At 43.3% G+C, this 144179-nt stretch overlaps 3 protein-coding genes across 3 annotated transcripts; 1 reads left to right on the plus strand and 2 right to left on the minus strand.

Annotated features, from left to right (window-relative positions):
* Positions 1–14777: 14777 nt before the first annotated feature.
* LOC309533177 (cytochrome P450 2J2-like) lies at positions 14778–39498 on the plus strand. The gene is made up of 9 exons (XM_082224390.1): positions 14778–15055; positions 16334–16496; positions 30599–30748; positions 30951–31111; positions 33949–34125; positions 35571–35712; positions 37312–37499; positions 37907–38048; positions 39203–39498. The coding sequence occupies exons 1-9, from the start codon at positions 14888–14890 to the stop codon at positions 39388–39390; spliced, it is 1479 nt and encodes a 492-aa protein (XP_082080516.1). The 5' UTR covers positions 14778–14887; the 3' UTR covers positions 39391–39498.
* A 1151-nt stretch (positions 39499–40649) lies between these two features.
* LOC309533169 (cytochrome P450 2J2-like) lies at positions 40650–70025 on the minus strand. Its single transcript, XM_082224374.1, has 9 exons — positions 69771–70025; positions 68063–68225; positions 65345–65494; positions 64982–65142; positions 60246–60422; positions 57809–57950; positions 50524–50711; positions 49922–50063; positions 40650–41423 (listed from the first exon to the last, which is right to left on the minus strand). The coding sequence occupies exons 1-9, from the start codon at positions 69936–69938 to the stop codon at positions 41236–41238; spliced, it is 1479 nt and encodes a 492-aa protein (XP_082080500.1). The 5' UTR covers positions 69939–70025; the 3' UTR covers positions 40650–41235.
* Positions 70026–86627: 16602 nt separating this feature from the next.
* On the minus strand, positions 86628–115363 carry LOC309533186 (cytochrome P450 2J2-like). Its single transcript, XM_082224403.1, has 9 exons — positions 114787–115363; positions 107949–108111; positions 104862–105011; positions 104499–104659; positions 103344–103520; positions 90102–90243; positions 88870–89057; positions 88284–88425; positions 86628–87289 (listed from the first exon to the last, which is right to left on the minus strand). The coding sequence occupies exons 1-9, from the start codon at positions 114940–114942 to the stop codon at positions 87102–87104; spliced, it is 1467 nt and encodes a 488-aa protein (XP_082080529.1). The 5' UTR covers positions 114943–115363; the 3' UTR covers positions 86628–87101.
* Between the last annotated feature and the right edge of the window lie 28816 nt (positions 115364–144179).

Raw genomic sequence — 144179 nt, forward strand, 5'->3', positions numbered from 1 at the left:
GACTCGGATTTAACACAAGTCAAAAACTACAGGCCTATTTCATTATTGAATACGGATTATAAGATATTTGCGGGGATTCTAGCAAAGAGAATGAAAAAGATATTGATAAGAATTATCCATAAAGATCAAGCAGGTTTCCTGCCAGGCAGTCAAATGAAAGATAATATAAGAAATATAATTAATATTCTGGAATATCTGACTGCCAGGAATGAGAAACAAGCGATATTAATGTTTGTGGATGCAGAAAATGCCTTTGAGTATGGGGTTTTATGTTGAAAAATTTAGAATACATGGATGTGGGGAAAGAGTTTTTCAACGGAATCAAGGCAATATATACAGAACAGAGAGCAAAACTGATAGTCAACAATGTAATTACAGAAGATATAAAAATATCTAAAGGAACAAGACAGGGTTGTCTGCTTTCACCATTGTTATTTATAACGGTTCTGGAGGTTTTTTTAAATGCGATTAGACAAAATAAATTAATAAAAGGGGTGACAGTAGGTCAGAATGAGAACAAAGTTAAAGCCTTTGCTGATGATCTGGTAATAACAATTGAAGAACCAATAGAAAATGTAAAAGAAGTATTGGAGGAGATTGAACAATTTGGAATGGTGGCTGGATTTAGATTGAATAAGAAAAAGACTAAAATAATTGCTAAAAACATGGAGCAAAGTAGGATTGAAATAATGCAGCAACAGACGGAGTTAGAGGTGGTGAAAAAGGTAAAATATCTGGGAATTTGGTTAACTCCTAAAAATACTGATTTGTTTCAGAATAATTATATACCGGTTTGGAAGGAAATAAGGAATGATCTGGAGGTGTGGGGCAGAATGAAATTGTCCTTTTGGGGCAGAATATCTACGATAAAGATGAGCGTGCTTCCAAAGATGTTATTTTTATTTCAAACTATCCCCGTTGTAAAGGGGGTAGAGATTTTTAAAGAGTGGCAAAGAGTGATTTCATGGTATATTTGGCAGGGTAAGAAGCCAAGAATAAAATACAATCTATTAACGGATGTGAAAGAAAGAGGAGGCTTCGCCCTGCCAGATATGAAATTATACTACGAAGCAGCATGCCCATGTTGGTTAAAGGAATGGATAAAATTAGAAAATAAGGAATTATTAGATCTTGAAGGTTTTGATAACAGATTTGGATGGCACGCATACTTATGGTGTGATAAGTATGATAAAATGTGATAAAATTCATAAAGGTTTTGGGAACCACAACTTCAGGAATTCATTAATAGAAATATGGGACAGGTATAAAAATCTATTGGAACCAAGAGTTCCACATTGGCTATCTCCGTTGGAAGTGATGAGTGTGAAGAAAATCAATATGAGAGGTAATTGGATTACATGTGGTAATCAAAGAAGGGGGAAAATGGAAGTTAAAACCATATGAACAAGTTAAAGAATATGTATATGACTGGCTGCACTATTTCCAGGTTAATGAAATGTTTAAAAAGGAGTTAAAAGAAAGTGGTTATGGTGAAAAAGATTCAAAGTTTCAAACAGATATAATAAATAATGAATGTAAAATTTTGTCAAAAATGTATAAAATACTGTTGGAATGGAATACGAAAGATGAAGAGGTTAAATCGGTAATGATACAATGGGCCAAAGATTTTGGGTATAACATTCAATTTGATGATTGGGAAAAATTGTGGAAAGAAAATCTAAAATTTACTGCATGTACAGCATTGAAGGAAAATGTTATGAAAATTTTTTATAGATGGTATATCACACCGGTAAAACTAGCAAAAATGTATAAGATGTGTAATAAGTGTTGGAAATGTAAAGAAAAAGAAGGAACATTTTATCATGTGTGGTGGGAACGTAAAAAAACTGAAAAGTTTCTGGGAAATGATTTATAATGAACTGAAAAAAAATGTTAAAATATACTTTTGTAAAGAAACCAGAAGCCTTTCTTTTAGGGATTACAGGAAAGGAAATAAGAAGAAAGGATTGTAAACTTTTCCAATATGCAGTTACGGCAGCAAGAATTTTACTGGCCCAGAAATGGAAACAAGAGGAAATACTGACGATAGAAGAATGGAGATTGAAACTGACAGACTATCATAGAATCATAGAATCATAGAATCATAGAATCATAGAATCATAGAATCATAGAGTTGGAAGAGACCACAAGGGCCATCGAGTCCAACCCCCTGCCAAGCAGGAAACACCATCAGAGCACTCCTGACATATGGTTGTCAAGCCTCTGCTTAAAGACCTCCAAAGTAGGAGACTCCACCACACTCCTTGGCAGCAAATTCCACTGTCGAACAGCTCTTACTGTCAGGAAGTTCTTCCTAATGTTTAGGTGGAATCTTCTTTCTTGTAGTTTGGATCCATTGCTCCGTGTCCGCTTCTCCGGAGCAGCAGAAAACAACCTTTCTCCCTCCTCTATGTGACATCCTTTTATATATTTGAACATGGCTATCATATCACCCCTTAACCTCCTCTTCTCCAGGCTATGCGGAATTGGACAAATTAACTGGGAAAATCAGATATGTGTGAGACTAAAAGTTCATCGAAGACTGGGGAAAGTTTGTAGAATATCTGAAAAATGTATGTGATGTACAAACAACGCTAGTGGGGTTTCAAGAGGCAATGTAAAAGTTGAGATGTATTGTTAAAAAGAAATAGAAGGGGGAGGGAAGACAAATGGCAATACAAATGAAGGGAATGCGTACTGAAAAGACAAATACGGATGATTGTCAGAGAAGCTGAAGGAAGTCCTAAAAGAGATAATTTGTTAAAATTTGGATAAAAATGTACAATTGTATTGGAAAATCAATAAAAAATTATTTGAAAAAAAGAAATAAAAGAGTATTTATGTCGAAAAGACATACCCAAAATTAAGAAAGAAAAGCTCCAAGACCAAAACTCCCCAATAACTATGACAGAGCTACATCAAGCAATAAGATGAAATTGGGAAAATCCCCGGGCCCGGACTGTATTACCGCAATGCATTACAAAAAATTAGAGGAATCACTATTATCACCTATGATGATACTCTTAAATAGAATACTAGAAGATGGGAAGATTCCCAATACCTGGAAGAAGGCTTATATAGTAGTAATCCCGAAACAAGTACGAAATAAAGAGTTCATAGCCAATTATAGACCAATATCACTACTCAATAATGACTACAAGATTTATGCCCAAATATTGGCAACAAGATTAAAGACAGTTTTGCAGGATTGTATAAACAAAGCGCAGGTAGGATTCTTGCTGGGCAGGAAGGTAGCTTTTGTATTTGTGGACACGGAAAAGGCATTTGATAAAGTTTCACAGAAATTTCTAAAAATAATATTAGACCAGATGGACATGGGAGACCGAATTGCAAGAGGGTTAAAAGCAATCTATGAACAAGAAGCAAATATAATAATAAATAATGACATGACTGATTATTTTAAAATATAGAAGGGCACCAGACAAGGGTGCCTGCTTTCACCATTATTATTCATTTTGGTTTTAGAAATACTAAATCAAGAAATCAAACTAGACCAAGAAATAAATGGAATATCCTTAGGGGAGAAAATATATAAAATAAGGGCATTTGCAGATGACTTAGTGCTAATGGTGGAAAACCCAAAGGAAAGCATAGCAAAGGCTGTAGAAAAAATGGAAAACTTTGGAAAGATGTCAGGTTTTGCTTTGAATAAAGAAAAACAAAATTAATGGTAAAAAACATGGGAGAACAAGAGAAAAAGGAACTGGTAGAAAAATTTGGATTACAAATTGTAAAAAAGTGAAATATTTAGGAATTCAAATAACAATGAAAAAGTCGACTTCCGGAGGCGGCGCGAAACGAGTAATGGCGGTCCTCTTTGCACAGCGAAGAGGGGCTCCGCAGAAAAGGGTCGTTCGCTACGGCAAAGCGACGACCCATTAAGTTAAACCACGAGCAGAGCGAGCTCGTGGCCGTGGGATCCGGCGGGCACCCAGAGCGACCCCCAAAACGAAGAAGGGACCCCGTAAGGGGCTCCGGAAGCGCGGAGGGGAAGCGGTGCTGTGGATTCATCGCTCTTTCTGCGGGAGTGAAGCCGCGCGGCTGTTACGGATGAGCGCCGACCTTTCTTCCTTTACATTGGATTACAAATCAACTACTCGTGAGTAAGATTCACTTGAGATTGGATTACAAATTTATGAATTCGGCTGAAAGCGGGAGACAAGAAAAAGGAAGTCCGTCTCCCGGTGGTGCTTAGTGATCAAAGGCAAAGGAACTGACAAGCTGGAAGCAGTACAAAAGGGCTTTTAAATGAGAGACAGCATACGTCTGGAGAAGCTGGAAACTGAAAGGAAAGGCAAGTTACCTTTATTTTCTTGCTATTGTGTTTATCTTATTTGGGGATCTTCTTCTCTGCTGGACCTTTAAAATCTTTAAAGACTTGAAAACCCCCAGTCCCGGACTTGCAGCGGGGCAAAAGGCTGTTTTGCGGATACACTTACAAAGTTGAAACGGATACTCAGTGGCATTACTGGTGGATACAATTAAGCAACTGCATTTTGCACCTTTTAAGAAACTATTGTGGCAACATAGAGAGGGCTCTGCCAGAGGGAAAAGGTCTTCTCTAAAGACTATGGTTAATTTACTTAACTGCAGGAACTTTAATGGCGACTGAAACTTTGTTTCTTCTTTCCTGAACTGAACAATACTCCCTCTAGTGGAGTTTGGGATTTACAATTTCCTGAGAACCAACTTTGTTTTGTCTCTCTGTGGTTTGGTTATTTGCTCTGAGGCTAGTCCTTCCCATGGAACTTTTGATAATTTGACCTTGAATCCAAAGACAGGTGTGGAATGAGCGACCGAGTAAAAACAAGAGCTGCATCGAAAGCAGGGAAAGGCAAATTGGTACAAACAACTTTGGCTTCCCAGGCTCGTAGATCTTCAGTCCCTGCTGTTCTACAGGCTGTACCATCACCAACAACCCCAGCTGAAGAAGCTGAACAGTTAACAAGTGAAGATATGGCAGCTGGGGGATCTAACATTCTTTTAGAGGAAATGTTACAACAATTTGCAATTTTGAATAAAAAAGTGGACGATCAAACTGCAAAAATTGACTTAGCCACATCTTCAATCACCAAACTTTCCGAACAGGTGGCTAAGCATTCACAAGATATTGGACATCTAAAGGACGCTGCATCTGAAAATCGAAAATTGGCCGAGGCTGCGAATGAAAAAGCAGAAGCAGCAACTAAAGAAGTGGAGGAACTGAAAGGAGAGGTAAGGCCGCTCCATAAACATATTACTGACCAGCAGGCCTACCTGTCTTTGGTGGAATTGCGAAACAGGGAAAATAATTTGAGATTACGCTCTATCCCAGAGATTGAGAAAGAGGACTTGATTGGCTTTTTAACAGCAGAATTCTCTAAATTCTGGGGTATAAACGAAGATACAGATTTCAAAATAACAACTGCATTCAGATTGGGACGGATTGCTGGGAAGGACAGGCCTAGAGACTGTCTGATTATCTTAAGGACTAAGCAGGAGAGAGACAAGCTACTTGACCTACATTTTAACAAAGCACTTGAGATCCAGGATAGAAGAGTACAAATCTACAAGGATATTCCTAAACAATTACTGGATCTCAGATCTAACTACACTGACCTAGTTGGACTTTTGAGAGGTAACGGAATACCATACAGGTGGGAGTTTCCACAAGGCCTTTCATTCAAATACAAAGGAAAGAAGATAAAAATCAAAACGAAAGAGGACAGCCAGAAGTTCCTATACGACAACGGAGAAGACTTGCAGAAAGGAGCGGCAGCTATTTGGCCACCACCAGAGTCTGGAAAAGAGCTATCATCCTCGGACTTGGACAAAAAAGAAGACGCCCAATAAGAGTAACAACAGGTTGATACAGGATGTCTCTGCAGCTGCATAGTTAGAACATTAATGGCGCGAATTCCCCGGAAAAACGCAAAAGGATTTTCCATATTCTAAAGAAAGAAAATTTGGACATAATTTGTTTGCAAGAAACCCATGTGACCAGATACACAGGAAGGTGTTAATAAATAAAAGATTAGGCCAAGAATTCATCTCATCAGATAGAGTTAAGAAGAGAGGCGTGGTGATCTACGCCAAGGAGAATTTATCACCAAAATTTTTGTTCAAAGACGAACAAGGAAGAATCCTGGCTATTGAAATATCAACTCAAGGAGAGAAAGTTTTGATATTAGGAATTTATGCACCAAATGAGGGGAAATCAGAATTTTATAAGAAGCTGCATGAGACACTACTGGACTACCTGGACTATTCCAACATCATTATGATGGGAGATATGAATGGGGTTGTCTCCACTTTTATGGATAAGTCACAGAATCAGAATTTGACCAAAGATGGAAGACTACCAAAAACTTTCTTTGAACTAACTGACAATATGGATTTAATTGATTTATGGAGGACGAGAAACCCCCTAGGTAAAGAAGGAACTTTCTTTTCTGAGGCCCACCTGTCATGGACAAGAATCGACCAAATCTGGGCAACTAGAGGGCAGGCACCTAAGACTACAAAAATAGAAATCTGCCCAAAGACTTGCTCCGACCACAACGCTTTGAAAATGGAAATGAAATTTACTACTGCCGACTCCTTTAGATGGAAAATGAATGACAACCTGTTAAGAGATCAAGAGATTGTAAAGAAGGCCCAAAAAGCCTTAAAGGACTATTTTGAAATCAACTTGAATACCTCGGTGGAAAAGAGAATAATCTGGGACGCAAGCAAAGCTGTCATGAGAGGGTTCCTGATACAACAGAATACGATCAAGAAAAAACTTTGGAATGGTAAAAAGGACAAGATATTGGAGAAGATAAGAGATGGAGAGAAAAAATTAAGATTGAATCCAAAATCAAAAGAGACTTTAAGAGAAATCAAATTTCACCAGTCACAATATGCGAAATTGATTAACCAAGAAGTGGAATGGAAAATCAAACAAATGAAACAAAGATCTTTTGAATCTGCGAATAAATGTGGGAAACTGCTAGCTTGGCAGTTGAAAAAGAGACAAAAATTAAATTATGTTACCAACTTAGAAGTTGAAGGGAAAAACATTCAGAAACCGGGAGAAATTAGAAAGTGTTTCCAGAAATATTTTAAAAAACTGTATACACAAGAATCCGAGGAAGCAACTGAGATAGAACAATTTTTGAAAGACAACGGCCTACCAAAACTATCTCAAGAGAAGAGATCAATCTTGAATTGTAAAATAACACAACAGGAAATCGAGGATGCCATTCAGAATATGCAACTAGGCAAATCTCCAGGCCCTGATGGACTCACCTCCAAGTACTATAGGATGTTAAAAGACTATTTGATACAACCATTAATGGAGGTCTGCAACCAGATTATGGGGGGAGGGAGGGCACCAGATACGTGGAAAGAAGCATTCATCACACTGATACCTAAAGTGGAAACTGAAAACTTAAGAACTACCGCCCCATCTCACTCCTAAACGTGGATTACAAAATATTTGCGGATGTTTTGGCTAACAGATTTAAAAAAGTATTAAATGAAGTAATCCATAAGGACCAAGCAGGCTTTCTCCCAGGTAGACATTTGTTTGATAACACCAGGAATATTATCGATATTCTGGAACTTTTACAAACAAATATTAACACCAAAGCAGTGTTAATTTTTATTGATGCGGAGAAGGCCTTTGACAACATTTCTTGGAAATTTATGAAGAAAAACTTGGAAGGGATGGGAGTGGGAAGGGGGTTTGAGAATGGAATAGAGGCAATCTATTCAGAACAAAAAGCTAAGTTGATAGTGAACAATGTGGTGACAGAAGAACTTCATATTGAAAAAGGAACACGCCAGGGGTGCCCCTTATCCCCTTTATTGTTTATTTCAGTCCTGGAGGTTTTGCTGAATATGATAAGGGAGGATCGGCAGGTACAAGGAATACGGGTCGGAGCGAAACAATATAAACTGAAAGCATTTGCAGATGACTTGGTTTTAACATTACAGGAGCCAGAACCTAGTACAAAAAGAGTTTTGGAATTGATTCAGAAATTTGGTCGGGTGGCGGGTTTTAAGCTGAACAAACAAAAAACCAAGGTGTTAGGGAAAAACTTGACAGTTACTGAAACAGAGGGGTTTCAGAAGGAAACAGAACTAAACATTGTTAAAAAAGTGAAATACCTGGGGGTCAATCTGTCTTCTAAGAATTTGAATCTATTTAAAGATAACTATGAAAAATGTTGGTCAGAAGTCAAAAAAGATCTAGAAATTTGGTCAAGATTGAAACTATCCTTGTTAGGCCGAATTGCAGCTATAAAAATGAACGTTTTGCCAAAGATGTTGTTCTTGTTTCAAGCCTTGCAGATCGTGGACAGAGTGGAATGTTTTGGAAAGTGGCAGAGGGATATTTCTAGGTTTGTCTGGCAGGGCAAAAAGCCCCGAATAAAGTTTAAAATACTAACCGATGCAAAGGAGAGAGGGGGGTTTGCCCTGCCAGACTTAAGGTTATATTATGAAGCTGCGGCCTTCTGCTGGATGAAAGATTGGATTTTATTGGAAAACACTGATGTCCTAGATCTGGAAGGCTTCAATAATTCGTTAGGTTGGCATGCGTATTTGTGGTATGACAAGGGGAAAACACATGGAATGTTTAAAAACCATATTGTCAGAAAAGCAATATATATGGTCTGGAAAAAATACAAAGACTTATTGGAAAGTAAAACTCCGAGGTGGATTTCACCAATAGAGGCCAAAGCTCGGAAAACACCCAATATGGAGGCATATTGGCCGAAATATTGGGAAATAATAGAAAACATTGGAGGTAATTGGAGGTTGCAGAGCTTTGAAAAATTAAAGGATAAGGTGCAAAATTGGTTACACTATGCCCAAATTAATGATGTTTTTAAGCTAGATAAAAAAAACAGGATTCCAGGTGGAAAAATCGAAACTTGAGACAGAGTTGTTAGAACCAAAGACCAAGGTATTATCGAGAATGTACAACTTGCTGCTTAAATGGAATACTCAGGATGAGACAGTTAAATCAGCCATGATAAAATGGGCTCAAGACATTGGTTACAATATTATGTCTGAGGACTGGGAAAGGTTATGGACCACCGGTATGAAGTTTACGGCATGTAATGCCTTGAAAGAAAACATTATGAAAATGGTATACAGGTGGTACATGACCCCAGTCAAGCTCGCTAAGATATACCATTTGTCTGATAATAAATGTTGGAAATGCAAGGAGGCTGAAGGGACATTCTTTCACCTCTGGTGGACTTGTCCAAGATTGAAGGCCTTTTGGATAATGATCTATAACGAGTTAAAAAAGGTGTTTAAGTACACCTTCCCCAAGAAACCAGAGGCCTTCCTTCTGGGCATTGTCGGCCAGAAGGTGTTAAAAAAGGATAGAATTTTCTTTATGTATGCTACAACAGCAGCAAGAATTCTCATCGCTAAGCATTGGAAGACCCAAGATTTGCCCACACTGGAGGATTGGCAGACGCAATTGATGAACTACATGGAACTAGCCGAGATGACTGCAAGGATCCGAGACTTGGGAGAAGAGGCAATGGAGGAGGACTGGAAAAAATTTAAAGACTATCTGCAAAAGTATTATAAGTTGTATGAAACATAAGACGCCGTATGATTTGGAACGTTAGCCCCAGCAACGAAATTTATTATCTATGAAATTGATAACATTCATGAAAGAATCAAAGTTTAAATGGGTAAAAACGACATTATGTTATATTTTTAGAGTAAATGGAGAATAAGAGATTTAAACTTAAATTGCAACTGAAAATATAAAGAAACACACGAAATAAGGGTATAATTTGCTGATAACTTTATTATCAAGAATGCATTATGTGGGAGATGTGGGGAAGTCCAATGGAAATTTGAAATAAGTTGTTGAAATGGTTGTGATTTTCTGTTCTTTTTTTCTTTTTTTTCTTTCTATATGTCTATTCTTTTGTTCTTTCTGTAATTTGGAAAAAATGCAATAAAAAAAATTATTATAAAAAAAAACAAATAACAATGAAAAATATAAATTTGTTTGAATGCAGTTTAAATTTTTTTGGGAAGAAATAAAAAGAGAAATGGAAATTTGGACAAGATTGAATTTAACACTCTGAGGGTAGAATTTCGGCTATTAAAATGAATATCTTACCAAAATTCCTGTTCCTTTTTCAAATGATCCCCATAATAGGTAAATATGATTATTTTAAAAAATGGAAAACAGACCTAACAAAATTTATATGGCATGGCAAAAAGCCACAGATCAAACATAAATTATTAACTGACATAAAAGAGGGGGGTGGCTTTGGACTCCCAGACCTGAGAATATACTATGATGTGGCATTTTTATTAGAATGGGAATCAAAGGATGAAGAAATAAAAGAAGTTATGACTAAATGGGCATGCAATATAGGTTATGGAATTCGGCTGCAACAATGGGAGAAATTATGGAAATGTGATATTAAATTTACGGCATGTTACACAATCAGAGAAAATTTGATGCAAATGGTGTACCAATGGTACTTATCTCCAGTAAAATTGTCTAAAATTTACAAATTAAAATCAAATACCTATTGGAGATGCAAGAAAGAAATAGGAACAATATTTCATATATGGTGGGAATGCCGACCTATTAAACAATTTTAGAATGAAATATATGAAGAAATCAAAAAGATGTTTAAAATATCTTTCAGTAAAAAACCGGAAGCATTCCTTTTAGGTATAATCACAAACGATCTAGGAGTCTTGGTTGACCACAAACTTGACATGAGCCAACAGTGTGACGCTGCAGCTAAAAAAGCCAATGCAATTCTGGGCTGCATCAATAGGAGTATAGCATCTAGATCAAGGGAAGTAATAGTGCCACTGTATTCTGCTCTGGTCAGACCTCACCTGGAGTACTGTGTCCAGTTCTGGGCACCACAGTTCAAGAAGGACACTGACAAACTGGAACGTGTCCAGAGGAGGGCAACCAAAATGGTCAAAGGCCTGGAAACGATGCCTTATGAGGAACGGCTAAGGGAGCTGGGCATGTTTAGCCTGGAGAAGAGGAGGTTAAGGGGTGATATGATAGCCATGTTCAAATATATAAAAGGATGTCACATGGAGGAGGGAGAAAGGTTGTTTTCTGCTGCTCCAGAGAAGCGGACACGGAGCAATGGATCCAAACTACAAGAAAGAAGATTCCACCTAAACATTAGGAAGAACTTCCTGACAGTAAGAGCTGTTCGACAGTGGAATTTGCTGCCAAGGAGTGTGGAGGAGTCTCCTCCTTTGGAGGTCTTTAAGCAGAGGCTTGACAACCATATGTATATTGTCCTGTATAGTGTCTCCCTGCGTATTTAACTTATATGCAGAATTCATCATGCGAAAGGCTGGGCTGGATGAATCCCAAGCCGGAATTAAGATTGCCAGAAGAAATATCAACAACCTCAGATATGCAGATGACACAACCTTGATGGCAGAAAGTGAAGCTCAACATCAAAAAAATGTAAGATCATGCTCACAGTACACTCATTGGGATTAATGAAACTAAATTAGTCATGTCAGGCAATTTCATCATGTCTGTTCTTAAGCAGGATTATGCTGTCTATAATCCTCCCACATGTACTTTCTACATGATGCAATATGTTTAGCTGTTACTATACTATACACAAACACATACGTGCCTCTTTTCTACTCCCCTCAGTTTCCCTGCTCTGGCCTCCCATTAGTTTACAAATTCGTATCCCCTGTCCATTTCAAGCCAGTGAGAGTTACTCTTGAAACCCATCATCACAATAAATGTAATTACCAAAAAAATGAAGATTATGGCCACTGCGCCCATCACCTCCTCGCAAATAGTAGGGGAAGAAATGGAGGCAGTGAGAGATTTTACATTCTTGGGCTCCATGATCACTGCAGATGGTGACAGCAGTCACAAAATTAAAAGACGCCTGCTTCTTGGGAGAAAAGCAATGACAAACCTAGACAGCATCTTAAACAGCAAAGACATCACCTTGCCAACAAAGGCAGTATACCTAAAGCTATGGTTTTCCCAGTAGTGATGTATGGAAGTGAGAGCTGGACCATCAAGAAAGCTGATCACTGAAGAATTGATGCTTTTGAATTATGGTGCTGGAGGAGGCTCTTGAGAGTCCCATAGACTGCAAGAAGATCGAATCGATCCATTCTTAAGGAAATCAGGCCTGAATGCTAACTGGAAGGACAGAGCCTGAAGCTGAGGCTCCAATACTTTGGCCACCTCCTGAGAAGAGAAGACTCCCAGGAAAAGACCCTGATGTTGGGAAAGATGGAGGGCACAAGGAGAGGGGGCTGACAGAGGGCGAGATGGTTGGGCAGTGTTCTCAAAGCTACCAGCATGAGTTTGACAAAACTGCGGGAGGCAGTGGAAGACAGGAATGCCTGGCGTGCTCTGGTCCATGAGGTCACGAAGAGTTGGACACAAGTAAATGACTAAACAACAACAACAAGAAGAAGAAGATAACTCTTATTAGAATAATTAGAATATTAGAAGAAGCAAGGCCTGCTCACAGGTGCCAGGCCACAGCAACTCTTTTCAGTAAGTCTTGCCCCCATGAGGCAGTTGTGGAGGGTGAACATCCCCTCCTTCCCACAGCTGTTTAGCTCTCCTCCTTCCCCAGGTCCTTTCCATGCTATCTAAGACTCCACTGATGCACCCTTCTCTGCTCCTCCCTCTTCATCCCTCTTCTGGTCCTGGGAGACACCAGGAGAGGGGAGCTTGTTGTAGCAGGAGGGGGGACACCCTGGCTCCTTCACTAGCCTGACTCATCTCTACCTCTTGGCCTGTCCTATCTCCTACTTCTGCCTCTGCTTCTGCTTCTAGACTTTTCTCTGCCACACACTGTCCCTGTGTGATCATCACTTCCCGGGCTCTCCGTCTTCATCCCTTGGGAATTCCCCAGATCGTACCTCCCACCATTCCTTGGTGTTCAGCCAGTGCATGCCATCATGCCTCAAAACCCTCAGTGATCCCTGGCATATGGACTTGTGGCCATAACATATGTGCTTGACTCATGGTTCATTAGGTTCCAATGAGAAACAGAGATTGTACTAATTACGACTATGGTTACTACTTCATTGTGGGGGAGGACATCCGCGTTTGAAAGATATTTTGATTATTATTATTGCACCTCCTCCATTTTGGCCTTGCATCTTATAGATCAGATTCTGTGTAATTTGCCATGTTGATTTATTAGTGTGGGACAGCTACAAGCTTTCCTGAATGGCACAGGTCTTCTTAATCCTTGTAAATCTGGTTCCTGGGATGGGTTGTGGGTGGAAAGTGAGGATGTTTCACCCCTCCCATTGCAAGAATCTGCTGACAATGTTTCAGGAAGGAGGGGGCGGATTTTGCTCATCGCTTCTTCTGCTCCAGCCTATGGGAGTCTGAGTGTTATCTGTATATAGATAAGGTGACTGTTTAAGCAGCTGTAACACTCATGCAGTCCAGCGTCTCCGATTAGTCTTGTTTAGTTTATGCGGTAGCTGTAGAAAATAAAAGAAGTTATACTTCAGAGCTGTCATTCGTGTGGTTCATACTCTGCTGTGCTCCGCTGACTTTTGAAACTGAGTTTGGTGCTCACAGCTCTAAGTTGTGAGTACATTGCACTTAGACCTGCTCCCTGCAGTGGAAGATCTCTGGGAGTGCTTTTCCAGCTCACCTGGCCCAGTCGGGACTGAAGAGGTTGAGCCCAGTCGTTGGCACTGGCTCAAAGGCGAAGCTGACATCTACACCCTCAATTGTTGTCAACACAATTATTATTATTATTATTATTATTATTATTATTATTATTATTATTATTATTATTATTATATTTCTATACCACCCTATACCCAAAGGTCTCAGGGCAGTTCACATAAAATATTAAATACATTAAATGAAAACAAAACCAACAACCCAATAACCCCCCCCCCAAAAAAAAAAAGATCCAGCATTTTTCAAAAGGGTATAAGATGTAGATCAAGTCAGGCAAAGGCCTGGTTGAAAAGTTTTTGCCTGGCGCCTAAAGGTGTATACTGAACATGGGTGGGGAACGTCCCCCAAAATATTTTATTTGGGGGTCCAATAGAAGTTGGCACCTAGACTTCTTACCTATTGTTTCCCTAAACTATTTTAATATTAGCAAACATTTTCTTCTATTTTGAGACAGAAGCCTTGACAGATAATGAATATTCAGAATCTTGGTGTAGATCATGAATTTTTATAAGGAGTTAAATTATTCAGGGGTGTTACTCTTTCACTTACAAGCAGTCCTCACTCTCCCAGATAAGCCCCCTGAGAGAGGGGGGAGGGAGGGAGGGAGGGAGAGAATGTACACAAGCACACTTGGCTTTTCCTAAGAGTCTGGGTAAAAGTTGGATCCAGTACATATAGATCATAAAGAGGAAGCAGGAAAGACTATCACTCTTTCAAATTCATCCTCCAGCTCTATACACTATTCAAGGGAGAAAAGAGGTTATCCCTCTATTTGCACAAGAGAGGATTTCGGTGTGATCCAGTGGGGCTTTTCTCATATTCATTTTTTATTTTATGAATATTTGGTACAAAATTATTTCCCAAATATCTGTGTCACAAAATCAGTCTTAAGATAGCTGGGATTCTAATTACAATTCATCAAACACACTCTCATTTGTGTGACCCATATAAGAATGATTACAGTATTCAATTGTATTACATGACTTGCAATCACATTCCAAGGCTATTTCCACATGGTATCACACCCCTTGTTGCTTATTTGTTTTCAATAACTGAGCATATAAAAACAGAGAGTACTGCTGATGTCTCTGAGGAAAGCAAAAAGCCCTTAGAGAAAGAGAGTTGAACCTGACCAGGCAACCTAGAAAGAATTAAGGAGAAAGAGACAGCAAGAGAAGGATGGAGGTATGGGCACTTTTGATTGCTCTGCTGGTGGTTCTTCTGATTCTGAACTCCAAGAAACTGCTCTGGTCAAACAGGCATTACCCTCCCGGCCCTCCTAAGGTTCCTCTCATTGTAGTCTTGTGGAACTTTGGATTTAAGATTCATGAAGATACTTTCATTAAGGTACTTACATCTTAGTTATAATTCAGTCTGATTTCAGCAATTGCTTTATCTATTTCCCTCAACAATTGTGATATTTCAGCTTAAACAATAGCATCAAATAGTAAATGGTAAATGCCATAAGCCTCTTTTGTAAGAAACTGCAATATATACAAATAATAGGGATAATACAAAGAATATTATTATTAATACTGAAAAGCACAAAATCATATAAAAGTTGAAAATATGCATTAAAAACTACTGATCAAAAATATTTATTGTATACTGTTAAACTGAGGAAGGAGGAGAGAACACCCTCAAAGAAAGAATGGTTTATGAAAATCTTGGAATATGCAGAGATGGCAAAAATTGATAAAAGATACTAATTTAGAATCTTTTAAAGAAGATTGGAAAACATTTGCAGCCTATATAAAAAGTTATTTCCCATATGTAAAGACCACAGCGTGGTTTGGAGTGTAAGAAAACAGCAGAATATATTAAGAAACATGTTGGAGCTGTAATGCTTTAGGAGACATGAAAAAAGGTTTACAAATGGGTAAAAGCTTAATGGTAAGGATTTGCTGAACTAACAAATTGAAGTGGAATACAAAGAAGGGAGGTATGAGGAGGTCCGGGGAAATAAGTGTAAGGAAGGTATGTTATGGAAAATTAATTGTTTTTTAACTTTTTTATGTTGTGTTTTGTATTTTGTCTATTTTTATTTTTATTTTCACTGTTATACTTTAAAAACCTTAATAAATATCTTTTTTTTTTAAAAAAAAAAAGAAACATGTTGGAGAGGATGAAATTAGATAAGATGGAACTTTAAAATGCAATTGTATGTAATTCAAGTTATAAACAAGATGTTGGCTGAGTGGGAAGTCACTTGTTTTGTTGAATTGGAATATAATTTTTGTGCAACAAATATAACTTTCTAAATGGAAAAAAATAATAAAATATTATGATATTTTTAAAAAGACTGACCACGTAGGTCCTCAGCATTCATTCACGGCAGCCTCTCAACATGGAATTAACCTGCAGGTGCTATTCAATTTCTTAAGCCTGGTGTCAGTGATGTTGCTTCACTGACAGGGAATGAGAATGCAGGCATAGAGAGCAAACATATAAGAGTGGTATGAAGAGGGAAGGGAGAAGCAGCAGGGAGCAGCCATAACTTGAGCTCTGGACATATGGAAGAAGCTACAGAGGTGAGGGAGACTGAAGCTCTTGTATTAAGTTGAAATATCCAACTGCAGTTTTTGAACACATCATTCCTCTCCTCTCTTTTGACCCTAATGGTAGCTGGCAAAGCAACATGGAAATATTTTCACCCTATGGACAATACATCTACCCGTTGTAGTACTGTCTGGATTCCAAGCAGTGAAAGAAGCGCTCACTGACCACTCTGAAGAATTAGACGAGCGACCAGAGACTCCTTTCCTTAGGACTATGATAAAAGGAAAAGGTAAGTAGTGAAGAATAAGAGTTTCTCCTGGTATTTTCCCAAGAGAAAACGTTTAAAGGGCTGTCCAGAACAAAGGTTCTCTATTATTGTTGCACTCAAGAGGAAATGGGTTACCTAGGAGTGAACAACTAGGGGCTGAGGTCCTTTCAGTGCCCCCCCTAAAATATTTGAGGGGACCACCAGGCTCCCTCTAAGTTCATCACAATTGCCATTCTAATGGTGGGCATGAGCCGCATAATAATAATAATAATAATAATAATAATAATAATAATAATAATAAATTTTATTTATACCCCACCCTCCCCAGCCAAAACCAGATATAAACTAATTGATTGAAATACAACTTAAAAAACAAGATTAAAATACAACATTAAAATGCAGCCTCGTTTCAGCAGAAACTCAAAAACGTTTTTGGGGATGAAAATGTCAAGTCTGGTTGAGGAAAAAAAATCCAGACTGGTCCCACGTGGGCCAGAAAAAAGCCAGGGAAGTCCCCAAGTAGGAGTTCCATCACAGAAGGAAAAAGGGGAAAAGAAAGAGGGGGAGGGGATCAAGTTAATTCCAAGCCAACAGCCAGGCGGAACAACTCTGTCTTGCAGGCCCTGCAAAAAGAAATCAGATCCTGCAGGGCCCTGATCTCATGAGACAGAGTGTTCCACCAGGCCAGAGCCAGTGTTGAAAAGGCCCTGGCTCTGGTTGAGGCTAGTCTGACTTCCTTAGGGCCCAGGACCACTAGGATGTTGCTATTTACAGACCTTAAGGTTCTCTGTGGGGCATACCGGGAGAGGTGGTTCTGTAGGTATGAAGGTTCAAGCATCTGGTCAGTGTGTCCGGGGCCGAGTCAGTGTGGCCATCCATCAGCAGATAGTGCTGAGTGTCATCAGCATATTGGTGACAACCCAGCCCAAAGCTCCAGACAATCTGGGCAAGGGGGCGCATAAAGATGTTAAAAAGCATTGGGGAGAGGATTGTGCCCTGTGGCACTCCACACCAAGGAGTGGCATGACAAAATCTCCCTCCCTGGCACCACCCTCTGTCCCTGACCACAGATCAAAGAGCACAGCCATTTACGGGCTATGCCCTGCATCCCCACGTCGGTGAGGCAGTGGTCCAGAAGATCATGTTGATCAGAAGATGATGTTTCCTCCAGAAACCTACCAAGCTGTTCAGCAACTGCTCTCTCAATTACCTTACTCAGATATGGAAGATTTGAAACTGGGCGGTAATTGGATAAATCTAAAGGATCTAGTGAAGTTTTCTTTAAGAGCGGACACACCACTGCTTCCTTCAGCTCCCCTGGGAATGTCCCCATGCCAAGGGACAAATTGATAATTTCAACCAGGGGGATCCGTGCAACATCTGGGCACATCCTAATCAGCCAAGACGGGCACGGATCAAGGAGGCAAGTGGTGGGCCTACTAGCTCAGAGGAATCTATCCACAACAGCAGGGAGTACCCGATCGAAATGATCCAACACTGGATCCGAAGACTGTTGAGGGGCCTCCAGTTCTGTCACTGTATCTAAATTGACAGGGAGGTCACGGCGGAGCAACAGGACGTTGAAGTCTCCCAAAACCAATAAGCTTGGGAACTCCAAGGCCCAGCCCGCCGCCACCTCCAGTAGGTCTTGTAGCACCCTGCTTGTGGTTAACGCTTAGCTGGAATGAAATATCCAACGCAGCAATAGAGAAATTAAAATAATAATTTATTTGTCAGACAAATAAATGAGAGACACAGTGGTATATGGTTACCAAAGCTCTGCCAACTCCAGCCCTGATGGCCAGCACTTATATTTCCTCAGCCCAGCCCCCTTGCTCCTCCTTTGGCTGCCTCTGTCCAATCAGCCTGGTTGAAATTCCTATTGGCTGTTTGCTAGAACCAATCATAAAAGATACACCCATTTCCTATTACCTTTTATGGGAGACAAAGAGCTATATTTCCTTCTATCCATAAATGGCAGACAAGTAGCCATATACCTTACATTTGCCTCGACAAGGCACCTTAATTGCCAGATCACTTTTTGCCCCTGTTGCCCCTTCATTCCAAAACAAATGGCTAAAACAGATGGCTCATGGTATTAAATTCTGTCTAAACAGAGATCTTGGGTTCACCTTCTCACACACCATCAATGAAATAAGAATCTAACATAAGAATCTAACATTTCTTACTTTCTAAATCCTTTGCATAATTACATTAAGCCAACAAATTTCATACATAACATAGATAGCTTTTTAGAAGAAAAGGCCTTTGCAAAGTAAAAAAGGAACTCAGTAGAAAACAGCTTCAAAAAAGCCTCTTCAGTTTACACCCCCCTTTCCCAGCCAGCTGCTTTTCCCATTAGCTCTTGCCCTTTAACCTTAGGAAAATATGACTAGAGTCTGATGGGAGGCACATAGTATTATTTTCTGTTAAACAATAAATCTTACTATTTACCAACTCTTAATTAGTGTTTTTGCAGCTTGATTGTATTCTGTAATATGTAGGGTCAGTATAACCTGTAATTCCCTTTTACAACTTTGAGAAACGTGTCTCCTGCTACTGCTATAAATCAGGGGGGCCCTGTTCAGGAGGATAAACAACTGCCAAAGTACTTAGCCAGCTGCTTTCTGCCTGGCATGAAACATACAAACATTTGCAAATATATTTTTAAGCTCATTTTAAAATACAGGCCTTGATCAGATGCCTCAGTCTGACAGGATGGCTGCTGGTGTGCTGGGTGGTCAGTACACCAGCCAGACAGCCAAGCTCTCCCTGGTGCCCCACACGAGACCAACATATTCAATGCCAGAGATCGCCAGTGCTGGCAGAGCTCTGAAAGAGCAATCCTCATCATGTGGTTGATTATGTGAGGTTGGGCTTACTTGCCCCCTTCCTCATATTTTATTCAAGTGGCACCCCTGATGGATTGCAACTAGCAAGTGCTTTGTGGAATTAGCAATTGTACTGCACTGTGGTTAGTTTCAACTGCAAGTAGAAGTATGTTGCATGCTGCAATTGTAATGCATTTACTATCCTGGCCCTCAGTTCTAGATGTAGAGCTTGAACTCGGAGTTCTTTCTGCTGAAGGCTTTGATGCCTACATCAGTCTGAATCCTGGTAAGATGGGGGCATGGTGGTTGGAGTCTAGTCAATTGTTCAGTTTATTGCTACGAATGGGGTTTAACTCCCCATGAGAGAACAGGTTCATAGACTAGAGGTGCTCCTGGATCCATCTTAGCTGCTAGAGGCCCAGGTGACCTTAGTGCCTTCTACCAGCTTCAGCTAGCAAGGCAGCTTTGGCAGCTAAAGTAGTTTCTAGATCAGGATAGCTTAACTACTGTCATCCATGTGCTGGTTACCTCCAGGCTGATTATAGCAATGTGCTGCATTTGGGGCTGCCCTTGAAACAGTGTCTGGAAAAGGAGACAGGACTAACATTGGTTAAGAAAGTGAAATACTTAGGGGTTAACATGACTGCCAAAAATGTGAATTTATTTAAGGATAATTATGAAAAATGTTGGATTGAAGTGAAAAAGGATTTAGAAATATGGACAAATTTGAAGTTATCATTGTTAGGTCGAATTGCTGTGATAAAAATGAATGTATTGCCAAGGATGTTGTTTTTATTTCAAATGTTGCAAATTTTGGTTAAGATGGATTGTTTCAAGAAGTGGCAGAAAGATATTTCCAGATTTGTTTGGCAGGGCAAGAAGCCTAGAATAAAATTTAAGATATTAACTGATGCTAAAGAAAGAGGTGGATTTGCCCTGCCAGACCTTAAACTTTATTATGAATCAGCTGCTTTTTGCTGGCTGAGAGAATGGCTGCTTCTTGAAAACACTGACATGTTGGATCTAGAAGGCTTCAATAATGCATTTGGCTGGCATGCATATTTGTGGTACGATAAGGTTTGATGAAGGGAGATGGAGACAATTTTGGCTTGGAATCCCCCAGAGGCCTACCCCTCAATGAGAAAGGAAAGAAACTAAGAAAGAGACCAACAAAAGACAAGGAAAAGGGCAAGTATAAACAACAAGAAGAAGAATTGCAGAAGGGACATGGAAGAGACTTAAGGGCCTCGGACATAAGGCTTCCAGGTTGATGGACTAGATGGAATGGACAGTAAGAACTGACACGATCCGAGACCAGGAAGAAGAGACGTTGGATGAAGATTGGAAGAAAATTTATAAAGAAAAATTTTCTATTTGGGGAATTGGCTAAAAATTAATGAATATTAGGGGAAATGTTGAAATGAAACTATATGACTTTAGCAGAAATGATATCAGGAGTAATGTATATTTGATAACTAAGATTCGAGCTTTAAGGTGTTTAAGGGTAAGATAAGGTTAAATTAATTAAGGTAATGTGAATAATAGAATATGGGGAAAGATGGAAAGAATTGGTTGAGTTAATTATTAGATTAAATTAGGTTAGAATAAATTTTTTAACAAAAATTGAGAAAGATGGAAAGAATTTGCTGAAATAACTAATAAAACTAGAATACAAAAAGGGAGGTGTGAGGAAGTCAATGAAACAAGCAAATGGAAGTTTTAGATATGTAATCTGGGATTTGTGTTGTTTTCTTTTTTCTTTTTATCTTTTTGTTGTATTGTTGTATTGGTTTTTGTGTTTTTTCCTTTTTTGTCTATTATAGAGTTGTTTTTTAATGTTTTTCCCCCTCTTATAATTCTGAAAACTACTAATAAATATTATTTAAAAAAATAAATAAAAATCATATTGTTAGAAAAGCATTGTTTAATGTTTGGATAAGATATAAGGATTTGTTAGAAAAGAAAACCCCAAGATGGTTGTCACCAATGGAAGCGAAGGCACAGAAAAAACTCAATATGGAGGCCAAACGGCCGGAATATTGGGAAATTCTGGAACAAGATGGAGACAGAATAAAATTGCAGAGCTTTGAAAAATTGAAAAACAAAGTGCGAGATTGGCTCCATTATTACCAAATAATGGAGGCATACAATTTGGACAAAAAAGTTGGTTTCCAGGTGGAAAAATCAAAATTGGAAACAGAATTGTTAGATCCAAAAATCAAGAATTTGTCAAGAATGTATAACTTGCTGTTGAAATGGAATACTCAGGATGAAATGGTGAAATCAGCTATGACTAAATGGGCACAAGATGTTGGACATAACATAATGATGGCCGACTGGGAACAGTTATGTACCACAGGTATGAAATTCACGGCATGTAATGCCCTAAGAGAAAATTTAATGAAAATGATTTATAGGTGGTACATGACACCAGTCAAGCTTGCAAAAATTTACCATTTGCCCGATAATAAATGTTGGAAATGGAAAGAGACTGAAGGTACATTGTTTCACCTTTGGTGGACATGCCCAAGGATTAAGACATTCTGGGAGATGATTTATAACGAAATGAAAAAGGTATTCAAATATTCCTTCCTGAAGAAACCAGAGGCCTTTCTCCTGGGCATGGTTGGCCAATTGGTGCCAAAGAAGGATAAAACCTTTTTTATGTATGCAACAACAGCAGCAAGAATACTCATCGTGAAGTATTGGAAGACGCAAGATTTACCCACCCGGGAAGAATGGCAGATGAAGTTGATGGACTATATGGAACTGGCGGAAATGACTGGCAGAATCCGAGACCAGGGAAAAGAGTCGGTGGAAGAAGACTGGAAAAAGTTTAAAGACTATTTACAGAAATACTGTAAAATTAATGAATGTTAGAAGAATGTTGGAATGAAGTTATATGGCTTTAGTAGAAAGGTTATAAGGAATTAAGTATAAATAGATTAATAGAATATTAAAGGAAAAAATAAGGTTAGAATGTGTTAAGATAATTATAGGATAGAAAACAGAGGAAGATGGAAAGGAATTGCTGAAACAATTAACAGAAGTGGAATACGAAAAGGGAGGTGTGAGGAGGTCGTTGAAATAAGTGAATGAAAGATAAGATATTGAAATTATTTGATGTATTTTAAACTGTTTTTTGTTTTGTTTTGTTAGTTTAATGTGTTAGTGTTATGTGTTAGTGTTAGTGTTATGTAGTGTTTTTGCATTGTATTGTATTGTCCTTTTTTTAAAACTGTTGAAAAAGCAATAAATATTATTATTATTATTTTAAAAAGAAACAGTGTCTGGCAAAAAATGCAGTAGCTTGACTGCTCATGGGGGCAGGACATAGCCAGCATGTTATGCCACTGGCTGACAATTAGCTAAGTTCAAGGTGCTGGTTGAACAAACAGCCTATACAACTTGAGATTAATATATCCCCTTCCAATAAGCTTTTCAGTTTAGATCTTTCTCAGTTTTGCTTCTGTTCAGTCCTCAGTTCTTTAAGGAGGATGAGTGGAATATAAATGTAATAATGAATACAGTCAAACCTCAGATCTTGAACGCCTCCATTTTGGAATGTTTTGGCTCCCAAATGCTAAAAAACACAGAAGTAAATGCTCTGGTTTTTTTTATGTTTTTTGGAAGCAAACGTCCAATGCACCCTCCAGCATCTGCAACCAATCGGAAACCGTACCTCAGTTGAACAGATTATGTTCTACAACCAACATTTGACATAACAACAACAACAACAACAACAACAACAACAACAACAACAACAACAACATCCCCCTTCATGGATCACTGCCTTGCCATGGCGAAGGGGCTTGAATAACTCAGAGAAGCTATGAGCTACGCTGTGCAGGGCCACACAAGATGGACAGGTCATAGTGCAGAGTTTTGACCAATCGTAATCCACCTGGAGCAGGAACCAGCAAGCCACTCCAGTATCCCTGCCAAGAAAACTCCATGGACAAAGACAACAGGCACATAAACGTTACGATGCTGGAAGATGAGCCCCTCAGGTCAGAAGGCGTCCAACATGCTACTGAGGAAGAGCGGAGGACAAGTACAAGCCGAAAGGTCACTCAGTTGCGGATATGCCTGGAAGCAAAAGGAAAGTCCAATGCTTTAAAAATTTTTTTTGCATAGGAACCTGGAATGTAAGAACCATGAACCTGAGTAAGCTGGATGTGGTCAAAAATGAGATGGCAAGAATAAATATTGACATCCTGAGCATCAGTGAACTAAAATGGACAGGAATCGGCGAATTCAGTTTGGATGACCATCATATCTACTACTGTCGACAAGAATCCCGTAAAAGAAATGGAGTGGCCGTCATAGTCAACAAAAGAGTGGCGAAAGCTGTACTGGGATGCAATCTCAAAAATGATAGAATGATCTTGATACGAATCCAAGGCAGACCTTTTAACATCACAGTGATCCAAGTTTATGCACCAACTACTGGTGCTGAAGAAACTGAAATTGACCAATTCTATGAAGACTTACACCAAAGAAGGATGCTCTTCTTATTATAGGGGATTGGAATGCTAAAGGAGGAATCAAGAGAAAAAAGGAACAACTGGCAAGTTTGGGCTTGGAGATCAAAACGAAGCAGGGCAAAGGCTAATAGAATTCTGCCAAGAGAACAAGCTGGTCATCACAAAAAAGCTTTTCCAACAACACAAAAGATGACTTCTACACATGGACATCACCAGATGGGCAGCATCAAAATCAGATTGATTATATTCTCGGCAGCCAAAGATGGAGAAACTCTATATAGTCAGCAAAAACAAGACCTGGAGTGAACTGTGGCTCAGATTATCAGCTTCATATAGCAAAATTCAAGCTTAAACTGAAGAAAGTAGGAAACCACTGGGCTGGAAAGATACAATCTAAACCAAATCCCTTATGAATACACAGTGGAAGTGAGGAACAGGTTTAAGGATTTAGATTTGGTGGACAGAGTGCCTGAAAAACTATGGATGGAGGCTCGTAACATTATACAGGAGGCAGCAACGAAAACCATCCCAATGAAAAGGAAATGCAAGAAAGCAAAGTGGCTGTCCAACGAGGCCTTACAAATAGCGGGGGAGAGAAGGCAAGCAAAATGCGAGGGAGATAGTGAAAGATACAGGAAATTGAATGCAGATTTCCATAAAACAGCAAGGAGAGACAAGAAGGCCTTCTTAAACGAGCAATGCAAAGAAACAGAGGAAAACAACCGAATGGGAAGAACCAGAGATCTGTTCAAGAAAATTGGAGATAGGAAAGGGAATATTTCGTACAAAGATTACCATAATAAAGGACAAAAGTGGTAAGGACCTAACAGAAGCATAAGACATCAAGAAGAGGTGGCAAGAATACACAGAGGAATTATACCAGAAAGATATGGATGGCTCGTACACCCCAGGTAGTGTGGTTGCTGACCTTGAGCCAGACATCCTGGAGAGTGAAGTCAAATGGGCCTTAGAAAGCACTGCTAATAATGACAGTGGAAGTGATGGTATTCCAGCTGAACTATTCAGAATTTTAAAAGGTGATGCTGTTAAGGTGCTACACTCAATATGCCAGCAAGTTTGGAAAGCTCAGCAGTGGCCAGAGGATTGGAGAAGATCAGTCTACATCCCAATCCCAAAGAAGGGCAGAATGCTCCAACTACCGCACAATCGCACTCATTTCACACGCTAGCAAGGTTATGCTTAAAATTCTACAAGGAAGGCTCAAGCAGTATGTGGACCAAGAACTCCCAGAAGTGCAAGCTGGATTTAGAAGAGGCAGAGGAACCAGAGACCAAATTGCAAACATGCGCTGGATTATGGAGAAAGCTAAAGAATCCCAGAAAGACATCTACTTCTGCTTCATTGACTGTGCAAAAGCCTTTGACTGTGTCGACCACAGCAAATTATGGCAAGTTCTTGAAGAATTGGGAGTCCCTGAACACCTCATCTGTCTCCTGAGAAATCTCTATGTGGGACAAGAAGCTACAGTTAGAATTGAATATGGAACAACTGATTGGTTCAAAATTGGAAAAGGAGTACGACAAGGCTGTAAATTGTCTCCCTGCTTATTTAACTTATATGCGGAATTCATCATGCGAAAGGCTGGGCTGGATGAATCCCAAACCGGAATTAAGATTGCCGGAAGAAATATCAACAACCCCAGATATGCAGATGACACAGCCTTGATGGCAGAAAGTGAGGAGGAATTAAAGAACCTTTTAATGAGGGTTAAAAAGAGGAGAGCACAAAATATGGTCTGAAGTTCAACATCAAAAAAACGAAGATCATGGCCACTGGGCCCATCACCTCCTGGCAAATAGAAGGGGAAGAAATGGAGTTCAGTGAGAGATTTTACTTTCTTGGGCTCCATGATCACTGCAGATGGTGACAGCAGCCACAAAATTAAAAGACTCTTGCTTCTTGGGAGAAATGCAATGACAAACCTAGACAGCATCTTAAAAAGCAAAGACATCACCTTGCCAACAAAGGTCCATATAGTAAAAGCTATGGTTTTCCCAGTAGAATCATAGAATCATAGAATTGGAATAGACGACAAGGGCCATCGAGTCCAACCCCCTGCCAAGCAGGAAACACCATCAGAGCACTCCTGACATATGGTTGTCAAGCCTCTGCTTAAAGACCTCCAAAGAAGGAGACTCCACCACACTCCTTGGCAGCAAATTCCACTGTCGAACAGCTCTTACTGTCAGGAAATTCTTCCTAATGTTTAGGTGGAATCTTCTTTCTTGTAGTTTGGATCCATTGCTCCGTGTCCGCTTCTCTGGAGCAGCAGAAAACAACCTTTCTCCCTCCTCTATATGACATCCTTTTATATATTTGAACATGGCTATCATATCACCCCTTAACCTCCTCTTCTCCAGGCTAAACATGCCCAGATCCTTTAGCCATTCCTCATAAGGCATCGTTTCCAGGCCTTTGACCATTTTGGTTGCCCTCCTCTGGACACGTTCCAGTTTGTCAGTGTCCTCCTTGAACTGTGGTGCCCAGAACTGGACACAGTACTCCAGGTGAGGTCTGACCAGAGCAGAATACAGTGGCACTATTACTTCCCTTGATCTAGATGCTATACTCCTATTGATGCAGCCCAGAATTGCATTGGCTTTTTTAGCTGCCGCATCACACTGTTGGCTCATGTCAAGTTTGTGGTCAACCAAGACTCCTAGATCCCTTTCACATGTACTGCTCTCAAGCCAGGTGTCACCCATCTTGTATTTGTGCCTCTCATTTTTTTTGCCCAAGTGCAATACTTTACATTTCTCCCTGTTAAAGTTCATCTTGTTTGTTTTGGCCCAGTTCTCTAATCTGTCAAGGTCGTTTTGAAGTGTGATCCTGTCCTCTGGGGTGTTAGCCACCCCTCCCAGTTTGGTGTCATCTGCAAATTTGATCAGGATGCTCTTGAATCCATCATCCAAGTCGTTGATAAAGATGTTGACAGAACCCTGTGGCACCCCACTAGTCACTCTTCTCCAGGATGAAGAGGAACCATTGATGAGCACCCTTTGGGTTCGGTCAGTCAGCCAGTTACAAATCCGCTGAGTGGTAGCATAGTCAAGACCGCATTTTACCAGCTTCTTTATAAGAATATTATGGGGCACCTTGTCAAATGCCTTGCTGAAATCAAGGTAGGCTACATCCACTGCGTTCCCTTCATCTACCAGGCTTGAAGTTGTCTGCAAGGCCAGTGAGGAATCTGTTTAACCTTATGCTCTTGGCTGAGTTTGACATCCAACAAATATCCGGGTAATTGAAGTCCCCCATTACTACTATCTCCCTTCCTTTTGCATGCTTGGCCATCTGTTCCAGGAAGGCATCATCTATGTCCTCCGTTTGGCTTGGGGATCTCTAGTAAACTCCCACAATGAGGTCTCTGTTATTCTTCTCTCCCTTAATTTTGACCCAAATGCTCTCATTTTGGCTTTGAGGTTCTAAATTTTGGATCTCTTCACAGGTATACACATCCCTGACATATAACGCCACTCCTCCTCCTTTCTTGTCTGGTCTGTTTCTCTGAAATAGATTGTATCCCTCCATTATTACATTCCAGTCGTGGGACTTATCCCACCAGGTTTCAATGATGCCTATTATGTCATATTTAGTTTGCTGTACCAAGAGCTCAAGCTCATCTTGTTTATTGATTTAAACATAAGTAGTGATTTGTGGAAGTAGTGATTTATGGAAGTGAGAGCTGGACCATGAAGAAGGCTGATCGCCAAAGAATTGATGCTTTTGAATTCTGGTGCTGGAGGAGACTCTTGAGAGTCCCATGGACTGCAAGAAGATCAAACTATCCATTCTGAAGGAAATCAGCCCTGAGTGCTCACTGGAAGGACAGATCGTGAAGCTGAGGCTCCAATACTTCGGCCACCTCATGAGAAGAGAAGACTCCCTGGAAAAGACCCTGGTGTTGGGGAAAATGGAGGGCAGAAGGAGAAGGGGGCGACAGAGGATGAGATGGTTGGATAGTGTTCTCGAAGGTACCAGCATGAGTTTGTCCAAACTGTGGGAGGCAGTGGAAGACAGGAGTGCCCGACATGCTCTGGTCCATGGGGTCACGAAGAGTCGGACACGACTAAACGACTAAACAACAACAACAATAAAACTGTCAGGGACTGCATCTTGTGTGGGAGAGCCTACCAACCTGACAGCTTGCCAAATCTCTCTTCTCTCACACACCGAGGGACGATAGAGAGCAGAATGCAAGGGCAAGTACCAGAGGGTGTGGACGCAATGGGGGCTGGAGCAGCAGGAGTGGGGGCAGGAGAGCCCAGGGATGTCATAAATGAACTGCAGCAGTACAGCTGGCAGCTGAAATCACAGCTAGATACCCTCACCGGTGAACAAAGACTGAATTTAGAGGCAGAAAGGACTCTCAGAGCCAGTAAAATCCCTCTAAATATGTTAGTTACCTGGTGGACTATCTTGGCTTTAAAACGAAGCTCTCTATTTTCTAGACGAGAGAGCAGTGGATTTTAAGTCTGATAAGGAGAGAGTGGCATATTAAATTGGTATGTTAGAAGGCAATGCTAAAGGATGGACAATTCCTCTAATGGCAGCCAAGCACAGCACTCTCTCAAACCTGGGGGAGTTTTGGGAAACTATGGATGGAATCTTTAATGATCCGCTGCAGAATGCTACCTCTGCACAACAACTGTTAAACTTCCACCAGGGGAGTGATTCTGTCTCCACGTTATGGACTGCATTCAACTTGTTAGTTCAAAAGCTTGGGTGGCAAGCAAACAGTCAGCTTTTGGCAGCCATGTTCTGGGTGGGGTGGAATGAATTGATATTAGATGAACTGGCGAGAATGCCAGTTCATGGACTCTTTGGATGATGTGGTCCGAGCTTCACTGAAGCTTGGACTGAGGCAGCAGCAGTGGAAGTTGGAGAAGCCACATTCCCAACATGCCTGAGCAGAGAGTTGGCAGCATGCCCAGACAGGGAGACCTTCCAGAGCAGATGGAACTGGGCTCAGCAGGGAGGGGGAACCCTGGAACAGCTTGAATGGCGGGGGGCCAACGTCACAAACGTTGCTTTGCATGTGGGCAATCTGGACATTTGGCAAGACAGTGTCCAAGCAAGAAGACTGGGGGTTTTCTGTCTGGGGCTTGTGTAGAGGGACGTCCAAAATCTAAGGAAGCACTGGCAGGAAACGGGAAGCCCGAGTCCATGAAGGAGGCCGGCAGCTGGGAAGGAAGTCAGTAATTGAGCCCTCAGATTGAAACGGCGGTTCCTGGGATCACGGTGCCAGTGACACTACAACTCCCAGGCAGCTGCAGGGTGCAGGGCCAGGGACTCATAGACTCAGGGGCTTCCGTGGACTTTTTAGACTCAGACTTTGTGGAGCAGCAGAAGCTGGGCACGCAGAGACAAGACGCTCCATTGGAAGTGCTACCAATTTATGGCAGGCCGTTGGGGGGGGGGAGGAGGCAAGTTGCCTATGCCACATGGCCCATGGGGGTGGAGTTGTCAGGCCACAAAGAGACAATGATGTTTCACATCACCACGTTAGCTCACAAAGCATGATCCAGTAATAGCATGGGGGCAGCGTTCTTTAACGTTTGATTCAGCTTACTGCCAAGCACACTGCCTAGGGTTTGAAGTGCCAATAGAGGTAGGAGCCAAGGGGGCAGAGGTAGGGGGGGACTCATGGGGGAGGAGAGCTCCATACCCCCACAGTATAAGGCCTATAGGGATGTGTTCTGTGAATAGGAGGCAGATAGGTTACCCACCCCACAGACCTTATGATTGCAAAATAGACTTGGTGCCTGGTGCCAAGATACCCACCTATACCCATCTATATTCCATGTCGGAAGCAGAATTTGCCAACTTGTGGGAGTTTCTGAAGAAGAACTTGGAATGTGAGTTTATTGGGCTGTCATGAGCACCTGGTGGGTCACCAGCGTTATTTGTGAACAAGAAAGACACTCCAGAAAGACGTCTCGTGGTGGACTACAGAAAAACCAACAACCTCATGATTCCTAGTCAATACCCCTTGCCACATATTAGTGACCTGCTGGAGAGGTTACGGTCGGTGAAATTTTTTACTCAGCTGGACCTAAGGGGGGCATCTGAACACGAGGAAAACTAGATTGGCAAAGGGTTTTTTTGCTCTTTTCGACTTCAGAATCTGATACATGCCAGGGCACCAGAACCAGAGGGCGGACGTCCTGTCCTGGAAGCTGGAGTATCTGGAGCAGGAGTCAGACACCGGGCTGAGGCATATTCTGAAACTGGAACAGTTACAGCTGGTGGCAGCACCCGTAGTTGAAACCGCAGACTTCAAGAGACAGATGGAAGTGGATCGAATAGTACTCTTCCAATCCTGTATGATGACCTTATCTCCCCCCAAAAAATTCCAACCATTCTTCCATGTTTAAAAACAACAAATCCTTCATTTCTATTTTAACAGGGAACTCTCCTCTGTAGTCTTATTTTAAAATAATCCATAGTTATTTACTTGTATATTCATTATTTTACACCCAGTTGTATATCTTGCGATCACATTTCCTGTAGGGAAATTTATCAAGAGAAAAAGAAAAGAACTTCCATTTCTACCACTTCCATTCTTTTCCCAATAGCATTACCAGAAGCTTGATAGATTTTCCCTCTAAATTCTCTCCAATTTGTACCCAGAATCCTTTCTGCATCATCTTGTAATTCTTTGCTTTAGAGAGACTAAGCAGCTCTTACAAGCAAGGATATGAACTTCAGTAAACATTGTTCTGAGATGGCAACTTTTTACATTGATTTCTGCAAGTAATAATTTCTCATTGATTTTCCATAGGTATTGTATTATCAAATGGTCACACCTGGCAGCAACAGAGACGCTTTGGTGTAGTTACTATGCGGAAGTTGGGGTCGGGGAAGAAAGGCATGGAGCACCAAATAACAGAGGAGGCTCATCAGCTTGTGGAGGTTTTTGCACGTTCAAAGGGTATGTGATGAAGGGTGATGGTGCTGAACTGGCGTATGAAGATATATTTGTGTACTACCTCTGTCCATTTTAGAAAGGAATGTGATATGTTTTTCTTGGTTCCTAAAGGAGATTCCAGCAGTTTCTCTTGGCCACCATAAAATCCCACTCTCAGTATGAACAGGAGCAGCTGAACTAACATTAGTATAACTTTATTTTGCAGGACAGCCACTTGATCCCTCCATGCCCATCGCTAATTCAGTCTCCAACGTGATATGTGCTGTGGTTTTTGGGCATCGGTTTGCTCTTGAAGATGAACGGTTCCAGAAGCTGATAGAAGCCATTGATTTTATCCTAAATTTTTTATCTAGCGTTGTTCATAGTGTGAGTAGTCATTTGCATTTCTACTATGCCAAAGAGGTCTCCCTAAATACCACAAATCAGTATTTTGAAATTGATCTGAGATAAGGGCCACTTACTGTCTCACAGCCTGATCAATTTCTCATGATTACCATTGAGATTTTTAAAAAAAAGGAGTAGGAAGAATTTGTCCACTACAGAAGACTCTTTGGAGGAAAGATGGAATAAAAATGGAACAATGGCCTTCAGAACACGTCATCAAGAGCCCACCAAAGGGGACAGAGGTGAACAAAATAATCTTCTCAAGAAGGGAATTACATAGTTTTGTTGCCATCATTGAAAACTAAATGTATGTGCTCTCTAGCCACTTAGCAATGACAATGATGAGGTCCATGGTGAGTCCATGGTGAGGCCCCTGCAGCCAGCCTTGGCTGGAATTTTTTAAACGTAAGAGAGACCTGCAACTCAAGCACTGTCCCTACTGCTAAGGAAAGCAGCTCCCTTCTGTATGACCCAACTAAACCCTTTTTGCCAAACTTAAGTTCGGTTCCCCACATTTCTACATACATTCCGGATCTTTTAAAAAAAAGGACTCATGAAACTTCATCAGCATTTTTCTGTTAATTTATCCTAATGCACACATTTCTTTGCAATTTTATCCGATATACACATTTCTGCAGAGCAGTATATTGTAGGACTGTATATCATTTGCATTTCCATTTTTGTAAGCATCACTTGACTGGGAAAGTACAGAAAACTTTATATCAGTGTTCTAGGCACATTTGAAACAAGGAAATTCATTAGTGTGAGCAGTTTCTGACTTCTGGGCACAGTACTGAGGCATCAGGCATAAGCCTGCATTTTATTAATGTTTGATCAAGACTTGTATATTAAAGAGAGAGCTTAAAGATTTTCAAAAGTTTCATGCCAGGCAGACCAGCTGCTTAAGAAAACACTGGCAATGTTTTCCTCCTAGACAAAGGGGCCCCTTTGATTTATAGCAGAAAACAATTCTCAAAGTCGTAAAAGCTGGAATTACAGACTGAGTGAGGACACTGACCCTACATGTTATAGAAGATAAAAAAGGCAGAGATAAACATAATTAATAGTTGGTAAATAGTAAAATAATACCAATGTGCCTCCCAGTAAAATGAGCCAGATCTTCTTTCTAAGGTTAAAAGGCCAAGACCAAATGGAGAAGCATCTAGCTGGCAGAAAGAGAGCATTTTTGGAAGTCTTTTTAAAGCATTTTTGGGAAGTCTTTTTAAAGCTGTTTCTTTCTTAAACTGAGAAAGTTAGAGGGCAATAAATGTTGGGAAGAGCTAATGGGAAAAGCAACTGGCTGGAGAAGGGGGGGAGTGTAAACTGAAGAGGCTTCTTTTGGAACTGTTTTTTTTACTGAGTTCCCTTTTCTACTTTAAAAAGGCCTTATTCCTTTTAAGAGGCTACCTGTGTTGTGTATTAAATATATTGGCTTAAATGTAATTATGCAAAGGATTTAAGAAATGCTAGATTTCATATAGTTGTAAGAGTTGTATTTTGAAATTAAGTCAGCCACCAGTCTAGCCCCCCTTGCCAGACAAGAGACGCCATCCAAGCAGTCCTGATATATTAGTTGTCAGACATTTGTTTAGAAACCTTCAAATGAAGGAGATCTTTCAATGTTGATGTGAAACTCAAGATCCTTGACATATGTTTAAGATAAAAATTTAAGATTAACCATTTGTTTTAGAAGGCAATAGGGCAAGGAGGGCAAGAGGTGAGCTGGTAATTAAGATTCCTTGTTGAGACACATGTAAGATATATTACTACTTATTTGTCATTTATAGATGTAACAATATATAGCTCTTTGTGTTCCATATAAGGACAGGAGGATATGGGTGTATCTTTTAGGATTGGTTATAGCAATCAGCCAATAGGAAATTCAACCAGGCTGATTGGACAGAGGCAGCCAAAGGAGGAGCAAAGGGGGCTGGATTAAGGGAATATAAGTGCTGGCCATAATGGCAGGAGGCCAGGCCAGAGCTTGGTAACCATATACCACTGTGCCTCTCATTTATTTGTCTGACAAATAAATTATTATTTTAATTTCTCTATTGCTGCGTTGAATATTTCATTCCAGCTAAGCGTTAACCACAAGCAGGGTGCTACAGTACTAAGCCTAAAATTTCAGATTAAAACTGCAGAATGGAAGGAAAGGAGGACCTTTTTCTGCCTCTTCACTTCCAGCTTTCATATCTCAGTTTTTAACATTGCTTTATATTAGTCCAATTTTTATTTTCTAGCTCCTTATGTATTCATAAAATGTATGTAATTGATCTTTAATGAGAAAACAAGGAACGGGAAAAAACATCCTTCTTCAAGGTTTAGTTTTTTGTGATGAAAGATCAGAATTACTTGACTGGCAAACTGGAAGATTTAATAAATACAACTAAAAATTTAAAAAATGGAGAAGTGTACATTTTGAATGATGGCTGTCTTTCCATTTGTGTATTAGGCAAATTTGCTTTTAAATGTGAACTTACTTGAATTCCCCCCACTCCCACCTACCATAAAAGGCCACTAACTTGTTCCAGGAGGGGTCCCCTGATTGTGCCCAGTTTTGGAATGATGCCTGGGAGCTGGGAAAATATTGTGAGCCATAGTTTTCTTTTACATTTCAGCTAGTGATAATTCATAGAACCCAATATTGTGAGATTCCAGAAAAGTGATAGACACCTTCTTTCTTCTTAGTGAGAAACTAATACGCTAGCCCTGAAGAAGAATGCAGATCATGTTTTTTAAAGTGCTAATCCAAAGCACAAACAGTGTGACCAAGCTTCCTCATGGTAATGGCAGCATTTCTGCTATCTTTCCTTTAGCTTTGTGAAATGCTCCCATGGCTCATGAAACATCTCCCAGGGCCCCACAAGAAGGCCTTGTCCTGCGTGGAGATGGTGCTTTCATATGCAAAGGAGGAGATAGAGAAGCATAAGGAGAATCAGTCTCTGCATGATCCACAAGATCTCATTGATTTCTATCTGCTTCAGATGGAGAAAGTAAGTATCTGCTTTGAAGCTGAATACTGCTCATCCAATGAATCATTATATTCCCTGTTATAAGTGAATAACAAATCTCTTGCCTGGAAACCAGTATCTTTTTTCCTGAATCTCAGTTGAAAATGGCATTGAGTCCCCCCCCCCCAAATATTTCTCATAGTCAATTTAGTTGCTAAAGTGAGTTGACATCCATCCATTAGCATTGTTAAAAATGTGAGTGGAAAGAATTGGAAACCTAAGTGTGTTAAGGGGTCTTGCCTATGGAGCATTCCCTTTGTACATAAATTTCTTTGGACTGATGTTCATCTGACATTCAAATGTGGACTGAGAAAACAGAAAATCCTGAATAAAATGCTCTTAAACTAGAGTATGACTCCAAATTCCTGTCATCTATCTTCATATACTAGAAAGGACAAATGTAAATTCATCTTTCACTCTCTGAACAATGCTTATCATGATGACAAACAAATGGTGAAATATGTTTAGTGTTAAGTACCATATTTCACCATAATTGTCACATTTTTATGCCTATTATTCCTTTCCAAAAAAGGGGGGGGGTGCGACGATTATTTGGTGAAAAACCAAGGCACGACCATTATGTGAGGAAAGTGTTTTTATTAACAAACATAATTATGTTTATATTGCTTATTACTTGTTACTAACTCTTTTTGGTGTGATTAGGATTCATGGAATACGCATGAACAGGTAAAGGTAAAAGGTAATTCAAATTGGGGCAAGGCAAATTCATGCACGCTTCGAATGCCTGGTGACTATTATGTGGTGAATTCTTTGGAACTGATTTTAGGGCTTGAAAAAAAGGAGCTTGACTATTATGTGGTGGTGACCATTAGGCAGTGAAATATGTAGCACACATTTTGAATATCTGCTGCCAGAGTTTCCGTTTGATCCCTCTCTTCATGCCAGTATTGTGTTATTATGCCAACCCACAGATCCTGAAATCTAGCACCAGCAGCTACTGCTATATACAGAGGAGAGTGTGTGTAGGTTTCTTATAACCAGCTATGAAGCAGAGGGCCGGCCCATCCATGAGGCAGGCTGTGAGAGCTGCCTTGGGCAGTGGAATGCCAACAGGAGGCATCTCTGGGGGTGTGCTGCCTAGCCAGCCGCTAGTGTAGAAGCAAAGGGGGCAGCTTCTGGCAAGATTTCACCAAAATCTTTCAAGATCTCACCTAGTCCCCAGTTGCTGTTGCCACTTTGTGGGCACTGCTGTGCAACCCAGGTAAGCAGGCAGCAGCAACAGTACAGCGGTGGTGACAACATCTTCTCATTTCACCTCAGGCGGTGTAAGAGGACACCCCACCCCTCATGAAGCCTGTGTGGGTGGTATGGTAATAAGTGTGTGTGTGGGGGGAATAAAGTAAGCGCTGAAGAACAAATTGTAACACATGTAAATGACATATCACTTTCCCCATTTTCAACACCAGAGCAAGAATGACCCAGAGTCCACCTATGATGAAGAAAACTTGGCCCAGTGCATTTTTGACCTCTTTGCAGCAGGGACAGAGACAACCACCGGTTCTCTGAAATGGGCACTTCTCCTCCTGGCAAGTCATCCAGATATCCAAGGTGAGAGAGGAGAGCCAGGAATTCTCTTGATCACTAGGGTGGAGCATAATTCTTTAAAGCTTTCATATTGGAAAGAGTTAAAAGTGAGTTTATGATGTAAGTTTTGGAAGCCAAATGTTATTGAAATAAGCTAAAAGATTTTGACTTACATGTCTGGAAAGATCATTCTCCCCCACCACTTTTATGGAACCTATAATTGTAGGGTTGGAAAGGACCCCAAGGGTCTCCTGCCTCTCCGTGCTCCATTACATGAGGGACACGGGTGGCGCTGTGGTCTAAAGCAGTGAGCCCCTTGTGCTTGCTGATTACAAGGTTGACAGTTCAAATCCGTGTGACAGGATGAGCTCCCGTTGCTCTGTCCCAGCTTCTGCCAACCTAGCAGTTTGAAAGCATGCCAGTGCAAGTAGATAAATAGGTATTGCTGCAGTGGGAAGGTAAACACCGTTTCCATGCACCCTGGCACTCATCATGGTGTCCAGTTGCACCAGAATATATATATATTTATATCCCGCCCTCCCAAGCCAAGACCGGGCTCAGGGCAGCTAACAACCAATAATAAAAACAAGTTGATTAAAATACAATTTAAAAGATTAAGATACAACATTAAAACAATTAGGGAACAATCTCTTCATAGGAGGAGAAAGGAAAAAGAAAGAGGGGGGAGGAATCAAACTTATTCTGAGCCAAAGGCCACGTGGAACAACTCTGTCTTAAAGGCCCTGCGGAAAGAGATCAGATCCTGCAGGGCCCTGGTCTCAAGAAACAGAGCATTCCACCAGGCCGGATCCAGTGTTGAGAAGGCCCTGGCTCTGGTTGACCTCTAGGGTGTTGCTATATATGGACCTTAAGGTCCTCCGTGGGGCATACCAGGAGAGGCAGTCCCATAGGTACAAGGGTTCTAGGCGGTGAAGGGCTTTAAAAGTCAAATCCAGCACCTTAAATCTGACCCTGTACTCCGCTGGGAGCCAGTGCAGTTGCAATTTATATATATATTGTCCATTAGCACCTTATAGGCCAACTAAGTTTGTTCTTGGTATGAGCTTTTGTGTGCATGCACACTTCTTCAGATACACACAAAAGCTCATACCAAGAACAAACTTAGTTGGTCTCTAAGGTGCTACTGGACACATGACCCAGAAAACTATCTGTGGACAAACACTGGCTCCTTCATCTCCTTCCTTTGACTGGACTTAACCGTCCAGAGGTCCTTTACTTTTACCTTTACATGCATAACATTAGCCAAAGATCAGGTGAGGAAATGAGGATTAATGAAACTAAGTAGGAAATATTGAGAGCCAGGGATGGAGAATACACAGACACAAACATTACAGACAGCCTTTGATCCCAGCCCTTCAGCAAATCCAGCCACCACAAACATCTGAGATAAGCTTCACTTTAAAGGTTTCACACCTGGGATCTAGAGTGGGGAAGAACCACGTACACAGACTTGAGCTCTTTGGAGGACCAGGTGAGCTGAAAATGCAAGAAACTGGGACTCATTCACAGAGATTTATGTAATGTGTTCAAGGAAATTAGATGTCCATCTGAAATAAAATGCAATATTCACAATAAACCTTCTGTTTCCATCATTCTCTTCAGATAAAATGCACAAGGAAATAGAAGATGTCATAGGTTCTGCTCACTCAATCTGCTATCAAGATAAGAAGAAACTGCCCTACACCAATGCTGTGATTCATGAAATGCAGCGCTTTAAATATGCCCTTTTTTATGGGTTGCCTAGGCAATGTACAAAGGATTTCAAGCTGCGCGGTTTTCTCATTCCCAAGGTATAACAGTGTGATACAGCTGCACTCCTGTAGCCCAAGAGCAAAGAGCAGCAGAAGGTTTCATATTGAGAGATGCAGCCAGCCGTACAGGAACTTCCTGTCTAGTCAAAAATCTGAAGGGCAAGAGCAGGAGCTCCATCTGCAGACATGTTTCACCATTGGCAAGTGTCATTCCATGGGGCAATTGTGGCAGGGGAGGAGCATGTGGTGGCCAGAAGTCTCCGCCTGGTTGTGAGCTTTCATTTTAAAAGAGGTGGGGGAAATTCCTCTTGTGTTCCTGCCTATTCAGAAAGTTTTTCAAGGTGAAGAATACACCCCCCCAATATGATTAGTCTTGGAATAGTGTGGGACAATCCAGAAATGTTTTGATCTGAATGCATTCCAAGTCACTTGTTTCTTATTTGCAGGGGACTATTATTGTTCCCGATCTACGCTCTGTTCTTCTTGATCCCACACAATGGGAGACACCTGAGGAGTTCAACCCAAATCATTTCTTGGACAAGGATGGACAATTTGTGAACAGAGAAGAATATCTGCCATTTGGTGCAGGTAAACGCAGAAGTCCAAGCTATGTTGTGATCTGTCAATGTGCTTGCTGGTCTGCTTACAGGAAATGACATTAGCACCAGCACATGAGGGAGTGGGCCGGAGCAGAAGCAGCGTCCTTCTGGCTGGAGGGGCAGCGCTGGTCAGCAGAATGGGGCAGGGCAGTGGCAAGTTAAGGGCATCTCTGGGCTGGTGGCTTGGGATCCACACATGCACATACACTTATGTGGCCTCCATCTGGACCTCCCTACATTTGCCACCCCTGCCCTGTCCCTGAGAGAGGCAGCACTGCCAGCACCAGGATACTGCTGTTCCCCGTCTCACACTGCAAGCCATCCAACTTCTTTTCAGGCAGCAAGGCTAAGGCTATCTTTTCATGGGGTACTATTTAGCCTGGTTTGAAAGCACACTCAGAACCATGCCACTTCCTTACTTCTCCTACTCTGAAATCAAAAGAATATTATTCCTGCAGAAATTCAGCAGACATCATCACTGCTAACTTACAAATTCTCCAAAGGTCAGATTCATGTGCTTTTCCATGCAGCATTCAGAAATCGAGTTCCTACCAATGTGAGGTAAGTCTGACAGGAAAATTACTTATGCTCTTAACCCCTTTCTGCATTGCTGATTTGGACAGTTGACAAAAGTTTTCCTTTCATTTTTTAAAGTCAAGTTTTATTGAAAGTTTTATATATGAGACACAATAAACATCTTGCCAATCTAAAAAGGGAAATAGAAAAAAGATGAGGAAAGGAAGAAAAGAAAGAAAAGAAGAAAAGCAAATTACCTCTATCAAAATTAAATATTCGCCCTTATCCTGCACACAGAAAAGTGAGCCCTCCCAGCTCCCACTTGGGACCTAGACCCTCTTTCCCCAGTTTCTAGCCCTTCATCTTCAATCGATCCCCTTCCTCAGTGTATCTTCCTTGATATGAGATAGGGAACTTCAAATTACAGAACAAAACATAAGTATAACAAGAAGAAGGAAAGGTTACCACTGACCAGGCTGGGAAATTGACAGGAGCCTTGATGATTTTGCTATCCTATCTATGTGTAGTTTTCCAAAGTATTAAGGAGAATGTTTATAACTACAAAGCAATGAACATGGGAAAGTAAATTCTTGCTCACTTGTTGTCTTTCACTTTTCCCATCCTCAGGGTCTCGCATGTGTTTGGGAATGCAGCTGGCAAAGATCGAAATCTTCATCTTCCTGACCAGCCTGCTGAGGGCATTCAGCTTCCAGCTACCAGAAGGAGTCAAAGAGCTCAATCAAGAGTCTACAATAGGGACCTCAACACATCCCCATCCTTATAAAATCTGTGCTGTTCCCCGATGCAACACATAAGAAAATAGGAAAATATTAGGGGCTGCACCCCTGCTTCCTGCACTCGGTGACCCCTTGGCCACTCCTGACACATGAACCCCCTAGCATTTCCCCTTCCCTTCTGCAGCCCCCTTCTAACACCCCCATGCTATGCCTCTTTCCTTGTGTCCCACTCCCAATCACTGTATCATTTCGAACATATACAGTTGGGTGGGTGGGTGGGTGGGTGGGAGGGAAGAGTGAATTTAGAGTAGAAGCTGTCGTGCCAGAACCCTCTCTTGGGCTCAGGGGAGAGGAACATTTTGCATTCATGAATTTATATGTAAATAATGCTTGTTGTTTAACTGTTGCCATCCTGAGAAGTAAAGATTTATCTTCAACTATTTGAGTAAGGCTTTTTTATTATCACAAATAGCTAACACAGGTTATGGGCTCAGTCATGCCCCACAAGTGGTGCTAGAAAACGGCAAGGAAATTTTGAAGTCAATCCCAAAACCAGCAACTTAAACTCAGCACTGTACAGGATGTTTATACAGATTTACTCCTTGATCCATGTCTGTTGAACTTCCTGGCACAACTTTGTTTCAAAGTTCAGTTCATTAAATATTACTTCTTCTTTATTTTACATTTCATTAAATGTTTGCTTTTTTCCAAAAAGGACTTTCATTGGTGAAATTTTCCAAGTGAAATATTTCTCTGCAAGGTGGGAGGAAATGGGAAAAAAAACTCCCTCTTGTCTCTTTGCTCACAAATCCTGCCTCAAGGGCTCATTTAAGATATCGATAGGGTCAGCCTGTTGTGGTTGTGAGCACCCTGTTGCAAGAGTTAATAAGGATCAGGCTTACTAGCTGCTTTGTTTCTCAATATTCTCTGGTTTTCCTCTGTTATTTTTCTCCTACCAACAGAGAGTCTACAAAAGGACTCTATATATTAGCTCTTAGGTACCCCATAAGGGAAAAGGAGCAGTTTTGTTCTTATAACAGAAGACAGGGAAATGGAAAAACTAAGTGGTGTCTCAGTGCTTTTCACAAGGAGAGCAGTAACTGCTGTTTTTTTAATCCTTTAGTCACAGGATTCAGTCTTTCAAGAGGTAGGTTGTTGGCCTCCTCTAACTATTCAGTTTCTGGATCAGTACTCTGGCTTTCCCCCTCCTGTATGCACATGCAGTGGTATCTTGGGTTACAGACGCTTCAGGTTACAGATGCTTCAGGATACAGCCACCACTAACCCAGAAATAGTACCTCGGGTTAAGACCTTTGCTTCAGGATGAGTTCAACTACTGATTTAGAAGAGATATTTTATTAACAAGCACACATGTACAGTATCCATCAAAGAAACTTAGTCTTCTTCAACTGGAGAAGCTGACAGTCTTGCTCTTAGGAGTCTACTCATCTTCAAGATACAATAACATTTCTCAGCATGGGGAGTGGTGTTGTAAGGAGGCAGGAGAAGAGGGGGAGAGGAGGAGGTGTGGAAATGTGTGTGTAAGGGAGATTTGAGAAAAGGAAGGGGAGGGGGAGGAGAAAAGGGAGCAAGAGTAAGAATGGGGATGCAAAGGAAGTTGTCAAAAAGGAGGGAGTAAGGAGGCATTGGGAGAGGGATGAAGATGAAAGCAGGGGCATGAAAGGGCCTGAAGAAAAGGAGGAGATGGGGTGAAGGGGAAAATGGATGCAAAGCAGAGCTGCAGAAAATAAGAGAGAAGTGGCTTCAGTAATGGAGCTGCGAAGGTGAAAAGAGACCTCAGTAGTTGCATGGGATGAGATGGGAAGGGAAGGGGGAATGCTAGGGGGTTCATGTGTCAGGGGTGGCCAAGGGGTCACCAAGTGCAGGAAGCAGGGGTGCAGCCCCTAATATGTTCCTATTTTCTTATGTGTTGCAACGGGGAACAGCACAGAGTTTATAAGGATGGGGATGTGTTGTAACCCCTATTATAGCCTTTTGATTGAGTTCTTTGACTCCTTCTGGCAGCTGAAAACTGAATGCCCTCAGCAGGCTGGTCAGGAAGATGAATATTTCGATCTTTACCAGCTGCATTCCCAAACAAATGCGAGCCCCTGAAGAGGAGATATGAAGAAGGCAGTAAGTGAGCAATAATTTACTTTCCAGTGTTCATTGCTTTGTTGCTATAAACATTCCACATAACCCTTTGGGAAACTAGAAATAGTTAGGCTAGGGAAAACATCAAAGCTGCTATCAATTTCCTAGCCTGGTCAGTGCTAACCTTCCTTTCTTCTTGTTATACTTATGTTTTGTTCTGTAATTTGAAGTTCCCTATCTCATATCAAGGAAGATACAATGAGGAAGGGACTGGAATACAGATGAAGGGCCTGTCAGGAGCTCATTCTACACTCGAGTAGGACCATGGCAGAGACACATGCCTGACTGGCATGTTCTCTCCCTCTTGGTTGTTCGTTCGGGAGCTTCAAAAGCTTTCTTCAGCCCGAACATCATAGCAGACATCGGCACACTTAGGGATCTGCAGAGTCTTCGCAGCTTGCGTAACAGGCCTCAGCAACTCAGCATTTGGCTAATCTACGTTTATTCACATATAAACACACATGGAACACTGCAACATGGCTCCCTCTCTCTCTAGCATCAGACAGCAAAGAGAATGAACAAAGGACAATAGTCGCACTTCACAGAACACAGTAACACAAACATCCTGTCTCCGTCACTTCCCACTCTGGAGTGAAAACATACACCGCCATGTGAAAGACAACAATCCCATGACTGCAAAAATGGATCAGGAATTCTAACATCCTCCCCCAATTCATGCACTGTGTTGCAGTCATCAGTGTAACTGCAGCAACCATAGAGATGTCATACACACAGTATACTCCTGTATCACCTGTTCCACCCTTGGAACTACCTGCAACTGGATTGGCCTTGGCCCTTACCATCTTGCACTTCTGACTAGTCTTGGCGTCATAGCCCTTCTGACTATCAGGAAGTCTCACACCTGGCTTTGTTGGGACTAGAACCCTAGCCACGTTCCTCTCTGAGGAATCAGTGTTGGCACACACGGCCTCTGGACGTGGTCCAGCTTCCTTCTCCACGGAAACAGTGTCTACCCTTACAGCCTTTGGGCATGGTTTCCCGTCCCTTGAGGACAAACCTTGTGCCCCTTTCAAGACTTCAGATTCCTAGACCTGCGTCGAGCCACTAACCACAGCTAAATCTGCAACAGCTGTGTTAGCAAACTCCTGAGCATACCTGGTGGGCATTTCACCCTTTGTAGCTCCTCCTGATCTGCGCACCTGGCGCATCTCCCCCACTGTATCAGTGGAACTTACTTCAGTGTTAGCATCAGCAGCAGACTCTGTATCAGAGCCTTCCACAGTGGGGTAGCCTTGGAAAATACCCTTATTTTCCTCCTATTCTGCACTGCACTCAACATCCCCAGTGAGTAAAATCAGCTTGGCATCAGGCCTCAGTACTATGTACAAGCCTTGCCCTAAGAAGAATCTTTGCTTCCTGCCTCATGTCAGACCCATCCATTTGGCATCCTGGCTTTTTCCGGGTTTATCTTGCCACAGTTCCCATCAGAAACTCTGTCTGAATCCAGGGAAAGGCCTTGCAAATGATGCTTGCCAAGCGTATTGCTCTGTGACTTTGGAACCCACATGTCAGATCCATCCATTGGCATCTTGGCTTTTTCCGGGTTTGCCTTGTCATTGTCATCATCACCAATAGGGTGCCTTTGCAAGATACCCATATTGCCTCCCCCTTTTGCTTTGTCCTGAGCACTGGTACACCTGACCATCTTCGTGTCAGGTACTGGGAGACCCATGCACTCATCCTGCATGAAAAGAATGGTTATCAGATATAACATCACATGTCTCTCCAACCTGTTAAGGATTTCAGAACTTACAGGGTTAAAGAGTTCTGAGTGACGTTCTGAATGACGTCTCACATTCCTGAGGCGTGGTTACAGACACATTCGGGAGGGGTTTTACTCTGAGTGTTTTAGTCTGTGTTTTGCTCGGACGGAAGGCGAGAGAAAATGTGTGCTCTCTCACCAGGTTATGGAGCTTTTGTAACGCTTTGAAGCCTTTGCAGAAGGAATGTCCCAGGTGTGGGGGAGAGCCAGCTGTGAAGACACTGGGGCCAGCTAGAGCTTTCTGAGGCTGAGAGGAGCTTGCTGGGAAGAAGGGGCTGATCTGCCGGAAGCCAGAGGAAGCTACTGCCAGACGTGAGTACGCTTAACCCCGGGGGAGGAGATGGCAGTCAGTCAGGAATCATATAACGTCGCCTTCGAAAAATTAAATGGACAAAATTGGCAAGAATGGAGCCGGAAGCTGAAGGCCTGGCTGGTAGCCAAGGGGCTGTGGGAGGCAACCCAGGGGCCCCCTCTACAGGCTGCAGCAGGCGCATCAGCGGCAGATGTAGCTGCCGCTCACGATTCGCAGAGGAAGAATCAGAAAGCCCTGGGAGCTATATTGCTCAGTTTGGAGGGTTCCCAGCTACCCTTGGTTGAAGGGCTTGACACTGCTCAGGAGGCTTATACAGCTCTTGAGAGGGTGCACCACAGGACCACGGCTGGTGCAAAGATCCACACCACCAGGCGCTTGTTTGAGATGAAGCTGCGTCCCGGTGGGAACATCAGACAGCATGTTACTGAGATGCTCTCTGTTTTCAATGAGTAGAGGCTGTTGCAAGTCAGCTTCTCAGAGGAGCTGAAGGTTTATATTTTGCTCAGCTCTCTGGACAAAAGTTATGACAACTTGTGTCTGTCTTTGGAATCGATGAGTCCACAGGATTTGACTCTCCAGTATGTGACAGGACGCTTAGCTGACGAACAGGAACAGCGTGTCAGAGAGGGCAGGTCTGGCGCAGGGAGCTCCACCGGTTGCAGAGGGGGGGGGCCAAGCCAGATGAGAGCTCGGTTCAGGCTTTTTCCACTCGTCGGTGTTATCTCTGTGGGTCCAACAGCCATTTTAAAAGGGCTTGTCCGCAGAGGAGCAGAGAGGCCGGGCAGGATGTCTCCAAGGTCGTTTCCCATGGGAACCAGTCTCGGAGAGGAGGCCAGTGTGGGAACGCGAAGGAAGGACGTGACTCAGAGAAGGGAGACTGTTATCATCTCACGACTTCTCTGGCAACTTTGAAAAACAACCCCAGCAGGGACACAGCTGTGCAGTGGATAGTTGATTCAGGTGCCAGTCATCACCTGATTGGAACTGCGGAACTGCAGGGCTGTTTCAGCTGGGAAAACTGTTATGTTTGCTAATGGGTCACAAAAGCCAGTGTCTAACGTTGCAAATGTTTATGTTTCCTTTTTGCAGGCGGAGCTGGAGTGTTACGTTGTGCCGGAAATGCATTGTTGCCTGTTATCTGTACCTGCTCTTGTAAAGCAAGGGTACAAAGTTTGCTTTGAAAATGATGTCTGTTCCATTTTCAGAGGGGGGAAACAGCTTGTCAACGTGGAATGCAAGAACAATCTCTTTGTTCTGGAAACACCTCTGGAGGGTGGGGGGAATGCCGGAAGAGCACAGGCGCAGTGTGCTAGTGTTCCCAGCCATGATTCATGTGTTCATGTATGGCACAGGAGAATGTTTCATACCTGTTTGGAAGATGTTCAGAGGTTGCCCAGCTGCACTAAGGGTTGCAGAATCAAACCATGTGGGAAATCCCTAGAGTGCAGGGCATGCAGAAAGGTAAAGGTACAAAGGTGCAGGTGGAGAGGGTAACAACAAAACCTTTTGAGCTTGTTCACACAGACCTTGCAGGACCCATGGAGTGTAAGAGTCTGGGTGGGGCCAGGTATGTGCTGACGGTGACAGATGATTTTTCTCAGAATGGATGGTCTTTGTCTCTCAGAACGCAGGGGGAGGCAGCGCAACTGATTAAGGATTGGGTTGCGGAGGTGGAACTAAGGTTCTCCACCAAAGTGCAAGGGTTCAAGAGCGACCGTGGGTCACAGTTCACTGGGTCTGCTCTGAAGGAGTTTTTCAAGCGAAAGGGAATTCGTCACCAGGTGACGGGTGCAAAGTCTCCTCAAGAGAGAGGCGTGGCAGAGCACAGGAGTGAAACACTGGCTGAAGCTGTCAGGGTTTTGCTGTGTGACTCTGGGCTGCCTCAGAGCTTTTGGAGTGAAGCTTGGAAATCTGCCAGCTTTGTCTTTAACAGGTCCTACAACCACGCTGAAGGTGACACACCGTTTTTTCTGTTGCACAAGAAAAAGCCACAGGTGCATTTCTTCCGTGTGTTTGGTTCCAGGGCTTCAGTGCCAATACCAACAGCTCAACGGAAGGAAGGTGGTCCAAGGTACCAGGAAATGATCTTCTGTGGGTATGATCCTGCAACAAATGGGTGGAAGTTTGCATACCCAGAGGGTGATCAGACCAAGCTGCTGGTCAGCAAGCATGCTGAGTTCTGTGAGCAGGGTGGTTGGTCAAGACCTAGGGATGGTCCTGATGTTCTCTCAGAATGTCTGTCTGATTCTGAGGGGGAGAAAAGAGAACCCAAGAGTGAGCCTTCATCTCCTGTTAGCAAAGTGCAGAAGGCCCGAAGATGCAGCAAATCAGAGGGGGAGTCTTCTGTGCTAGGAGACACACTTGCTGACCCCAGTGGGTCAGGAGGAGCACCTGAGGTTGTGCTTCGGCGGTCAACTTGCACCACAAAGGGGATTCCACCTGAGAGGTTTCAGGTCACCAGTGCGTGGGTTGGTTTCGCACAGTGTGATTTTGGGAGTGTTGAAGGGGTTCAGCAGTTGCCTGGGACAGATGCCAGTGGGAGGCACAAGGCAATGGGAGGTGAGTTGAACTCAAAGAGGTCTGTAGATAGGTGTCCTCAGTTTCCCTCAAGATGCAAGACGAGAGGGGGTGTTAAGGGTTTCAGAACTTACAGGGTTAAAGAGTTCTGAGTGACGTTCTGAATGACGTCTCACATTCCTGAGGCGTGGTTACAGACACATTCGGGAGGGGTTTTACTCTGAGTGTTTTAGTCTGTGTTTTGCTCGGACGGAAGGCGAGAGAAAATGTGTGCTCTCTCACCAGGAGATTTATGAGCTGTTTTACTGCACGAATAAAGTCTTGGAGATAAGCAAGACAGGCTGCGTTAAGTCTGAAATTATTACCCCACACTGCGTTCGCTTCATGCCGCTGCGATTACTCTGCTAAGCCAGCCAAAGAGGGCAGAGAGGACGTTGCCATGACTGGAGGGAGCAGGGTGCACAGCGAAAGCCTGCAGGACTCCATATGGCCTTCTTGGCGGTAACACAACCTTCCCACCACCACCTATGTTAACATCACAACCTAGTAAGAACAAGCCATTTATAATGTCATTTTCGTTCTTCTGGATGGTTGCGTTCTGTTTGTTGCCATAAACAGTACAGCCAGGCTGCATCAGCTGGGCTTCTCAACCTGGAATGAAAAACACGTTCGACATCACAACGTTACAGCTGCTGTGCACCTCCAAGGAATCTCCACTCAACTGGTGGATTGGATCCTTCTGTGGCATACACGTGGTGAACCAGTTCCATCTTCCACAAAGGTGTGCCTCCACCTCAGAATCTAGCACAAAAGATTCTTGCACCTCTGCACTGGAACAGCCGGTCACCAAATTTATGCTGAAGTTCTGCATCTCTGGCCTTGCTTCATGTCGCCTGTCAGAAATGCTGCAAGGCTTCCTGACTTCTGGAAGCTGTCCAAACTTCTCACATGAACAACTTTCCACTGCTTCGACCTTAGCAGTGCCACCTGCTGGTTGCAGTGATGTTTGGGATGACGTCGTAGCCAGATCCCCTTCTTCTCCTTCCGTTCTGGACAGTCCTCCCCCCGGAACAGGAAACACCCCCCTCGTGCATTCAAGAAAACAGCTCTGCGTCTTCTCATCCATGATGCCTCCCTGAGATACTGTATCAGCTTTCCCTCAGGGCGTGACTTCTGGCAGTCTGCTGAGCCATTGCCTCCCACTGCATGTGGGCGTCAGAAACAGCAAATCTAGCCCTCTGAACCTTTCTGGCATCCCGATCAGCCACCTCTGCCATCTTGAAGTGTCCATCGTGTGACACAGCTTCAATTCCTGCTGAACGTACACACTGTCTAACATCAGACATAGATTGTGTCTCAAACTGCTGGTACAACTTTGGGAACAAAACACTGCTCCCCCACATTTCCAAACTCACAGGGAATGAATCAGAAGAATCCTATCTGCTTAAAGTCCATGCCTGCTGCTTCTACGCAGCATCAGGGGAAATTGCTCCCTCCCCCATAGCTGAAGTTTCACATACAGCTATTGTTTTGGCAAAGTCTTGCCGCAGCAGGAATCCCACTTTTGCCTTCTACCACTCCCATTCTCCTCTCAGGACAATGCTTCAGAAGCATCGGGATATGTCCTCCCTTTGTAACACATAAATCATGGCTACATTCTTGCCAAAGTCCTGCCGCATCAGGCCACTTTCCCCTTCCCTCTATTTAACTAAAGGACTTGGTTTTTACCCTTCCAAAAGGTCTGTTCTGCAGCTTAGTTCAGGCTGGAACAACCTTTTACTGTCCTTATCAGACGGCTATAAATCAAGCCTTCTTCTGCTGGCCTTAATTGCCTGGCAAGAACTTCAAAGGCTCCTTGCCTTCTTCTGTGCATGAGCCGCTGGCTTTGGCACAAAACAGTCCGGCCTGCCTTTACTTTCATTTTCAAGCACAGGCTTTACTCACAGTCTGTCTCCTCGCAGCTTTTTTCCCTTCTGTCTCGGAAGGTGCTTGCCTCACACTGCCAGTCCCAGGAGATTCCAACCGAGATAAAAACAGCCCCCGGTTCTTCTTCTGCTGGCACTGGGTCTGTGGCCCCGATCCGTGGGCCCATAACCGTTGTCAGGACAGCAATCCCATGACTGCAATCCCGGAGCAGGAATTCTAACAGGACCCTGTGTGAGGGGAAGGGCAGAGAGGATTGCCCAGGGCTGGAAGCCGGGGTAAGAGGGTCTAGCTCCGAAGTGAGAACTGGGAGGACTCACTTTTCTGTGTGCAGAATAAGGGTGAAGATTTACTCTTGATAGAGGACTTTGTAATATCCTTTTCTTCTTTTCTTTCTTTACTTCCTTTCCTCATCTTTTTTCTATTTTCCCTTTTAGTTTAGTATGATTTTTATTGTGACTTATGTATAAAATTTCAATAAAACTTGATTTTAAAAAATGAAAGGAAAACGTTGGTCAGCTGCCCAAATCAGCAATGCAGAAAGGGGTTAAGACCATGGAGTAACCTGTCCTACCAGGTTTACTTCAGACCTATTGTTCTCCCTCAGGCCAACTGAGAAGCTCACTGGGTAGAGAGGTCTGATGTAGTTACTCCAAGCTCAGACCACATGGTTCTTACAAGACACTCTCATGTTCCTATACCAATTATTTAGCTTTTACCACTGTTTGTAACTAAGCCAAGTTTTACTACCTGTGCGATGCTTTCTGACACTTCAGGTGATTTACAAGAATTGCATACTTTAGAAGAAGAAGAGTTTGGATTTGATATCCCGCTTTATCACTACCCGAAGGAGTCTCAAAGCGGCTAACATTCTCTTTTCCCTTCCTTCTCCACAACAAACACTCTGTGAGGTGAGTGGGGCTGAGAGACTTCAAAGAAGTGTGACCAGAAAGGTGAAAATACACACACAGAGAGAGAGATAATCATACACTTGGAAGAGATCCCAAGGGTCTTCGAGCTCTATGCCCTGCAATGAAGGGATCTTTTGCCCAATGTGGCACTCGAACCCATGACCCTGAGGTTAAGAGTCTCCTGCTCTACCGACTGAGCCATCTCGTACTTTGGTCTGCTTTGTTGTGTGAAGTATTATTGAGTACTCAAAAAGAACTGGGTACTGTCAGAAATTATCTAGGTAAATGTTTTATCTGTGTTAGCAACAGTTCTTTTCTTTTGAAGAGTTGGAAGTATGTCTACAATAGTGTTGTGCAATTCATTTTTAACAGGCATTTTGTAAGCTCTCTGTTAGAGTTGCTTTTTAGCCCAACGTTTTTGTCACAGCTCTCATAAGCATGCTTCAAACCAGTGGCATGGAAGATATTGTGAAAGTATAATGTAAAGTTATCACTGAGGAACAAATCAGTATGGTATTTTTGTATGCTTCATTTAGACCTATCTGTGTATTGTTTTACCACTTAATTACATAAAAAAACTGTCAACTTCCATCATAATGTCATTTTCTTTGATGAAACCTTTTATTAAGAAATGATAAATTAAATATTGTATTTTCTGTGAAAGAATTCAATACAAGGTGAAGTGTGTGAGGAATTGAACGGCGGGGGCATGGAGGAGAGGAGAAAGAAGAGCTAATTTGTCTGTGGCTAGGGTGCGTAATCTGGACAGTTCTGTCAGGGGCACAAGATCACCTAGCTATGGCTCTGGCCCCAAGCCACCAACCCAGAGATGCCCTTAACTTGCCACTGCCTTGCCCCATTCTGCTGACCAGCACTGCCACTCCAGCCAGAAAGACGCTGCTACTGCTCTGGCCCACTCCCTCCTGTGCTGCTGCTGATGTCATTTCCTAGAAGCAGACCAGTAAGCACATCTACAGATCACAACATAGCTTGGTCTTCTGCATTTACCTGCACCAAATGGCAGATATTCTTCTCTGTTCACAAATTGTCCATCCTTGTCCAAGAAATGATTTGGGTTGAACTCTGCAGGTGTCTCCCATCGTGTTGGATCAAGAAGAACAGAGCGTAGATCAGGAACAATAACAGTCCCCTGCAAGTGATTTGAAACAAGTAATTTGGAATGCATTTCTGGATTGCCAACACATTTCTGGATTGTCCCACACTGTCCCAAGACTAATCATTGCAGAGACCTGTGTGATATATTATTATTTTGGGGGGTGGGGGTGGGGTTGGTTTTGTATTCTTCACCTTAACAAAATTTCTGTACAGGCAGGAACACAAGAGGGCTTTCCACCACCTCTTTTAAAATGAAAGCTCACAACCCAGGTGAGACCTCTGGATACTTCAGGCTCCTCCCCTGCCACAATTGCCCCATGGAATGGCACTTGCTGATGGTGAAACATGTCTGCAGATGGAGCTCCTGCTCTTGCCCTTCAGATTTTTGACTAGACAAGAAGTTCCTGTACGGCTGGCTGCATCTCTCAATATGAAACCTTCTGCTGCTCTTTGCTCTTGGGCTACAGGAGTGCAGCTATACCACACTGTTATACCTTGGGAATGAGAAAACCACGCAGCTTGAAATCCTTTGTACATTGCCTAGGGAACCCCAAAAAACTGACGTATTTAAAGCGCAGTATTTCATGAATCACAGCATTGGTGTAGGGCAGTTTCTTCTTGTCTTGATAGCAGATTGAGTGAGCAGAACCTATGACATCTTCTATTTCCTTGTGCATTTTATCTGAAGAGAATGATGGAAACAGAAGGTTTATTGTGAATATTGCATTTTATTTCAGATGGACATTTATTTCCCTTGAACATATTCCATAATCCTCTGTGAATGAGTCCAGGTTTCTTGCATTTTTAGGTCACCTGGTCCTCCATAGAGCTCGTCTGTGTACATGATTCTTCCCCACTCTAGATTCCAGGTGTGAAAAGGCTGAAAGTGAAGCTCATCGCAGTTGTTTCTGGTTACCAGAGCTGGCTGGATTTGTGTGTTTTTTTATAAATTTTTTTATTGGTTTTTTACAATTTATATAAACACAAACAATACACAATACAAGCATACAAACACAAAAACAAACATGTATAATTTCGAATCCTTTTTTTCTTAAAACTTACTTCGCCGACTTCCCCATACCTCCCCTTTCTGCATCCCAATTCCCAAATTTGTTTCAGCAAATCCTCCCCCTTGATTTTATCTAATTTTTCCTTATTCTTTTCTTTTACTTAATCTTTTACAGCTGTAGTCCCCTATTTTCTATAACCACAACATTTTAGCAGTCATTAATTTTACAATATTTCTTAAGATACATTTTAAATTTCATCCAATCTTCTTCCGCCGTCTCTTTCCCCTGGTCTCAGATTCTGCCAGTCATTTCAGCCAGTCCCATGTAATCTATCACCTTCGTCTGCCATTCTTCCAGAGTGGGTAGGTCTTGTGTCTTCCAATACTTTGCAATGAGTATTCTTGCTGCTGTTGTAGCATACATAAAAAAAATTCTGTCCTTCTTTGACAGCAATTGGCCGACAATGCCCAAGAGAAAGGCTTCTGGTTTCTTGGGGAAAGTACATTTAAGTACCTTTTTCATTTCATTATATATCATTTCCCAGAAGACCTTAATCTTTGGGCACGTCCACCAAAGGTGAAAGAATGTACCTTCAGTTTCTTTACATTTCCAACACTTATTATCAGACAAATGGTAGATTTTTGCTAGCTTGACTGGGGTCATGTACCACCTATATATCATTTTCATAATATTCTCTCTTAAGGCATTACATGCCGTAAATTTTATACCGGTGGTCCACAACTGTTCCCAGTCAGCAAACATAATGTTATGACCAATGTCTTGTGCCCATTTTATCATAGCTGATTTCACTGTTTCATCTTGTGTATTCCATTTCAGCAACAAGTTGTACATTCTTGACAGATTCTTAGTATTGGGTTCTAGCAGTTCTGTTTCTAATTTTGATTTCTCCACCTGGAAGCCAATTTTCCTGTCCTGTTTGTAAACCTCCATTATTTGATAATAATGGAGCCAATCTCGTACTTTAACCTTCAATTTCTCATAACTCTGTAATTTCAGTTTATCTCCCTCTTGTTCCAAAATTTCCCAATATTTTGGCCATTTGGCCTCCATGTTAAGCTTTTTCATGGCTTTTGCCTCCATTGGCAACAGCCACCTTGGGGTTTTATTTTCCAACAAATCTTTATATCTAATCCAGACGTTATATAATGCTTTCCTAATAATATGATTTTTAAAAGCTTTATGAGCTTTCACCTTGTCATACCATATATATGCATGCCATCTGAAAACATTGTTAAAACCTTCCAAATCCAAGATATCTGTATTCTCAAGAAGTAGCTAGCCAGTCTTTCATCCAGCAAAAAGCTGCTGATTCATAATACAGTTTTAAGTCCGGCAGGGCAAATCCCCCTCTTTCCTTTGCATCAGTTAAAATCTTAAGTTTTATTCTGGGTTTTTTGCCCTGCCAGACAAACTTCGAAATATCTTTCTGCCACCTCTTGAAGCAATCCATCTTATCCACAATTTGCAATGTTTGGAATAAAAACAACATTCTAGGCAAAACATTCATCTTAATAACAGCAATTCGGCCTAACAAGGAAAGCTTCAAATTTGACCATATTTCTAGGTCTTTTTTTTACTTCTGTCCAGCATTTCTCATAATTATCTTTAAATAGATTCACATTCTTAGATGTCATATTAATCCCCAAATATTTCACCTTCTTAACCACAGTTAATCCTGTTTCATTCTGGAACCTCTCCCTTTCAGTAACTGTTAAGTTTTTCTCCAATACCTTAGTTTTTTGTTTGTTCAACTTGAATCCTGCAACTTGACCAAATTCTTGAATTAATTCTAAAACCCTTTTCGTACTAGTGTCTGGCTCTTGTAAAGTAAGTACCAAGTTATCTGCGAAGGCCCTCAATTTGTACTGTTTAGCTCCGACCTGTACCCCTTTAACCAGCTGGTCCCTTCTAATCATATTTAGCAAAACCTCCAGGACTGATATAAAAAGTAATGGGGAAATTGGGCACCCCTGTCGTGTCCCTTTTTCTATTTTAAATTCTTCAGTTATCACATTATTTACAATTAGCTTTGCCTTTTGTTCAGAATATATTGCACCCATACCATTCTCAAATCCTTGGCCTACCCCCATCCAATGTAGATTCTTCTTCATAAAACTCCAAGAAATGTTGTCAAAAGCTTTCTCCGCATCCACAAATATCAATACTGCTTTAGTGTTTATGTTCACTTCTAATAATTCCAAAATGTCTATTATATTCCTCACATTGTCTGACAAATGTATTCCTGGGAGAAAGCCTGCTTGGTCCTTATGAATCTCTTCCATCAATACTTTTTTCAATCTTTTTGCCAAAATGTCTGCAAAAATTTGTAATCCACATTGAGTAATGATATAGGGCGGTAGTTCTTAAGCTGAGTCTTTTCAGTCTCTGTTTTTGGTATGAGTGTAATATAAGCTTCTTTCCACGATTCTGGTGCCTTTCCCCCCTCTAGAATTTCATTACAGACTTCCTTCAGAGGTTGTAATAACCACTCTTTCAAAGCTTTGTAATATCTTGAAGTCAACCCATCTGGTCCTGGAGATTTGCCCAATTGCATGTTTTGAATGGCACCTTCTATCTCTTGTTCGGTTATTTTCTGGTTCAGATCTAATTTACTTTGATGAGAAATTTTTTGTAGTCCATATTTCTTCAAAAACTCATCTATGTCCCCTTCTTTCTGCGGCCCTTGTGAATATAATTTTTTGAAATAGTTCTGGAAGCAGTTTCTAATCTCATTTGTCTTATAAATATTCTTTCCTTCAACCTCTAGGTTTGTAACCGTATTTAATTTCTGTCTTTTCTTCAATTGCTAAGCCAGAAGTTTACCACATTTATCTGCAGATTCAAATGTCCTTTGTCTCATTTGTTTAATCTTCCATTCTATTTCTTGATTCATCAATTCCATGCATTGCGTCTGATATAACTTAATTTCTCTCAAAATCTCTTGGGACTTTGGTTTAGATCTCAATTTTTTTTCTCCTTCTTTTATCTTTTCCAAAATCTTGTCCTTTTTCTCATTTTGGCTTCTCTTCTTTATTGTATTTTGTTGTATTAAAAATCCTCGCATAACAGCTTTACTTGCGTCCCAAATTACTCTTTTTTCAACATCTGTTTTTAAATTTATTTTGAAATAGTCTCTCAAAGTTTTTTGGGCCTTTTTGTAGACCTCTTCATCTCTAAATAAGGTGTCATTCATCCTTCATCTGAAGGAGCCAGCTGTTGTTAACTTCATCTCCATCTTTACAGCATTGTGGTCGGAGCAGGTTTTTGGGCAGATTTCCACTTTCTTTATCTTTGGAGCCATCCCACTAGTAACCCATATTTGGTCAATTCTAGTCCATGTCATCATAGCTTCAGAAAAGAAAGTTCCCTCTCTCTCGAGAGGGTTCTTTGTTCTCCAGATGTCAATCAAGTCCATATTTTCAGTCATTTCAAAGAAAGTCTTTGGTAGTCTCCCATCTTTGGAGACTACCTGTCTTTGTGCTTTGTCCATATTTGTAGATACTACTCCGTTCATGTCCCCCATCAAAATTTAATTGTAATCCAAGTAATCCAGTAAGGTCTCATGCAACTTCTTAAAGAATTCAGATTTCCCCTCGTTTGGTGCATAAATTCCCACGATCAAAATTTTTTCTCCTTGTACTTGAATTTCAATTGCCAAAAATCTTCCTTCTTCATCTTTAAACATCAATTTCGGTAATAATTTTTCTTTTGCATAAATCACAACTCCTCTTTTCTTGACTTTATCAGATGAAATAAATTCTTGTCCTAATCTTTTGTTGATAAGTAATTTTCTGTGTAACCTCGTCACATGTGTTTCTTGTAAACAAATCAAGTCCAATTGTTCTTTTTTTCAATATATGAAACACATTTTTCCTCTTTCGAGGAAGGTTCAAACCGTTACAATTCCAGCTTAGAAGTTGCAGAGCCATCTTGCCGTTATTTACTTTCCCCTCCTACTGCTCCGAGTAGTTGTTCATCGTCCGTCGGTGATTTCAGTCCAAATGATAAATTTTGAATGTCTGTTATTTCCTTTACTGCTGGGGTTGGTTCCACTTCAACCACTTCTTTCAGAAGATCTTCCTCGTTATCTCGTAGAAATTGATCTTTGTCACTCACTGATTTTATTCTTGTTTTCCTTCCCTTATATTTGAAAGATAGGCCTTGAGGAAATTCCCACCTGAAGGGTATTCTATTCTTTCTCAGTAGATCAACCAGGTCTTTGTAGTAAGTTCTTGCATCCAAAATATGCTTAGGTATATCCTTAAAGATCTCCACAAAGGAATTTTCAATTTCCAAAGTTCTTTGAAAATGCAGATTCAATATTTTGTCTCTTTCTTCTTTGGATCTTAAAGTTATCAAGCAGTCCCTTGGCTTCTTTCTGTTTTGTCTTCTGCCCAATCTAAAAGCAGCCACTATCTTAAATTCTTCCTTCTCTAGCTCCTGTTGCCAAAAGTCCAAAAATTCTTTTGTAAGGAAGTCCGCCAAATTATCTTTCTCACTTTCAGGCACCGCTCTTATTCTCAAATTTCTCTCTTTTCTTTGCAATTCAAGCATAGACAAAGCCAACTCATGATCTTCTAACTTTTTGTAGACTGGTTTTATCTTTTCCTGGGTAGCGTCTGCAGTAGCCTTAGCTTCTTCTGCAATCTTTCGAGTTGTGGCTGAATCTTCCAGGAGTTTTTCTATAGTCTGTGTGTTTGAGTTCACCTTCTTCCCCAGTTCATTAATACTTTGCGTGTTCAAATCAAGATTTGCTGAGACCTCTGCCAGTTGTTTACTAGATTCCGCACCTTGTTTTGTCAGGAATTCCAAAGACTCATTTATCTTGCAAAGAGCTTGTGCCACAGGATCAGATGACATAATTTTGCTTTTGTCTGTCCAGCTGCAACTGTTACTGTGCCTGAAACCGAAGCCCTTCGCTGGTGTGAAGTGCTAGTCGTGTATTGTTTACCAGATCTAGTGGTTCTGTCATAAGCCATAATACTCTCACATCCAGCCAAGGTCGTTCCCACACTTGTAGATTGTTTTCAAGTGGAAGTTTCCAGTGCTGTAGTCCAGTTTGCAACTGTTTCAACAGAATCCTCTAGGGGAAGAGATCTCCAGGACTTTGCAACAAACTGTCTTTTAAAAAAAGTCCCCAATGTCTCCAAAAGAATTTACTATAACAGTTTCCAAATTTGTTTCACTTAACAGTCCAGAAATTCTGTATCTTTCACAAAGTCGAATTAAATGTCAAACCAAGAAAATTTCTTTTAACAAAGTGACAGTTCTCTATTCAGCTTCCCTATCCAGGGAGTCCGTTCCCAGGATTTTAAGACAGCGGATAAAATTTTCCAATAGTTCCTTTCCATACAGGTGTCAAAAGCCCACCTTCCTCCCCCTCTGCTCCTGCATACAAGAGGGGGGTTTCAATTCTAATGTCGAGTTTACTCGTTTCCAAATAGTCTTCTTCAAATTACAGCTTTGCACTTTCTTTGCTTTAAACTTTCTGCAGTCCGGAAAGGCAGACTTCCTTATTGTATGCCTTTCCCGTTTCCGGCCAAATCATCTTTAAATTAGTTGTAAATCCAATAGATCTTTAAATCCTACTCACGGGTAGTTGTTTTCAATCCCAATTTTAGGAAGGAATCAGCGCTCTCCGACAATGGCGACGCGGCTTCGCTCCACAGGCTTGGGTGACGACTCTCAGCACCGCGCCACACACCCGCTGCCATTCCGGAGCCTTTACAAAGGCTCCTTCGCGGTTTTGGGGGGGCGCAAAGGTGCCCGCCGAGTCTCCTTGCTCACAGGCTTCCGCGCCTGTGATTTTTGAGGGTCCCCGCTTCGCCGTAGCGGTCAGACCCGAACTCGCAGAGCAGACTCCCTCCTGAGCTCGGAGGGAAATCTGCCATTAATTGCTGGCGCTGACCAGAAGTCCCAGAGCTGGCAGGATTTGCTGAAGGGCTGAGATCAAAGGCTTCCTGTGTGTGTGTGTGTGTGTGTGTGTGTGTGTTCTAAATCCCCTGCTCTCAATGTTTCCTACTTAGTTTCATTAATCCTCATTTCCTCATTTCCTCTTTGGCTAGCATCACTCATATAAAGGTAAAGGTAAAGGACCCCTGGATGGTTAAGTCCAATCAAAGGAGACTATGCGGTGTGGTGCTCATTACACTTTCAGGCCTAGGGAGCTGGTGTTTATCCACAGACAGCATTCGGGGTCATGTGGCCAGCATGACTAAACCACCTCTGGCACAACTGGACAGCATGATGAGTGCCAGAGCACACAGAAATGCTGATTACCTTCCCACCGCAGCACTACCTGTTTACTTACACTGGCATGCTTTCGAACTGTTCCGTTGCCAGAAGCTAGGACAGAGCAACGGGAGCTCACCTGTCATGCAGATTTGAACTGCCAACCTTAGTTTCACAATGGAGGCCCATCCACTGCACCAACCCTCTCCTATCCCAATTCCATTACACATTCAGACCCTTAATCTCTACCTGTCCCAGTAATCATAGACTGGAAATGTCCTGTGGGAAGAGGGCATTGTGGGCATTTTACATTTTTACTTCTGAAATTTATCTATTACAGAAACTATGTAGGAAAATATTGGTGAGGGAAACTGATCTTTCCAGACATGAAAGTCAATAAAATTTGCCTTCCATAATTTCCATCATAAACTCACTTTTAACTCTTTCCAATATGAAACCTTTAAAGAATTATGCTCCACCCTAGTGATCAAGAGAAGCCCAGGCTCTCCTCTCTCACCTTGGACATCTGGATGACTTGTCAGGAGGAGAAGTGCCCATTTCAGAGAAGCCGTGGTTGTCTCTGTCCCTGCTATGAAGAGCTCAGAAATACACCGAGCCAAGTTTTCTTCATCATAGGTGGACTCCGGGTCATTCTTGCTCTGGTGTTGAAAATGGGGAAAGTGACAAGTCATTTACACATATTACAGCTTGTCCTTCAGCACTTACTTTATTTTATTCCCCCCACTTATTACCATACCACCCACACATGCTTCATGAGGGGTAGGGTGTCCTCTTACACTGCCTGAGTTGGGAAGGTGTTGCCACCATCGCCGTACTGTTGCTGCCACCTGCCTTACCTAGGTTGCACAGCAGTGCCCACAAAGTGGCAACAACAAAAGGGAGCTTGGTAAGATATTGAAAGATTTTGGTGAAATCTTGCCAGAAGCTGCCCCCTTTGCTTCTCCACTAGCAGCTGGCTAGACAGCACATCCCCAGAGATGCCTCCTGTTGGCATTCCACTGCCCAAGGCAGCTCTCACAGCCTGCCTCGTGGGTGGACCGGCCCTCCGCTTCATAGCTGGTTATGATAAGAAACCCACACACTCTCTCCTCTGTATATCACAGTAGCTGCTGGTGCTAGATTTCAGGATCTGTGAGTTGGCATAATAACCCAATACTGGCATGAAGAGAGGGATCCAACGGAAACTCTGGCAGCAGATATTCAAAATGTGTGCTACATATTTCACTGCCTAATGGTCACCACCATATAATAGTCGAGCTCCTTTTTTCAAATCAGTCCCAAAGCATTCACCACATAATGGTCACAGGGCATTGTAAGCGTGCATGAGAATGCCTTGCCCCAGTTTGGACTACCTATTATCCTTCCTGTGCCTGTTCACACATATTCTGTGCATCCTAATCACACCAAAAACAGTTAGTAACAAGTCATAAGCATTATAAACATAATTATGTTTCTTCATAAAGACTGTTTCCTCAATTAAGGGTCGTTCCTTGGTTTTTGACCAAATAATCGTTGCACCCCCCTTTTTAAAAAAGAATAATTGGCATAAAACTGTGACAATTATGTGATGAAATATGGTACTTACTGCTAAACATATTTAACCATTCGTTTGTCATTATGATAAACATTGTTGAAGCAATAGAATAATAAGCAATAGAAACATAATTGTGTTTGTTATGTCCTCGCATAAGGGTCGTGCCTTTGTTTTTCACCAAATAATTGTTGCATAATTGGCATAAAAAGATGACAATTTTGTTGAAATATGGCAGTATACGGAAACATCACCGCTGCAGACACACCGATTTTTGACATCAAATGATGCGCCTATCTGTGGGAAAGAAGAATTTCCCAGGAATTTCACAGGCTGGATAAGTCTCTGTGAAGAGTGTAATCTGAAACCTTCCATTTGCGCATGTTCAGGAAGTTTGTTAGACTTGCTAGAAGAACTGAACTGAAAGGACGTGTTTTTCTCTAGTGCTGTAATGTCAGAAATAAACATCATGTAAATAGATTTCTGACTTATATTCTTTCCCCTGCGGAAGCAGGAGGGAGGGGTTGTGCATTTTACCCACTCTTGGGAAAATGTCGCCTATCCTATCAAAATCTCCCTGGTCTGTCTGGATATCAGCCAGAGGAGGTTACCGGTAAGCAAGCTCCGAGGACAGTGAGAGGGGCCAGCCTCTATGGAGGGGGCTTGCAAACCAAGACTTACCACTAAACATATTTAACCATTTGTTTGTCATTATGATAAACATTGTTCACAGATACAGATAGGTAGCCGTGTTGGTCTGCCATAGTCAAAATAAAAAAATTCCTTCCAGTAGCACCTTAAAGACCAACTAAGTTAGTTCTTGGTATGAGCTTTCGTGTGCATGCACACTTCTTCAGATACACTGAAGAAGTAGCTGAAGAAGTGTGCATGCACACGAAAGCTCATACCAAGAACTAACTTAGTTGGTCTTTAAGGTGCTACTGGAAGGAATTTTTTTATTGTTCACAGAGGGAAAGATGAATATATATTTGTCCTTTCTAGTATATGAAGATAGATGAGACAGGGATTAGAAGTCATACTCTAGTTTAAGAGCATTTGGTTTAGGATTTTCTATTTTTTCAGTCCACATTTGAATGTCAAATGAACATCAATCCAAAGAAATTTATGTACAGAGGGAATGCTCCATAGGCAAGACCCCTTAACACACTTAGGTTTCCAATTATTTCCACTGACATTTTTAACAATGCTAATGGATGGGTGTCAACTCACTTTAGCAACTAAATTGACTATGAGAAATATTGGGGGGGAACTCAATGCCATTTTCAACTGAGATTCAGGAAAAAAGATACTGGTTTCCAGGCAAGAGATTAGTATTCACTTATAACAGGGAATATAATGATTCATTGGATGAGCAGTATTCAGCTTCAAAGCAGATACTTACTTTCTCCATCTGAAGCAGATAGAAATCAATGAGATCTTGTGGATCATGCAGAGACTGATTCTCCCTATGCTTCTCTATCTCCTCCTTTCCATATGAAATCATCATCTCTGAGCAGGACAAGGCCTTCTTATGGGGCCCTGGGAGATGTTTCATGAGCCATGGGAGAATTTCATAAAGCTAAAGGAAAGATAGCAGAAATGCTTCCATTACCATGAGGAAGCTTGGTCACACTGTTTGTGCTTTGGATTAGCACTTTAAAAAACATGATCTGCATTATTCTTCAGGGCTAGCATATTAATTTCTCACTAAGATGGAAGGTGTCTATCGCTTTTCTGGAATCTCACAATGATTGGGTTCTGTGAATTATCCCTAGCTGAAAATGTGAAAGAAAACTATCTCTCAAAATATATTCTCAGCTCCCAGGCATCATTCCAAAACTGGGCACAATCACGGGACCCTTCCTGGAACAAGTTAGTGGCCTTTTGTGGTAGGTGGGGGTCGGTGGAGAATAGGGTGTGGGAGGAATTCAAGTAAACTCGCATTTAAAACCAAATTTGCCTAATACACAAATGGAAAGAAAGCCATCATTCAAAATGTGCATTTCTCCAATTTATAATTTTATTTCTTAAATCACCAGTCAAGTAATACTGATCTTTCATCTCAAAAAATTAAAGCTTGAAGAAGGATGTTTTTCTTCCTTCCTTGTTTGTCTCCTTCCTTATTTTTTCATTAATGGTCAATTACTTACATTTTCTGAAAGAACAACGGGAGGAGCAACAAATGACCAAGGAAAATTAAAGGCCTCTATTAGACTGGATTTTTGAAGTTAAACATTATCAAAACAAACAAATTTAAAGAAAACCGGCAAGATGGATTGAGAAAAATTTGGCTGTGGACTTGAGACCTCCAGGCCGACAACATACAGACAGATGGACATGGGGAATCCAAACCGGGGAAGGGAGGGGGAATCTTAGAATCCAAAGGCTATGTAACCAACTTTTTGAATTTTCCTATATCTTCTATCTTTTATTCTTTATATAACTTTGGTATTTTGGTTTTTTTTTTTAAAAAAGGGGGGAATTCATGGAAGGAAATGGGGGCAGATCTTGGGGGGGAAATCTTGTTCTATTTTGTTAAAGATGAGGAGTGATGCTAAGAATGTATAAATTTAAATTGGCTAATGGGTATAACATATTAGGTTTAAATTGGGAATGAGAGCTTGTGGAACCAACTTAGGGAAAGGGGAATACAGTCGGGAGGGGAAGGAGGGAGTCCTAGAAAGAAGGTTATGAAAATAAGGGTTTAAATTTGTCTTTCTTTTTCTTTCTTTTCTTTATCTTTTCTATTTTTCTTATTCTGTTATTATTGGAAATTTTAATAAATATGATTAAAAAAAAGAAGAATAAAATTTTGTTAATTTTTTTATTACTTTTTTATTAAAAATTGCATATATCTGTGGATTACAATTTTCTTTCTCTCATTGTTGTTTACCTGCTACATTGCATTGGCCAAACAAGAGGCAGAAAGGATATAATTGGTGTCCATTCTTAGTATTGGTGGGTGACATCTAGTGGTGAGGAATAAAATAACATCTAAAATAATAGAAGTATAATGGAGAAGACACAGAAAAATGTTGGAGCAGGGGGAACACCACTGGAGAGGAGGGGATTGAAACAAGAAAGTGAATATATAGGAGATATTTTTAGAATGTTTGCAGAAATTTAAAAAGACATCAAACAAAGTGAAAAAATGGAGACTAGATTGGAATAGATGGATAAAATTTTTGATATGACTGTCAATGAATTGAAAGCTCAGATGAGGGAGATAACTAAAAGAACACAGAGTTTAGAAGAAGGAATGAAGCCAACGAAACAGGAAGTAAGAGATATGAAAAAGGAGGAAGAGAAAGTCAAAGGAGAAGTTTCAGAAATTAATAATACTCAGGAAGAACTGTGGGATGTGTTTGCTATGAATGAACTGAGGCAAAGAGAAATGAACTTGAGGTTTAGATCAGTCCCAGGAGTACAAGGAGAAAACATCTTGGAGAAATTAACAACGGAAATTGCATAACGGTTAAGTATGGAAGTGGAGGAAGTTAAGAAGATGATATAGAATGCATTTAGGATTAGAACAAAGACTACTAACGCAAATAAATTTCCAGGAGATTGATTGATTATATTCAAAGATAGAGAGATGAGAAATTTGATTCTGCAGAAAAATAGAGAAAAAAGATTATGCATTGATAATTATTATTATTATTATTATTATTATTATTATTATTATTATTATTATTATTATTAATTTATTTATTTATACCCCACCCATCTGGCTGGGCCTCCCCAGCCACTCTGGGTGGCTTCCATAGAAACCAAAAATATACTTGATGGAGTATTTACGATCATTTTTAAAGACGTCCCACTTCGGTTGTTGAAAAAATGTGACGAATATAAACCACTGACACAGATGCTAAGGAAAAATGGAATTGAATTTAAATGGGAATTTCCGGATGGAATTTTGTTTTATTACAAAAAAAGAAATTTAAATTTAAAAATGTAGGTGAAACACACAAATTCCTGAGGATATACAAAGAGTTGGGAAAAGGAGATGAAGCAGCAGTAGCAGGACTAGCAGGTCCGGAAGAGGAAGATAAAGATAGTATTGAAGGAGTATTGTATTGAAGGGAGGAGGAGGACGAGTTTAAAGACTTTTATTCTTTCACTTTTAAAGAGAACTTAAAATGGCAATGAAATTATGGACTTGGAATGTTAATGGCATAAATGACAAAAAGAAAAGGAACAAAATTGAACATTCCCTAAAGAAAAAAAAATTGGATATTATTTGTTTACAAGAGACACATGTGGCTAGGAAACAGAAGAGTACTGATTAATAAAAAAACTGGAAAATGCATTTTGACAAGAGCAAGAAGAGGGGAGTGGTTTTGTATATAAAAAATAAAATTGAAGCTCAGCAAATCTTCAAATATGAAGAAGGCAGGATAATAGCGGTACAAGTCAGGTGGCAAGGCGAGAAACTGATAATTGTCAGGTGGCAAGGCAAGAAACTGATAACATCAAAGAATATAGACCTTTTTCAGAATGGAATAAAAAAGATCTGGAAGGATGAAATTATCATTTTGGGGAAGGATTTCTGCTATTAAAATGAATGTTCTACCAAAGATGTTATTTTTGTTTCAATCAATTCCAATAATCAAGGGGGCAGCAATTTTAAAGAGTGGCAAAAGGCAGGGGAAAAAACCAAGAATTCAATATAAGTTGTTAAGAGATGTTAAAGAAAGAGGGGGTTTCGCCCTGCCAGACTTGAAACTGTACTATGAAGCATCTTGCCTCTGTTGGTTAAAGGAATTGATGTTGTTAGAAAATACAGATTTGTTGGATTTGGAAGGTTATGATAATAGATTTGGTTGGCACACGTATTTGTGGTATAATAAGACAAAAGTCCATAAAGGATTTGGAAACCATATATTCTGAAGATCTCTTTTCGAAATATGGGATAGGTATAAAAACCTATTAGAACATAAAACACCGCAGTGGTTGTCTCCATTAGAAGCAATGAGTGTGAAAAAGGTAAATATGAGTATAAATCGGGTTACATATGAAAAATTAATACAAAAGGAAGTAAATGGAAAATGAAACTTTATGAAGAGCTTAAAGGATATGTGAATGATTGGCTGCACTACCGCCAAGTTAATGAAATGTTTAAACAGGATTTTAGGGGGAAAGTATTTGATGATAATAAATCAAAATTTGAAATCAAGGTATTGAAAAATAAGTATAAAATTTTGTCTAAAACATATAAATTGCTGCTTGAATGGCACTTGAAAGATGAGGAGGTAAAGTTGGTTATGATACGTTGGCCCAAAGACTTTGAATATAATATATAATTGAAAGATTGGGAAAAACTATGGAAAGAAGGATTAAAATTTACTGCATGCAATGCTTTAAAAGAAAATGTGATGAAAATGATGTTGAGGTGGTATATTACCCCTGTAAAATTTGGTAAAAAGTATAAAGTAAGTAATAAATGTTGGAAATGTAAAGAAAAGGAAGGAACTTTTTATCCCATGTGGTGGGAAAGTAAAAATGTGAAAAACCTCTGGGAAATTATATATAATGAGATGAAAAAGATGTTGAAATATACATTTATTAGGAAACCAGAAGCATTTTTACTTGGCATTGTAGGAGATGATATAAATAGACAAGATTGTAAGTTGTTTTTATATTCAATGACAGCAGCAAGAATATTATTGGCACAAAAATGGAAGCAAGAAGAACTACCAACGAAAGAAGAATGGAAGATGAAGTTGATGGACTACACAGAATTAGATAAATTTCCAGGAAGGTTTCGAAACCTGGGGGATCAGAGATTCTTAGAAGACTGGAGTAAATATATGAATTATTTGAAAAGTAATTGTGATGAATAGATTACGCTAGTAGGACTGCAAGAAGTTTTGTAAAGTGGATTATTTGAAATACTGCAAGAAAGCTTATGAAGAGAAATATAGTTAAGGACAATTAAATGTAGGTAATATAGAAATTAAGAAATGCAGAATAAGTGATAAAGAATGGAAAATCATCAGAGGTGTTGACGGAAGTCTACAAGATTGTATAAAATGAGAAGATATGTTGTATGACTGTTGAAACAAATATGTTAAAAAAATCAATAAAAATGTGTGTATGTGTGTATATGTGTGTAAATATATGAAAATGACTACTCACAGCATGAACGAAGCTTCCTATAAATTTTAGGGTGAAATCCATGGCTTCTATCAGCTTCTGGAACTGTTCATCCTCAAGAGCAAACCGGTGCCCAAAAGACACAGCACATATCACGTTGGAGACTGAATTAGTGATGGGCATGGAGGGATCAAGTGGCTGTCCTGCAAAATAAAATTATACTAATGTTAGTTCAGCTGTTCCTGTTCAGACTGAGAGTGGGAGTTCATGGTGGCCAAGAGAAACTGCTGGGATATCCATTAGGAACCAAGAAAAACATATCACATTCCTTTCTAAAATGGACAGAGGTAGTACACAAATATATCTCCATATGCCAGCTCCGCACCATCACTTAGCATCACATACCCTTTGAACGTGCAAAAGCCTCCACGAGCTGATGGGCCTCCTCTGCTACTTGGTGCTCCATGCCTTTCTTCCCCAGCCCCAGCTTCCGCATAGTAACTACACCAAAGCGTCTCTGTTGCCTCCAGGTGTGACCATTTGATAATACAATACCTATGGAAAATCAATGAGAAATTATTATTTACAGATATCAATGTAAAAAGTTGCCATCTCAGAACAAACAATGATTCATGCCTTTGCATGTAAGAGCTGCTTAGTCTCTCTACAGCAAAGAATTACAAGATGATGCAGAAAGGATTCTGGGTACAAATTGGATGGAATTTAGAGGGAAATTCCATCAAGCTTCTAGTGACACTATTGGGAAAATTGGAAGTGGTGGAAACGGAAGTTCTTTTCCCCCTCTCTTGCTAAATTTTCCTACAGGAAATGGGATCGCAAAAAATCAAAATGGGTGTAAAATAATGACTATACAAGTAAATAACTATGGATTATGAAATGTACTCGGAATCGAGAGTGGATTTCATGCCCTTTATTCAGCTCATAGTGGTGAGGAGGAATGAAAGTTTCCCCAAAATATCTGCTTTATATACATTATTTACACAATAGGCTGCACGTGATTGGCTAATTCCGGGATTCTCCTGTAGGCCAATCAGGTTGTGGATTCACTTCCACCTGGAGCTGGATTGGGTGGCTCCTGTGGACCAATCATACTGCTGCATTGTTCTAGGACCAATCATACTGCTGCATTCTGAATCCTATTGTTCTAGGACCAATCAGACTGCTGCATTTTGGATCCTATTGCTCTAGGACCAATCAGACTGCTGCATTTTGGATCCTATTGTTCTAGGACCAATCAGACTGCTGCATTTTGGATTCTATTCAACTCAGTACATAACAGATTATTTTTTAAATATATGACTATAGCGGAAAGTTTCGTGTTTAAATAAAAATGAATGATTTATTGTTTTTAAACATGGAGTAATGGTTGGAATTGGGGGGGGGAGATAAAGTCATCATACAAGATTGGAAGAGGACTATTCTTGACACTTAGCGATGTCTGGGGCTGACGATGTTCACCTAGCAGAACAAGGAACAGCTGGATATTATCCTGGAAAACAGCTGGATATCACACTGGAATGAACACCTAAAATATTATGAATAAATATAATTTACAGACGAAGAATCAGAAGTTGTCTTTATTTATTTCTCTCTTTCACTCTTCATGTTTTAATTATTCTTTTTGTCTTCTTTTAGCTATTTTGCTTTTGCTTATGTTTTGTTTTGTTTTGTGATGTCCTCTGCCCTGGGTTAATGAGGGTACACACATGAAGGTGATAGCTGGCCTGTGTGAGAGGCGGAGAAGGAAAAATCTCCAAGGGTGGGAGACTGGGGGAAGAAAGGGAAGCAGCCAGGTGAGAGCTGGGAGGGTCCACTCCCTTCTGTGTGAGACAAGAGTTAAGACATACCGTATTTTTCGCCCTATAGGACGCACTTTTTCCCCTCCAAAAATGAAGGGGAAATGTGTGTGCGTCCTATGGGGCGAATGCAGGCTTTCGCTGAAGCCTGGAGAGCGAGAGGCATTGGTGCGCACAGACCCCTCTCGATCTCCAGGCTTCAGGAAGCTATCCCAAGTCTTGCAAACCCGGCAGGATGTCCCGCGGGCTCGCAAGGCTTGCGGGCAGCAGCCTGCACCCAAAAGCTGGGGACAGCGGGGAGGCGCAGCGCCGCCACCCCGCTATTCCCCGACCTGATCGGGAGGCTGGGGGGGGGAGAAGCAAGCCTGCTTCTCCCCCCCCGCCAGCCCCACAAGCTCGGGGGATAGGGGGATGGCGAAGCGCCACCATCCCGCTACTCCCCGACCCGATCTGGAGGCTGGGGGTGGGAGAAGCAAGCCTGCTTCTCCCCCCCGCCAGCCCCACAAGCTCGGGGGATAGGGGGATGGCGAAGCGCCACCATCCCGCTACTCCCCGACCCGATCTGGAGGCTGGGGGTGGGAGAAGCAAGCCTGCTTCTCCCCCCCGCCAGCCCCACAAGCTCGGGGGATAGGGGGATGGCGAAGCGCCGCCATCCCGCTATTCCCCGACCCGATCTGGAGGCTGGGGGGGGAGAAGCAAGCCTGCTTCTCCCCCCCGCCAGCCCCACAAGCTCGGGGAATAGCGGGATGGCGAAGCGCCGCCACCCCGCTATTCCCCGACCTGATCGGGAGGCTGGGGGGGGAGAAGCAAGCCTGCTTCTCCCCCCCGCCAGCCCCACAAGCTCGGGGGATAGGGGGATGGCGAAGCGCCGCCATCCCGCTATTCCCCGACCCGATCTGGAGGCTGGGGGGGGAGAAGCAAGCCTGCTTCTCCCCCCCGCCATCCCCACAAGCTCGGGGAATAGCGGGATGGCGAAGCGCCGCCATCCCGCTATTCCCTGACCCGATCTGGAGAGTTCAATCCTTCCTTTACTTTGAGAATGCCTCAATGGTGGCAAGTGAGTCCCACCTCGCATGATCAGTTACACGCCCACCATTAGAATGGCAATTGCCATGAACTTTGGCAGAGCCAGGCCCCTTCACATATTTTAGAGGGGCACTGAAGAGACCTCAGCCCCTAACTGTTCGCTCCTAGGTAACCCATTTCCTGCAGTGCAACAATAATAGAGAACCTTTCTTCTGGACAGCCCTTTAAATGTTTTCTCTTGGGAAAATACCAGTAGAAATTCTTATTCTTCACTACTCACCCTTTCCTTTTGCCATGTTCCTAAGGAAAGGAGTCTCTGGTCGCTCGTCTAATTTTTCAGAGTGGTCAATGAGCGCTTCTTTCACTACTTGGAATCCAGACAGTACTACAATGGGTAGATGTCCTATCCATAGGGTGAGAATATTTCCATATTGCTTTTCCAGCTACCATTTGGGTCAAAAGAAAGGAGAGGAATGATGGATTCAAAAAACACAGTTGGATATTTCAACTTAATACAAGAGCTTCAGTCTCCCTCACCTCTGCAGCTTCTCACTATGTGCAGTTCTCTTCCTATCATCTCTCCCCTCTCCTCCCCCTCCCTCCCTCCATTTCAACCCTCACAGAACTCTAGCCCAATGGTTGCCATTAAGTAGATTTTGAATTGATTTTAGAATGAATTGATTTTAGAATGCTGTGTTGCTTTTATTGTTGTTAGCTGCTCTGAGCCTGGCTTCAGCTGGGTAGGGCGGGATATAATTACAATTCTATTTATTTATTATTTATTTATTTTACTCTCTGCCGTCTATGTTGCCTTGGCCTAGGATCGGAGCAGCAGAGGCACTTCATAGTGATTAGCCCTCCTGTACCAGAATAGGACCTTGTCACAATTATTTTGTGTGCAGGGATGTGGAAACTGTAGCGCACCAGATGCTTTTGAACTGCAACTCCCATCATTGTTGACTGTTGGCCATGGTCGTTGGGGCAGATGGGCATCATAGTCAAAAACATCTGGTGGCTAACAGGTTGCCATAGGCTGGGCTAGAGCACTGGGTCAGGTTTCAGGCAAAATGTCAGGTAGCCCCCGGATGTATAGCAACACAATGGAAAAAGTTCCACAATTTTTGTGGTTTCCTAAAATATGGAAACCCTAGTTTACTGCAGAGAACCGTTAAGTATGTGGTATTTAAATTGTTTTTTTTATAAGTGCTTCTAGTTGGAGTAAACAAGATGCAAATGTCCCCAGGCTTCAGAAATTCAATAGCAAATGCAGGTTAGTACCTGTTGAGAGGCTGTCATGAATGAATGCTGAGGACCTATGTGGTCAGTCTTTTTTTTGTAATAATATTTTATTCTTTTTTTCCCTATAGAAAGTTACATTTGTTACTCAACAATTATATTCCAATTCAACAAAACAAGTGATTTCCCACTCACTCAATATCAATGTTTATAACTCGAATTACATACGATTGCATTTTAAAGTTCCATCTTATCTAATTTGATCCTCTCTAACATGTTTCTTAATATATTCTGCTGTTTTCTTACACTTCAAACCCCACTGTGGTCTTTGCATATGGGAAATCACTTTTTATATAGACCGTTAAGGTTTTCCAATCTTCTTTAAAAGATTCTAAATTTGTATCTTTTATCAATTTTTGCCATCTCTGCATATTCCAAGATTTTCACAAGCCATTCTTCCTTTGAGGGTGTTCTCTCCTCCTTCCTCAGTTTAACAGTATACAATAAATATTTTTGATCAGTAGTTTTTAATGCAGATTTTAAATTTTTTTTATGGTTTTGTGCTTTTCAGTATTAATAATAATATCCTTTATATTATTACTATTATTTGTATTGCTTACAGTTTGTGACAACAGAGGCTTATGGCATTTACCATTTTAAGCCATGCTATTATTTAAGTTTAAATATCATAATTGTTGGGGGAAATAGATAATTGCTGGCATCAGACTGAGTTATTACTAAGCAATAAGTACCTGAAGGAGAGTATTTTCATCAATCTTGAATCCAAACCTCCATATGGCTCCAATGAGAGGAAGCTGGAGAGGACCTGGAGGATAATGCCTGCTTGACCAGAGCTGTTTCAGGTAGTGCAAAATCAGAAGAACCACCAGCAGAGCAATCAGAAGTGTCCGTATCTCCATCCTTCTCTTGCCTTCTCTTTCTCCTTAATTCTTTCTAGGTTGCCTGGTCAGGTTCAACTCTCTTTCTCTAAGGAGTTTTTGCTTTCTTCAAAGACATCAGCAGTACTCTCTGTTTTTATATGCTCAGTTTTTGAAAACAAATAAGCAAAAAGGGGTGTGACACCATTTGCAAGTAGCCTTGGAACGTGACTGCAAGTCATGTAATACAAGTGAACACTATAATCAATCTTATATGAGTCACGTAAATGAGAGGGTGCTTGATCTATATAAATTGTAATTAGAATCCAAGCTATCTTAAGACCAATTTTGTGACACAAATATTTGGGAAAGAATTTTGTACCAAATGTTCATTAAATAAAAAATGAATATGAAACCCAGACCCTTAGGAAAAGCAAAGTGTGCATGTGGACATTCTCCCTTTCTGATTCCTTTTTGTTTCTCTCTCTCTCTCTCTCTCTCTCTCTCTCTCTCTCTCTCTCTCTCTCTTGGAGGGGGCTCATCTGGGAGAGTGGGGACCAACTCAAACGCATGGTTCCCACCACACTAAATTCCCACCACACTAAATTAACTAATTCATATATTCCCTCCTTATTCAAAATTCCAAATGTGCTCATTGGCTTTAAAAAGTTGGTGATTCACTACTTGAAGTGGAAGAATAACACCCCTGAATAATTTCACTCCTTATAAATATTTGTTCTCCCTTTATTCCTGATTTACACAAAGATTCTGAATCTATTTATTTGTCAAGGTTTCTATCTCTAAACAGGGAAGAAAATGCTTAGAGATAGAAGCCTAGAGAAACAATGGGTAAGAGCATAAGTGCCAACTTCTATTCGATCCCCCTTCTCCACCCATGTTGACAACAGTTGAGTGTGTAGAAGGCTCTTCCTCCTCCTGCAGTGGAGGGGAAGGGTGGAAGAAGCAGTCTTGATGACCTAGAAAGTCAAGGAGTGGTCAAGGAGAATTAACAGAGAGACATTTCTGTGCTTCTTAGATACTGACTTAGAGCAGAAATATTAGTACTGTAATCACTCTCTGAAAGCAATGTATGATCCAAATTGCCTACATGCTGTGCTTACCCCAGTGGGTCTCTACATTTGGTTCTAGGTCATGGCATTCCCCCGGGTCCCAATGAATTGTAGAGTGGGAAGGGACCCTGAGGGCCATCTAGTCCAACTCCCTCCAATGCTGGAATCTCAGCTAAAGACATCCACGACACATGGCCATCCAACTTCTGCTTAAATACCTCCAAGGAGGAGAGTCCACAATGTCCCAAGGGAGACCATTCCACCGTCAAAAAGCTCTTACTGTCAGTCATTTTTTCCATATGTTTATTTCTGAATTTATTTATTTTTTTGTAACATGAAACCGCTGATTTGAGTACTACCCTCCAAAGCAGTGCTGGATCTAGACACATCAAAGACACAATTCAGTTCATGGGGTCCATGGGGTCACGAAGAGTTGGATACGACTAAATAACTAAACAACAACAACAAGAAGAAGATAACTCTTATTAGAATAATTAGAATGTTAAAAGAAGCAAGGCCTGCTCACAGGTGCCAGGCCACAGCAACTGTTTTCAGTACGTCTTGCCCCCATGAGGCGGTTGTGGAGGGTGAACATCCCCTTCTTCCCACAGCTGTTTAGCTCTCCTCCTTCCCCAGGTCCTTTCCATGCTATCTAAGACTCCATTGATGCACCCTTCTCTGCTCCTCCCTCTTCATCTCTCTTCCGGTCCTGGAAGACACCGGTAGAGGGGAACTAGTTGCAGCAGGAGGGGGGACACCCTGGCTCCTTCACTAGCCTGACTCATCTCTGCCTCTTGTCCTATCTCCTACTTCTGCCTCTGCTTCTGGACTTTTCTCTGCCACACACTGTCCCTGTCTGATCACCAATCCCTGGGCTCACATTCTTCATGCCTTGGAAATTCCCCAGGTCGTACCTCCCACTATTCCTTGGTGTTCAGCCAGTGCATGCCATCATGCCTCAAAACCCTCAATGATCCCTGGCATATGGACTTGTGGCCATAACATATGTGCTTGACTCATGGTTCATTAGGTTCCAATGAGAAACAGAGATTGTACTAATGACGACTATGTTTACTACTTCATTGTGGGGCGGGACATCCGTGTTTGAAAGATATTTTGATTATTATTATTGCACCTCCTCCATTTTGGCCTTGCGTCTTATAGATCAGATTCTACTGTAATTTGCCATGTTGATTTGGTAGTGTGGGCCAGCTACAGGCCTTCTTGAATGGCACAGGTCTTCTTAATCCTTGTAAATCTGATTCTTGGGATGGGTTGTGGGTGGAAAGTGCCTCTGACTCCACGTTAGAGTACCATCAGTGGAGAAGGACAAGGACAGTGCTTCTTAGAAACTGACTTAGAGCAGAAATATTAGTACTGTAATCACTCTCTGAAAGCAATGTATGATCCAAATTGCCTACATGCTGTGCTTACCCCAGTGGGTCTCTACATTTGGTTCTAGGTCATGGCATTCCCCCGGGTCCCAGTGAATTGTAGAGTGGGAAGGGACTCTGAGGGCCATCTAGTCCAACTCCCTCCAATGCTGGAATCTCAGCTAAAGACATCCATGACACATGGCCATCCAACGTCTGCTTAAATACTTCCAAGGAGGAGAGTCCACAATCTCCCAAGGGAGACAATTCCACTGTCAAAAAGCTCTTACTGTCAGTCAGTTTTTCCATATGTTTATTTCTGAATTTATTTATTTTTTGTAACATGAAACCGCTGATTTGAGTACTACCCTCCAAAGCAGTGCTGGATCTAGACACGTCAAAGACACAATTCAGTTCATGGGGTCCATGGGGTCACGAAGAGTTGGATACGACAAAATAACTAAACAACAACAACAAGAAGAAGATAACTCTTATTAGAATAATTAGAATATTAGAAGAAGCAAGGCCTGCTCACAGGTGCCAGGCCACAGCAACTCTTTTCAGTAGGTCTTGCCCCCATGAGGCAGTTGTGGAGGGTGAACATCCCCTCCTTCCCACAGCTGTTTAGCTCTCCTCCTTCCCCAGGTCCTTTCCATGCTATCTAAGACTCCACTGATGCACCCTTCTCTGCTCCTCCCTCTTCATCCCTCTTCTGGTCCTGGGAGACACCAGGAGAGGGGAGCTTGTTGCAGCAGGAGGGGGGACACCCTGGCTCCTTCACTAGCATGACTCATCTCTGCCTCTTGTCCTATCTCCTACTTCTGCCTCTGCTTCTGCTTCTGGACTTTTCTCTGCCACACACTGTCCCTGTCTGATCACCAATCCCTGGGCTCACATTCTTCATCCCTTGGAAATTCCCCAGGTCGTACCTCCCACTATTCCTTGGTGTTCAGCCAGTGCATGCCATCATGCCTCAAAACCCTCAATGATCCCTGGCATATGGACTTGTGGCCATAACATATGTGCTTGACTCATGGTTCATTAGGTTCCAATGAGAAACAGAGATTGTACTAATGACGACTATGTTTACTACTTCATTGTGGGGCGGGACATCCGTGTTTGAAAGATATTTTGATTATTATTATTGCACCTCCTCCATTTTGGCCTTGCATCTTATAGATCAGATTCTACTGTAATTTGCCATGTTGATTTGGTAGTGTGGGCCAGCTACAGGCCTTCTTGAATGGCACAGGACTTCTTAATCCTTGTAAATCTGATTCTTGGGATGGGTTGTGGGTGGAAAGTGCCTCTGACTCCACGTTAGAGTACCATCAGTGGAGAAGGACAAGGACAGTGCTTCTTAGAAACTGACTTAGAGCAGAAATATTAGTACTGTAATCACTCTCTGAAAGCAATGTATGATCCAAATTGCCTACATGCTGTGCTTACCCCAGTGGGTCTCTACTTTTGGTTCTAGGTCATGGCATTCCCCCGGGTCCCAGTGAATTGTAGAGTGGGAAGGGACCCTGAGGGCCATCTAGTCCAACTCCCTCCAATGCTGGAATCTCAGCTAAAGACATCCATGACACATGGCCATCCAACTTCTGCTTAAATACCTCCAAGGAGGAGAGTCCACAATCTCCCAAGGGAGACCATTCCACTGTCAAAAAGCTCTTACTGTCAGTAAGTTTTTCCATATGTTTATTTCTGAATCTTCTTTTTTGTAACATGAAGCCATTGATTTGAGTCCTACCCTCCAGAGCAGGGCTGGATCAATACATATCACAGAAGCAATTCTGTTAAATACATTGTATTTTTTAAATTATTGTTCAATTTTACAATTAACATTCACGTTCAAATAAAAGTCATAATCATAAACACATATGATTCTCTGAATCCTTGGACTTCCCTGAGCTGAGATTCCATGGATTCCATTCATCTGCATCATATAATGTTCTCCATTTTCTCCTAAAATTCCATTCTTACCATAGTTCTTGTTACATTACAAGTGTTGTTACAATGCTGCCAATGTTTTTAATTGTGTACAGTGTTCTCTAAGGGAACTTACAAATTTTCCCCATTCCTTATTAAAGTTATCCTTCTTGGTTTCTAATCTTTCTGATCATTTTTGCCATTTTGGCGTAGTCCATCATTTTTATCAACCATTCCTCTCTGGTAAGGACTTTATCTTTTTTCCTTCTCAGAACCAAAAACATAGGCGCTGCTGTCGTAGCATACCAAGTCATTTCTGCTCCTTTCATATTTCTGAACCTTAGATTCCTCGTAAAAACGCTTCTGGGTTTTTCCACAAAGGTTATTTTAATTTTTTTTTCAACTCATTATATATCATTTCCCAAAATGCTTTTGTTATCTTGCAGGTCACCATGTATGGTGGAGGGTGCCTTCTTTATCTTTACATATCCAACAAATATTTGTAGCAGTTCTATACATTTTTGCTAATTTAGTAGGTGTTAGATACCAACGATACATCATTCTCACAAAGTTTTCCATGTACAGCATGATGTGAATTTTAAATCTTCCCTCCATAACTTTTCCCAAGATGAGGATGGTATATTATGGACACTATATATCTGCTGATGCAGCCTAGAACAGCATTAGCTTTTTTGTAATTACATCACACTGCTGACTCATATTAAGCTTGTTGTCCAGAGAAGACCTCAAGTGAAGGAGACAGTGTTGTTGCAGAGAGTTTCAGAAAAGCAAACTGTTTTACACCTTTATATTTTTTCCAGCCCCAAAATTGTGAAACAGGAGACATGACAATGTCTTGCCAGCTTTCTGTACATGATAACGTGTTCAGGAGGAAGTTGCTTTGCAAATGTGCTTTGCAAACTGCAAGCAGCAAGTTTCATTAAGCCCAGGGCAAATTCATTTGCTCCATATCTTCACCGTTCCCTGGTCAAGAATCCAAGGAGTTTTCTTGGAACACCCCCAACCTTGAAATTTCTATCCCAGAGATTGAACAGGTATTAATCACCAGTGATACGAGCTGAAAGAATAGCATTCTGGTAAAAGTTAAATGATCCACTTTTGCTGGAACACTTAACCAGATTGTGGACACTTGTTCATTGAAGGCTTTCAGCAGAGAATGTTTGAGGAAGAAATGGGAATTTGCCTTCAATTATTATACTACTACCATTATACTACTACTACTACTACTACTACGCTTTGGTTGACATTCCCTGCATTACAGAGGGATGGCTTGGGCGACCCTTGGGGTCTCTTTCTGCTCTGCAGTTGCTTTTTTATTGTAGGGTGACAAGCAGAAGAAAGAAATTTGTCTGGATAAAAATCCAGTGTAAAAACAGTTGTGTGAGGTTTTTTGGAAGCATCAAAGTGGTGGAGGGAGGGGGGTAGGTTTCTGAGCCCAGAAACTTGTTTCGAAAAGCTCATAAGATGCCCTAAGCAAGCAGTCAGAACTCCCTGTCCCCGGGAGACATTTGAACTGTAACCGTGTATGTGCAAACAGAAGGGGAAACGACAGGCCACCAGAGTTCTGGAGTACTGACCCAGAAACTGAATAGCTAGAGGAGGCCAACAACCTACCTCTTGAAAGACTGACTCCTGTGACTAAAGGATTAAAAGAGCAGCACTTACAGCTCTCCTTGCAAAAAGCACTGAGACACCACTTAGTGTGCTTTGGCATGCAGTTTTTTGACTTCCCTGTCTTCAAGAGAAGGGAACGTTTGGCTTACTAATGAAAGGCTTATCAAGTGAAGGTGTTGTAAGTAGAAATTCACAGGTGTAAAGTGGAAACAAGCCACATATTCAGAATTTTGAATTGGAAAATATCACCAATGAAAGGGTTTTTTTTGGGGGGGGAGTAAACATTTAATGAACTGTAAAAAAAAGGAGTAAAATTTAATGAACTAAACTTTGAGACTATGTTGTGCCAGGAAGTTCAACAGACATGGATCAAGGGGTAAATCTGCAAAAAATATGCTTTACTGTGCTGAGTTGCTGGTTTCTGGGATTGACTTCAAAATCTTCTTGCCATTCTCCATCACCACCTGCTGGCCATGACTGAGCCCATAACCTTTTTTAGCTATTTGTGATTTTAAAAAATGTCTTACACAAACAGGTGAAGATAAATCTTTACTTGTCAGGCTGGCAACAGTTAAAGAACAAGCATTATTTACATATAAATTCATGAGTGCAATATGTTTCTCTCCCTTGAGCCCAAGAGAGGGTTCTGACATGACAGCTTATACTCTAAATTCACTCTTCCCTCTGGCCCATCCAACTGAATACCTTCAAAATGATAGACTGATTCTGAGCAGGGCATGAGGAAAGATGCAAAGAGTCTTTGCATGCTTAAAATTCCAGGGTCGATTTCTAGCATTTCTGCTTAAAGGGTTGCAGACCAAGATAGAAATATCTGCCCATCCTTATCCTGGAGAAGAGGAGACTGAGAAGAGATATGAGTGCCATCTTCAAATATCTTCAGGGCTGTCACTTGGAAGAGGGAGCAAGCTTGATTTCTCCTGCTCTGAAGGACACAACCTGAACCCGTTGTGTTTGCTGTGAATTTCCATCTTGGTTGTGAAAAAAATAGCCCTTCCATTTGCACTTCTTCTATTCTTTTTCCAAGAAAAATTCCAAAGGTTTGATAGCTTTCCTCTCTAAATTCACTCCAAGTTCTGTGCAGACTCCTTTCTCTCCCAACTGTAACTCTGCCAGCATAGGATAATAATAATAATAATAATAATAATAATAATAATAATAATAATAATAATTTTTATTTATATCCTGCCCTCCCCAGCTGAAGCCGGACTAAGAGCGGCTAACAACAGTAAAATGAAAAAACATTCTAAATTGATTTCATTATAAAATTAATTCAAATTAGATTAATGGCAACCATTGGGCTAGAGTTCTGTGAGGATTGCCAAAGGAGGGAGTCAGGCTGTGCCCTGGCCAAAGGCCTGGTGGAACAGCTCTGTCTTGCAGGCCCTGCGGAAACATGTCAAGTCCCGCAGGGCCCTAGTCTCTTGTGACAGAGCGTTCCACCAGATCGGAGCCACAGCCGAAAAAGCCCTGGCTCTGGTTGAGGCCAGCCTAACCTCTCTGTGGCCTGGGACCTTCAAGAATTTTTTTTTGTAAGTTCCTCTGTGGGACATACCAGGAGAGGCAGTCCCGTAGGTACAAGGGTCCTAGGCCATAGAGTGGTGCCTTGCAAGACGAAAAGAATTCGTTCTGCGAGTCTTTTCGTCTTGCGATGTTTTTCGTCTTGCGAAGCACAGTCCGTCGCAACTGCGCCTCTTCAAGCGGCTTTAAAAAAAAAAGCGCAAGACGTTTTCGTCTTGCGAAGCAAGCCCATAGGGAAATTCGTCTAGCGAAGCAACGCAAAACCAAAAAACCCTTTCGTCTAGCGAGTTTTTCGTCTTGCGAGGCATTCGTCTTGCGGGGCACCACTATATAGGGCTTTGAAGGTTAAAACCAGCACCTTAAACCTAATCCTGTACTCCACCGGGAGCCAGTGCAGCTGGTATAGCACCGGGTGAATGTGATCTAGCAGCGAGGATCCCGTAAGGAGTCTCGCCGCAGCATTCTGCACTCGCTGGAGTTTCTGGGTCAGTCTCAAGGGCAGCCCCATGTAGAGTGAGTTACAATAATCCAGTCTGGAGGTGACCGTCATGTGGATCACAGTGGCTAGGTCAGGGCAAGAGCGGTGAGGAGCCAACTGCTTAGCTTGGTGGAGATGAAAAAATGCTGTCTTTGTTATAGCTGCAATCTGCGCCTCCATGGAAAGGGAGGTGTCGAAGATTACACCCAAACTCTTAACGGACGGTGCTGGCACTAATTGTGTCCCCGCAAGAGAGTTATTCCGTTTATAGTATCAACCACTCGATAACTCTAATTAGTCAAGTAGAACAAACCAGCTAAACATCAGCTACCTCTCTGATTGTATGAAACTATTATATTCTTTGTCAGCCTACTATTCTAATATTAAACAAACCAATTAATTAAATTAAAAAATAAACCCCAAAACATTCCACAGCTAAACAGAACTACCATATAACGTACATTAAGGGAAGAAAAAACACCTAAATAGCAGGAGAACAAAAATCAAACATCTAACAGTAAGCAAGCAAAACTTAGATATTATCATGGATCAATGAACTATAAAAAACTAAAACAAATGGCAAAGGAAGGGGAGGGGGGAAAGGAAAGGAAAGAAAAGAAAAAAGGTTCTTGTAGCAGACGAAGTTCTTGTAGCATCACGCGCCAGCTCGAGTCTACTCGAATGATCTCTGAATGATCTCTGAATCTGCCAACCTGAACAACCAGGCGACCTCAGGGGATGGGCAAAGGAAGGCGGGGCAGGCTCAGTAAATGCCCTGTTTGATGTCAATGCCATGCCCGGTGGTCTCAGGGGGCCCTCCTCTTGCTGTTGCGCTAGCACTTGTAGTGGCAGAGAAAGTGTTCCTCTTGGCATCAGCTGGTGTTCTCAGGGCCACAGGATGATACCTCTCCTCTGCTACAACCAGCTGCCAGCCCTGTCGCTTAAGAATCTCTGGCGTCTTGAGGGTGGAACCCCCCTCTCTGGCTTCCCTAGGTGCCTTTCAATTGAGTCCTCTGCAGAGTAATATATCTTAACCCAGGCTCCATGCCGAGCACTCAACCAGTCTGTCTCAGTCCAGGAGCACCGCTGGCATGCAGGACAGCCGGACCCACAACTGGGAAGACAGAGCAGGCACACAGCACAGTTGGGCCCACAAGCCAAGAGGGCAGAGGCAAGCACAAGCGGAACACTCCTGCAACACAGTTTCACCTCCCTTAGTTCATTTAAAACTCCGAGTCAAAGCCTGAGTCAGAGTCAGTTCGGAAAAAGTTCAGAAGATTAATTAAATTGTTTAGAGTTATGAGTCCTTGAAATAGGCTGGGCAGTGGCTGTTAAGCTGTTCAACTTTGTTAGATCTAATTTACATTGTCAACTTCACAAGTTTTCTGATATAAAACCCCAGGTTGCCAAACTTTTGATAAGAAGAGGGTTAAAAGATTAAAAAGTTTAAAAAGTTAAAAGGAGTAGGAGCCCCCAACATCTAATTGATGTCTCTTCATCTCTTCATCTGTGGCTTCCTTCCACTCCTCCAACATCACAACACCGCCATTTGGCTGTTTCAGTCCTCTAGTCACCTTTTGTGAAGGACTTCTTCATTACACCATCAGTTGCCTCCAGCTCCACCATTTCATCCTTCTGTTCTGGCAATCCTTCATCCATATTGTTTTCCAATGCCACTACCGAACTTCAGGAGGAGGGGGGGTTGCGGGCTCACGACCCCGCTCACACTCACTCCCGCGAGGCTGGCGCCAGCCTCGCGGGAAGCAGGGATTCCCCTTAGTCTGCATCCCCCTGCAGCGCCAGCCAATCGGCTGGCGGCAGGGGCGGGCCTTCCAGAGGCCACTTAAGGTCGGGGCAGCCCTTGGCTTGCCCCTTTTCTCCCTTGCAGCTGACGCAGTTTGTTGTTTCCCTCAGCTGCTGGACCACGTGGATCTATCTCGGAAGAGGCTTGCCGGCAGGGAAGTTTACCTTTCTTTATTCCTTTCTCCTCCAGGAGCGAGCGCTGCTTAATTTGCCTTTATTGCGCTGCACTCATCATAATTGGGTACTTTGGCTGAATTTTACTTGATTGGGGTGCCTGGGGGTGACTGCATAGCCATTCGTTGTTAGTTTCGCTGGTGCGTTGCTGTTTGTGTGTGTGTTTATTGTTCCCGTGGTCAGCAGAGGTTCTTCAGAATTTCCTCATCCCTCCTCCTTTGCTTCTCCCCCTCTCTCCCCCTGTTTGAATGCTCTTTAAACAGCTGATTTTAAACAGTCTCCGTTCTGCCCCAGGTCAATTCACAGCTAACGAGCGATAATTAGGGGCATTGTTTCCAGAGGCTGAGCTACTATATACTGTTGCATAGTAAGGTGAAGCTTGGCAGCCTTTGGGAGCCGTATTATTGCATCCAGCCTGTATAGCTCAGTTGGTTAGAGGGTGCTGCCGATAACGCCAGGGTTGCAGGTTCGATTCCCATTAAGGGACAGCTGCATATAAAAACTGGTTTCTTTAATGGAAGTTTAAAGCTCACGTTTTCCTGAAGTTACTATTACAGTATTATTAATAGGTGGGTGGCTTCTCTTGTTTGGCTACTGCTCTCTTTACTTCATTGTTTTGCTGCTGCTCATTTTAATTAAGCATTCTTTCTCTTTAGTCCTTATACATCAGTGACTCTTGAGTTTGTTGTTCCTTTATTGTCCTAGCCAGCCTCTACTCTTGCTAGCTTGCTTCCCCAAGTAATTGGGGATTTTGCTGCAGTTGGATTTATTTGCTGATAATTAAACAAGTACTCAGGGATATAGAGGAAAGAAACTAACCAAAGAATAAAATAAATATATATATATTTATCTTGAGTGATAATACTTTATCTTTAATTAAAATAATAATAATAATAATAATAATAATAATAATAATAATAATAAATAAAAAATAAATAAAAAATAAAATAAAATAAAATAAAATAATAATAATAATAATAATAATAATAATAATTTAATTTTGAATGAATAAATAAATAAACAATTATAATAAAACAAATTAAAGCAGGACCCTGACAAGTAATAAGCTTAGCAACGGTCAAGTTGTGGTCCCTTCTTAAAACCGATTGGTAGTCGGTAATACGCATAAGCTGACCAGCGCCCCCACGCCAATTTTGCTTTAACATGGAAGGCAACGGCAATCCTCAAGCACCTCAGCTGGTAACGCCCTGGTGCCAACAGGTCCTTGCAACCCTCAGGCTCTGGCACAACTATTTTCCGCGCTTCAATCCTTTTACGTGCAATGCAGGACACCTATCACTCCCTCTCCGAACATAGTGGAAGTGTCACAGGAGTGTATACCGGACACCCCCCCCTGTCAGCAGGGTCAGGCGGGTCCCTCCACAAGTGCAGCTACCACGGATCAGCAGGCCGCCAGCAGGCCTCGGACACGCTTACAAACTGCGCGTGCACAAAAGTCTAAGTCGGGTCCTCAGAAGGGTAAGGCAACCGCTCAAAAACCTAGGGCTAATACGCAGAAGGCCAGGCCATCGGTGGCCTCCCCTTCAGTCCCACGACAAGAGGTAATCGATGTTCCTAGTGTTTTTCAGGACAACCCAGTGCAGCAGAGCTCTTCGGAGGGGTCAACATCGGATGAGGAGCTGCCCCCTCAACAGGCAGCCCCGGCTGTCAATGACCCAGCCCCGCATGACGGTGGATCACCTAGCGGAAAACGGAAGGCGAAGAAGAAGCATCGGTCTAAGAAGAGCAAGAGGAGAGACACTTCTGACTCCGAGGAGGAGACAGGTACTTCTTCTTCCGATGGGGATAGTGATGCTCCAATGGAGACATATTGGGGGGAAGGGGAGGACACAGGAGCTCCTCTGTGGGTACATGAAATGAGGGCCAATTCACATCAGAAAACCTTTAATGGCACTCTTGACTGGAAAGATGGGGCCCTAGTTCCGGACGTTAAAGTCTCAACCAACTCTGCCACCGACTTTATTTGGGGGAATCACCTCTCTAAGAGGAAAAGGAATAAGATATTGAATGGCAATTACGTAGATATGTTTTCGTTGCTACCCCCAGCTCAGGTTAAGGGAAAAGGGGAGAAAAGGAGGTACTATGGGAAAAAGAGGTACAGGACACCCCGGGTGGAGCGAACTTTTGAGAACTGGCTTAATGGGTATCAAGTTTTTATGACAGTAGTGTCGGGATGCTATCCCAAACGAGGCATGCACCTCGCGTCCTACCTGGCGCACGTCAGGAGGGCATGGGAACTAGTGGGAGATGAGGCTGCCTTGGCGTATGATGAAGACTTTCGGAGGAATGCCTCGCTACTGTCTTCAACGCGCTGGGACCAAAAGGACAATAACTGCTGGTTTGAACATGTGGGGCCTAACATCGAAAAGAAAACCACTGATCAGCTGAAATCCGGTAAGGTGGAGATGCAGCGCCGTAGACAGTGCTGGGACTTCAACAAGGGTACCTGTCAGCGCACAGCTTGTAAGTACTTGCATGAATGTGATAAGTGCTTAGGCAGCTACCCTGCAATCAACTGCTACAAAGAGAGGCAGCAGCCCTTTCGAGGAGGCAGGGGTCACCTCACCCGGGGTAATCGGGGTGCCCCTGCTGGACCGTCAGGACCCACCCAAGGGCCGACTGGGTCTTGATACTAATGTTTCCCTAAGCCTAGCGTACTCCCTGATAAAATTGCAGCCCCTGAGAGCACTGTTGAAGTTTTACCCAAATAGACAAGCTGCCCGTCTTCTAGATGAAGGGTTTTCACAGGGTTTTAGAATCCCGGTTGCTTTCACCCCCAATGCCGGTTGCCCCCCTAACCAGAAATCAGTTCTAAAAAGACCAGACATTGCTACAAAAGAGATCCAAAAGGAGATTGCAGCCGGGAGGGTGGCCGGCCCATTCACAATACCTCCCATCGAAGAGCTTCATATTTCGCCGCTCGGTATTGTCCCAAAGAAGGCCCCAGGTGAATTTCGAATGATACATAACCTGTCTTATCCCAAGGGAGCCTCAGTTAATGACGCCATTCCCCAGGAAATGTGCACGGTGAAGTATTCTTCTTTCGATCAAGCTGTGCGGTTGGTACGGAGATTTGGTAGGGGCGCCTTTCTGGTGAAATGTGACATTGAGTCGGCATTCCGCCTTCTCCTGGTGCACCCGGATGACTATCGCTGGTTGGGTTTCAAATTCCAGGGAGCTTACTTCATAGACAAAGCAATGCCCATGGGTTGTTCTATTGCCTGTGCTGCGTTTGAGACTTTCAGTACATTCTTGGAATGGGCCCTAAAATTTAGAACTGGCACTGAAGGGGTGGGACACTATCTGGATGATTTTATTTTGGTGGCAAGTAACGCCGAGGAGTGCAGGACCCTCCTCCTGGCTTTTGAGTCCTTAGCCAGAGACCTGGGGGTCCCTCTGGCAAGCGAGAAGACCGAGGGTCCGGTCACGACCATGACTTACCTGGGTATTGAACTTGACACTGTGGCCCAAACCTCACGCTTACCAGCTGAAAAGTTGGTTGCCCTAAGAGAGCTTATTGGCCAAATGCTGCCTTTAAAGAAGGTCACCCTGAGGCAAATTCAATCCCTCCTGGGGCACCTCAACTTCGCCTGCCATGTGGTTTCCCCCGGCCGTCCCTTTTGCGGCCGGCTAGCAAAGCTGTCCACGGGTTTACGGTCCCCACATCATAGGGTACGCCTATCTAAGGCAGTAAAGGCAGACCTTCAAGTTTGGTTGCAATTCTTGGATGGTTTTAACGGCATATCACTATGGCAGGATAGTTTGGCCCTGCAGTCAGATTTCCAGGTACATTCGGATGCGGCTGGGTCCTTGGGTTTCGGTGTTTACTTCAGGGGCCAGTGGTGTGCTCAGCGATGGCCTCCCTCTTGGCAAGGAAAACCAATACTACGTGATTTGACATTCTTGGAATTCTTCCCCATTGCAGTTGCAATCCACATATGGGAGGCCCAGTTCAAAAACCATAGGGTCTGTTTCTGGACGGACAACCTAGCGGTCGTGTCAGTTTTGAATAAACAGTCGTCACATTCACCTAGAGTAGCGTCCCTTTTGCGGTATTTCGTCCTTTCATGCCTGCGGTTGAACCTTCACGCTTCAGCCAAGTTCGTCCCTGGTATAGATAATAACATTGCAGATGCTCCATCTCGTTTCCAGATGGAACGCTTTCGCTCATTGGCGCCGGATGCGCAGCAGCAGCCGCAACCATTTCCGGAGCACCTCTGGAGTATTGGCAACGAGAAGCAATAAAGAGAGTATTGTCTGCGCTGGTGCCTTCTACCCTAAGATCATATAATAAGGCATGGCTAGACTTTACATCTTTCCGCAGGAAAAAGGAGCGGTTTAAGCCAGGCAGGCCACCGTCCAAGTCGGAAGTCATAGAGTATATGGTTCACCTTTGAGATCTAGGCCAGGCCCCCAAAACCCTCAATATCCATTCAGCAGCAATATCCTTCTTTTCTAAAGCCTCGTTCTCTGTTGATCCCTGTTCTCATTTTGTTGTGCGGAAGATGCTTGAGGGCTGATGCAGGTCCAGACCTCATGGCCAAGATAGTAGAAGGCCCATAACACTTGATATACTCACCCAAATCCGCAGGAAGCTAAGGGCCCTTTGTTGGTCGAGATATGAAGCCAGACTATTCTCCGCAGCATTTTTCTTCGCATTCTTCGGTGCCTTGCGCATAGGCGAGGTGGTCTGTGAAGACTGCGCAGCCAATAGGGGTCTATTGTTGGAGGATGTAACTGTAGCCAGTTCACATGTGATATTAAAAATCCGTAGCTCTAAGACTGATCAGCTCGGCAGGGGAGCCTTGGTTCGCCTCCAGGCGACTCAGAAGGCTGGCCCTTGCCCTGTAAAAGATGCCAGGAAATACCTGTGCGTAAGACCAAAATCAAATGGCCCCTTTTTCTTACATTCCGACGGTTCCCTCCTTTCAAAACATCAGTTCACGAGGGTCATGCGCAAAGCGATCGCTGCCATCGGTCTTCCGCAAGAGGAGTACGCCGCGCACTCCTTTCGCATCGGGGTGGCGACCACCGCCGTCCATATGGGATTACCGGCCGAAAGGATTATGGACATGGGTCGATGGAAATCCAACGCGTACAAGGGTTACATCTGGAAGCCTTTTTAATTTCCCCTCAGTTTTCTCTCCTACCCATCACCCCCTGGCATTCCTCCTGACCTGGCTCTCCGATTCTCTCATTTCAGGTATCGATGTGGTGCGACTGTGGATTATCGGCCACAGCATCATATATTGGGCAAAACGGCGCGCAGAACACAGGGGCTGGGATGCTGACCTACTACTGCCTAGCAAGGTTAAAGTGTCATGGATTACTAGGCGGGGTATGCGTTGGGAAGAGTTTTTCCCAGCTATATCCAGGAAAATTGCTGCCAAAGGCCCACCCAGCGCCTTGGTCATCCAGCTGGATGAGAACGACCTGGCTTATAGGAAAGGGGTGGACCTAATGTGGAACATTTTCAATGACTTGGAATTGTTGAGCGCATCCCATGCAAACACTGCAATAATTTGGTCATCTTTGCTGGAAAGGCGATGTTGGCGGGACGCGGAGAACCCCGTGGCTATAAATAAAGCCAGGAGGATCGTGGCGCGTAGAGTGTCCACGTTGGGCGGACGGGTCATCAAGCACCCAAGCATCCGGTATAACAGGGAAATGCTCTATCGTTGGGATGGCGTGCATCTATCTGATGCTGGTAATGATATTTGGTTGGCGGATATTTTTCAAGGTGTTAGGGATTGGTTACAGGTCTGAGGGTATTGGCGGCGAGCCGGCTAATATGGCTCGGGTGGCGGTAGGCATTGGCTGGGGTATTGTCATGCAAATGAGGTTGGGGGGGAGGAACGCCATCACCTCCCCCAATGCTTGAAGGGTAGTTCGTTAAAGGACTCCGAGGGGCAACGCCTCGTCCGACACCTACGGAGGCTGGGGCCTAAAGCGCGCCCCTGAGTGGTAACCCCTCGGAGAGCGCCTAGGGATATGCATCTCGGGTGGCTCCCCCTGTTGGTGTTTAACCCTTCCCGGTTTGACCGGATAGTCGGTTAGGGGCCAATGCCTAAAGCCAATACCCTTCTTACCTGTAATCAATAAAGTTGTGGCCATTTTCGCCCATTAACCTAAATCTTTGTGTCCAGTGTCTTTATTTATTCCACCTGTGGGGGGGGGGAATAGCCACGCAAAGTCTCTTTGTCCTCTTTAATTCCACTTTCCATTTCATTCTTCTGTTTTCTTAGCTTTTGGGTGGTTGCTTCCGTACCCATCTCTGCTGTTTCTCCTTGTTAAAATGTTATATATACAAACACACATACACATACAAATACACCAATTGCTCAGTGTTCCTCCAATCCTCCATTATTGCTAAAGCCACAGTTATCTCAGTTTTCCACCATCTCCATTTTACTGAAACTTCTGCCATTGAAGGAAAGGCTAGTGGAAGTCAGGGGAATGTCTGTTTCAAACTTCTCCCCCTTCCATTCCTTAACTGTGATAAAGGATGTGAAGCCTTCAAATATTGCATAGTGCCTCCACACAACGTATTTCACTCCTGATACCTTGTGTGGTCCACGTTCCAGGTTCCGGGTTCAATGTAGTGATTTAGAGAGATATTTTATTAACAAGCACACATGTACAGTATCCATCAAAGAAACTTAACATTTTTCAAATGGAGAAGCTGATACCCTTGCTCTTAGGAGTCTACTAATCTTCAAAATACAATAACATAGCATGGGGGGGTGTTAGAAGGGGGCTGCAGAAGAGGGAGAGAGGAGGAGGTGTGGGAATGTGTATGTTAGGGAGATTTGAGAAAAGGAAGGGGAGGGGGAGGAGAAAAGGGAGCAAGAGTAAGAATGGGGATGCAAAGGAAGTTGTCAAAAAGGAGGGAGTAAGGAAGCATTGGGAGAGGGATGAAGATGAAAGCAGGTGCATGAAAGGGCCTGAAGAAAAGGAGGAGATGGGGTGAAGGGGAAAACAGATGCAAAGCAGAGCTGCAGAAGATAAGAGAGAAGTGGCTTCAGAAATGGAGTTGCGAAGGTGAAAAGAGACCTCAGTAGCTGCATGGGATGAGATGGGAAGGGAAGGGGAAATGCTAGGGGGTTCATGTGTCAGGAGTGGCCAAGGGGTCACCGAGTGCAGGAAGCAGGGGTGCAGCCCCTAATATTTTCCTATTTTCTTATGTGCTGCAGCGGGGAACTGCACAGAGCTTATAAGGATGGGGATGTGTTATAATCCCCATTATAGCCTCTTGATTGAGCTCTTTGACTCCTTTTGGCAGCTGAAAACTGAATGCCCTCAGCAGGCTGGTCAGGAAGATGAATATTTCAATCTTTGCCATCTGCATTCCCAAACATATGCGAGACCCTGAAGAGGAGACAAGAAGAAGGCAGTAAGTGAGCAATAATTTACTTTCCCATGTTCATTGCTTTGTAGCTATAAGCATTCTGCATAACACTTTGGCAAAATAGACATAGTTAGGATACGGAAAACATCAAGGCTGCTGTCAATTTTCTAGCCTGGTCAGTGCTAACCTTCCTTTCTTCTTGTTATACTTATGTTTTGTTCTGTAATTTGAAGTTCCCAATCTCATATCAAGGAAGATACATTCAGGAAGAGGATGGATTGAAGATGAAGGGTCCTGTGGGAGGGGCAGGGCAGAGAGCATTTCCCAGGGCTAGAACCCAATGTAAGAGGGTCTAGCTCCCAGTGAGAACTTTTCTGTGTGCAGAATAAGGGTGAAGATTTAATTTTGATAGAGGACTCTGTAATTTCCTTTATTTCTTTTTTATTTTTTCTTCCCTAATCTTTTTTCTATTTTCCCTTTTAGATTAGTATGATTTTTATTGTGTCTTATGTATAAAACTTTTTAATAAAACTTGATTTTAAAAAATGAAAGGAAAACTTTGGTCAACTGCCCAAATCAGCAATGCAGAAAGGGGTTAAGACCATGGAGCAAACTCTCCTGCCAGGTTTACTTCACCTTGGTAGGAACTAGCATTGCTGCCTGAAGAGAAGTTGGGTGGCTTGCAGTGGTGATGTGTGACAGGGAACAGCACTATCCTGGTGCTGGCAGTGCTGCCTCTTTCAGGGACAGGGCAGGGGTGGCAAATGTTGGGAGGTGCAGATGGAGACCACATAAGTGTATGTGCATGTGTGGTTCCCAAGCCACCAACCTAGAGATCCGCTTAACTTGCCAGTGCCCTGCCCCATTCTGCTGACCAGCAGTGCCACTCCAGCTAGAAAGATGCTCCTTCTGCTCTGGCCCACTCCCTCCTGTGCTGCTGCTGATGTCATTTCCTAGAAGCAGACCAGTAAGCACATCTACAGATCACAACATAGCTTGGTCTTCTGTGTTTACCTGCACCAAATGGGAGATATTCTTCTCTGTTCACGAATTGTCCATCCTTGTCCAAAAAATGATTTGGGTTCAACTTTGCAGGTGTCTCCCATCGTGTTGGATCAAGAAGAACAGAGCGCAGATCGGGAACAATAATAGTCCCCTGCAAATAAGAAACAAGTGACTTGGAATGCATTCACATCAATACTTTTTTTATTGTCCCACACTATCCCAAGACTAATCATTGCAGAGACTGATCTGAATTATTATTATTATTATTTTGGTGGGTGGCTTTGTATTCATCACTGTAAAAACTTTCTGTATAGGCAGGAACACAAGGGGACTTTCCCCCACCTGTTTTAAAATGAAAGTTCACAACCCAGGTGAGACCTCTGGATACTTCAGGCTCCTCCCCTGCCACAATTGCCCCATGGAATGGCACTTGCTGATGGTGAAACATGTCTGCAGATGGAGCTCCTGCTCTTGCCCTTCAGATTTTTGAATAGACAGGAAGTTCCTGTACGGCTGGCTGCATCTCTCAATATGAAACCTTCTGCTGCTCTTTGCTCTTGGGCTACAGGAGTGCAGCTGTATCACACTGTTATACCTTGGGAATGAGAAAACCACACAGCTTGAAATCCTTTGTACATTGCCTAGGCAACCCAAAAGAACCGGGAGGTTTAAAGCGCTGTAGTTCATGAATCACAGCATTAGTGTAGGGCAGTTTCTTCTTGTCTTGATAGCAGATTGAGTGAGCAGAACCTATGACATCTTCTATTTCCTTGTGCATTTTATCTGAAGAGAATGATGGAAACAAAAGTTTTTTTGTGAATACTACATTTTATTTCAGATGGACATTTAATTTCCTTGAATATATTCCATAAATCTCTGTGAATGAGTCCCAGTTTCTTGCATTTTTAGGTCACCTGGTCCTCCAATGAGCTCATCTGTTTACATGGTTCTTCCCCACTCTAGATCCCAGGTGTGAAAAGGCTGAAAGTGAAGCTCATCGCAGTTGTTTCTGGTTACCAGAGCTGGCTGGATTTGCTGAAGGGCTGGGATCAAAGGCTGTCATATATTCATTCTCCACCCCCAGCCCTCAATATTTCCTACTTAGTTTCACTAATACTCATTTCCTCATCTGATCTTTGGCTAGCATCACTCATATAAAAGGTAAAGGTAAAGGACCCCTAGACGGTTAAGTCCAATCAAAGGAGACTATGGGGTGCTTTGCTCATCTCGCTTTCAGGCCTAGGGAGCTGGTGTTTATCCACAGACAGCATTCCGGGTCATGTGGCCAGCATGACTAAACCACTTCTGGCACAACTGGACACCATGATGAGTGCCAGAGCACACAGAAATACTGATTACCTTCCCACCGCAGCACTACCTGTTTACTTACACTGGCATGCTTTCGAACTGCGTTGGCAGAAGCTGGGACAGAGCAACAGGAGCTCTCCTGTCTTATGGATTCAAACTGCCAACCTTCTAATCAGCAATCCCTAGAGGCTCAGTGCTTTAGACCACAGTGCCACCCGCATCCCTCATGTAATGGAGCATGGAGAGGCAGGAATGAGGTTCAGTCACTTATCTCACAGCAGGGGCATTCTTGTACATTTGCTGCATAAAGAAACTGCTAGCAGATTTGCAAAAGAAAACAAGTTGTGGTATGGTATCAAACTGGAGGGGGGAATGCGTTGATTCTTGCATTGCAGGGGGTTGTATTAGAAGACCCTTAGGGTCCCTTCCAACCCTACTATTGTAGGCTTCCTTGTGAAACCTTTAAAGAACTATGCTCCACCCTAGTGGTCAAGAGAAGCCCTGGCTCTCCTCTCTCACCTTGGATATCTGGATGACTTGCCAGGATGAGAAGTGCCCATTTCAGAGAACACGTAGTTGTGTCCGACCCTCCTGCAAAGAGGTCGAAAATGCACTGGGCCAAGTTTTCTTCATCATAGGTGGACTCTGGGTCATTCCTGCTCTGGTGTTGAAAATGGGGAAGGTGACATGTCATTTATATGCATTACATTCTGTCCTTCAGCACTTTATCTTCCTTCCCCCACTTATTACCATACCACCCACACATGCTTCATGAGAGGTGGGGTATCCTCTTATAGTGCCTAAGGTGAAATGGGAAACTGCTGCCACCCCCACCCCCTGCTGTTGCTGCCCTCACTCGCTGGATCATCACCTTTTCGTGATGAGTGGGCTTGCACATTCCTATGACCCTTGTGAGTGAAGCCATTGGGAATCTCGTACTCCCAGCAGGGTCACCCAAGGCGGTAAGGTCAAAGGGGAGGAGCTAGACAAAGAATGACCCAAGAAGTCATCAACGGCAGAACAGGCGGGTGATAACAAGCGGTATGTTACAACGGCTCTAAAGAAGGATGAAAGCTGCAGCAGATAAGAATTTACCGGTTGCCATGACAACTCATGCCATCAGAACAGAGCCTTACTGCGAAGACTGTTCATTGGTCAGTGTGCACTGATCTACAGACATAAAACAAATTCACGTACAGGCATCTTCCAAAAAACTCATCCCAAACCCAAACACCAAAAGTTCCATGGTGATCAGCATATGGTAACAGGGGCAGGATTGTGAAATGTGGAAGCCCTTAGTCATGAAACAGCACATGGGCGGTGGATACAGATTCAGTCATTCTGACTCAAAGAACAAGGCAGTTGAGCAGCTCGGCAGCTGTATCCATGACTGAGCAGCCCTTTTTAGGATCTACTCTGCTCACTCCAAAATGGGGGAGGGGCTAGAAAAGGTGCCCTAAACATAGTCTGCCTCTCTTTTTCCCTGACTGGATTACCACGCCCAGTGGGGTCACCACCCAGCGGTGGTAAAAGCCAATTGAACTTTGGAACATGGAATATATGGACAGATATAGCACAGATAATGAGCATCCTGAACACTGAACTGCCATCATTGCAAGAGAGATGTGACGTTTTAACATCAATATTGCAGTGCTTCAAGAGACTCAAAGAGCAAGCAAGGGACAATTGAAGGAAGAAAAAGGAGGCTACACGTTCTTCTGTAAAGGTCTATCGGAACAAGAAGGTCAAATAAATGAGGTAGGCTTCGCTATCAAAAACAATCTTGTAAAGCTCCTGTCAGAAGTCCCTACCAAACTTCTGGTAAACTCACCAAAAGCCAACAGGCTACTATTACCAACACACTCATTTGACAGAAAAATAAATTTAAAACTTCATGGAGGCATCCTCAGTTTAGTTTAAGAATATTTTGTTTTGGATTTTCTGTTTTCTCAGTCCACATTTGAATGTCAGATAAACATCAATCCAAAAAATGCTCCAAAGCAAGACCCCTTAGCACATTTCAGTTTCCACTCCTTTACGCTCACATTTCCTAGACATTTCTATATTTGCTTATGGATGGATGTCAACCCACTTGAGCAACTAAATTGACTATGAGAAATATTTGGAGGGAACTCAATGCGATTTTCAACTGAGATTCAGAAAAAAGGACACAGTGGTACCTCGGTTTTCGAACAGCTTAGTTCCCGAGCAACTTGGAACTTGAATGCTGCAAACCTGGAAGTCAATGTTTCAGTTTACGAACTTTGCTTCAGAAGCTGAATGTGCTCCTGCGCTTCCATTTTCACTGTTGCGCTGCTAATTTGTGCCCCCTCCCCATTGTAATCAAAGCCTTCCATTTCCGATTGAAGTGTCATGAGGTGATATTTGGAGCTTATATTTGGTGCTTTTGTTTTTGCTATTTTTTGCGTTTTTGTTTGTATGGCTTTTTCATTTTTGTGACTGTAGCTTGTTCTTCATTTTATGATTGATTGATTGATTGATTGATTGTGTGACTACGGAAATGGATAAAAACCTACCATCCAAACAATGACTATCATCAGCGCGGGTAAGAAAGAATTTTAAATTTAATTGTTATCATCCACAATACTGTTTTATTTATTTTATAGTACAGTACAGTGATTACTGCTTTCATTTTATGGATCAATGGCCTCATTAGATAGAAAAAATCACGTTAAATAATAATAATAATAAATTTTATTTATATCCCGCCCTCCCCAGCCGAAGCTGGTTTCAGGGCGGCTAACAACAATCAAATAATCAAACAGTAAAATAGTTACACAATCTAAAAATATTTCATTATAAAAATTAATTAAATCAAATTGAAGGCAACCAATTAAGCAAAATTCTGTGCAGGTTGCCAGAGGAGGGAGTCAGGCTGCACCCTGACCAAAGGCCTGGCGGAACAACTCTGTCTTGCAGGCCCTGCGGAAAGATGTCAGGTCCCGCAGGGCCCTAGTCTCTTGTGACAGAGCATTCCACCAGATTGGAGCCGCAGCCGAGAAGGCCCTGGCTCTAGTTGAGGCCAGCCTAACCTCTCTGAGGCCTGGGACCTTGAGGATGTTATTATTTGCAGACCGTAGGTTTCTCTGTGGGGCATACCAGGAGAGGCGGTCGTGTAGGTACGAGGGTCCTAGGCCGTATAGGGCTTTAAAGGTTAAAACCAGCACCTTAAACCTGATCCTGTACTCCACCGGGAGCCAGTGCAGCTGGTATAGTACTGGGTGAATGTGATCTCGCAGCGAAGACCCCATAAGGAGTCTCGCCGCGGCATTCTGCACCCGCTGGAGTTTCTGGGTCAGTCTCAAGGGCAGCCCCACGTAGAGCGAGTTACAATAATCCAGTCTGGAGGTGACCGTCGCATGGATCACAGTGGCTAGGTCAGGGCGAGAGAGATAAGGGGCCAACTGCTTAGCTTGGCGGAGATGAAAAAATGCCGCCTTTGTTATAGCTGTAATCTGCGCCTCCATAGAGAGGGAGGTATCGAAGATTACACCCAAACTCTTAATGGACAGTGCTGGCACTAATTGCACCCGCACAAGAGATGGGAGTTGCCCCATCAATCCCATATTGTCCCGCCCCAGCCAGAGGACCTCTGTCTTCGAAGGATTTAACTTCAACGGGCTCCCACGTAACCATCCAGCCACAGCTTCCAGACATCTGGTCAGTGTGTCTGGGGCCGAGTCAGGATGGCCATCCATCAACAGATAGAGTTGGGTGTCATCAGCATACTGATGGCAACCCAACCCAAAACTCCGGACAAGCAGGGCGAGGGGGCGCATAAAGATGTTAAAAAGCATCGGGGAGAGAATCGCACCCTGAGGCACTCCACACACCAAGGAGTGGCGCGATGACAATTCCCCCCCAAGCGCCACCCTCTGCCCCCGACCAGAGAGAAACGAGCGCAGCCATTGAAGGACTGTGCCCTGGATCCCCACATCAGCAAGGCGGTGGTCCAGGAGTTTGTGATCGACCATGTCAAAGGCTGCTGACAGATCTAGAAGAATCAGCAGCCCCGACCCGCCTCGATCCAGCTGCCTACGGAGATCATCTGTTAGGGCGACCAGAGCCGTCTCGGTCCCATGACCAGCGCGGAAGCCGGACTGGAATGGATCCAAAGCAGATGTTTCATCCAGAAACCTACCAAGCTGTTCAGCAACCGCTCTCTCAATCACCTTACCCAGGAATGGAAGATTCGAGACCGGGCGGTAATTGAATAGATCTGAGGGATCTAATGATGTTTTCTTTAAGAGCGGACGCACCACCGCCTCCTTCAGTTCCCCTGGGAATATCCCGGTGCCAAGGGACAAATTGATGATATCCCCCAGGGGGGCCCGCACCTCGTCTGGACACGCTCTAATCAGCCATGACGGGCACGGGTCAAGAGGACAGGTGGTGGGCTTTCCAGCTTGGAGGAATCTGTCCACATCGGCTGGAGATATCCGGTCAAAGTGGTCCAATACTGGACCCGAGGACAGTCGAGGGGCCTCCAGTTCCTTTATTGTATCCAAATTGGCAGGGAGGTCATGGCGGAGCAACAGGACCTTCTCCGCAAAAAAGCTCGCAAATGCCTCACAGCTGTGTGTCAGATTGTTATTTAAATTTGGCTGTCCTTCAAGGGACGTTAAAGACCGAATTATACTAAATAATTGCGCCGGGCGAGAGCTAGCGGATGCAATGGAGGCCGAGAAGTAAGACTTCTTAGCGGCCTTCACTGCCATCTCATAGGTTTTCATAAAAACCCTATAAGATGCTCTTGAGGCTCCGTCACGGGCACCCCTCCATACTCGCTCTAGCCGTCTGAGGTCCCGCTTCATTTTCCGAAGCTCCTCGGTAAACCAGGGAGCCCGGTTTCTGCGGGGTCGCAGAGGGCGCTTAGGTGCGATCTCATCGATGGCTGCCAGGAGCTGGGTATTCCAGCCCTCAACAAGCTCAGTCAATGAGTCGCCAGGGGGAGCAAGGTCCCGCAAGGCTTGACGGAATCTATCAGGCTCCATCAGCCTCTGCGGGCGAGCCAAAATTGGCTCGCCACCTAAGCAGGGTGGGGGTGGAAAGTCAATCCTGGCTTTCAGAGCGTAGTGATCAGACCATGGCACCTTCATCGAAGGAGACATGATCACATCTATACCGGCACCAAAGATCAAATCCAGCGCGTGGCCTGCTTGATGTGTGGGGCCCGAAACAAACTGGGAGAGCCCTAGTGTCGCCATGGAAGACACCAGGTCCAGAGCCTGTGAGGAGGGAGTGGCACCAGCGTGGAAGTTGAAGTCTCCCAATATCAATAGGTTAGGGAACTCCAAGGCCCAGCCGGCCACCGCCTCCAGCAGGCCTGACAGGGTGGCTGCTGGTGCGCTAGGTGGCTGGTACACCAGCCAGACAGCCAAGCTCTCCTCGGAGCCCCACACTAGGCCAACACATTCAATGCCGGGGATCGATGGCGATGGTAGAGCCCTGAAAGGACAATCTTCCCGGATTAATACTGCCACCCCTCCCCCCCCGGCCCACAGTCCGTGACTGGTGGAGGACGGAGAAACCCGGGGGCGCCATCTCTCGTAAGGTAACAGTTACCCCTTCGCACACCCAGGTCTCCGTCACACAAGCCAGGTCAACCCCCTGCGAGGTAAAGAAATCTCGCAGGGTAGCGGTTTTGTTGCCTATAGACCTGGCATTGCACAACACCAGTGAAGGAGGTGAGTAATCCTTGCTCACCCTACCCTCGTCTCTCAGGATGGGGCGCAGATTGGAAGGGGTACGAGCATATCCGTATGTCGATCCCCTTCACCTATAACATCTGCCCCCACCGCCATACCTCCCTCGCCCCTCCACGGTAGCAATCCCAAGCCTCATACTAACCTCCATTTACAAATTAGAAAACAAAACAACCAAAACAATTATGCCCAAACAAAACCAATCCCCACCCCACTCGATGTCCAACCCCAAAAACAAAACAAGACGGAACAAAAAAAAATACATAGATAAAAACCACCATTCACGGTGGTACAACAAAGTAAACAATAAAAACACCTTTAAAACACCTTAAAATATATATAAACATCTTCAACATTTGCTGCAGCGGCACCAGTGTCCTTAAAGCTATTACGGAGGTGAGCCTGGGCCCCGCCCCCTAGGCCGGATGGAATTAGCCTGAGGAGGGAGAGGCCTTCTCCAACACTCACGATGCAGCAGCAGCGATGTCCCAGACCCCAATGAGGCCTCTTAAAGCTGTGGCGAAGGTGAGCCTGGGCCCCGCCCCCTAGGCCGGATGGAATTAGCCTGAGGAGGGAGAGGCCTTCTCCAACACTCACGATGCAGCAGCAGCGATGTCCCAGACCCCAGTGAGGCCTCTTAAAGCTGTGGCGAAGGTGAGCCTGGGCCCCGCCCCCTAGGCCGGATGGAATTAGCCTGAGGAGGGAGAGGCCTTCTCCAACACTCATGATGCAGCAGCAGCGATGTCCCAGACCCCAATGAGGCCTCTTAAAGCTGTGGCAAAGGTGAGCCTGGGCCCCGCCCCCTAGGCCGGATGGAATTAGCCTGAGGAGGGAGAGGTCTTCTCCAACACTCACGATGCAGCAGCGGCGATGTCCCAGACCCCAATGAGGCCTCTTAAAGCTGTGGCGAAGGTGAGCCTGGGCCCCGCCCCCTAGGCCGGATGGAATTAGCCTGAGGAGGGAGAGGGCTTCTCCAACACTCACGATGCAGCAGCAGCGATGTCCCAGACCCCAATGAGGCCTCTTAAAGCTGTGGCGAAGGTGAGCCTGGGCCCCGCCCCCTAGGCCGGATGGAATTAGCCTGAGGAGGGAGAGGCCTTCTCCAACACTCACGATGCAGCAGCAGCGATGTCCCAGACCCCAATGAGGCCTCTTAAAGCTGTGGCGAAGGTGAGCCTGGGCCCCGCCCCCTAGGCTGGATGGAATTAGCCTGAGGAGGGAGAGGCCTTCTCCAACACTCACGATGCAGCAGCAGCGATGTCCCAGACCCCAATGAGGCCTCTTAAAGCTGTGGCGAAGGTGAGCCTGGGCCCCGCCCCCTAGGCCGGATGGAATTAGCCTGAGGAGGGAGAGGCCTTCTCCAACATTCATGATGCAGCAGCAGCGATGTCCCAGACCCCAATGAGGCCTCTTAAAGCTGTGGCGAAGGTGAGCCTGGGCCCCGCCCCCTAGGCCGGATGGAATTAGCCTGAGGAGGGAGAGGCCTTCTCCAACACTCACGATGCAGCAGCAGCGATGTCCCAGACCCCAATGAGGCCTCTTAAAGCTGTGGCGAAGGTGAGCCTGGGCCCCGCCCCCTAGGCCGGATGGAATGAGCCTGAGGAGGGAGAGGCCTTCTCCAACACTCACGATGCAGCAGCAGTGATGTCCCAGACCCCAATGAGGCCTCTTAAAGCTGTGGCGAAGGTGAGCCTGGGCCCCGCCCCCTAGGCCGGATGGAATTAGCCTGAGGAGGGAGAGGCCTTCTCCAACACTCACGATGCAGCAGCAGCGATGTCCCAGACCCCAATGAGGCCTCTTAAAGCTGTGGCGAAGGTGAGCCTGGGCCCCACCCCCTAGGCCGGATGGAATTAGCCTGAGGAGGGAGAGGCCTTCTCCAACACTCACGATGCAGCAGCAGCGATGTCCCAGACCCCAAAGAGGCCTCTTAAACTGTGGCGAAGGTGAGCCTGGGCCCCGCCCCCTAGGCCGGATGGAATGAGCCTGAGGAGGGAGAGGCCTTCTCCAACACTCACGATGCAGCAGCAGCGATGTCCCAGACCCCAATGAGGCCTCTTAAAGCTGTGGCGAAGGTGAGCCTGGGCCCCGCCCCCTAGGCCGGATGGAATTAGCCTGAGGAGGGAGAGGCCTTCTCCAACACTCACGATGCAGCAGCAGCGATGTCCCAGACCCCAATGAGGCCTCTTAAAGCTGTGGCGAAGGTGAGCCTGGGCCCCGCCCCCTAGGCCGGATGGAATGAGCCTGAGGAGGGAGAGGCCTTCTCCAACACTCACGATGCAGCAGCAGCGATGTCCCAGACCCCAATGAGGCCTCTTAAAGCTGTGGCGAAGGTGAGCCTGGGCCCCGCCCCCTAGGCCGGATGGAATGAGCCTGAGGAGGGAGAGGCCTTCTCCAACACTCACGATGCAGCAGCAGCGATGTCCCAGAACCCAATGAGGCCTCGTAAAGCTGTGGCGAAGGTGAGCCTGGGCCCCGCCCCCTAGGCCGGATGGAATTTGCCTGAGGAGGGAGAGGCCTTCTCCAACACTCACGATGCAGCAGCAGCGATGTCCCAGACCCCAATGAGGCCTCTTAAAGCTGTGGCGAAGGTGAGCCTGGGCCCCGCCCCCTAGGCCGGATGGAATGAGCCTGAGGAGGGAGAGGCCTTCTCCAACACTCACGATGCAGTAGCAGCGATGTCCCAGACCCCAATGAGGCCTCTTAAAGCTGTGGCGAAGGTGAGCCTGGGCCCCGCCCCCTAGGCCGGATGGAATTAGCCTGAGGAGGGAGAGGCCTTCTCCAACACTCCCGATGCAGCAGCAGCGATGTCCCAGACCCCAATGAGGCCTCTTAAAGCTGTGGCGAAGGTGAGCCTGGGCCCCGCCCCCTAGGCCGGATGGAATTAGCCTGAGGAGGGAGAGGCCTTCTCCAACACTCACGATGCAGCAGCAGCGATGTCCCAGACCCCAATGAGGCCTCTTAAAGCTGTGGCGAAGGTGAGCCTGGGCCCCGCCCCCTAGGCCGGATGGAATTAGCCTGAGGAGGGAGAGGCCTTCTCCAACACTCACGATGCAGCAGCAGTGATGTCCCAGACCCCAATGAGGCCTCTTAAAGCTGTGGCGAAGGTGAGCCTGGGCCCCGCCCCCTAGGCCGGATGGAATTAGCCTGAGGAGGGAGAGGCCTTCTCCAACACTCACGATGCAGCAGCAGCGATGTCCCAGACCCCAATGAGGCCTCTTAAAGCTGTGGCGAAGGTGAGCCTGGGCCCCACCCCCTAGGCCGGATGGAATTAGCCTGAGGAGGGAGAGGCCTTCTCCAACACTCACGATGCAGCAGCAGCGATGTCCCAGACCCCAAAGAGGCCTCTTAAACTGTGGCGAAGGTGAGCCTGGGCCCCGCCCCCTAGGCCGGATGGAATGAGCCTGAGGAGGGAGAGGCCTTCTCCAACACTCACGATGCAGCAGCAGCGATGTCCCAGACCCCAATGAGGCCTCTTAAAGCTGTGGCGAAGGTGAGCCTGGGCCCCGCCCCCTAGGCCGGATGGAATTAGCCTGAGGAGGGAGAGGCCTTCTCCAACACTCACGATGCAGTAGCAGCGATGTCCCAGACCCCAATGAGGCCTCTTAAAGCTGTGGCGAAGGTGAGCCTGGACCCCGCCCCCTAGGCCGGATGGAATTAGCCTGAGGAGGGAGAGGCCTTCTCCAACACTCACGATGCAGCAGCAGCGATGTCCCAGACCCCAATGAGGCCTCTTAAAGCTGTGGCGAAGGTGAGCCTGGGCCCCGCCCCCTAGGCCGGATGGAATTAGCCTGAGGAGGGAGAGGCCTTCTCCAACACTCACGATGCAGCAGCAGCGATGTCCCAGACCCCAGTGAGGCCTCTTAAAGCTGTGGCGAAGGTGAGCCTGGGCCCCGCCCCCTAGGCCGGATGGAATTAGCCTGAGGAGGGAGAGGGCTTCTCCAACACTCATGATGCAGCAGCAGCGATGTCCCAGACCCCAATGAGGCCTCTTAAAGCTGTGGCGAAGGTGAGCCTGGGCCCCGCCCCCTAGGCCGGATGGAATTAGCCTGAGGAGGGAGAGGCCTTCTCCAACACTCACGATGCAGCAGCAGCGATGTCCCAGACCCCAATGAGGCCTCTTAAAGCTGTGGCGAAGGTGAGCCTGGGCCCCGCCCCCTAGGCCGGATGGAATTAGCCTGAGGAGGGAGAGGCCTTCTCCAACACTCACGATGCAGCAGCAGCGATGTCCCAGACCCCAATGAGGCCTCTTAAAGCTGTGGCGAAGGTGAGCCTGGGCCCCGCCCCCTAGGCCGGATGGAATGAGCCTGAGGAGGGAGAGGCCTTCTCCAACACTCACGATGCAGTAGCAGCGATGTCCCAGACCCCAATGAGGCCTCTTAAAGCTGTGGCGAAGGTGAGCCTGGGCCCCGCCCCCTAGGCCGGATGGAATTAGCCTGAGGAGGGAGAGGCCTTCTCCAACACTCACGATGCAGCAGCAGCGATGTCCCAGACCCCAATGAGGCCTCTTAAAGCTGTGGCGAAGGTGAGCCTGGGCCCCGCCCCCTAGGCCGGATGGAATTAGCCTGAGGAGGGAGAGGCCTTCTCCAACACTCACGATGCAGCAGCAGCGATGTCCCAGACCCCAATGAGGCCTCTTAAAGCTGTGGCGAAGGTGAGCCTGGGCCCCGCCCCCTAGGCCGGATGGAATGAGCCTGAGGAGGGAGAGGCCTTCTCCAACACTCACGATGCAGCAGCAGCGATGTCCCAGACCCCAATGAGGCCTCTTAAAGCTGTGGCGAAGGTGAGCCTGGGCCCCGCCCCCTAGGCCGGATGGAATTAGCCTGAGGAGGGAGAGGCCTTCTCCAACACTCACGATGCAGCAGCAGCGATGTCCCAGACCCCAATGAGGCCTCTTAAAGCTGTGGCGAAGGTGAGCCTGGGCCCCGCCCCCTAGGCCGGATGGAATTAGCCTGAGGAGGGAGAGGGCTTCTCCAACACTCATGATGCAGCAGCAGCGATGTCCCAGACCCCAATGAGGCCTCTTAAAGCTGTGGCGAAGGTGAGCCTGGGCCCCGCCCCCTAGGCCGGATGGAATTAGCCTAAGGAGGGAGAGGCCTTCTCCAACACTCACGATGCAGCAGCAGCGATGTCCCAGACCCCAATGAGGCCTCTTAAAGCTGTGGCGAAGGTGAGCCTGGGCCCCGCCCCCTAGGCCGGATGGAATTAGCCTGAGGAGGGAGAGGCCTTCTCCAACACTCACGATGCAGCAGCAGCGATGTCCCAGACCCCAATGAGGCCTCTTAAAGCTGTGGCGAAGGTGAGCCTGGGCCCCGCCCCCTAGGCCGGATGGAATTAGCCTGAGGAGGGAGAGGGCTTCTCCAACACTCATGATGCAGCAGCAGCGATGTCCCAGACCCCAATGAGGCCTCTTAAAGCTGTGGCGAAGGTGAGCCTGGGCCCCGCCCCCTAGGCCGGATGGAATTAGCCTGAGGAGGGAGAGGCCTTCTCCAACACTCACGATGCAGCAGCAGCGATGTCCCAGACCCCAATGAGGCCTCTTAAAGCTGTGGCGAAGGTGAGCCTGGGCCCCGCCCCCTAGGCCGGATGGAATTAGCCTGAGGAGGGAGAGGCCTTCTCCAACACTCACGATGCAGCAGCAGTGATGTCCCAGACCCCAATGAGGCCTCTTAAAGCTGTGGCGAAGGTGAGCCTGGGCCCCACCCCCTAGGCCGGATGGAATGAGCCTGAGGAGGGAGAGACCTTCTCCAACACTCACGATGCAGCAGCAGCGATGTCCCAGACCCCAATGAGGCCTCTTAAAGCTGTGGCGAAGGTGAGCCTGGGCCCCGCCCCCTAGGCCGGATGGAATGACCCTGACGAGGGAGAGGCCTTCTCCAACACTCACGATGCAGCAGCAGCGATGTCCCAGACCCCAATGAGGCCTCTTAAAGCTGTGGCGAAGGTGAGCCTGGGCCCCGCCCCCTAGGCCGGATGGAATTAGCCTGAGGAGGGAGAGGGTTTCTCCAACACTCACGATGCAGCAGCAGCGATGTCCCAGACCCCAATGAGGCCTCTTAAAGCTGTGGCGAAGGTGAGCCTGGGCCCCGCCCCCTAGGCCGGATGGAATTAGCCTGAGGAGGGAGAGGCCTTCTCCAACACTCACGATGCAGCAGCAGCGATGTCCCAGACCCCAGTGAGGCCTCTTAAAGCTGTGGCGAAGGTGAGCCTGGGCCCCGCCCCCTAGGCCGGATGGAATTAGCCTGAGGAGGGAGAGGCCTTCTCCAACACTTACGATGCAGCAGCAGCGATGTCCCAGACCCCAATGAGGCCTCTTAAAGCTGTGGTGAAGGTGAGCCTGGGCCCCGCCCCCTAGGCCGGATGGAATTAGCCTGAGGAGGGAGAGGGCTTCTCCAACAATCTCGATGCAGCAGCAGCGATGTCTCAGACCCCAATGAGGCCTCTTAAAGCTGTGGCGAAGGTGAGCCTGGGCCCCGCCCCCTAGGCCGGATGGAATTAGCCTGAGGAGGGAGAGGCCTTCTCCAACACTCACGATGCAGCAGCAGCGATGTCCCAGACCCCAATGAGGCCTCTTAAAGCTGTGGCGAAGGTGAGCCTGGGCCCCGCCCCCTAGGCTGGATGGAATTAGCCTGAGGAGGGAGAGGCCTTCTCCAACACTCACGATGCAGCAGCAGTGATGTCCCAGACCCCAATGAGGCCTCTTAAACTGTGGCGAAGGTGAGCCTGGGCCCCGCCCCCTAGGCCGGATGGAATTAGCCTGAGGAGGGAGAGGCCTTCTCCAACACTCACGATGCAGCAGCAGTGATGTCCCAGACCCCAATGAGGCCTCTTAAAGCTGTGGCGAAGGTGAGCCTGGGCCCCGCCCCCTAGGCCGGATGGAATGAGCCTGAGGAGGGAGAGGCCTTCTCCAACACTCACGATGCAGCAGCAGCGATGTCCCAGACCCCAATGAGGCCTCTTAAAGCTGTGGCGAAGGTGAGCCTGGGCCCCGCCCCCTAGGCCGGATGGAATTAGCCTGAGGAGGGAGAGGCCTTCTCCAACACTCACGATGCAGCAGCAGCGATGTCCCAGACCCCAATGAGGCCTCTTAAAGCTGTGGCGAAGGTGAGCCTGGGCCCCGCCCCCTAGGCCGGATGGAATTAGCCTGAGGAGGGAGAGGCCTTCTCCAACACTCACGATGCAGCAGCAGCGATGTCCCAGACCCCAGTGAGGCCTCTTAAAGCTGTGGCGAAGGTGAGCCTGGGCCCCGCCCCCTAGGCCGGATGGAATTAGCCTGAGGAGGGAGAGGCCTTCTCCAACACTCACGATGCAGCAGCAGCGATGTCCCAGACCCCAATGAGGCCTCTTAAAGCTGTGGCGAAGGTGAGCCTGGGCCCCGCCCCCTAGGCCGGATGGAATTAGCCTGAGGAGGGAGAGGCCTTCTCCAACACTCACGATGCAGCAGCAGCGATAAATTGCTGTTTTAGGAGTTGTTTATAAAAGTCTGGAATGGATTCGTTTTCCATTACTTTCTATGGGAAAGCATGCCTCAGTTTTGGAACACTTTGATTTTGGAACAGACTTCTGGAACGGATTAAGTTTGAGAAGCACGGTACCACTGTCCTGGTTTCCAGGCAAGGGATTAGTATTCACATATAACAGGGAATATAATGATTCCTTGAATGAGCTGCCTACAGTTTTGAAGCAGATACTCATTTGCATCCACATTTGTACATGAAAATATCTATCCTTTCCTAGCTATTTTAGTAGATGCCCATGGAAGGATGTCAATTCACTTTAGCAATTATAATGACTATGATGGAATGGGGGGGGGCAGAGAGAGGTATTGGTGTCCTGGCATGAGATTAGTATTCACTTATATTTATTTTTTTATTTTTTATTAAAGATTTCAACATAACAATTTCCCCTCCCCGAAAATAAAACCAGCCCTCCCACCCCCACCCCCCAGACTTCCCTCAGATCCTCTCCCTGTTCACTCGTAACATGGAATATAATGATTCCTTGGATGAGCCACATTCGCTTTCAAGCAGATACTTACTTTCTCCATCTGAAGTAGATAGAAATCAATGAGATCCTGTGGCTCATACAGGGACTGATTCTTCTTATGCTTCTCTATCTCCTCCTTTGCAAATGAACGCACCATCTCTGTGCAGGAGAAAGCCTTCTTGTGGGGCCCTGGGAGATGTTTCATGAGCCATGGGAGCATTTCATAAAGCTAAAGGAAAGATAGCAGAAATGCTGCCATTACCATGAGGAAGCTTGTTCAAACCATTTGTGCTTTGGAATTGCACTTATAAAACATGATCTGCATTATTCTTCAGGGCTAGCATATTAGTTTGAGTCTCACTAAGAAGAAGGAAGGTGTCTATAGCTTCTCTGGAATCCCACAATGATTGGATTCTGTGAATTATCCCTAGCTGAAAATGTGAAAGAAAAGTATGGCTCAAAATATTTTTCCAGCTCCCCGGCATAATTTCAAAACTGGGCACTATCTCAGGACCTCTCCTGGAACAAGTTAGTGCCCGTTTGTGGTACTTGGAGGTGGGTGGAGAATAGGGATGGGGGGAAATTCAAGTACGGTAAGTTTCATGAGTACTTTTTTATTTTACTGATTAGGAATGGATGTAGAAATATGGAGAACTGAACTTAAATTTGAGGAAAGGGTTTAGCAGAAGGGGGCTGCTTTCCTCAGCAATAGCGATAGTGCTTGAGTTGCTGGTCTCTCTTTCATTAAAAAAAAATTCCAGCCAAGTGGTGGCTGCAGGGGCCTCACCATGATTGCCACTGCTAGGTGGGTATATAGTAGACACATTTAGTTTTCTATGATGGCAACAAAACTATGTGATTCCCTTCTTGAGAAGATTATTTTGTTCACCTCTCTTCCCCTTGGCGGGCTCTAGATGACCTGTTCTCAAGGTCATTTTTCCATTTTTGTCCCATCTTCCTTCTAAAGAGTCTCTGTGGTGGACAAAGTCTTCTTTTGTTGTTTTTTTATGGGGGGTTTTGGTGTGTTTTTTATCTCAATGATAATCATGGGCAATGGATCAGGCTGTGAGATAGTAAGTGGCCCTTATCTCAGATCAATTTAAACCTGATCACACTTCTCCAGCCCTCTATCAGAATATTGATTTGTGGTATTAAAGCCCTTGGGAGGTATTAAAGCCCTTTGGCAGGAATGGAAATGACTACTCACAGCATAACCAAAGCTACATACAAATTGTAGGATAAATTCTATGGCTTCTATCAGCTTCTGGAACCGTTCATCTCCAAGAGCAAACCGGTGCCCAAAAGCCACAGCACATATCACGTTAGAGACTGAAGTAGCGATGGGCATGGAGGGGTCAAGTGGCTGTCCTGCAAAATAAAGTTATACTAATGTTAGCTCAGCTGGTCCAGTTCATACTGAGAGTGGGAGCTCATGGTGGTCAAGAGAAATTGCTGGGATCTCCATTAGGAACCAAGAAAAACATATCACATTCCTTTCTAAACTGGACAGAGGTAGTACACAAATATATCTCCATATGCCAGCTCAGCACCATCACTTAGCATCACATACCCTTTGAACGTGCAAAAGCCTCCACGAGCTGATGGGCCTCCTCTGCTACTTGGTGCTCCATGCCTTTCTTTTGCCGCCACAGCTTCTGCAGAGTGACTACAACAAAGCGTCTCTGTTGCCTCCAGGTGTGACCATTTGATAATGCAATACCTATGGAAAATCAATGAGAAATAACAACAATCATATCTCAGGTTAAAGTCGCTTCGGGTTAAATCTTTTCAGGTTGCCTCCCATGGCGACCCAGAAGTAACGGAACAGGTTACTTCAGGGTTTTGCCGCTCACACATGTGCAGACGCTCAGAATGACGTCACATGCATCCACACTTTACAGTATCAGCAAAAAGTGAGATTTCTTGACAGCTCTACCGTTTTGATTTTTGAAGAGAAAACTGGTATCTGATACAGTGTGATGTCGACAAGTTTAGATCTTTCCATGGAAGGCCATCACAATCAAATTTCACTTCTATCTATCAAGCTTCTGGTGATGCTATTGGGAAAAGAATGGAAGTGGTGGAAATGGAAGGAGCTTTTTTCTTTCTCTCTTGCTAAATTAGGATGGAAAATCATTGCCTACAGGAAATGGGATCACAAGATATAAAACTGGGTGTAAAATAATGAATATACAACAAGTAAATAACTATGGGTTATTTTTTAATATTGTACAGTGGTACCTCAGGTTACATACACTTCAGGTTACATACGCTTCAGGTTACAGACTCCGCTAACCCAAAAATAGTGTTTCAGGTTAAGAACTTTGCTTTAGGATGAGAACAGAAATTGGGCTCTGGCAGCGCGGCAGCAGCAGGAGGCCCCATTAGCTAAAGTGGTGCTTCAGGTTAAGAACAGTTTCAGGTTAAGTACGGACCTCCGGAACGAATTAAATACTTAACCTGAGGTACCACTGTATATGACTGAAGTGCAGAGATTCCTGTTTAAATAGAAATGAAGAATTTGTTTTTTATTAAAAAAAAAACATGGAGGAATGTTTGGAATTTTTTGGGAGATAAAGTCACCATACTGGAATGGAGGAGGACTATTGGGTACACACTTGAAGGTGATATCTGGCTGGTGAAAGACCCTGTGTGAGAGGCAGAGAAGGAAATATCTCCCAGGATGGGAGACTGGGGGAAGAAAGGGAAGCACCCAGGTGAGAGCTGGGAGGGTCCACTCCCTTCTGTGTGAGACAAGAGTTAAGATCTACCTTTGAGACAGGGCTTGACGTTTCTTTCTCTCTTTTGCTTTTTTGTTTGTTTGTTTGCTTAGTTAGTGTTTCTGAAAAGTTTCAATAAAAAGTATGGAAAACCAAACAAACCCAATTCTGCCAATTTTTCGACACTGTTTTTAAGGATATAATGTGTGGTGTCAACCAGTTACTACTTCTACTGGTCCAGCTAGACAGGTTTGGGGTTTTTTACTGAGGGTGAATTCTGCACCATATTTTTGACAAGACGTAATGCATCAATGGTGGATATATTCTGCTTTGTTAATTCTTCTGCAACGCTACCTGAACACTACTGCATTATTTCTGTCTGGGGAAACTATACTGCAACGAAAGTGGGACAAAAATAAGTTTGTGCATTTGTAGTTTTCAGCAGAAAGTTTTCAGCAGACACTCTGTGTCTTTCAGAGTGAATGTCCCTGTTCTCTGGAACTGCATTCAGAATATGACTCTGCACTTTCCCCCCAAAAAGGAAGACATTTTTCCCCCAACAAGCTTTCCCAGTCGTGTACAAAGGTCACTTCAATAGGTGTATACATTTTATTGTTTTAACCCATATTTAGTTGTTGTTGGTTTTTATACTGTTTTAAAACTTTTTATAATAAATAATAATAATATTTTTTTATTTATACCCCACCCTTCCCAGTTCAGAAAACTGGGCTCAGGGCGGCTAACAGCAACTTTAAAACACTTAATTGATGCAACAAAAAACAGCATAAAATACAGTATAAAACGTGAATAACAATAAATTCAGAATTCAAAAATCAATTTAGGGGGGAAATCCAGCCAATAAACATTAGATGATCACCAGGGCTAGCTGGCTAAATTAGTCCTATTTGGGCCAGAGAGGAGGCCAGGGGAGAATTAGCTGTGGGATCCCAGAGCGGGTAGTCTTCATAAAAAAGGGAGGGGAGGAAGGGAAATAAAAGACCAGGCTAAATTCAAATTGAAAGCCAGGCAGAATAACTCTGTCTTACAGGCATTCTTAAGGAAATCAGCCCTGAGTGCTCACTGGAAGGACAGATCGTGAAGCTGAGACTCCAATACTTTGGCCACCTCATGAGAAGAGAAGACTCCCTGGAAAAGACCCTGATGTTGGGAAAGATGGAGGGCACAAGGAGAAGGGGACGGCAGAGGATGAGATGGTTGGACAGTGTTCTTGAAGCTACCAGCATGAGTTTGACCAAACTGCGGGAGGCAGTGGAAGACAGGAGTGCCTGGTGTGCTCTGGTCCATGGGGTCACGAAGAGTCGGACACGACTAAACGACTAAACAACAACACAGGCCCTGCAGAAGGAAGTTAAATCCTGCAGGGCCCTGGTCTCATGGGCATTCCACCAGGTCGGAGCCTTCACTGAGAAGGCCCTGGCCCTGGTGGAGGATAATCTGACTTACTTAGGACCCGGGACTTCTAAACTATGATTATTCATAGTTTAAACTGTTTTTATATTTCTGTAAGTTGCCTTGAGACATACATGCAAGAAGCAATTCATAATTTATAATGATGATAGTAACTATGTGATTGCAAAGTTCACATGTTATATTTGCCACATGAGTCCATGCCCAAAACATGTTGGAAGAGCTTGTTGAGAGAAGCAGTGTGTTGTGTTTCTTAGAGATGTCATAATCAATCAAATCTTCACACGTGCTGAAGCCAGGTTTTCATGGACCCAAACGAATGTGTCATTTGATAGCATGAGGACTAGCCACTCTGAATGACCTCAGCCCCTAGGTGTTGGCTCCTAGGTAATGCATTTCCCGTTGTGTGCAGCAGTAATAGAGAACCCTTGTTCTGTTTTTCTGGACAGCCCTTTAAAAGTTTCATCTTGGGAAAATACCAGTAGAAATTCTTATTCTTCACTACTTACCCTTCCCTTTTATCAGAGCCCTAAGGAAAGGAGTCTCAGGTCGCTCGTCTAATTCCTCAGAGTGGTCAATGAGCGCTTCTTTCACTGCTTGGAATCCAGACAGTACTACAATGGGTAGATGTCCACACCACATGGTGTAAATATTTCCATGTTGCTTTGCCAGCTACCATTTGGTTCAAAAGAGAAGAGAGGAATGATGAGTTCAAAAAATGCAGTTGGATATTTCAGCGGGTGGCGCTGTGGGCTAAAGCCTCAACGCCTAGGGCTTGCCGATCGAAAGGTCGGTGGTTCGAATCCCCACGGCGGGGTGCGCTCCCGCTGTTCGGTCCCAGCGCCTGCCCACCTAGCAGTTCGAAAGCACCTCCGGGTGCAAGTAGATAAATAGGTACCGCTTACCAGCGGGAAGGTAAACGGCGTTCCGTGTGCGGCTCTGGCTCGCCAGAGCAGCGATGTCACGCTGGCCACGTGACCCGGAAGTGTCCCCGGACAGCGCTGGCCCCCGGCCAATAAATGTGAGATGGGCGCACAAACCCCACAGTCTGTCAAGACTGGCCCGTTCGGGCAGGGGTACCTTTACCTTTACCTTTATTTCAACTTAATACGCGAACGTCATCCTCCCTCACCTCTGCAGTTTCTCACTATGTGCAGTTCTCTTGCTATCATCTTTCCCCCTCCTCCTCCTCCTCCTCCTCCTCCTCCCCTTCCTTCCTCCCTCCCTCCCTCCCTCCCTCCCTCCCTCCCTCCCTCCCTCCCATAATTCCAACCCATTTGTTTTACTCTCTCCTAGCCATGTTGCCTCTGCCTAGGATCAGAGCAGCAGAGACACTTCATAGTAACCAGCCCTCCTGCGACAGACAAGAAGATGCACAAGTCATTGCCAGAAAATGATCTGGCCACAATCTTTGTGTGTGCAGGGATGTGGAAGCTGTAGCCCACCAGATGCTTTTGAACTAGAACTCCCACCATCCCTGACTATTGGCCACGGTGGTTGGGGCAGATGGGCTTTGTAGTCCAAAACATCTGGAGGGGACCAGGTTAGCATAGGCTGGGCTCGAGTCCTGGGTCAGGTTTCAGACCCACGGTGGGTCACAGCAGGAGCATCACCACCATGCAAATATATGGCAAGGAATTAAGATGATACATGTCTGGGCTAGAGAATATTACCAATTCCAATGTTTTAAAAGTTAATATGTTCATATCCGATGGTTGTGTAATTTTGTATGTTTTGAAGAGTTTTCGCTGAAAAAAGGCTCAGAATTGTATTTAAGAAACAAGCAAATAAACTAAACTATGGTCTGACAAAGAGTTAATGCTTGCGGAGGAGGCAATGGAAAGGTGCCTGTTCTGTTTGTCTCTTGTCTTCTCTAGTTACACGTGAGCTGCTGCTGAGAAAGGCTGATGTGCTCCTGCTTCATTGCCAATCGAACTTGTTGCCCTTCCGTCTGTCGGAAGGAAGGGGAGAAGTACACAGCATTCTAGGCCAGGGATGTCCAACAGGTAGATCGGAATCTGCTAGTAGATAGTGCTCTGTCTGTGTTAGATCTAGGGGGCCCCTGAAAGCTCAAGAACTTTGGCCCCCTAAAAAAGCTCAACAAATTTAGTAGATCACCGCCAGTTTTTTCTATAGTGGGAGTAGATCACAGTCTCTTGAAAGTTGGACAGACCTGCTCTAGGCCATGTCGCAAAATGCAATAGAACGAAAGGAAGACAAGATCAAGAACATACTGTAAAAAGCTGTTTTATTAATTCAGCTTCTTGTGTTACACAATGTGTTTTGGAGATGAGTGCCCTTCAACCAGCAGCTATGAACGACACACATTAAAACTAGTTTAAAGGGGCAAGATTCTGATTAATACTGAAAAGCACAAAACCATACAAAGTAGGATAATGGCAGCATGGGTAGCTATGTGAAATCCAGGGGGGAAACACAAGGCAACATAAAATGTTGTATTTTCTATGGGTCAACTTGTAAGTGGTAGCAAGACTTCCTTTCCAACTGCCACCAGTTTCACAGCTTTCTAAATGACTCTCTGAAGCTGATTTCACAGCCCTGCCATTGTAATCTTGGAGAGAGTATTACCTGGAGATTAGCACTTACTGTAAGCTTGCCATACATCAGGAAAATTCCTGACATGTCCTGACAGGAATCGGCAAAATGTCAGGGAACACCCAGATGTATGGCAACCCAATGGAAAAAGCTCAACAATTTCCTAAAAAAATGGCAACCCTAGTTTACCGCAGAGATCCTTTAAGAAGATTTTGGTATTTTAGTTTATAATTTGTTTTTTATAAGTGCTTCTGGTTTGAGTGAAAAAGATTGAATAGGGCATGGAGGTTAGTGCCTGTTGAGAGGCTGCTGTGAATGAATGCTGTAGTCTGTCTTTTTTCTGTAATAATATTTTATTCTTTTTTCATATAGAAAGTTACATTTCTTAACCTTGGTAACCTCAAGGTAAGATTACTTGCAATGTGTTATACATAGGGCTGCCTCTGAAGACAGTTTGGAAACTTCAGCTAGTGCAGAATTCAGTGGCCAGGTTGCTCACTGGAACAAGAGCAAATTACATCGCTCCTGGTCCGGCTGCACCAGCTACCAATTAGTTTCTGGACCCAATTCAAAGTGCTGGTTTTGACCTAGAAAGCCTTAAATGGCTCAGAACCACAATACCTCAAGGACCGCCTCTTTCGATATTATCTTACCCGGACCTGAAATCATCTTCTGAGGCCCTTCCTTGTGTTCCTCCTCCATAAGAGGTCCAGAGGGTGGCAACACAAGAATGGACCTGCTCTGCAGTGACTCCCCATCTGTGAAATTCTCTCGCCAGGGAAGTTCACCTGGCAAAACCTTCCTTTTAAACTAGGCCTTTGGTTGATTTCATTGGCATCCTCTGCCCTTTTAAAATCTGATTTTTTTCTGTGGGGGCGTATTATTGGGTGGTTAATAATAATAATAATAATTAATAATAATAATAATAATAATAATAATAATAATAATAATAATGTTCCAATTAACAAAACAATTGGAATATAGAAATTTTCCATATAGAAAGTTACATTTGTTACTCAACAATTATACAGTGGTACTTCAGGTTACATACGCTTCAGGTTACAGACTCTGCTAACCTAGAAATAGTACCTTGGGTTAAGAACTTTGCTTCAGGATGAGAACATAAACCGTGCTGTGGCGGCGCGGCAGCAGCAGGAGGCCCCATTAGCTAAAGTGGTGCTTCAGGTTAAGAACAGTTTCAGGGTAAGAACGGACAGGTTAAGAGGCTAATGATGGGAGTAAATTAGCCTCCCGAGTTTTCCCAGGGGATAGGAAAATGCTGCCTCGTCCGCAGTTGCCAATAAATCACCCCCGAGTTCGAAAGAAGGAGGGGTGGGGGCACTGGACGGAAAGCCCTCGAGTGAGTTTTTTGGGTTTTTTGTTTTTTTTAAATGCTATTTATTAAAGTTTCATAGAAAAACAATAACTTCAGAATTTAAACATAAAATACAAAAGCCAATAAAGATAACAAAAATAGAAAAGATACAAAACAAAACACATACAAAGTACACAATAAAAAAGAGTTAACATAATAACAGAAAAAAGAAAGTGAAAAGCCCCAAAAAGCATAAGAGTAAAAAAGATTAGTATTTTCTTATGTTATCTTTCGTTCACAAGTTTCTTGACCTCCTCACACCTCCCTTTTTGTATTCCAGTTCAAATATTTAGTTCAGCAAATCCTTACCCTCTATCACTTAACCTTACTCAACATCTTAACCTATAGTAAAAATACATTTTCCATCATTATCAATCTATATTTACATATTCTTATTAATCTTTTTACCAACACTGCTTATTTTCCATCTGACGTCCGTTTAACATTCATAAGTTTTACAGTATTTCTGTAAGTAGTCTTTAAACTTTTTCCAATCTTCTTCCACCAACTCTTCTCCCTGGTCTCAAATTCTGCCAGTCATCTCAGCCAATTCCATGTAGTCAATCACCTTCATCTGCCATTCTTCCAGAGTGGGTAAGTCTTGTGTCTTCCAATACTTTGCAATGAGTATTCTTGCTGCTGCTGTAGCATACATAAAAAAAGTTCTGTCCTTCTTTGGCACCAATTGGCCGACAATGCCCAGGAGAAAGGCCTCTGGTTTCTTCAGGAAGGTATATTTGAATACCTTTTTCAGTTCATTATATATCATTTCCCAGAAAGCCTTAATCCTTGGGCATGTCCACCAAAGGTGAAAGAATGTACCTTCAGTCTCTTTACATTTCCAACATTTATTATTGGGCAAATGATAGATTTTTGCAAGCTTGACTGGGGTCATGTACCACCTGTAAATCATTTTCATAATATTCTTTCTTAGGGCATTACATGCCGTAAATTTTATACCGGTGGTCCACAACTGTTCCCAGTCTGCAAACATAATGTTATGACCAACATCCTGTGCCCATTTAATCATTGCAGATTTAACCGTTTCATCCTGAGTATTCCATTTCAACAGCAAGTTATACATCTTTGACAAAATCTTAGTTTTGCGTTCTAACAGTTCTGTTTCCAACTTTGATTTTTCCACCTGGAAGCCATTTTTTTTGTCTAAGTTAAAGGTCTCTCTTATTTGGTAATAGTGAAGCCAGTCTCGCACTTTATCTTTTAGTTTCTCAAAGCTCTGCAATTTCAATTTGTCTCCTTCCTGCTCCAAAATTTCCCAATATTTTGGCCATTTGGCCTCCATATTGAGCTTTTTCATAGCCTTCGCCTCCATTGGTGACAACCACCTTGGGGTTTTGTTTTCAAGTAAGTCTTTGTATCTTGTCCAAACATTAAACAATGCTTTCCTGACAATATGTTTTTTAAACGGTTTATTGGCTTTAACCTTGCCGTACCACAAGTATGCATGCCACCCAAAAACATTGTTAAAACCTTCTAGATCCAAAATATCAGTGTTTTCAAGAAGCAGCCAATCTTTCAACCAGCAGAAAGCTGCTGATTCATAGTAAAGTTTAAGGTCTGGCAGGGCAAACCCCCCTCCTTCTTTTGCATCAGTTAATATTTTGAATTTTATTCTGGGCTTCTTGCCCTGCCAGACGAAGCTAGAAATGTCTCTCTGCCACCTCTTGAAACAATCCATCTTGTCTAAAATTTGTAATGATTGAAACAAAAACAACATTCTTGGCAATACATTCATCTTAATAATAGCAATTCGAGTGAGTTTTTGGATCTCCTGGACGCTACTTCTGATTATGATCCTAGTTGCATTGCTCAAGATAAATAATTGGAGAAGAGTAAATGCACATGTTTCGAGCGAAGGAAAGGGTGTACTGATTGCTAATTAAATCGACCACTGAGAAGCTGAGTGAAGGGTTGGACTGAACAGAAGACTACATCAAAGAATCAAAACTATGTGAGTATGTTGAAACGGATCAGAAAGGGGGGGAACTTTTCACTTTTTCAATATGATTTACCTAACAACCCCTCCCCTAGAAGAACCGCCACGTGACTGATAGCAAGTGAGATGGGAAAATTAACTGTGTGGAAATAAAATTATCAACTAAAGGCTCTGTTTTGCGGAAGATCTGGAAAGGTAACGAAAGGCTTTTGGATGATACAGTTCTAATTGGGAACCGCCATTATGAAACTGACTTTGTTGCAAGATTTACAGTCAAAGGGGGAGGGAGCCAGTGTTCTGTTATCATATCTGAATTCCACGTTTGCTTTGGCAAGAACTCCCCTGGAAAGGCTGATTTATGGAGCAACTGGTCTGGGAAAGTTAATGAGCAGACGCTTAGACTGTATTTTATGGGAACTGCTGAAATGACGCCTGCCGTTTGAATCGGACTTTTGGATCAGCGTGAAAATCCACACAGAACTATAATAATGTTTGCTTCAACTCGCTTGTGGAGATAACTCAGAGGTTATTAAGAAGAAAAATGATAACAGCAAGAAGATTGGAAGACGGGATTTGTAAAGGATAACAACAAAGAGATGGAAAGATGGGACTTGTGAACATCAAAGCAGCAGAAATATGAGATGATTGGACCCTTTCTGAACTCAAAGTATGGGTACCCCCAACAAAAATTTAAAATTTGGCTAAATATTTGGAGTTTATTATGTATTGGTATAATTTGGAATTAATGTGATATGATTGGTTTGTTAACTGGAAATTTAATAAAAATTATTTTTAAAAAAGAAAAAAAAGAACGGACCTCCGGAACAAATTAAGTACTTAACCCAAGGTACCACTATATTCCAATTCAACAAAACAAGTGATTTCCCACTCAACCAATATCAATGTTTATAACTCGAATTACATACTATTGCATTTTAAAGTTCCATCTTATCTAATTTGATCCTCTCTAACATGTTTCTTAAAACTCTAACAGTATGCTGTTTTCTTACAGTTTAAACCCCGTTGTGGTCTTTGAATATGGGAAATAACTTTTTATATAGACTGGAAAGGTTTTCTAATTTTCTTTAAAAGATTCTAAATTTGTATCTTTTATCAATTTTTGCCCTCTCTGCATATTCAAGATTTTCATAAAGCATTCTTCCTTTGAGGGTGTTCTCTCCTCATTCCTCAGTTTAACAGTATACAATAAATATTTTTGATCTGTAGGTTTTAATGCGTATTTTCAACTTTTATATGGTTTTGTGCTTTGCAATATTAATAATAATACTATTTACATTATTACTATTATTTGTATTGCTTACAGCTTCTGACAACGGAGGCTTATGGCATTTACCATTTTAACCCATTCTATTGTTGAAGCTGAAATATCACAATTGTTGGGGGAAATAGATAAAACAATTGCTGGCATCAGACTGAGTTATTACTAAGCAATAAGTACCTGAATGAGAGTATTTTCATCAATCTTGAATCCAAACCTCCATATGGCTCCAATGAGAGGAAGCTGGAGAAGTCCTGGGGGATAATGCCTGCGTGACCAGAGCTGTTTCAGGTAGTGCAGAATCGGAAGAGCAGTTAGAAGTGCCCATACCTCCATCCTTCTCTGGCTGTCTCTTTCTCCTTAATTTTTTCTAGGTTGCCTGGTCAGGTTCAACTCACTTTCTCTAAGGAGTTTTTGCTTTCATCAAAGACATCAGCAGTATTCTCTGTTTTTATATGCTCAGTTATTAAAAACAAATAAGCAACAATGGGTGCAACACCATTTGTAAATAACCTTGGAATGTGTAACAATCAAACACTAGTACAATCAAATGCTATAATCATTCTAAGATGTGTCACGCAGATGTGGCGAAGTGTGCTTTATATCAGGCATATTGAACTCCCAAGAGACTGTGATCTACTTCCAGTACCCCGAGGGTCATCTGGTATTTAATATAGATATCTTTCCCTCTTATGGAATTGCTACTCCTTGTAACCTGTGCCTTGGGAAGGTACCAATCTGATGTAGGCATCAAAGCCTTCAGAAAGAACTCTGAGTTCAAGCTCTTATTAATCCAGCAATGAGGGCCAGGATAGTAAATGCATTACAATTGCAAAAGCCAACAAACTTCTACCTGCAGTTGAATTGAACCACAGAGCAGTACAATTGCTACTTCCACAGAGCACTTGCTAGTTGCAATCCATCAGAGGTGCCAACTTGAATAAAATATGAGGAAGGGGGCAAGTGAGCCCCACCTCGCATAATCAATCACATAATGTGGCTCACGTCCACCATTAGAATGGCAATTGCCATGAACTTTGGCGGAGCCAGGCCCCTTCACATATTTTATAGGGGCACTGAAGGGACCTCAGCCCCTACTTCTTCGCTCCTAGGTAACCTATTTCCTGTTGAGTGCAACAATAATAGAGAACCTTTGTTCTGGACAGCCCTTTAAATGTTTTCTCATAGTCATGAGGAAAGGAGTCTGTGGTCGCTCGTCTAATTCTTCAGATGGCAAGGCAGCACACCCCCAGAGATGCCTCCTGTTGGCATTCCGCTGCCCAAGGCAGCTGTCACAGCCTGCCTTGTGGGTGGACCGGCCCTCTGCTTCATAGCTGGTTATGATGAGAAACCACACACACTTTCCTGTATTTATAGAGGAAGCTGCTGGTGCTAGATTTCAGGATCTTTGGGTTGGCATAATAACTCAATACTGGCATGAAGAGAGGGGTCGAATGGAAACTCTGGCAGCAGATATTCAAAATGTGTGCTACATATTTCACTGCCTAATGGTCATCACCATATAATAGTCAAGCTCCTTTTTTCAAATCATTCCCAAAGCATTCACCACATAATGGTCACAGGGCATTGTAAGCGTGCATGAGAATGCCTTGCCCCAATTCAGACTACCTATTATCCTTCCTGTACCTGTTCACACATATTCTGTACATCCTAATCACACCAAAAACAGTTAGTAACAAGTAATAAGCAATATAAACTTATTTATGTTTCTTCATAAACACTGTTTCCTCGATTAAAGGTCATACTTTGGTTTTTCACCAATAATCGTCGCACCCCCCCCTTTTTTGAAAAGAATAATTATCATAAAAATGTGACAATTATGGTTGAAATATGGTACTTAACACTAAACATATTTAACCATTCGTTTGTCATCATGATAAGCATTGTTCAAAGAGGGAAGGATGAAAATATATTTTGGCTGTAGAAATGAAAAATCACAGGAGACGAGAGAGGCAGGTGTAACATGAGGCGTCTCTCTGGGCGGGCCTTGAGAGCCTCTTTTATTGAATATTACAAGCATTGCCACAGGTGGGCCTGTGGCTGATTGGTTGATACATACACAAAGAAACTTGTGATTGGTTAACATAACTACTAAGGCGGGAATTACATGTGAGAGGTGGGGATTACATGTGATCATTTATCATTGATGGAGTAAAGGCTGGGAATCGGAGCTAGAGCTAGACAGGCATGAAGCCTCCTAATTGAATTGTAACTAGAGATTAATATGGCACAAACAATATAACAATCAGGTTCTGTAGATGTGGTCAGCTAGGCATGGAGAGCAGATACAGTTTGTTTTCCATGAGCTTAGGATGTCTGTTACTAATGATTGATCATAGCATGTAACAATGTAACAATCAGGTTCTGTAGTTGTGGTCAGCTAGGCATGAAGAGCAGGTTCGTACAGTGTGTGCAAAAGCAGGGAAAAGCCTACAAGCAAAACTTCTCAGAAAGCATGAGAAAAAAGGAGCAAGGCTTCCCCAAAATGGAGCAGTTTGTGCAGAAAGAGACTAACAGTTATGTGCAGAAAGAAGACTTCCCTTTATTTGGCCTTTCTAGTATGTGAAGATGGATGAGACAGGAATTTGAAGTCATACTCTAGTTTAAGAGCATTTGGTTTAGGATTTTCTGTTTTTTCAGTCCACATTTGAATGTCAGATGAACATCAATCCAAAATAATTTATGTACAGAAGGAATGCTCCAAAGCAAGACCCCTTAACACACTTCAGTTTCCAGTCCTTTAAGCTCACATTTCCTAGCCATTTCTATAGATGCTTATGGATGGATGTCAACCGACTTTAGCAACTAAATTGACTTTGAGAAATATTTGGGGGGAACTCAATGCCATTTTCAACTGAGATTCAGGAAAAAAGATGCTGGTTTCCAGGCAAGAGATTAGTATTCACTTATAACAGGGAATATAATGATTCATTGGATGAGCAGAATTCAGCTTCAAAGCAGATACTTACTTTCTCCATCTGAAGCAGATAGAAATCAATGAGATCCTGTGGATCATGCAGAGACTGATTCTCCTTATGCTTCTCTATCTCCTCCTTTGCAAATGAAAGCACCATCTCTGAGCAGGGCAAGGCCTTCTTGTGGGGCCCTGGGAGATGTTTCATGAGCCACGGGAGAATTTCATAAAGCTAAAGGAAAGATAGCAGTTACAGACAGGTAGCCGTGTTGGTCTGCCATAGTCAAAATAAAAAAAATCCTTCCAGTAGCACCTTAAAGACCAACTAAGTTAGTTCTTGGTATGAGCTTTCGTGTGCATGCACACTTCTTCAGATACACTGATATGCAGATAGCAGATATGCTGCCATTACCATGAGGAAGCTTGGTCACACCGTTTGTGCTTTGGATTAGCACTTTAAAAAACATGATCTGCACTATTCTTCAGGGCTAGCATATTAGTTTCTCACTAAGAAGAAGAAAGGTGTCCATCGCTTTTCTGGAATCTCACAATGATTGGATTCTATGAATTATCCCTAGCTGAAAATGTGAAAGAAAACTATGGCTCAAAATATTTTCCCAGCTCCCAGGCATCATTCCAAAACTGGGCACAGTCAGAGGACCCCTCCTGGAACAAGTTAGTGGCTTTTATGGTAGGTGGGTGTTGGGGGAATTCAAGTAAGTTCACATTTAAAAGCAAATTTGCCTAATACACAAATGGAAAGACAGCCATCATTCAAAATGTACACTTCTCCATTTTTTAAATTTTTAATTATATTTATTAAATCTTCCAGTTTGCCAGTCAAGTAATTCTGATCTTTCATCATAAAATACTAAACCTTGAAGAAGGATGTTTTTTCTCCTTGCTTGTTTTCTCATTAAAGATCAATTACTTACATTTTCTGAATACATAAGCAGCTAGAAAATTAAAGTTGGACTGATATAAAGCAGTGTTAGAAACTGAGATATGAAAGCTCTGAGCTAAATGGCACCTTAAACCTAGATTATGGGTGGAGCAACCGAATGTTTAGGTGTGCCTTTTTAATAACAAGAATACAAAGCTGAAAATGAATGAACTGCAGCTAAAATCTTATATTCATTTTTCACATGGTCTAGTCCTCATCTGAATACTGTAAAAAACAAAGCCATGCTTGCCCTACCTGACCCTCTAATATTCTTAAGACAGTCTCTTCTCCAGTCTTCAAAGAGTGGCTGGAAGTGAGGAGGCAGAAAAAGGTCCTCCTTTCCTTCCACTCTGCAGTTTTAATCGGAAATTTTAGGCTTAGAACTGTGCCCATAAGTCAGAAACTGCTCACACTAATGAAATTCCTTGTTTCAAATGTGCCTAGAACACTGATATAAAGTTGTCTGTAGTTTCCCAGTCAAGTGATGCGTACAAAATGGAAATGCAAATGACATGGTCATGTGTGCCTAAAAATGCATACAATAGTGAAAATAACACACAGGCCTTGCTTCGGGCAAAATTTCACACATGTGTGTGCATTAGGAGAAATTAGCACTAAAATGCTGATGAAGTTTCATGAGTACTTTTTAAAAAAAGATCTAGAAGGGATGAAGAAATGTGGAGAACTGAACTTAAGTTTGGAAAAAGAGTTTAGTTGGGTCATACAGGAGGGAGCTGCTTTCCTTAGCAGTAGGGACAGTGCTTAAGTTGCAAGTCTCTCTTTCATTAAAAAAATTCCAGCCAAGGTTTTGGCTGCAGGGGCCTCACTATAGGCACCATCATCATTGCCACTGCTAAGTCAGTAGAGAGTAGACACATTTAGTTTTCCATGATGGCAACAAAAGTATGTAATTCCCTTAGTGAAAAGATTATTTTGCTCACCTCTGTCCCCTTTGGTGGGCTCTAGATTACCTGTTCTGAAGGTCATTGTTCCATTTTTATCCCATCATTCCTCCAAAGAGTCTTCTGTCGTGGACAAAGTCTTCTTACTCATGCTTTTTATTTTATTTTATCTCAATGATAATCATAAGAAATTGAGCAGGCGGAGAGATCGTAAATGACCCTTATCTCAGATCAATTTAAAACTGATGTCACTTCTTCAATCCTCTATCCTCTATCATAATGGATTCCAAAATATTGATTTGTGGTATTAAGGCCCTGATTTGTGGTATTCAGGGGGACCTGTTTGGCTTAGGAGAAATGAAAACAACTACTCACGATATGCCAAAAGCTACTTAATTTTTTTATGACAAAATCCATGGCTTCCATCAGCTTCTGGCACCGTTCATCTTCAAGAGCAAACCGGTGCCCAAAAGCCACAGCACATATCACGTTGGAGATTGAATTAGCGATGGGGATGGAGGGGTCAAGTGGTTGTCCTGCAAAATAAAGTTATACTAATGTTAGCTCAGCTGGTCCAGTTCATACTGAGAGTGGGAGTTCATGGTGGTCAAGAGAAATTGCTGGGATCTCCATTAGGAACCAAGAAAAACATATCACATTCCTTTCTAAAATGGACAGAGGTAGTACACAAATATATCTTCATACACCAGTTCAGCACCATCACCCCTCATCACATACCCTTTGAACATGCAAACGTTCCACAAGCTGATGGGCCTCCTCTGCTATTTGGTGCTCCATGCCTTTCTTCCCCAGCCCCAGCTTCCACATAGTAACTACACCAAACTGTCTTTGTTGCCTCCAGGTGTGACTATTTGAAAATAAAATACCTACGAAAAATCAGTGAGAAATAATGACTTACAGAAATCAATGTGAAAAGTTGCCATCTCAGAACAAACCATGTCTACTGAAGTTCATGCCTTTGCATGTAAGAGCTGCTTAGTCTCTCTAAAGCAGAGAATTACAAGATGATGCAGAAAGGATTCTGGGTATAATTTGGAGGGAATTTAGAGGAAAAACCTATCAAGCTTCTGGTGACCCTATTGGGAAAAGAATGGAAGTGGTAGAAATGGAAGTTCTTTTCTTTTTCTCTTGATAAATTTCCCTACAGGAAATGGAATTGCAAGATTTAAACACGGGTGTAAAATAATGAATATACAACAAGTAAATAACTATGGATTTTTTAAAATAAATGACTAGAGTGGAGAGTTTCCTGTTTAAATAAAAATGAAGGATTTATTGTTTTCAAATATGGAGGAAAGGTTGGAATTTTTTTTGGGTGGGGGAGGAGAGATAAAGTCATCATCCTGGATTGGAAGAGGACTATTCTTGATTCATACTGGAATGAACATTTAGAATATTTTGAATACACACATGAAGTTGATATCTGGCCAGTGAAAGACCCTGTGTGAGAGGCAGGGTGGGAGACTGGGGGAAGAAAGGGAAGCACCCAGGTGAGAGCTGGGAGCCACTCCCTTCCGTGTGAGACAAGAGTTAAGACGTACCATTGAGAGACGGCTTGGCATTTCTCTCTCTCTTTTCCTTTCTTTGTTTTTATTTTGGTTATTTGTTTATTTGTTTTAGTCAGTATGCTGAAAAGTTTCAGCTGACTAACCCAATTTAGCCAATTTTTCCCACACTGTTTTTAAGGATAGAATGTGTAATGTCAACCAGTTACTAGTTCTACTGGTTCCACCAGGCAGGATTTTTATTGAGGGTGAATTCTGCACCATATTCTTGAGAAGAATATTTCGCTTTGTTAGTTCTTCTGTAATGCTTCCTGAACACTCCCGCATTATTGCTGTCTGGGGAAACTATATCTATTGCAAAAGTGCGACAAAAATAAGTCTGTGCATATGTAGTTTTCAGTAGAAAGTTAAAGGATGTGATAGAATGGAAATGAAACTGTATGACCACCTCAAAATCTTTGCAGGCATAAATATTATTGAAAATGGAGTTGGATGTAACCACCTTGAAATTATTATGAGCACAAATCATGATGAATGTGTAATCAAAAAGTTTTCTGGAGGAGCCTTTGCTACATGAGTCTGTGCCCAAAAGATGTTGGAAGAGCTTGCCGAGAGAAGCAGTCTTTTGTGCTTCTTAGAGATGTCATAATCAACCAAATCTCCACATGTGCTGAAGCCAGGTTTTCATACACCCAAACTAATGTGTCATATGATGGCATGAGGACTAGCCACACTTAATTAAAAAAGATATCCAGCGGGAAAATCCGGCTGGGAAAGGAGTCAGTGCTTTATCTCTCATCAACATTCTGCACTTGCTCCTCAGGCTTCCTGCCATGCCTTCTTGCTCTTTGAAGTCACACAGAATGATTGGTGCTGATATTATTCTTTTAATTCCTGGCAATTGAGCTGTAACGTATGTCTATGATTAAATCATAATTTCAAAAAGGTTTCTACACGCTTCTGCTGATGAGGAATAGACATCCTGATCCACTTGGGGGATTCAGAACCTATTGTGATTCATTCACATGAGTGACAGAAACAGCAAGTCCTGCAACAAAATTTGGGATCTTTGGGGCTTATTTATGTAAGATCATGCTCACAGTACACTCATTGGAATTAATGAAACTAAATTAGTCATGTCAGGCAATTTCATCCTGTCTGCTCTTAAACAGGATTATGCTCTCTATAATCCTCCCACATGTACTTAAGGACTTGTACATGGTGCAATATTCGTTAGCTGTTACTATATGCTGTACACAAACACCTACGCGCCTCTTTTCTACTCGCCTCAGTTTCCCTGCTCTGACCTCCCATTAGTTTACAAATTCTGCTCCCCTGTTGATTTTAAGCCAGTGAGAGTTACTCTTGAAACCCATCATCACAATAAATGTAATTGCCAATTACCGTATATTGTCTCCCTGCTTATTTAACTTATATGCAGAATTCATCATGCGAAAGGCTGGGCTGGATGAATCCCAAGCCGGAATTAAGATTGTCAGAAGAAATATCAACAACCTCAGATAGGCAGATGACACAATCTTGATGGCAGAAAGTGAGGAGGAATTATAGAACCTTTTAATGAGGGTGAAAGAGGAGAGCGCAAAATATGGTCTGAAGCTCAACATCAAAAAAACGAAGATCATGGCCACTGGGACCATCACCTCCCGGCAAATAGAAAGGGCAGAAATGGAGGCAGTGAGAAATTTTACTTTCTTGGGCTCCATGATCACTGCAGATGGTGACAGCAGTCAGGAAATTAAAAGACTCCTGCTTCTTGGGAGAAAAGCAATGACAAACCTAGACAGCCTCTTAAAAAGCAAAGACATCACCTAGCCAACAAAGGCAGTATACTTAAAGCTATGGTTTTCCCAGTAGTGATGTATAGAAGTGAGAGCTGGACCATAAAGAAGGCTGATTGCTGAAGAATTGATGCTTTTGAATAATGGTGCTGGAGGAGGGTGTTGAGGGACTTCCGTTCGGCGCCAGCAGCTAATGGCGGATTTCCCTCTGAGCTCCAGAGGTGGTCTGCTTTGCGAGTTCGGGTCCTGTCGCTACGGCGAAGCGGGGACCCATAAAAATTACAGGTGCTGAAGCCTGTAAACAAGGAGACTCGGCGGGCACCATTGCGCCCCCCCCCCGAAATCGCAAGGCAGCCTTTTTAAAGGTCACCCAGCTCGTGAAGCGAAGCCGCGTCGCCATAGCTGGAGAGCGCCGATTCCTTCCTGACAATTTGGATTACAAATTAAAACCCGTGAGTAGGACTGAAAAAATCAATTTGGAATTTGTAATTATTTTAAAGAAATTCGGCCGGAAACGGGATTGGTTTAAATCAAGGAAGTCTGCCTTTCCCGGACTGCAAAAGTACACAGCAAAGAAAGTTTAAAGCTGCAACCATAGAAAATCTTTTTGGAGTTAAGTGAACTGGACATTTGTTTAAAAAACCCCTCTAGCCGGCAGGGGCAAAAGGGGGAAGAATTTGGACTTTAAACCTGCAGAAAATAGGGGTTTATCGTTTACCGCTGTGTCAAACTCCCCTGAAACGGACTGCCTAAAGTAAGGATACTGGAAAGAGAGCTGTTACTTAGAAATGTTACTTTGTTTTTGAACTACTGGGCTCTGGAAAGATACTAAATAACTGGTCTGCTAAACTTTGAAATTACATTAGGGGAACTGTTGCAATTGACTCTTTTGGGAAATCTTGGGGGATAAGCTCAAAGACATATTGTTTCAGAAGCTTTGGAAACTTTTTCCCCCAGAGGACTTTGTTGTAACTTTAAAGTTGGACTTTAACTATCAAGTTAGTGGAATTTTCCTTTTAAAAACAACTTTCAGACGTGAGAACGACCTTGACTGGGACATGAGCGGTGCACCAGAAGAGACAACAACTAGATCTGGCAGAACATATAAAACAAAAACTTTACAACAGCGCAGAGTTTCGGTTTCAGGCACTCCAGTGGCACCAGCTGCAACTGGGCAGACAAAAACAATAATGTCATCCGACCCTGTGACACAAGCCCTAGTTAAAATAAATGAATCTTTGGAATCTCTGACAAAGCAGGGAGCGGAAAATAATAAGAAATTGACAGAGCTCTCTATAAAACTTGACCAGAATACGCAAAGTGTTAATGAATTAGAGAAAAGAGTGACTTCTAATACAGAGACTATTAATAAAATTTTAGAGGACTCTGCCACTATACGTAAGATTGCAGAAGAAGCTAAAGTTTCTGCTGAAGAGGCCAAAGTTTCTGCTGATGCTACCCAGGAAAAAATAGTACCAGTTTGCAAAAAGTTAGAAGATCATGAGTTAGCTTTGTCTATGCTTGAATTGCAAAGGAAGGTTGTGGTTCGAGGACCCGACCCCCACGAAGTAAAATGAAGACACAGGGACACGTGATATAAGGTTAATGGGCTAGAAAAGGCCACAACTTTATTGATTACAGCAATGAAAAGGTATTGGCTTAGGCATTGGATCGCAAAACAAGTGGGTTTATTCACCAGGGGTTCATCACCTGTTGATGCTAATCCAACTATAGGCTCACCCCTGATGTCACCGCGGGTCGTGCCATGGCCTCCCGCCAAGCAGGCTTCGGACGGAATACACGACCGCCAGATTCCTTTACCGGAATACCCCTATAAATTGAAGGCATAGGCGATGGCCACACCTAGCACTTCGACACACCACAACACATTATTCCAATGCCTAACCTACCCACCAATACCACCAGAAAGTTGTGACGATTGCTACGAGGTAGGTGAAAAAACCAAAAAGCCTAATGCCAAATGGAAAAACTCCTACCAGGCCCCCCAGGCAACCGGGGTGACCAACCTAAGGTCCATAGCAAGGCCAATGACCTAAGCCCTAACTCAAAGGGAGTGGAGGGTGGGTGACTCGCACAGGACGACAAAGAGAAATGAGGCCGGGGAGAGGCTGGCACTGCAGCATAAAGGCTGCTGGACACGCCCCCCCATGGCACCTGGTTGGGCGGCCACCGGGGGGGGGGCGTGAGTGCCAGCCAGGTAAGCTGGAGGCAGGGGTCAACGCCCCCTGCTAGGAGCGGTGTTCGGGCTCCCGTCCACAACCACTCCCCTCTCTTTCAGGGAGGAGAGTCTTTGTGGTTCGAGGACCCGACCCCCGCGAAGTAAAATGAAGACATAGGGACACGTGATATAAGGTTAATGGGCTAGAAAAGGCCACAACTTTATTGATTACAGCAATGAAAAGGTATTGGCTTAGGCATTGGATCGCAAAACAAGTGGGTTTATTCACCAGGGGTTCATCACCTGTTGATGCTAATCCAACTATATGCTCACCCCTGATGTCACCGCGGGTCGTGCCATGGCCTCCCGCCAAGCAGGCTTCGGACGGAATACACGACCGCCAGATTCCTTTACCGGAATACCCCTATAAATTGAAGGCATAGGCGATGGCCACACCTAGCACTTCGACACACCACAACACATTATTCCAATGCCTAATCGCCACCTGAGCTAAAGGCTCGCCGCCAATACCTTCAAAGCTGCAACCAATCCCAGATGCTTTTGCTGACACTAGCTAACCAGATGTCGTTCCCCAGATCCGATAAGTGGACGCCGTCATTCCGGTATAAAGCTTGGTCGCCGATCCGCACCCAATGGGCTACCGCCCGAATTACGAGTTTCCTGGTTCTTTCAATGGCCATACAGCTTTGCGCACCGCGCCAAACAGTTCGTTTCAAGAAGGAGGACCAGAACACCGTTGTTCTGGGACACAAGGCTGCAATTGCATTCAAGTCTCTTTTTATGCTCCACAACAAGTCCACACTCCTTCTGTTAGCGAGGTCATTTTCCCCCAAATGAATTACAAGGATGTCGGGAGGGCCGAACTTGGCTACTTTCTCCCACAGCAATGGCATAAGCTCCTCCCAACGCATGCCTCTTCTCGAAAGCCAGGAAACTCGAACACCATGTGGAAGGCCAAGATTGTATGCAAGGCCGCAGCTCACCACTCGTACGCGGGCCCCATGAACTATACTGTGGCTGCAAATCCACACGCTTCTCCTGAGCATAGCTGGGGGTAAAAGACAGAAAAGAAAAGGCAGATAAGTAGGGTGAAGCTGCAGGTCACATATTAGACTTATAAGCATTGGATTTCCACCGGCCCATTTCTTTGATCCTGTCCGCCGGTAGCCCCAGGTGCGCGGCCATGGTTGCGGAGCCAATCCTAAATGAGTGCGCGGTGTACTCCTGGGAGGATAGACCACAAGCCTCAATAGCCTTGCGAAGTACTCTGGTGAATTGGTGCCTCAACAAGGGTGACCCATCTTCATGGACCAGAAACGGACCCGGGCCGGGCGGTCTGAGGTAGCGGTACCGCCTAGTGTCCTCTACCGGGCATGGGCCCTGCTGTGCCGCCGCCGTGAGCTTAACTAGGACACCCTTACCAGCCTGATCAGTCTTGGACTGACGTATATCCACTGTGACGTTAGAAACGGACAACTGCACGTCCTTGCACAGGAGGCCGCGTGTTGAACCTCGTGCACTAACTTCAAACACCACCTCACCAACTCTAAGCGCACCAAAAAGGCGATAGCGTATGCTGCGGAAAAGAGACGTGCTTCGAACCTGGACCAGCACATTGACCTGAGTTTTATGCGTATCTGTGATAACCCGTAAGAAATCGGCTTACGGCCCTCGGCCCTGTGAGGTTGTAACCTGCCCAACCCTCAATGGCTCTACGGATCAAGAAGTCGCTACCCGGGTCATGAGCAAATGTAGCTTTTGAAAAGAAGCTGATGGCGGCTATGTGAATCTTTAAGGTTTTAGGAGCACGTCCCAGATCATTGAGATGGGAAAGGTACTGCAAGACATCGTCAGTGGTAGGAGGTACGTCATGTGAGAGCCCAGATAACCCAGACCTGAAACCAAGGAAATCACACCAGGCCTTCTTGTAGGACCTGAGAGTGGAGGGTGCCACGGATGCCAATACTCCCTGTATCACTTTGCGTCTCCCACATTCCACAGGTGCTCCGGAAAGGGTTCGGGCAACAGTTGTGCTCCAGGTGCAAGCAACCGGAAGCGAGGTATCTGAAATCGAGACAAGGCATCGGCAATGTCATTATTGGCTCTGGGTACGAATTTGGCTGAAAATATTATGTTGTACTCAAGGCACCGGAGGACGAACGCCCGCAGAAGGGAGGAGATCCTCTCAGACCGAGATGACTGCCTGGCTAGAATGTTCATGACCGCCAGGTTGTCGGTCCTGAAGCACACGCAGTGATCTCGAAAATCTTCCGTCCAGATGTGAACGGCCACCACTATTGGCAAGAACTCAAGAAAGGTGAGATCCCACGTGATGGCCTGACCTTGCCATGCCGTCGGCCATCGTAGTGCACACCAGCGCCCCTTGAAGTACAAGCCAAAGCCTAAGGACCCAGCCGCGTCCAATTGGACCTGGAAGTCTGATGACAGATTCAAGACATCCTGCCATAGAGATACCCCATTGTAGATCTCCAGACAAGTCGTCCACACCTCCAGATCTGCCTTGACCGACCTGGGGAGGTGGACCCTGTTGTGCGGGTGTCTAAGACCACTGACAGCCTGGCTAGGCGGGCACGCGCATTGGAGTGGACCTGGAAATCAGAGGCCAAATTAAGGATTTCCAGCCATAGGGAGACTCCGTTGTAGTGTTCCAGAAATCTGATCCCCATCTCAAAATCCGCCTTGACCGACTTGATAAGTCTTACTCTATGGTGCGGAAGCTTGAGGCCCGCTGACAACCTGGCTAAGCGGGAGCGAAATGGGCGGCCTGGTGAAACTACTCTACATGCGAAGTTGAAATGATCTAGCAAGGACTGGACCTGTCTAAGAGCGACTTTATTATTATTATTATTATTAATATTATTAATATTAATATTATTATTTCGGGAAGGGTTTGACGAATAGTTTCGTTAAGGGCAACTATTTTCCCCACTGGCAGGCAGGCGGATTGAGCTGCTGTGTCAAGCTCTATACCCTGGCAAGTAAGATGCGTTGAGGGTCCGCCTTATCTGCTGTGAGGGGAACTCCCAGCTCCTGGGCCAAAGCTGAGAAGGCCCCCAGAAGGGAGGCACATTCGCCAGTATTGGGTTTCCCAATGAGTAGAAGGTCACCGAGGTAACGTGTCGCCCCCAGGTGAGTTGGTTCTGTAGCGCAAGGCCCAGTCCCAACAAGTGCTAGATGTCTCAAAGGCCGAGCCGGCTGCAGAACAACCCATCGGCATAGCCTTGACAATGTAATATTTCCCTTAAAATTTGAATCCCAGCAAATGAGAGTCATTGGGATGAACTGGCAATAGACAGAAGGCTGACTATGTCACATTTTGCCAAGAGTGCCTCGTAACCAAAATTCCGGATAAGTCTTAGTGCCCGATCGAAGAATTCAATCGAAGAATGCAGAGAGGAGGGAGCTGGTGGGGGGAGGCACCCGGATATGAACCAGGGACCTCTTGATGTGCAGTCAAATGCTCTACCACTGAGCTATACCCCCTTATTGTTGTTGTTATCATTCTATTATTATTTATCTGTTATTTATTTATCTATTTATTGTTATTATTATTTATTATTATTGTTATTTATTAAAATCTAATCCAGTATTATTTGTTCAATCAATTACCACTGTAAGTAGAATTAATTACTGATATATCAATTGTCTACCGTAACTGACGATGATATGAAATAAATATTCATTATAGGGGATTGATCGGAAAAAAACGCTGCTCATAATCATCAATGAATGATCTAAATGCATTTAGGCAGTGTGAAATAGGTTTGGGGTTATTATCCCATCCATGTGGCACCCCCGATGAATTACGGCTATTGGCACCCATGCAGCCTGAGGTGTGAGTTGATTCCGTTGCAGAGCGCTTCCTCTTAGGCGCCATGGATAACATGCTAAAGCTACTGCCACAAACACATGCCACCGCTTACAAGCGGTTGTACGGGGACGTGTTATTGATTCTGAAACAAATATACTAATTAATGATTGCTTTACTTAAAATAAACAAAGATTCTCAAGCATTCAGTTAAATGTTTAATTGTTTATCCCATTAGTATGTGCTTGCGTGTGTTATTTATTACTCTCTATATATTAATATTTATTATTATTATTTATTCTTTTTTAATTTTTCTTAAAAAATAAGATGCTTCCTACTTCATATTATAATATCTCATTCAATCCCCTGCAATGCAGAATATACCGGGGTCCCATACGGGGATCAAACCAGCAACCTTAGCATTATTGGCCCCATGCTCTAACCAGTTGAGCTATCCAGGCTCTCTAGATTTGTGTGGGACCCCGAGGGTCATTTAGTCCAACCCCTTGCAAAGCAGGAATATATAATTGTTCCATACAGGGATCAAACCTGCAACCTTGGCGTTATTGTCACCACGCTCTAACCAACTGAGGGTTCCAAAATATATGTAAATTATTTATTATTAATGAATTTTATTTTTTTATTTTTTAAATGTTATTTGTTTATTTATATATTTATCTATGGATTTGTTTAATTAATTAATCAATTTAATCTTGGTATGTGACGCTTATTCTCTTTTATTATTATTAATGTATATTTATCATTCTTTATTTATTTATTATAATAATTTCTCAATAAATAAATAAATAAATAAATAAATTACATCCACTTATTTTATTTATTATTAGTAGTATTTTATTCTATTATTTATCCATTCATTTTTATTTATTTATTTATTTGTTGTTGTTGTTATTCTATTATTTATTGTTATTGTTATTTATTACAATCTATTCCAGTATTATTTGTTCAAATAATTACCACTGTAAGTAGAATTAATTGATGATGCTATTAATTGTCTACCATAACTAATGATGAGATGAAATAATTATTCTTCACTTGACTGTTTGGTTTGTATTTGCCTATAAATTTATTTATTTGCCACCAAGCAAAGGGTCAGGCAGATAGACACAGCTAAATAACACACAAGCATATAGGGATGGAACAATGGGCGGCCCCCACACTGCAATCAAATGGAAATGTCCCTTTAACTAACAGTTTGAAAACATAAGGTTATGCTGGAGGCCCCAGCAGAAGGAAAATGCTGCCAAAGACAATGTATCCTTGATTGGCCATCCGCCAGGTATCTGAATTAACAATGTACCACGAACTGCCTGTCTTTAAGCGACAATGTATCCTGCCTGGTAGTTATTATTATTAATTTTATTTATTTATTTTTGTTTATTATTATTATTATTATTATTATTATTATTATTATTTATTTTAAATTATTATTATTATTTTATTTATTTATTTATTTATTTAATCAGTAAATATATCGCTAATCATTGATTCACTAATTCTCAATAAATTATTACAATGTAATTAAAGTTACTATAAAGCCGCTATCAATTTACACTAGCTATTGCTACTGGTTAATTAGCACCCTATTGTGTCCAATAAACTGGTCAAATTCAGACTTTATTCAAGCATCTCAAATCAGTTAAAATAATATAAAATTAATGTAATCCCCAGTTAGTAAAATCTCAAGCCTCTTAAATTAGTCTCTAATCAATTACTGAATATGTTGGTGCAAATCGAATGGCTTGATCAAATTACCTGATTGATATTTTAAAATAGATGTAAATAATATGTTGCAGATATTAATTAGCAAATTGAGACCACCGCTGACCACTAGATATCAGATAGTAAGGAACCTGCCTCCACCAGGGGGCCTGCTTCAATTAATCTGCAATATATCTGGCAAACTGAATTTCAACGACTGCTGATACTATCAGCAATTATATTGAGGTGACTCAATTGCTGTGAGCAATGGACAGAGACGACTGCAGGTAAAGCAGCCCCGCCCGGAGACAAAGGGGATGCAAGGGGGTGGCAGTAAAGGTGTTACTAGAACAACAAAAGAGAACTGGTTCTGCAACTAAAGCATAAGCTGCCTTCTGTAAGACCAGGAGGCTGTTAATTGCCCAGCTATTCGGTGCTTAAGGGAAAACAAAGCAACCCTGGCCGGTGATCAAAGGACAATGCGAGGGGAAGGGGAGTGGGGGGGAGTGGAGGGTGAAGAATAATGGGGGTGTGACTGCGTCTCCCAAGTAAAACAAATGCTGAAAGCAGCTAATATAATGATAAATGCCAGGCAAATAAAATTGCGTTCAACTAAGTAGTTCTTTGGATAGCACGTTCAACTAACAAAGACTTTGGAGTAAGCTGAACAGAATTACCCTGGGGATGCAGCTGCAGTATAGCTGCCTCTACAAAGGAGAAGGATGAGGAACAAAAGCTCTTAACTACCGATCATTAGCTACTATGTTCCTGCCCCCAGGCAACAGCCGCTTCTATGACAACAGAATGAGTCACTTGCGATGCAATTCAGCAGATGACATAAACAGAATAAAATGAATGATTAAAAACCACCAGCCAGACACAGAGAAGTGCACACTCTTAAACCAAGCAAAGGGGGGGGGTGGATTGCAAGTCCGGTGCACAGGAAAAGTTTTAAAACTAAAGGGGATAAAGAAACATCCAGCGATAGCTTTTATTACTATGGGGCAACAGCGGGAGAGAAACACCAGGCCAACCCAGAAATACTATTCGCTTTTAAACCAAGCGGGGTGTGTGTGTGTGTGTGTGTGTGTGGAGTGAGGGAGCTCGGAGCACCAGGAAGGGTTTAAGGTAAAGCAAGAAGCAGCAAAATGGGACAATAGCAAAATTGGGGCAATGCAGTCGTCTGAAAGAAGTTTTTAAATGGAGCTGCCGCCCCCTGAAATCGCAGAGGCGTGGGGGAGCAACACCAAAGGGAGAAGGCAACACGTGGGGAGAGGGGGAGGAAGGGCTCCAAGCCAAACCACAGAACCTGCTAGAGAAGGACACAAAGCCAGCTAGCGAAGGGGGAGGGAGGACAATGTCAGCTCAGGAGGGACAAAATTCCAGAGTAGGGAGGGGCGGTAACGAAGGGGGAAGGGGGGGAGTTGAAATAATAATAAACTGCTGGAGAAGCCCTCACAGGAATTCACAGCAATACGGCAGTTTTAAAATGCACCAGCAAATCAAACAGAAATAGTAAGCACTCATAGAACCCACACCAGCAGCTCTCAGATTTCCCCCCTTCCAAGCACGCTGAGATGCTGCCCGCAAAGACACAGAGAGTGTCTGTTTTGAAGCCTGAAGAGCAGCACACACACACAGAGTGACTGATTTAAAGTCGGAGAAGCACAGCACACACATACACAGAGTAAAGGCTTCGGGATCAGAGATGAAATTAGGAACAATTAGGAGGTATTTGGAGAAAAGTAAAGAGGGAATTAAAGGTGGAATTAAAGTAAAGGTAAGGTAAAAGCAAAGGAGGAATTACAGGCTTCCCTTTCTCAGAAGTCCTCTTCCAAGTTAGCTCCACGTGGCCGCTTCTCGCTGCAGGAACACTGAAGAGAGAGTATCCTCCTGACTCGCACAGGACGACAAAGAGAAATGAGGCCGAGGAGAGGCTGGCACTGCAGCATAAAGGCTGCTGGACACGCCCCCCATGGCACCTGGTTGGGCGGCCACCGGGGGGGCGTGAGTGCCAGCCAGGTGAGCTGGAGGCAGGGGGCAACGCCCCCTGCTAGGAGCGGTGTTCGGGCTCCCGTCCACAACCACTCCCCTCTCTTTCAGGGAGGAGAGTCTAAAGGAATTTAAGATTGAGAGCAGTGCCTGAAAGTGAGAAAGATAACCTGGTGGACTTCCTTTCTAAAGAATTTTCGGATTTTTGGCAACAGGAGTTGGAGAAGGAAGAAATCAAGATTGTGTCTGCGTTTAGACCGGGTAGAAGCCAAGGCAGAAAGAAGCCAAGGGACTGTTTGATAACTGTAAGATCAAAAGAGGAAAGAGATAAAATATTGAATCTGCATTTTTAAAGAACTCTTGAGATTGAAGATTCCTTTGTGGAGATTTTTAAAGATATACCAAAACATATCCTGGACGCGAGAATTCAATACAAAGAGTTGTTTGGTCTACTGAGAAAGAACGAAATACTTTTCAGGTGGGAATTCCCTCAAGGCCTATCTTTTAAATTTAAAGGTAGGAAAATCAGAATAAGATCAGCTCAAGATAGAGACCAATTTTTGAAAGACAACGGGAAAGACCTCCTGAAAGGAGTGGTGGGAGTGGAATTAACATCAGAGACAAAAGAAGCAACAGACATTTTTAACCTAACGTTTGGACTTAAATCACCGACAGAAGAAGAACAACTACTCGGAGCGACAGGAGGCAAATAGTTTTAAGATGGCTCTGCAACTCTTAAGCTGGAACTGTAATGGTCTGAACCTCCCTCGAAAGAGAAGAAATGTGTTTCATCTATTGAAAAAAGAACATTTGGACTTGATTTGTTTACAGGAAACTCATGTGACAAGACTGCATAGAAAACTACTCATCAATAAGAGACTAGGCCAAGAATTTATATCATCAGATAAAGTTAAGAAAAGAGGAGTGGTAATCTATACAAAGGAAAAACTTTCTCCGAAATTGATGTTTAAAGATGAACAAGGAAGATATTTGGCAATTGAAATTCAAGTTCAAGGTGAAAAATTCTTGATATTAGGGATTTATGCACCTAATGAAGGGAAGTCGGAATTTTTTTTAGAAGTTGCACGAGACATTATTGGACTATTTGGACTACAACTTAATCATGATGGGAGATATGAATGGAGTAGTATCTACAAATATGGACAAATCACAAAGACAGGTAGTCTCCAAAGATGGGAGACTACCAAAGACCTTTTTTGAAATGACTGAAAATATGGACTTGATTGACATTTGGAGAACAAAGAACCCTCTCGAGAGAGAGGGAACTTTCTTTTCTGAAGCTATGATGACCTGGACTAGAATTGACCAAATTTGGATCACTAGTGGGATGGCTCCAAAGATTAAGAAAGTAGAAATCTGCCCAAAGACTTGCTCCGACCATAACGCCATAAAGATGGAGATGAAATTTCCAACAGCTGGTTCATTTAGATGGAGGATGAATGACACCTTACTTAGAGATGAGGAGATCTACAAAAAGGCCCAAAAAACATTGAAGGACTATTTCGAAATAAATTTAAAAACGGATGTGGAAAAAAGAGTAATCTGGGACGCAAGTAAAGCTGTGATGCGAGGTTTTCTAATACAACAAAATTCAATAAAAAAGAGAAATCAAAATGAAAAGAAGGATAAGATCTTGGAAAAAATAAAAGAAGGAGAGAAGAAATTGAGATCTAAACCAAAGTCCCAGGAGATCCTTAGAGAGATTAAGTTATATCAGACACAATATATGGAATTGTTGAATCAAGAAATAGAATGGAAGATTAGACAAATGAGACAAAAGACATTTGAATCTGCAGATAAATATGGTAAACTTCTGGCTTGGCAATTGAAGAAAAGACAGAAATTGAATACGGTTACAAGCCTAGAAGTTGATGGAAAGATTATTTACAAGCCTAATGAGATTAGAAACTGCTTCCAGAGCTACTTAAAAAAATTATATTCACAAGGGCCGCAGAAGGAAGAGGATATAGATGAATTTCTTAAGAAACACGGATTACAAAAAATCTCCCATCAAAGTAAAGTAGACCTAAATCAGAAAATAACTGAACAAGAGATAGAAGGTGCCATTCAAAATATGCAACTGGGCAAATCTCCAGGACCAGATGGGTTGACTTCCAGATACTATAAAGCTTTGAAGGAGTGGTTGTTACAACCTTTGAAGGAAGTCTGCAACGAGATTTTGGAGGGGGAAAGGGCACCAGAAACGTGGAAAGAAGCGTATATTACACTCATACCGAAAACAGAGACTGAAAAGACTCAGCTTAAGAACTACCGCCCTATATCACTACTTAATGTGAATTACAATTTTTTTGCAGACATTTTGGCAAAAAGACTGAAAAAAGTATTGGTGGAAGAGATTCATAAGGACCAAGCAGGCTTTCTCCCAAAAAGGCATTTATCAGACAATGTGAGGAACATAATAGACATTTTGGAATTACTAGAGGTGAACATAAACACTAAAGCAGTTCTGATATTTGTGGATGCGGAGAAAGCCTTTGACAATATTTCTTGGAGTTTCATGAAAAAGAATCTTCATGGGATGGGGGTAGGCCAAGGATTTGAGAACGGTATGGGGGCAATATACTCTGAACAAAAGGCTAAGTTAATTGTAAATAATGTGATAACTGAAGAATTTAAAATAGAAAAAGGGACACGACAGGGGTGCCCAATTTCCCCATTACTTTTTATATCAGTCCTGGAGGTGTTGCTAAACATGATCAGAGGTGACCAGCTGGTCAAAGGGGTACAGGTCGGAGCTAAACAGTATAAATTAAGGGCTTTCGCAGATGATCTAGTACTTACTTTACAAGAGCCAGACACTAGTACGAAAAGGGTTTTAGAGTTAATTCAAGAATTTGGTCAAGTTGCCGGATTTAAACTGAATAAACAAAAAACTAAAGTTTTGGAGAAAAATTTAACAGTCATGGAAAGGGAGAAGTTCCAGAATGAAACAGGTTTGACAGTGGCTAAGAAGGTGAAATATTTAGGGGTTTATATGACATCTAAGAATGTGAATTTGTTTAAAGATAACTATGAGAAATGTTGGTCAGAAGTTAAAAAGGATCTAGAAATATGGTCAAATTTGAAGCTTTCCTTGTTAGGCCGAATTGCAGTTATAAAGATGAATGTATTGCCTAGAATGTTATTTTTGTTCCAAACATTGCAAATCCTTGACAAGATGGACTGTTTCAAGAGGTGGCAGAAGGACATTTCGAAATTTGTCTGGCAGGGCAAAAAACCCAGAATAAAATTTAAGATTTTAACGGATGCAAAGGAAAGAGGGGGTTTTGCCCTGCCGGATTTAAAACTGTACTATGAATCAGCAGTGTTCTGCTGGATAAAAGAGTGGATGCTCCTCGAGAATACAGATATCTTGGACTTGGAAGGTTTTAATAACGTATTTGGATGGCATGCATATCTATGGTATGACAAGGTTAAAGCGCACAAAGCTTTTAAAAATCACATTGTTAGAAAAGCATTATATAATGTATGGATCAGATACAAAGATTTGATGGAAAATAAAACTCCCAGATGGCTGTCGCCATTGGAGGCTAAAGCTGTGAAAAAACTCAATATGGAGGCCAATTGGCCAAAGTATTGGGAAATTTTGGAACAAGAGGGCGACAAATTGAAACTACAGAGCCATGAGAAATTGAAGACTAAAGTACGAGACTGGCTCCATTATTACCAAATAATGGAGGTTTACAAACAAGACAGGAAAATTGGCTTCCAGGTGGAGAAATCAAAATTAGAAACAGAACTGTTAGAACCCAATGCTAAGAATTTGTCTAGAATGTATAAATTGTTGCTGAAATGGAATACACAAGATGAAACGGTTAAATCAGCTATGATTAAGTGGGCACAGGACATTGGTCATAATATTATGTTTGCTGACTGGGAACAGTTGTGGACCACCGGTATAAAATTTATGGCATGTAATGCCTTAAGAGAGAATATTATGAAAATAATTTATAGGTGGTACATGACCCCAGTCAAGCTAGCAAAAATTTACCATTTGCCTGACAATAAGTGTTGGAAATGTAAAGAAATTGAAGGTACCTTTTATCACCTTTGGTGGACGTGCCCGAAGATTAAGGCTTTCTGGGAAATGATATATAATGGAATGAAAAAGGTGCTTAAATGTACTTTTCCCAAGAAACCAGAGGCCTTTCTCTTGGGCATTGTCGGCCAGGTGGTGTCAAAGAAAGACAGAATTTTCTTTATGTATGCTACTACAGCAGCAAGAATACTCATCACAAAGCATTGGAAGACTCAAGATCTACCCACTCGGGAAGAATGGCAGATGAAAGTGATAGACTATATGGGACTGGCCGAAATGACCGGCAGAATCCGTGATCAGGGGAAAGAGACGGCGGAAGAAGATTGGAAGAAATTTTAAGTTTACCTTAAGAAATATTGTAAAATCAATGAGTGCTAAAATGTCGAGATTTGAGAGGGAAAAGGGGTTTACAGCTGATAAAGATTAAGTAAAAGAAAAGAATAAGGGAAAAATCGATAAAATTAAGTGTTAGTGAGGCATCAGGCATAAGCCTGCATTTTATTAATGTTTGATCAAGGCTTGTATATTAAAGAGAGCTTAAAGATTTTCAAAAGTTTCATGCCAGGCAGAAGACCAGCTGCTTAGAGAACCTTGACAATGTTTTCCTCCTAGACAAGGGGCCCCTTGATTTATAGCAGAAAACAATTCTCAAAGTCGTAAAAGCTGAAATTACAGGCTGAGAACGGACACTGACCCTACATGTTACAGAAGATAAAAAAGGCAGAGATAAACATAATTAATAGTTGGTAAATAGTAAAATAATACCAATGTGCCTCCCAGTAAAATGAGCCAGATCTTCTTTCTAAGGTTAAAAGGCCAAGACCAAATGGAAAAGCAACTGGCTGGAGAAGGGGGGGAATGTAAAAAGGGGAAGAGGCTTTTTTTCCCTATTTTATTTTGAGGCTGTAAACTGTTCCTTCCTTTTTACTTTGAGGAAGTTTATCCTTCTAAAAAGCTATCTATAATGTATGAAATATGCTGGCTTAAATGTAATTATGCAAAGGATTTAAGAAATGCTAGATTCTTATTTCATATAGTTGTAAGAGTTGTATTTATCCTGAAATTAAGTCAGCCACCAGTCTAGCCCCCTGCCAGACAAGAGACGCCATCCAAGCAGTCCTGATATATTAGTTGTCAGACATTTGTTTAGAAACCTTCAAATGAAGGAGATCTTTCAATGTTGATGTGAAACTCAAGATCCTTGACATATGTTTAAGATAAAAATTTAAGATTAACCATTTGTTTTAGAAGGCAAGAGGGTAAGGAGGGCAAGAGGTGAGCTGGTAATTAAGATTCCTTGTTGAGACACATGTAAGATATATTACTACTTATTTGTCATTTATAGATGTAACAATATATAGCTCTTTGTGTTCCATATAAGGACAGGAGGATATGGGTGTATCTTTTAGGATTGGTTATAGCAATCAGCCAATAGGAAATTCAACCAGGCTGATTGGACAGAGGCAGCCAAAGGAGGAGCAAGGGGCCTGGGCTGAGGGAATATAAGTGCTGGCCATAATGGCAGGAGCCCAGGCCAGAGCTTGGTAACCATATACCACTGTGCCTCTCATTTATTTGTCTGACAAATAAATTATTATTTTAATTTCTCTATTGCTGCGTTGAATATTTCATTCCAGCTAAGCGTTAACCACAAGCAGGGTGCTACATTTTATGGTGCGCCTGTGACTCGGATAAGTGGTCTGCTGGAACGCAGCCCCTTCGCCCTACTGGGCAGGGTACAAGAGAGAGGATCTCTAAACTGCTTACCCAGCGCGCACTGGTAAATTTTTCCAGGGGGAACGCAGAAGTCTCATCTGTCTGATACCCTGCTCACTGGCGGCGACGGACCGGGGGGAAACGGAACCAACCAAGGGTAAGTGCACAAAGGGATTTTTGGCCCTCCAATTAATTGGGAGGAAGAGAAGTCTTGATCAAACTTCTGCGTCTCAGTAAGTGGGAACTGAGTACGCTAGGTGGTTGGGTATATCAGATGGTGGTCTGGTGGGGGAAAAGGGAAGAATGGGAGGTAGTGTGTGGTGAAGTATCTAGCGCATTGTATGTGTGAGAAAGTACAGAGCAATCTGTAGCTGACCTGAGTGTGGAGTGGGTAGTACTTCGGTTCCCAGTAAGGCGACTTCACTGGGCAAGGAAACCTCACGAAGTGTGTGTGTGAGTGACTGAGTGGATACTTCACAGGGCCATACAATGGGAGTTGGGGGTTCAAAGGGGGGAAATACACCTCTTGAATGCATGTTAAATAATTTTAAGAAAGCCTTCTCAGGGGCATATGGAGTCAAAATGACGCCAGAGCGCCTGAGAACGTTATGTGAATTAGAGTGGCCGAAGCAAAATACTGAATGGCCATCTCAAGGAACCTTTGATATAAATTTAGTAAGCAAACTTTGGTCTAACATCGCCAAAGAAACTGGAGGGTGCCCAGAACAATTTTCATATATAGATTCTTGGCTGAGCACATTAAATAAAAATCCTCCATGGATAAGGGAATGCAAAGTCCAACGATGCAAATTATTGGCTGTAAAAGCCGAAGCTAGGAAAGGAATCTTGCCAAATAAACTCAAACCCATTTTTGAGGGACCAGAGGAAGAGCTGCTTCCACCTCCACCCTATGCTCCACATCGAAGGGAGCCTAATCCAAACACTCCACCAGTTGTAACCCCAAGGCAAGAAAGTGGAATGAATAATGGGGTTGGAGTCACAGAACTTGATTCCTTGATAGATTATGATAAATATCTTCAGGAGGCATTGGAGGCCTATAATAAAGCCCAAGCAGAAGTGGTTATTCCACCTGTGAGTCCCAGTAGAACTCGATCTACAGTCTCTTTTAGTGGAATAACTGATTGTCTACCCCAAACTCCTGTACATCCAAGTCCTAGAGAATTATTACAGAAGTTACAGGGAGACCTTAATCGGTCAGCAAGCAATACAGCCAGGCGTATAAGGCTGCTAGAAGAACGCCTTGGGACAAATACCATCCCCTATGATTTGAGGCTGAGAAACAAGAGAAGAAGAAGTGGCAGAAGGAAAAGATGGTGATGCTAGCCACAGCAGTGATGTGTTACCCATAACACTGTTTCGTGTTCGGGGTGCACCCACAAAAAGACTTAAGTTGTCACCTTTTGAGCTCCTGTATGGGAGACCGCCCTCCTTTGTTCAGGATATTCCAGCTGACCTCAAACAAATAGGAGACCATGTGACACAGGAACAAGTGCAATCTCTCTCCCGTGTTTTTGTTTCTCTTAACAGGTGGGCCCTCGAGCGCACGCCGTGCAGCATTGCCGAGCCGATTCATCAGTTCCAGGCTGGCGATAGCGTATGGGTGAAAGAGTGGAAACGTGATCCACTTGCACCTAAGTGGCGTGGACCTTACACCGTCTTGCTCTCTACTCCAACAGCGGTGAAGGTAGCTGAGGTGACCCCCTGGATTCATCACTCCCGTTTGAAGAAGTCCGAAGGCAGTTGGACGTGCAAAGGTGACCCCTCTAATCCTCTTAAACTGACTCTCTCCAAAAACCCCTGTATCTAGCCCTACCGGGAACGGGCTAGGTCACGGGCAACATTAGACGACCGGCCTGCTGCAGCCACAACCTGGAAGCTGGCTGACCTGCGCACGCCTGAAGCTTGAGGAGCATCTGAACCAGCGATTGTGAAAGGAAAGATTCTCTTATACAATTAATTGACTGCCCCCCCTTGTGGAACAATTATCAGAGATATTACTCATTGGGGATCCTCGGGATATATGTTTTGGTCTTGGTGGTTCCCCATTTCTGTCACTGGGGGAATTATATTGGGACTAATATTTATTTGCTATCACAATAAGGTAATCTTTTGTGGAAGGAATGCATATACTACACATCAACATGATTTTATTATTAATCCTGATCCCTTGGGAAGGGGAAGGGTCCTTGAATCTGATCAAATTTACTAAATATGGATTCCGCCATGACCACAATATGTGGGTAGGTTTAGCTGAAATGGTAGCCAATGTTGCAAATAGGACCAATTGCCTTGTTTGCTCTCTTGGGCCAGATGATTCGGAGGGAGGTATGCCCTTATTACCGATACCATTAGATGCCATTGGTATGGTAAGCGAAATACCACACCAAACAGAAATACAGAATTTCCCCGGATGGAACTCAACTAAACCAATACGAGTTATACCTGTACAAGGGGAATTCTGTGTACATAAATCATCAGATGCAGCTGATTCTACCATGATAGGCTCTCCTCATTGTCACTATACTTGGGATAATATTAAGAATACCTGGGCACACGGTACTACCTATCGAACTCGGAATGCCTTGCCCTGTGCACCTCCTTTTATTCATGCATGGAAAGTGGTATGGAACATAACTGTGACAGAAAAAGGCAATCTAACATACTGCACTGTGAACTCTCTACCTCTTTTGATATTTCGCCTTCTGTACTCCACGTACCAAAAACCTCAGACCCGATGGTTGTGGTGGATATGTGGAGAATGGGCATACAAGAAACTCCCCTCCAAATGGAGTGGGACTTGTTTCCTGGGATGGGTATTACCACCAATGTGGATTATGCCCACTAATTTGGCCAAGCGAACACGAAGAAACGCTGATATTTCTCGTATAGCAGGAGGAAGTACCCAAAGTTGGAGCGGTACTGATGATTGGCCACCAGAGCGCATTATAGCCTATTATGATCCTGCCTCCTGGAATCCAGGTGAGCTCATACAAGGGGCACGGGATCCTATTTATAATCTAAACAGAATAATTCGATTGCAAGCAGTAGTGGAGCTTGTAACCAATGCAACGGCCCAGAGTTTGAGACTTATTGCACAACAGTTGGATGAAAGTAGAGCCGCCATTTTGCAGCTGAAAATGGGAATGGATTATGTACTTGCCAAGCAGGGAGGCCTATGTGGAGTCTTGAACTTGACAGGGAATGCCTGTTGCTTTAACATTTCAGATAATGGTGAGGCAATCCGTGTGTTGGCCACAAAGATGGAGAATATAGCACATGTCCCAGTACAAACATGGGAAGGATGGGATATGGGATGGCTCACCAATTGGTTACCTAATGTCACAGGACTCAAAGGGATACTATTGTCTTGCTTGTTTTTTTTGACAGTAGTGGTAATGGTTTTATGTATGATGCCATGTATCATTTCATGTTTTAGAAGTACAATTAGCAAGATGGTTTCAAATGAAACTCTACCTCATATCATGGCCCTATACAGAGCTTTACCTCAGGAATATGATGAAGGTCAAGCTATCAAGGACACTTGGGATGAAGGTCCTTGAGCTTGAAAGGGGGGAATGAGGCATCAGGCATAAGCCTGCATTTTATTAATGTTTGATCAAGGCTTGTATATTAAAGAGAGCTTAAAGATTTTCAAAAGTTTCATGCCAGGCAGAAGACCAGCTGCTTAGAGAACCTTGACAATGTTTTCCTCCTAGACAAGGGGCCCCTTGATTTATAGCAGAAAACAATTCTCAAAGTCGTAAAAGCTGAAATTACAGGCTGAGAACGGACACTGACCCTACATGTTACAGAAGATAAAAAAGGCAGAGATAAACATAATTAATAGTTGGTAAATAGTAAAATAATACCAATGTGCCTCCCAGTAAAATGAGCCAGATCTTCTTTCTAAGGTTAAAAGGCCAAGACCAAATGGAAAAGCAACTGGCTGGAGAGGGGGGGGGGAATGTAAAAAGGGGAAGAGGCTTTTTTTCCCTATTTTATTTTGAGGCTGTAAACTGTTCCTTCCTTTTTACTTTGAGGAAGTTTATCCTTCTAAAAAGCTATCTATAATGTATGAAATATGCTGGCTTAAATGTAATTATGCAAAGGATTTAAGAAATGCTAGATTCTTATTTCATATAGTTGTAAGAGTTGTATTTATCCTGAAATTAAGTCAGCCACCAGTCTAGCCCCCTGCCAGACAAGAGACGCCATCCAAGCAGTCCTGATATATTAGTTGTCAGACATTTGTTTAGAAACCTTCAAATGAAGGAGATCTTTCAATGTTGATGTGAAACTCAAGATCCTTGACATATGTTTAAGATAAAAATTTAAGATTAACCATTTGTTTTAGAAGGCAAGAGGGTAAGGAGGGCAAGAGGTGAGCTGGTAATTAAGATTCCTTGTTGAGACACATGTAAGATATATTACTACTTATTTGTCATTTATAGATGTAACAATATATAGCTCTTTGTGTTCCATATAAGGACAGGAGGATATGGGTGTATCTTTTAGGATTGGTTATAGCAATCAGCCAATAGGAAATTCAACCAGGCTGATTGGACAGAGGCAGCCAAAGGAGGAGCAAGGGGCCTGGGCTGAGGGAATATAAGTGCTGGCCATAATGGCAGGAGCCCAGGCCAGAGCTTGGTAACCATATACCACTGTGCCTCTCATTTATTTGTCTGACAAATAAATTATTATTTTAATTTCTCTATTGCTGCGTTGAATATTTCATTCCAGCTAAGCGTTAACCACAAGCAGGGTGCTACATTAGGATTTGCTGGAATAAATTTGGAAATTGGGATGTAGAAAGGGGAGGTATGGGGAAGTCGATGAAGTAAGGTTTAAGAAAAAAAGGATATGAAATTATGCATGTTTGTAAGTGTCTTTGTTTGTTTGTTTGTGTTTATAAAAATTTTGTAAAACCAATAAAAATTTTATATATAAAAAAATGGAGGAGGGTGTTGAGAGTCCCATGGACTGCAAGAAGATCAAACCGATCCATTCTTAAGGAAATCAGCCCTGAGTGGAAGGACAGATCGTGAAGCTGAGGCTCCAATACTTTGGCAACCTCATGAGAAGAGAAGACTCCCTGGAAAAGACCCTGATGTTGGGAAAGATGGAGGGCACAAGGAGAAGGGAACGACAGAGGATGAGATGGTTGGACAGTGTTCTTGAAGCTGCCAGCATGAGTTTGGCCAAACTGCGGGAGCCAATGGAAGACAGGAGTGCCTGGCATGCTCTGGTACATGGGGTCACGAAGAGTTGGACACAACTAAACGACTAAACAACAACAACAAGAAGAAGATAACTCTTATTAGAATAATTAGAATATTAGAAGAAGCAAGGCCTGCTCACAGGTGCCAGGCCACAAAATTGTGAAACAGGAGACATGACAATGTCTTGCCAGCTTTCTGTACATGATAACGTGTTCAGGAGGAAGTTGCTTTGAAAATGTGCTTTGCAAACTGCAAGCAGTAAGTTTCATTCAGCCCAGGGCAAATTCATTTGCTCCATATCTTCACCGTTCCCTGGTCAAGAATCCAAGGAGTTTTCTTGGAACACCCCCAACCTTGAAATTTCTATCTCAGAGATTGAACAGGTATTAATCACCAGTGATACGAGCTGAAAGAATAGCATTCTGGTAAAAGTTAAATGATCCACTTTTGCTGGAACACTTAACCAGATTGTGGACACTTGTTCATTGAAGGCTTTCAGCAGAGATTGTTTGAGGAAGAAATGGGAATTTGCCTTCAATTATTATACTACTACCATTATACTACTATTACTATGCTTTGGTTGGCATTCCCTGCATTACAGAGGGATGGCTTGGGTGACCCTCGGGGTCTCTTTCTGCTCTGCAGTTGTTGTTTTTTATTGTAGGGTGACAAGCAGAAGAAAGAA

This window comes from Podarcis vaucheri, assembly GCF_965113315.1.
Source record: "Podarcis vaucheri genome assembly, chromosome: 5".
Lineage (NCBI taxonomy): Eukaryota > Metazoa > Chordata > Lepidosauria > Squamata > Lacertidae > Podarcis > Podarcis vaucheri.

Bases quoted from the DNA above. Each gene is read 5' to 3' on its own strand.
- LOC309533169 (XM_082224374.1), bottom strand. From the start codon at position 69,938: ATGGAGATACGGACACTTCTGATTGCTCTGCTGGTGGTTCTTCTGATT. The intron at 68,226-69,770 runs GTACTTATTGCT...CCCAAATGGTAG, and splicing joins ATGAAAATACTCTCCTTCAG to CTGGAAAAGCAATATGGAAA. The intron at 60,423-64,981 runs GTGAGTAGTCAT...TCTTTCCTTTAG, and splicing joins TAGGAAGCTTCGTTCATGCT to CTTTATGAAATTCTCCCATG.
- LOC309533186 (XM_082224403.1), bottom strand. From the start codon at position 114,942: ATGGAGGTATGGGCACTTCTAACTGCTCTTCCGATTCTGCACTACCTG. The intron at 105,012-107,948 runs GTAAGTAGTGAA...GATTTTCCATAG, and splicing joins GGCTCTGATAAAAGGGAAGG to GTATTGCATTATCAAATGGT. The intron at 88,426-88,869 runs GTATAACAGTGT...TCTTATTTGCAG, and splicing joins GTGGTTTTCTCATTCCCAAG to GGGACTATTATTGTTCCCGA.
- LOC309533177 (XM_082224390.1), top strand. From the start codon at position 14,888: ATGGAGGTATGGGCACTTTTGATTGCTCTGCTGGTGGTTCTTCTGATT. The intron at 15,056-16,333 runs GTACTTACATCT...CCCTAATGGTAG, and splicing joins ATGAAGATACTTTCATTAAG to CTGGCAAAGCAACATGGAAA. The intron at 16,497-30,598 runs GTAAGTAGTGAA...GATTTTCCATAG, and splicing joins GACTATGATAAAAGGAAAAG to GTATTGTATTATCAAATGGT.